Source organism: Aquila chrysaetos, chromosome 6 (assembly GCF_900496995.4).
Source record: "Aquila chrysaetos chrysaetos chromosome 6, bAquChr1.4, whole genome shotgun sequence".
Lineage (NCBI taxonomy): Eukaryota > Metazoa > Chordata > Aves > Accipitriformes > Accipitridae > Aquila > Aquila chrysaetos.
The window spans coordinates 8,845,115-8,983,273 of record NC_044009.1 but is presented as its reverse complement, the minus strand read 5'-3'; the positions used below and the strand labels follow the sequence as shown (position 1 = coordinate 8,983,273).

Genomic DNA, 138,159 nt, shown 5'->3' with positions numbered 1-138,159 from the left:
TCAGTCCATGGACACCCTAGTCCCAACACATCCCGTGGATGTGATCCCACGCTGTGACTGCTGCAAACTGCCTGGCATTCATGCTCTCTGCATATACCTCCCTTCCTGCTGGGAAAGTCGTGATGTTCCCCTCTGCTCTACTTGCTACGCTGGAGACAGTGGCTTGAACCTCCTGCAGAAGCAGGTGGACACACTCTACAATCCCTCACCCCAGCCAGGAGAGGTGTCAAGGCAGGTGTGTTGCAGGTAGAAGGTGGGAAATGAAAGGGAGGAGGGAGCAGACCTTGGGGGAGCATCTCCATGGGTGCTGGGGCCAAGTGGCTGGCAAGCTCTGCTGCTGCTAGCAGGGTGAGGAGCAGAGTGACCAGGGGATCTGCCTTCCCAAACACCTCCTTGGCCCACCTAACCTGCCCTTAACACAGGGCCAGTGAAACAAGTCTGGAGCCACGTGCTGGGAGGGGACATCATGGGGCAGAGGAGCCACTCTCATCACCCAGAGCACACAGGGCCCATACGAAGGGCCCTGGGAAATCAAACTATGGCATTTCACAGAGGTCTTCCAGCTCATGTCAGGCACCCACTGCACCACCCTGCCATCACAGCTAGCCCGACAAGAGCTGCAGGGTGCCCTGAGCCTGCCAGCAGCCAGCCCTAGCAGCAGGAGCATCTCTGCCAGGAATGTTCCTCGGGCTGCAGGTGTCCACACCAGCCAGGGTGCCCCTGTGACCCATGCAGAAACCTGGGACCATGCCCACCCCTCTGGCTTCTGTTGAATTCTCTGGTGTTTCTCCCTGGGGAGAGAATAACACATTTGAGGCCTAAAAATATGATATTCCCGTGGACCCACGTGGCTCTGGCTAGCCAGCCATGGCCCTCTAACCTCTCATTCCCCTTAGCCTTTCAATTAGCTCTTGCCTTCCTGATGACTTCACTCAACACCCAGAGCGATTAGAAGCCAGAGGAAGGCCACGGCTTTGTCTCCAACGATGAGCCAGATTAATCAGCTCCAGTTGCACTGAATTACCCAGTCGGGGCTCACAGCAACAACCTCCAATTCTCCGGCAAAGCAGCCAGCATCCCGCTTTCAACCGGGATAATCAGCAAGGACATGAAAGCCAGATGAATGACTAGGTGAGGGTGGGCTGCCGCCTGTCAGGAGCTGGAATATAAGTCAAAGCACTTTGAAATTAAATCCTCGCTTTGACAAGGAACTAATGCAGAGATTTTAAAGTAGGTGTAATACACTTAGACAGACATGTGTGCAGCCTGGTGCAAGTTGCCGTCCTTTGAATAAGTGTGTCCCAGCTACACTGAGAGCAGGAAAATGGAGTTGAAAAGACAAAGGGAATTTTGAATAGCTCCAAACCAGCTTGGCAAGATTTTAGAGATGGTAGCAAGAAGTTTTAGTAATGGACCTAACTAACAACATTGTCAGGAGATTTGGTGCACAGTTGTTGGCTGCCTGGGGTCTTGGATTTCACACCAAACAGCCATCTCATGTCGCTCCTGGCTTTAAATTAAGTCATTTGTGCCCACGTGGACCGCTGGGGATAGATGGAGGCATGGTGGATGGGGGAGGAGATAGATTCCCACCGCATCTCTTGGCCTCCAGGGTGGGCAAGCCATGCTGCTAGTAGCTTCTGGGATTCCCAAGAGTTGACTTTTCTAGACAACTTCAGAGGTGGATTTAAGCCTTGATACTTGGTCAGGCATCACCCTCCGCATGCACAGCCCGGAGCCCATCACCAGAGCTCCGTGGCCGGCTGCTCTCCCCGGGGGCAGCCCTGCAAAGACACCAAAAGAGTTTGCAACCTCGTCCCTGCTGCCGGCTCCGGCCGCTATTCCCTCCTGATAGAAATCTCCCAGACCCCTCTCCCTGTCTGGGAATTTTCAAATGCCAAACTTTGGCATTTACGGTGAGTCCTCAGATACCGGGATTTGGGAAATCCCTCCCGATCAAAGGAGTGGTGGTTAATGGAGAAGGCAGTCTCGGGGATGCTCAGGCTGCTCCCAGCAATATGGAAACCCGAGGCAGCGCCAGGCCCCCCCATCCCGAGGGCTCTGTTTTTTCACAGCCACGCGGAAATTACCCTAAAAGCATCAAATGCGAGAGAAAAAAAACCCAAAACCAAAACCCTCCTCCCCCCTTCGAGATGCCCCCATCCCTCCCTGCACCTCCAGGGAGAAGCAAAGCCCCCGGTGCCCCGATCCCACCGCGCCCACCAAACCCACCTGGGGGGGTTGCGGAGGGCGGGGGGGGGGGGGGTGGCTGCAGCGGGTCTAGGGGCACCGGCAGAGCTCCCCCCCGCCCCGCCGCTGCCCTCCCCGCCGCCGTCCCGCCTCCGGGGGTGTCCCCGCCGACGGGTCCCGCCCAGGTAGCGGCGGAGCTGGGGCGGCCCCCGGGGCTGCCCCCGCCCCCGGCCCGCCCCCGGCCCGCCGCTCCATCCCGGGATGGGCCGGCCGAGCTGACAGTCGGGCTCGGCGGCCGCCGCGGGCGCATCCACCGGGCAGCGCCCGCAGCCGCCGCCGCTCCTGCCCGGCGCCCACCTGCGGCGGCGGCTGCCCCGGGCGGGGGCTCGGGGGCTGCTGCTGCCGCCGCCGCCGCCGACTGCCGCCGCCGGCGGCGGCTCCGCTCGCTCTATCCCTGCCTGCCCTCCAGGATGAGCCCGGAGTATTTCCTGCGCTCCTTGCTGCTCATCATCCTCGCCACCTTCTCGGCCAACGCCAGCAACTGGCTGTGAGTAGCCGCGGGGCGAGAGAAGCGGGGGGAGGGGGCTACCGCTGACACTTGTTGATAGCCCCCCAACGGGGGCGGCGGAGCAGGTGCCGCCGGGGTCGGGCAGCATCGGGGTGCGACCCCCCGCCTTCCCCCCCAGCAACGATGCTGCTCGGTGGCGGCGGGGGTCGCAGCCTGCATCCCCGGGCAGGTGGGCTGCAGGGGATGCCGACCCTCCCCAGCCGCTCGGGTCCGCTGTATTATCGAGGCCGGTTGGACAGGGGCTGGTCATCGAGCCCCTGTCCCCTTTTTGTCCTTAAGTCATGAATCCGGACCACGCTGGGGGACGACGGAGGTTGGGGCATTGGGTCAGAGCGGGGCCTGGGGGTTGGCGAGGTGCCGCACGAGGGTCAGCGGTCCAGGGAAGGATTTGGCAGGGCTGGGGCAGCCGAGCGCGCTGGCCCCGGGGATCTGCGGCAGGCAGGGCTGCCCACGCCTCAGCCCCCCAGTTCTGGCAGGAGGACGGGTGGCGGGGGGCTGTCGCACGCCACAGAGGAGCCCGGTGACATTGGGAACCCGCTGAACAAACACTGAAATAATGTGTAAGGTAAACAGGGGCGGAAATCATTCTGGAAAATTCCTACGTGTTTGCCAAGGCAGTGGGACTGTCTTCTGGGGAGACCCCCCCGGGGCAGAGGGGATGGAGCGTGACAGCACCTTCCCGCCTAACTTTGAATGAAGGCACCGGTTCCTCCTAATTAATCTGCTCTGGTGGGAGATGGCGCTTCCCCTGCTCCCAGCGTTGCCGGCTGCCGTGAACTAATTAGTTCCCGGTGCATGCAGCCAGCAGACCCGCTCTCAGGCTGGGAACAGGGGCCACCTCCATCTCACCTCCCCGGGTCTCCATCAGCAAGGGCAGGTACACCACAGCTGGTTGGGGAGTCCCTGGGGTTGTCGGCATGAAAGATCCCAAGTGGCTTGTGCCTCTCCCGATACCTGCGCTCAGGTGGGCACGGTCCCACAAGCACATCCCCCGCACGCGGAGTCCTCTCCGCACCTGGCTCCCATATCTCCTGCCTTTAGATTTGCCTCGCTGGAGGCTGTGGGACGTGGGTGGGTTTTGGAGGATGCTCCCTACGCCCCGGGGAAAGTGCCAGGACAGCGGCATTCTCCAAGTGTCCTGCCCGTGGGAAAAGGTGCTCGCCCATCGGTAGCTGCCTGAGATGTGTTAGCACTTAGTCCTCCTCCCCTCCTCCTTTGCCAGATGGAGTGATTTGCGCGCCACGCGTCTCCGGCAAGTGGTGGGTGGATCATAGCAGCTATCGAGGTGGTCTGTTAAGCTGTCACGCTTCTGGTGAAGGTATATTGGGAACTGTGGGAGTGTTTTTCCTGCAGGGAGAAAGTCCTGCTGAAGAAGCCCTGCGGGATGGTGGCAGGTCCCTGGAGAGAAGCAGCCTCGGCTGCCGCGGGACGGGCACGGGGAAGTGCTTGGCAAAGGGGGATTTCACGAGCGAGGCTGACAAGCCGCTCAGCTTGGATGCACAGAGGTGGGACCCCCCGGGTCCCCAGCACCGCAAGCAGCCGGGATCGTATTTGGGAAGCCGAGGCGGAGGGGTGGTTCGCCGCAATAGACGGGGAGGGCTGTGTGCAGCCGTCCGTGCTGGCGAGGCAAGGGGTGGGCGCGGGGGGCTCGGCGGCGGGAGAGCGGAGGGCTCATTCCTGCCAACAGGGGAGGAAAAACAGATGCATTTCAGTGCGTTTGAGAGGAAGGGGGTCCACTTTTTTTGATGTTGCAAATGTATCATGATAAAAGGATCGTCCACAGCCTGTGCTTTTTATTCTTTGCCTTTAGGATTAAGACAATTCCCATTGTTTATCTTCTCACATCAAAAACAAAGGCCGCTGGAGGCAATAAAGAGAGTTAGAAGGATCCCAAGAGTTATCAGATATTTGAGGAATGAGCGTGCCTCGTACATCTTCATGAAGCCTCACGCGTGTGGGCTCCAGCATGCTCTGCTTTATCACAGAGCTGCCCGGGCGCTGCCAGCCCGTGCCCAGCACAGCGGGGCCGGATCCAGCCTCGCTGGGCGCATATTTCTGCGCATAGGTGTGTGCGCTGGGTGGCAGCGCACAGTGAAGTTTGCGTTTCCAGAAACCTGCTGGATTAGTGATTAAGCTCAGTTGTGACTTTTTTTTTCTTCCCCCCCCCTAAAGCTTCTTTCGACCTGTCCGGACTCGCATTCCCCCAGCGCTTCAGAGAGACGCTGCTTGCAACACTTGAGCTTGAAGTTTTTTCTGTAAGCCTGGCTTTGTGGGGAAGGGCTTGTTCTGGCCATGCAAATGGTGTCCTCTGAACCGTCCCATCCCATATAGAAGGGAGACGGTGTAGGTATCTCTCGGAGGGATTGCTCTGCTACAGCGACTGTTGAGCTGGAAGGGACTTTGCCAAATCTTTTCATTAAACAGACCAAGCTACTTTCTCTCTGGTTAGGAAGCAAACCTCAGGTGTGTTTTCTCAGTGTCTTGAGTTTGGGGAGTTGCTGCTTGGCTTGCTGTCTATCCAGAAAACCTTTGTTCTCCAAATCTGAAGAGATGCTCTGTTCCCCTTCTCATGAGAGCCTCACGCTTGTTCATCCTCCTGCTTTTGGAGGCTCAGAGAGTTTTAAAGCTTTTCCTCCTGCCTCTTAAGGCACAGAACTGTAAAATTACATAAAGGGCTGTAGTTAGTGCCTTTTAGATCTAGCTGGTTGTGCATGGGAAGGTCCCTCCAGCTTCTGCTTTATCTCTGGAGGAGTCCAGGGACATCCTTTATACAGGGGAAATAGCTAAGTTACTTTCCAAAGCAACTCACGTTTCACAGGCTCGATTCAGCTCTTGAACCTGCACGTGCAGTAGTGTGGTTGAATTTGGAAGCATGTTCTCTCAGTCGTCCAAAACCATCCTGATGCTGGGGGGCGAGGTTGTAGAGGGTTTCAGCCAAATGAGCACCTCTCTGAAGCCAGCATGGGAGCACCAGGCTCTGGTTGCAGTGGGAGGTAAGGGGCAAGCAGTCATGTAGTTATTTATTTATTCATTTATTTATCTATTTTGGAGGAAGGGAAGTCCACCTGAAGAGGTGAACTAGAAAATGTGCAAAAAGTGGGGTGTGGGTGTAAGCATCCACTAACTGCGCATGGCACTGGGGCTCCTGTGATCTGTAGCTGTTTGTGTGGTTTGAATGATGAGAGTCAAATCCCATGCCCGGAAAGCATCAGGTACAGCAGGGCAGGGGTCCTTTATGGGCGAGACCCCTAGTTATCAAGCTATCTGGAAATCATTACAGCCTCTCTCCATTTTCTTGCAGCTAAAACTGGCTTTGGAGGAGGCTCTCCATATGTATGCTGGGTAGTTGATATGCGGTTATGCCGCTGCAGAGCAGGGTGTGCCACCAGCAGCTCTGTCTACCCCCTATTTACAGGGGTTTAAAACTTCCGTCTGGGCTTGAGACTTGGCTTAAAGGGCCAGGAGCACAGATGGGCTTTTAAACCCTTTTAAAAAAAACTGAATTTGAGCACTCTGGGAAAGCTTGAACCTTGCAAGTATCCAAACAAGCCTGGCTAAGCAGCTGCTCTCTAATAGTTACTACTTTTGAGGGCTGGAGAGGGAGGGATAAAAGGAGTTTGGATTTCTCTGGCCCCCTTGCATCTGAACATCACAAGGTGCTTTGCAAACGCTGGGCCTGATTCTCCATGCTCATCCCTGACAGCTTCGAGGATGTTGCAAGAGCAGCCTGAACGCTCGTTTTGTGCCGGTTTGGATCATTGTGCAACGTAGAGGATTTGGGAAGAAGCATGCTGGAGTCCTACACTTGCATCCCTCTGTTTTTAAACCAGACTTGATTTTTTTTAAGGTGAGTCTCCCCAGCTTTGGTAGCGGAGAGAGCTCACTTCACCTTGAGCCTGGCTTGGTTTAATTTTGTACGAGATTCTTTGCATTGTCGTTGTGACCCTCCCATTTTCCACCTGGCGAGGAACCAGTCCAACATTTTCCCAGCAGATGCCATGCCACCACAGCGCTGATTCGGCAGGTACAGCTAGCTCCAGGGCAGAGCTGCTCCTGCCGAGCCCCGCTCCCCTCCCTGTGCTCTTGTTTTTTGATGCGAAGATAGTGTCAGGAAAGTTCCCCAAGTCACATCTGCTCTGGCAGCCGGGATGGTGGATTGAACCAATGGGGTTTGATGGAGAATTTCCTTGCTTTGAGGGCTGCTGTGGGTCAGATGAGCGGCTCTCCACTCCTGGGGTGCCAAGGGCTCCTTTGCATTGCTCTGGGGATCCTGCTGGGTCCACGAGGTTGGTGTATGCAACCAGTGACACCCATTCCCCGAGGCTGTGGGGAGGGAGAGTGAAACCAGCAGCCTCCACTGGAAATATTTATTAATTTTTATTTATTTATTTACAAGCCTTGCCACCTTTGACAAAAACAGCTAATTTTAGCTCAGCAATGAAAACAGACTGGCTTTAAGGGTTGCATCTTGCCTCTGCCAATCTTGGTGCTGGACTTCCAACCAGTTTGGCTTGTCTCTGAGTGCTGGTCCTGTCTGGCAGGAAGACTTCAGGGCTGTGTTTGCCAGGGTGTAGGAGGGACCTGTGCGCTCTGGCTCCTCAGCAGTGATGGGCATTTCTGTCCTAAGGAAGCCTCAAATAAAACTACATCCCAATCTTTAGCAGCAGAGCCTTATTCTAGGGAGGATGGACATGAGAGAGATAAAACCACTCTGCACCCCAGATTGTGCAGAACTGGAGCAGCTCCAAATATGAGCAACAGCAAGAAGCAGATTTCTTTTTTGCAGTGGTTTGCTATGACTCCGTGAGTCAGAACTGGACTTCTGCATTGAAGCAAAAAAAAAAAAAAGTTTGTTACTCTGCTGAGAGCTACTGTCCTCTCAATTAATTCATCCGTGCTGATGGAGAGAAATGCATTACAGCCATTTATCTGGGCTTTCTTAAAACGATGAAATTGCTGAGCAATCCTGGAGGTTAACAGTTTCGAGGAGGTTCTTCCATATTTCCTTACAAGTGCAATGACACTGGCTCTTACAGTACTTGGTGATTTTTTTCTTAAAGCTTGAAAGCCTTGCGAATCCACAAAAATCTCAATCATCCAATGCTGCTCAAATGGCAGACTCTGCTCTGGATACAAAGTGCAGGTAACCTTTGTTTCCTCCAGCCCCAGGCTGTCTGCCCCCCATGCCTGTGGGTGACCCCCAACAGCATCCTCCAGGCTCTCCAGGAGCTGCTGCCATGGGCTGGTGCAGTTTGCAGCTGGGAAGGTGGCGTGCAGGATCTGGCTGGCTCAGCAGAACTGGAGCCAGTATTGTGCTTTCACAAAATTACTTGGGGAAAAAATTAACTGAGTATCTTGGCCGATGGAGAGCAGCCTAGGGTCTGTTGCAAGTGGGACGAGATCAAACTAATCCTGCAGACGGCTTCTCTCGCCACATCTTTGCAAATTCTGATTGAAACTAAAAACTTATCAGATTTTCTCCAACCAGGTCTAGCCTGAAGCACTGCACAAGGGGAATTCCCACAGAGCTCAGCCTGGTGGCCTGCACTTGCCTCCTCTTGCAACAAGGCATTGCTGTTTGTATTCGAGTCCAGGAGTAGCTTCTGTTGACTTACAAAGGAAGATGCAGTAAAGGATATTTCCTACACATCCAAAGCAGATTTCCAAAATGGATGCTGCTCTCAGGGTCTTCCCATCTTCCATCCTGGTCTTCCCAGCTTCCATCCTGATCTTCCCCATCACAAAGTGGAGATGTTGCCCCTGGATGCTCAGAAAGCCAAGAAGCAGCACTGGCTTGGGACCAGCAGCCGGGCCATCTCACTGTCCCCAGAGACTTGTGATGGGGGAGGCAGGCCACCACCAATGGTTGGTGCATGGGTAGATGGGTGTTTGCTAGGTGCACATGGTGTTAGGTGCATGGTCCAAGATGTAGGGGGGACAGGATTTGAGCTGTAGGTTCACCTTAGAGCTCAGGCGGTGGAGCTGCACACTCAGGTCTGTAGGCAGGTAATGGTGAGCATGGCAATGCCTCCTCCTGGGAGACTGTTTTGGCAGCTGTTAATGGGAGGTGGAGATTAGGGTATGAAAAGCACGGTTTCAGCCAAGAGATGAAATGTGCAGTAACTGTGACAGGAAGGACTGAGCCAGAGAGCTGCTTTTCTTCCAGGGAAGAAACCAGACAGACTCTCAGATGATGACTTTGTAAATCATGGTTTACACTTAGAAGGGATGCAAAGGCAGGCTATCTAATCCCAGGAGGGGGATACCTAGTCTCTGGGAGGGACATGTCCTGCTGCAGAGCCATCAGCTGGATAAGGGCAATGTTGCAGGTTGCAGGTCTCTGGCAGATCCTGACAGGAACATGCCCAAGTCAGCAGACCTGCTGAACCATGCCAAGGATGTGGGTGGTACCTACGAGCCTGGCCGTGTTGGCACAGGGAGAGTGGTACTAAGCCCAGTGCTGGACACCACGAGAAAATGCAGGGGCTCTCTGGCCCACCTAGACCTGCCAACCCTAGGACATCTCTCCATGCCTTGTCTCTGCTTGGAAGAGGAAAGCAACAAGGAAAAGATGATCCCTTTCTCCATAGCTGCAGGATGGCTCCTTGTAGTTCCCGGTCAGTACCTCTATCTGTATGCATCTATCTGTCTATCTTCATGTACTTTTTTTTTTAAATCCTAAACAAGCCTTTTCTTCTTCCTCAGAAGAAACCTGTCTGCACTAGGCAGTGTCAATCCTAAGTACAACCCTGAGTCACTGGCTGACCATATGTTCAGCCACAAGAGGCACAGAGATGGGCTGCTAATCCAGGCTGACTTTGTTCCTCCATGAGCAGGGAGGATGTTTGCAGAGGCTGCCTCTCAGAGAGGAGCAGAGCTGAAGCATCTTTGCCATTTAAGATTTGAACAAGCCTTTTGTGGCCTTGGCCAGGCAGGTTGAGTGTTTGCTGAACAGGGTGAAGCTTCTGAGCTCATCTGACTTCTCAGCATCTTTAAGTGATATATCAGTGATGCCACTGGCCTGGGTCTCACTGTTATCATATTAAAGAAAATATTCCCAAAATGAGACAGTACAAAGAGTTCTTACACTTGAAACTCATTTGTTTAAATAAAAGAAACACCAGAGATTTCTGCTTTCTCCAAGACATCTGCTACATCTTCCCTGACCCGCCTCTATTGAGAATTTGTCAATGACTCAAATTTCCATACCTTCCCACGGCAGGGAATCTCCTCCCCTCTCCTTCTGGCTTTATCTGCCAACCGCTGTGGCTCTTCCTATGTGTTCTCATCATTCCACCAATTATTCTTCCTCCTGAAATTATTATCATAATTTTTATTTAAGTAGGGCTTCCCCGCCCCCGCCTTTTCAAAGCTCCCTGGATTTGAGGTTTCCTTATTTGCCATCTTGCAGGGTGGATCAACTGCAGCTGCTTAAATTATGGGGCTTCAATCTTGATCTATATACTGTGGATGGAAAAAAAAGGAAGGGCTTTCTGTCAGTTTTGTGTTAAATCAATGACTTTTAATAAAAGGGAGCTTGTTCTATGAGTGACTTGTTTGGATTTAAAGGCAGGAGAAAAGAAATGTAAATGCCATGATGAAACAAGAAGACAAAACTTGAGCAAATGGCTTGGGTAGCAGCTCACCCCTTGAAACATTCTTTGCCCAATCTTGGAAAGGGAAGAAAATATACCATTATTTGGGTTTTTTCCACAAGCAGGGCTGTTTTGAGGCTGTATGTGAGACTTAGGTCTTAATGTAGAGCTCTGTGCAGCTCTGCACAGCAATCAAGATGTAGTACCAGGATGGAGATCTGCACCAAGACCTTGCAGAGGGCAGGAACTGTTGGGTTTCCTCCTGTTGTGCCTGTCTTGCTGTGTGTGCAAGTAGACAAAGGCTTTGTCTGTGGTTTCTACCACCTCAGTCCAGGAAAACGAAGTTTGGAGCAAGGTCCTCATTAAGGACCAGGTGCAGTGCTAAAGCTGGGTTTTCATGGTGACCGTGGGATGCTGCAGATGGGTTTGGTGCCTTGCTTGGGCTCCACAGCCCTGAGAAACACTCTGTGACTTGCGATGTGGAAGCATCTTTGAGTGCTGCTGAGGGCAGAGCACGTTTCCCAGCTCTTATCTCGCCCTTCAGCTGCCCCAGAGAGGGGAAAGGGGGTGAGATGTTCCTGCCCGGTGCCCCTGCATGTAGTGTGGAGAGATGCCATGTGAAAGCCTTAAAGCTGAGGTCCTTCAGCAAAGGCCCTTCCTTACATCCTTGACTCAAACTCTGGATCCCTCCTGGACCAGGGACCAGGATGGGAGCCTCCACCCCACCCAAAAACCACCTTTTTTGGAAAGCAGTGATGGTACTCATGGGATGTAGGAGACTGGTAGCAAGCTGGGAGTCTGAGGGGCCATGGCATTTTAGGCACAGTTGCCTCCATCCCCAAGGAGGGGAGGACACACATGGGCTGAGGAGGGATGATGGCATACAGAGGACCTGTCATGGGCGAGAGAGGCCAGAGCACCGTTCTGGATAGCTTCATCTTATTTGCCTGCCTTGCAAAACAAATTACCAGACCTGTTCTTGGAGAGCTTTACCTATCTTTGAAGCATCCTTGGCCTTCGTTTTATCATCCCAAACAGCATTAAACGCTTGTTGGGGAGGCATCTTATCAGGCACATCTACTTGGAAAGGCTTGAAAGGCTCTGGTCACGCTTTTCTTCATGTGTGCTTTGAATTTATAGCTCCCCGTTGCCTGGAGAATCCCGCCGAGCTGGAAAATATATTAGAAAAGGAGATGATGCCCCCATCCTTAGTAGAGCTGATGTTAATGTGGCTGTTACACCTGCGGCACAGCTCTCTCCTGCCAAGGTGCCTGCAGTTGGACCGGGCACTGACTCATCAGCAGGACCAGCCGTGCTGCTTTGCAGGAGCTGGTTCCCTGTTATGATAAATGCTGCTTAAGTTGCAGGAAGTGGGAAAAGCCAAATCAGCACACGGGGTTAGTACTGGAGGCAGAATATGGTTTTCTTGGCTTCCAGGCTCAAAGCTGATCAACCGACCCATGGTGTCTTGGGATGAATCTCACCGCTTCATTGTGCGTCAGCTTCTCCATGCTCAGACTGAAGTGATGGCTGGACCTGGGAGGGGACAGGGCTGTCACAGTCACTCTGGGTTTGCTCAGTGTCAAACACCCTCAAAGCTCCAGAGGGTGATTTGCTGCCTTCATCCTGGGTCAGCCGAGTGCGGCAAGATGTGGGAACAGCAATTGTTGCACCCTGTGTCTGGGACCACAGCACAGGGATGGGGACACTCATTGCATGGTGTGGGGGCCAGCAGAAAGGTGACAGCCCTGTGTTTGGCCACGGTGCGGTTTGCAAGCCAGCCGTGTGCATCAGGGAGCTGCACGGCCGGTCCTCTGCAAACAGGGCTGTGCCCTTGGAGGAGCAGAAAGCCTTGGGCAAAGATGCTTAGCTGGTATAAAGGCTAGAAAAGAACTTGGCTCTGAAACCACGGCAGCCTGCCACTTCCCGCTGTCCAAGAGGCATTGCATCAAGTGATCTCCATGCACAAGGAAAGCTGAATGCTTTTGACGGCTCGCCATGCAGACTCCCCACGGACACTGCAAGCCAAGCCGGCTTTCTCACCGTCTCCCACGGCCTCCCAGTTGTAAGCATGAAACCAAGCTGGTGAATAATTCTGCTGATGCACAGAAGAGAAAATCCTGTTCTCTCCTCCTGGGGCAGACTGGCAGGGCTAATGGGAGGAAGAGGCTGTGACAACTTGATTTTGTGGCTGAAGTCAGCAGATCTGGCTCCTGGGACACATGGGAACAGGCAGGGAGCAGGAGCCACTTTTGCACAGTCACTTCTCGGAGGCAAGCAGGGCTTCAAAGGAAAAATCCTTAGCAGGATGTCGCAACTTGGGAGGAGGAGGAAAAAAACAAGCAAACAAAAAAACCCACAAGCTCTGTAAGGCTGGGAAATGCAGAATCAAGGAATGAGGTTTCCAAAAAGCCTTTGCTCAGTACTCGCATCTCTTGGTGCAGACGAGGTAGCAACATGAGCTGATGCTGGCGATTCCCGAGGACGTTAAAGCTCGGTGTGGTCAGCGGGTGCAAGCATGAGTTTTGCCTGTGCAACGCAGGGGATGTCCCTGCTCCACAGCAGGACGGGGCTCCACCAGTGGCAGTGTCACTTAAACCAGGTGCTAGCAGCTGTGGGAAGGAGGGAGTCTCAACTATGCACATGCTGGCACAGGCACAGATAGAGGATCTGGGATTATCCAACAACCTGACCGAGCTGTGTGGGTCTATCTTAAAACCCCTCAGGGATCTAGAGGCTGGGGCATGGGTGAACATGCACACATGCAAGGCACGGTGGATCGGGTTACTGGATGTGCAGGATGGACCATTGGGCCCATGTGCTCAGTGGGGACATGTCAAGAGCTTGTGGGGTCCTTGCCCCAAAAGGGGCAGCTCTTCTTTCCCCCTAGTGCCGACACTCAAGAGCAGCTCTGTAACTCCTTCTGCTGAGCATGGGGCAATGGAAAGTAGAGCACATCACCTCCACACTGGGCCAGTCTTTTCCAGGCCAGCAAAGACCTCATGGCCATGTTGGCTAGCCGGGCTGGTGGAGGAGGTGCCCAGCGTGTGTGGTTTTGTCCACGGCAGGCTCCTGACTCTGTCCTCCCCACTTCAAGCCCTGCTCAAATCACAAGTGACAGGAAACCTGGCAGCTCCCAGAGGCCATCCTTGCCTGCTGGGGGCCGGGGGAGCTAAAAGCAGGCTGCAGGAGGGAAGTGGTTTGGAGGGCAATGTTTGTCGGTGATGAGCACAGACCCATGCTGCGGGAGCAGTGTGGCAGCTGGAGCTGGCAGCCAAGCGCCTGTTCTGCTTGTTTTGGCTGACTTCAGAGACCTCTGGCTTTTCCTAGTAGCACTTGGATGTGCCGGTACTCAGGAGACCTGACCAGGCACATTCAGACAACACCGAAAATATCTTCCTTGCAGGCAACAGAGGCAAAGGGGAGCCAGCAGCTGGGCTCCCCCAGAGACAGGGGACCAGGCTGCAGAGGGATGGTTGTTTTGCTTGGGCTTGCTCTCTGCCAGCCAAAAACACATCCTGCGGAGCCACTGCAGTGGCACATTTAAGGTGACCCCAGATGGGCACCAGGCCTCAGGTATGGAGGGGATGAGAGGCTCACTCTCCTCACTGTCTGTGGTGCAGGGTGTCCCAGCTGAACATGAGTTCATGCTCCCCCAAACCTTACCTCCTAACCAGTTGCGCTGGCTGTTGCGGCAGGTACCTGGCAAAGCTGTCTTCAGTGGGGAGCATCTCCGAGGAGGAGACTTGCGAGAAGCTGAAGGGCTTGATCCAGCGCCAGGTGCAGATGTGCAAGAGGAACCTGGAGGTGATGGACTCGGTGCGGCGTGGAGCCCAGCTGGCCATTGAGGAGTGCCAGTACCAGTTCCGCAACCGCCGCTGGAACTGCTCCACACTGGACACCCTGCCTGTCTTTGGCAAGGTGGTAACGCAAGGTGAGCCGGGAGGACGCATGCCTGGGGTGATGCTGCATGGGGGGAATGGCTACAACAGCAGCCTAGTGGGCTGCAGATGGGTTTTGCTTGCTTGCCCCTGAGCCAGTGGCTGGGGAGAGTAGAGGATGGTCCAGTGTTGGATCTTGGGGCTGACGGGTCTTCCCTGGGCATTTCAACAGGTCTCTTTTGACTCTGTTGGGGGCAGCATATCCAGACCCTTGCAGTTCCTCAGCTGCTGGGTGCTCCTGCTCCCCCCAAACCTTTTTCACACCCCGCGGGTGCCCATTGCATGGAGGCAGCAGCCCAGAGCATCCGGAGAGCCTGGATCTTTTACAAGGACATGCCAAGTTCAAGCGGGGGCCCTGAAGTCCCCCTGCGGTCTAATCTCTTCCCTGCCAAGCCCAGGCGCTTCGCTCCGCAAAGCCGTGGCTCCATTTATTCGGTCTCTTCTCTGGGCAGCCCCGAAGCGGTGACCGCTGCCAGACTGGTGTGCTGCTCTCAAGCGGAGCTGTCTGTGGGCGAGACCTTGGGAGGACAGCCCTCTGCCGCCCGATGTGAGTAAAACACGCGGTGGCTGGACCCTCCAAGGTCAGCATCATCACCCACCACCACCCAGCTGCCAGCCTTCGGTGGGATTTATGGCCAGGGCAGCCCCTAGCCACTCTGACCCCCGCTGCACAGAGGCGTCCCAGAGGCACAGGGCTGTGATCAAACCAAGCAAGGAACCAGAGCATCAGGGTGAGGAGACGGAGGGGAAAGCCTCTCTGCAACCCCTGGAGACCACCAAAGCAGCCCTTGCCTCCCCTCAGGTGCCACTGCCATCTCTGATGCGCCTTCTCACTTCCCATCCCAGGACCCATAGACAAAGCCTCCCCCCAGCTCCTTGTTTGACTTTCCTCCCCTCAACGCAGGGGTGAAGATCTCTTCTTGTGAAGGTTCAGGGACTGGAAATACCAGAAATACCAGAAACTAAAAGTCGTCTCTTTTTAGGCAGCCACAGCACAAACCGACCAACACGATCCTACTATTAACCTCGATTAACTTGGAGGCGGTTCAGTCCCCGCGCTGGCTGGGTCCTCCCCAGCCACTGCCGCCTGGGCCAGATTACAGCTGGGCCACCAAAGTCTGGGCTGCGACCACCAAAGTAGCTGCTCTCTGTCCAACCGGCAAGCCGGGGTGATGTCTGCTTGCAAGCCGTCCCCGCCTCTACACCAAGCATGGGGCTACCCAAAATGCCAACCCTCCTCGCTCAGAGATGGAGGGGCTGTATCCTCAACCGGCCTCGGAGGACGGTGGGGATTTGGGTGTTGCAAGAGCTGTTCCCTGGCCACGCCACCCTGTGTGTTTATGCCCAGGGATGTCCCCTGACTCCCCAAACAAGCTCTTCCTAACCGTGCGGCACTGCTTAGGTAGACGCAAGAGCTGGGAAGGGGCTGCACGCTGGGGACCAGCATGGTTTTGCAAGGCGCTTTGGGAACAGAGTGGGGTTTTGCAGGGTAGTTTGGGAGGTGCTGGGAGCTACAGGACCCTGTGTGAGAGGATGGCAAGGATCTGCAGCTGCAGGGGATGTTCCTGGATGTGGAAAGCAGCCAACTATTTTGGATGCAGAAGGGATTTCATGGCAGAGGTGCCCTGCAAGCACCAGGCAAGACAGTCTCTCCATGTAAGCTCTGGAGAGCTCTCCCCACATTGGCAATACAGCCTTTGCACCTTCCTTATTGCCAGGTTGTAATTTACCCATTGCATTCATGTTTTTAACCTTGTGGGACAGTTCCCAGCTCCTTCACTATTGCAAGACAGGACTGTCACTGCTGCAAACGATCTCCCAGCACCGAGGTGTCTCTGCTGAGACTGGTCCAGGTTTGGTACTAAGCAAACAGCATCCCTAGGAGTGGGGAGGATGAGTGTCCTGCATGAGGTACCCCATCTTGGGAGGAAGAGACAGAACAAAGGGCTTGACCTGATAGCTCTGCATAGCATGTTTTGCTGAGAGCCAGTTTTCAGACCAGTTTTTCAAGGGGGTTTATGTGCAACACCAACGTTAGGAGGGAAGAGGAGCAGAGACACATGCAACAGCCCACCAAGGGCCTTTGGCCACCTGGCTGCGCCCCCTCCAGAAAGTCCTCTCGCATGCCTCAGACTTGCTGCCACATTTCCCACCATTGTTTGTGCTGTTGCAGGGACGCGAGAGGCAGCATTCGTCTATGCCATCTCTTCAGCAGGGGTGGCCTTCGCAGTGACCCGAGCCTGCAGCAGCGGCGAGCTGGACAAGTGTGGATGTGACCGCACGGTGCAGGGGGGCAGCCCACAGGGTGAGCATGCAAGGGCGGAGGGATGGGACAAACGAGCGGGGCTGCAAAATGGCCAAGCATGGAAATGCCCACTTTCTGGAGCCATCCAGAAAGGAGGTAAAAATTAAAAAAAAAAAGCTTCCTGTTAGTCTACATGAGTTCCTCAAAAAGGCATCTGGGAGCATCACCCATGGGACAGAGAAAGCATCTTGTCCATGTTCCCCCCACAGGGCCACAATCCCCAGCTTCCCCAATCCCCTAGGCAGCCCAGCCTAGTCAGCAGCAAGACAGAAGAGGGGGCAGGTCAGCTGTATTTTAGCAAGAGCAGGGCTGGAGAGGACAAGCAAGACAAGCTGGCTATATGTCTCATCCGTGCTCTCTGCCTTAGGCTTCCAGTGGTCAGGCTGCTCCGATAACATCGCCTACGGCGTGGCCTTCTCACAGTCCTTCGTCGATGTCCGCGAGAGGAGCAAAGGGGCTTCTTCCAACAGAGCATTAATGAACCTCCACAACAACGAGGCAGGGAGGAAGGTAATGGTGAGGGGGAAACCTGGGCAGCCAGTGCGGCTCTGCAGCATCCCAGCTGGGCTCTGCAGCCATTGCTCGAGCCATTTTGGCTTTATTTAATCCCATCAGCTCACATACATCAACATCACTTCCTGCACAACCCTTCCAGACCCCATACGTTGCACCCTTCTTTCTGCATCCATCCTGAGCCGACCGTTCCATCTTGTTTCTTGTGTCTGTTCCTCCAGGCGATCCTGAACAACATGCGGGTGGAGTGCAAGTGTCACGGCGTGTCAGGCTCGTGCGAGTTCAAGACGTGCTGGAAAGCCATGCCCCCCTTCCGCAAAGTGGGAAACGTCCTGAAGGAGAAATTCGACGGTGCCACAGAGGTCGAGCAGAGCGAGATTGGATCCACGAAAGTGCTGGTGCCCAAAAACTCCCAGTTCAAGCCGCACACGGACGAGGACCTCGTCTACCTGGACTCCAGTCCCGACTTCTGTGACCACGACCTCAAGAATGGGGTGCTGGGCACCAGTGGCCGGCAGTGCAACAAGACCTCCAAGGCTATCGATGGCTGCGAGCTGATGTGCTGCGGCCGGGGCTTTCATACGGACGAAGTGGAGGTTGTGGAAAGGTGCAGCTGCAAATTCCACTGGTGCTGCTCCGTCAAGTGCAAACCCTGCCATCGGGTGGTGGAAATCCATACATGCCGGTGATGCACAGAGGGGAGCACCCATCTGTCCCCGTCTCTAACTGACCTTGCTTCTCCCTTGCCTCAGAGCCAGGACTGAGGAAGTAACCCAGATGCTGCAGGGAGAGTGCAGCTCTTTACAGAGACAAAGCCCCAGAGGAAAACAGATTTTAAGAAAAAAAAATATTTAAAGTTTCAAAAAATTGACCATTGTTGGATTTTTTTTATTTTGTTTTGTTTGCTTGCTTTATTTATTGCTGAAGCCAGAGCCCCTTGGTGTCCTGTGCCAGCAGGGACATGTCTGCTCTCAGCGGCTGGCTGGGGACCGTGTGATGCCTGCTCTCATCGGATGAGCTCCCACTGACTCCGGAGCATTGCAAACAGGAGGTGTTTAAGCCAAGGCTAGCGTTAGGCACTTGGTATCTTCTATCGCAGTTATTTTTATTTAAGGCATGCGCTGAGCATCCCAGAGCGCTGCTTGCCTTGGCTGAGTCTCGGGAGGGGATGGAGCACAGCCAGCATGTGCAGCCAGGTGCATTGCAAAGGATGGGCAGATGGTGACGGGGCAGCACTGTCCCCAGGAGTTAAGCTGCATGTGGGGAGAGCCCAGCCAGGGTGATCAGTATATGAGGGGGCCATGGGACACTCCTGCATCCCCTTGTTGTGGGATGCTTGATGGCCTCCCAGGCATTGGCTGAATTTTGGAGCAGCTCCAGTGGCCACTCTGATTTACAGAAGCTCCTCAGCAGCTGCCCAGAGCTGTCAGAGGACGCAATGTTCCCACCATGCTCCCCTTCCCCTTGCAAGCCCCCCTCTTCCCCCCTCACTTCTCCAGCACCTTGTTCAGCTGGAGACTGTGAAGAGGGTCCAGAGAGGCCATTGTACCTGTAATCCAGTGACTCTTAATGGGGCTGGGAGCTGATGGGAGGAAATCCCAGGGGATTTCTTTTCCTCTGTCCCATAATTGCCCCAACCTTGCTCACCAGTATCCCACAAACAGGTCTCCTCTTCTTTCTCCACATGCCTGTTCTCTACACCCAGTGAGGGCTCTGGGGACAGTCCCCATCCTGTTGGCTGCTGAGAAAAGCAAAAGTATGAAGTGGAGCAATTTTGGGGGGTGAGGGAAAGACACTGCTGGGGGGAAAGGCAATGCTCGTGCTCTGCCACTATCACTTGGGGCATTTTCCTAGTGCTCCTTCCATATCACTGCCAGCACTTGAAGTCCAAGGTCTTGCCCTTGGGAAGCATGAGAGGAAGTCTAAGCCAGAGGGATGCTGCCATGTGTGCCCCGACCACCAAGATTTAGTACAGCAGGGCCCCAGCTGCCCCGTCTTGCTCCCTGCAGGCTGGCCTGGAGCGATGCCATGAGGATAACGCGCTGTCCTACCCGCTCCGGCTTCCCCTCTGCCTGGGATTGGGTTAGTGCAGAGTCCTTGCTGCAGGACGAAATATTTGGAGAACTAATAAGCAGAGGGGCACTGCGAGGGGAGGTGGAAAGCAAACCAGTTCCTCTCTCACTCACCCACTTGTCTGCAAGTCAAGAGGCAAAAGGGGAGCAGAGAAAAACCTCAAAATGGCACCTTAAGCCAACAGGAACATCTGCCAATGCTGCGGCGAGGAGTCGGCATGGGGTGGCATTGCTGAGCCCTTCTGTGCAAGCTGGGAGTTCCCTGCGTGGTCCAGAAAACTCTGGAACTGTGACCATCATCCTCTGGGCTGGAGGAGGGGGTCCTTCCAAACCTGCAGTCTTGTTTTTCTTCCTTGCTTTGTCTTGAGAGGGGAAAGGTTGGGGGAACGCGCAGACATACGTTAAATCCCATCTGTGCTGTGGCAGTGATGGGCTGGGGGAGAGTCTGTGTCTGTGGTCGCTGGAAGGTCTCCAGACACCATCCGGCTGGAAGGCTGCTGACAACTGACTTGAAGCAGCACAGGGTGAGGGAGGTTTGTATCAAGGCATCCCCCCAGTACGCCTCAGCTGCCTCCCTCCTGCCTGCTCAGCCCCAGCTCCAAAAAACCCTAAGCAAAGGGTGCCAGGTAGCAGGCGGGGCTGACACGCTGGGGAGATGCCGAGGTGGAGCCACCACAGGTTGATTCACTTCAGTGCAAACCAGAGATCTCACCAGAGCAGGGATTGCCTTTTCAATGGCTTGGTTGGTCAAGGGTGCAGCATCCTCAGGGCGTGATCTAAGCTCTGCCCCCACGGCTCCATCTCTTTAGCCCCCCAAGGCTGCAAGTTCTCAAGAACCTTGGAGACTGTTCCTCCTCTTCCCAGCTCATGCAGAGGAGGTCACAGACCTCAGGCCACTGGCCCAGTTTTCTGTTCATTGTCCATCTAGGATAAGGGCCAAAGCTGAACAAGACAATCCAGATCAGTGTGGAGATAATCTCTGCATACAGGATTTTTTCAAGTTGCGATGAAAGCTGAGCCCTGTAAATGTCACCCAGAGATACCCCGGCTCCGTAGCGCTCTGGCTCTTATCACAACTGTAAATTTCAGCACCAGAGGGGGGGTGGGAAGTGCCTTTTTTTTCATATTTACTTTGTCTATTAAATAATGAGTTCATGCTGAATGAGCCACGGGGTTTTCTTCTCCTAGCAATCAGGCTCCACTGGGCTGTGTAAAACCAGCACATGCTGCAAACACCTAATTGGTGTTGGTCTCCTCCTGAGAGTCCTTAGCTAGGAGGAGAGGTGCCCACGTGGTGCCTCTTGACAGTGCAAAGGGGACACTAAGGCTGCCCTTGTCCCTCCTCCTATCTCTCCTCGGGAGATGCTAGTGTTTGGACCGCAGGCTGCATCCCTGCTTTCCCATCAGTGGAAGGAGAGCTTGCTCACTAATCTTCTGCCTTAACCACTTGACACACCGCTGGCTTAAGAGGCCACTTATCTTAGATTTCAGTAAGTCTGCGACTTCCTCCTGTTAAGAGGGCGCTGATATTCATCTGCTTAAAACGGTGCACTCCTCCCCTGCCTGCAGCCAAGGGGCCACAGCTGCTACATGTGCTGCTGGAAGCATCTTACCAGTGGTCTCAAGGTACGTTTGGGCTGGGAGGGGGCAAGAACTGCCCGTAGATGCAGAGTCAGGGACCTGCCACCTCTTGCCTCCATCCCTGTGCTGCGGGGTGCTGGATTTGGAGGGGATGTGGTGCCAGATTCCCGGCACACTCCAAGCTGCCCCCAGCCAGTGCATTTCAGTTGTCCCTTATCCCTCCACAAGCCAGGGGCGCTCAGCTGCATCCTTTCCATGCTGTTCCCTACGGTCCAGTGCTGCTCGCTTCAGCATGGGCTGCTGCTGGGTCCAGCTGCACTAACGCTCTGCCTTGTCTCATTTCTTTAACTGTAGCTCTCCATTTTTGGGGTCTCCAAGCTCACCTTTCCACAGGGTTCATGGTAAAACCAATGGCTTCTCTCATTTTGGCCTCCATGGATGGCAGGGGTTGAGGGCTATTTTTTTTAAGTTTAACCGTTGTTGCAGAAATAGGATGGTAGGATGGGAGAAAATGAGCCCCGAGCCTCTCAAAAACCCTTCCTTCAAACGGCTCTTCCCCTGGTGGATCCCACCCCACAACCCCCCAGTTCCATCCCTTCCTCTCCCCACTCCAGCTTCAGCCCCAGGTTAGGGACTGTCTCCACCCCCCCACATCACCTTCCAGCATGGTGGTGAAACAAAACATGCTTCACCCTCATGCTGAAACAAGGTGCAAGGAGATGCCAGTTACTCTGTGACCACAGAGCAAAACATTCATGTCCTCCTCCTCCAGTGCCCTCCAACTGCTCAGCCTGTCCCCTACATCCCCCATACACCCAAGAACATCCCACTAAGCCTCTCCCCACCATGGCATCCCTCCACACGCTGGCCCCCATCCCAGCCCCACAGGCTCGATGCTCAGTCCTCGGCCTCGGCCCCCTTGACACCCTCTCCCTGGTGAGCTCATCTCTCCTCTGAGGACTCGCAGACCGACATCTCCACCCGGCCTCTCCCGCCCATAAACCTTCCTGCATGTCCCACTGCCAACTCAAGATCATTGTGGCAAAAACAGGACATCCCCTCCAAGTCCTCCCCACCCTGCTCCAGCGGATGGGTAACTCCATGATTTTTTTCCCATTCCCCAAACTCCCAACTTCACCATCATCTCCTGCTCTTTCTTTTTTCTTCACCTTTTCCCCTGGAAAATCCACCCCATGTGTCATGTACCTTCAACCTCAGCTACTCCATGCTCTGGGCTTCACATTTGCCAACTCCCCACCCTCCGTCTGAGGACGACAGGGCCAAGCACATGGGCAGAGCTGATATTTCTCTCCAGCTGTTTTGGCCACATCACCCTCGTGCCCTTTATTGGCCATGAACACTTTCATCACTCCCAACTATCTCATCCTCCCTCCCCGGGCATGCTCAGCCTCACCCGCCACTCTCCTCACAAAGCAATTAAATCACTATCAGTGACATTAATAGCGCTCATGCAGAGCACAAATTAGCACTCGCATCCTTTCCCTCCCTTACACCATCAGCGAACGTAATAGCACATCCCTTTGCATATTCCTGCAGTGGCAACCACTGTAATGTTCCTGTATCTCCTGCTCTCCGTTTATACACGTGAATTTACCGGCTGGCTGTAGGGAAGCCAGGTGATGGAGACAGCAGGAAACAAGAGCTTGGGACCACTGAGAAAAGATGCTTTAAAGATGGGATGGTGTCTCTCTGCATGGGCAGATGGCAGAAGAGAATGAGTCATTATAGCTACCACATCATGGGAATTGGAAACGATGGGTCTCACCTCAGTCTGGCACAAGAGCACCCACACTGGGGTGATCACTGCTCCCACCTACACTTGCTGAAGATGTCAGCAGTGCCTTGGCCACCCAAGCACTTCCTCCATCAGCCCCAAAGCTGCGGCAGAAGGCCACACTGAAGGACGCCCGGCGGAGCAGAGCCTTTGACAGCAGCGTGATCCCGTGACAGCAGGAGGGCGCCCAGCCAGCGCTCCTCAGAGAGGCCTCCCGACCCTGACTGCCAAAATCCTGCTTTAAGTACAGGAAAATAAATTGTGCAACCTGCCTTAGACTGGATTGTAACACCCAGTGCAGGCGGAAGGGGAGGAAGGGGCAGGAGCTGGGCTGAGGATCAGGCCCCACATCTCAGCATTTAGGCTGGACCATGCTAACATCTGGCGCTTGAGCAGTGCCTGCACCAGGCGCTCCCCTCGTCGTCTCTCACAGGTATGCCCGGGATGTTTCTACAGCCGCAGAACCCTTCCTCAGGGGTCCCAGAGATGTGGCCACACACAAGCCCCGTTCTTGTGCCTGTGCTCAGACCTCAGGAGCCATGAGCTCCCCTAGGCTGGCCTCCTCACCTGGCAAGACATTCCTCCCCCCATCCCAAATCTGACCATTAATATGCATTAAGTGCATGTGCAAGGCATGTTGGCTGGGTGATTCTCCGTACCACTGCAGATCCCCAACCTGCCCTGGGCAGTGCCTCAACACCAGACGCTTGGTCCAAAGCAGCTAAATCATACCTCAGGCGTCCTCTCCTTCCAGATCTCCATCGACCACGAGTGAAAGCTCAAATTGCAAGCCTTAATTAGAATCAGTTGCTCAGCAGTGCGGAAAAAAACCCACCCAAAAACCCTCAGCGGCTGTTGAGCCCACTTGTCCTTCCAGCTCTTACCTAGGACAGTTGTTGCACTATCACAGCTTTGCTCCTGTAATTGCAGCCACGCGAAGCAGAGGCAAGACAGCATTGAAATATCTCTGTGAGCTTCTCCACATGCACACCACAAGTGAGAGCAATTATAGCAAGGCATAATAAGAAGGGGTTGGAAAATGAAATGGCCTGTCTCTTCAGATGTCACAGCCTCCCTGAGCTGGGTGGTAGCCAAACTCAGCCCATGAGAAGGTCTCACCACTGCCTCCAGCCCCTCTAAAGAAGGCTATCAAGCAAGGTTGCAAAGCAGGCAACCACCAGTTGGATAACCACCCGTCACAAGTGACTACTGGTGTACAGACCAGGAACTGAAACCATGATGGCTGGTCACCTCTCTCACCTGCCTTATCATCCCCAGGTGCCCAGAAGGTGGTCTCATAGAGGTATATGCACCCTTTGCCAGAACAGGACCACTGTTTACCAAGCAGGAGCTCAACAGAGCTGTGACTTCTTCCCAACACCATAACCTGAGATGTCATCAGCTTCTCCAGTTCCCATCCTTTGGCCTGCAAGATGATTTCAACTACATGCACATACAAGCATTGCTTTGCTGGTCCAGAAACAAGAGATGCACAATCTGCTCCCACCACATGTCAAGGAACTGTCAGAAAAATTGCCATGGCCAGGAAAGGATGTAGGACACCAAAAGTGCTACTGCATCTTCCTTCTTATCTACAGTTTCCACCACAGAAACCCAAGAGACTCAGCACCTGACAAAGCATGCAATTTACAGCCTCAAAACCTCAACTTTTCTGAAGGAGAGAAAGTTGGTGTATGGAAGTTTATCAGTGAATGGTTTTTGAACCCAAGAATGAAAAATTTAAAAGGGAGTTTTCAGGCTGCTTCAGAAAAACAGTTCAGGCACCCTGTTGTACTGCAAAAAGTTGCTTGCCGAGCTACTGTCCAAGAAGGAAGTTGTGCAGAGAATTAAATGTGGCAGGATTATAGATGCCTTCAAACTCAAAACTTGGCTATAAAACAAGATGTCCAAGAAAGACTACAGAAATAGAGAACACGTTCAGAGCAGTGGCGGGGGTCAAGGCACTGTGGTTTATATGCAGCTCAGCTGTAGGAATGAAAAAATCTGGAATTCTGCAAAAAAAGGAACATCAGTATTCGTGTTGCCTCGCAGAATTACCAGGGGTAACAGACCTTGCACAGACAAGCTATCTGAGGCCAACCACAGGGTGACTGTCAACTTGCAGCCACTTCCAAGGACACCATGAAGATGTTCTGGAGTCTCTACCTGCAGCAAGATATTTAACTTATTTTGCATGGTAACAACACCCTCCAGGCTCATGGGGGGCTATAGGAAATGCATCTCAGAAGGCTTCATGTTGCAGCTTTCTATTCTAGAGCCAAGTCCTGTCTCTGGAAAGTCAGAGGCAGGTGAACTCGAGCACTTCATCTTTTGCTTCATTAGCAATGAGCCACACTTCCTTCCACCTGGTTTGCTTTGTTTTGGAGCAAAAGGCAGGCTTGTTCCAAGTCCATCAGTAGACCTCACTAGATCTGTGGTAATAAAGACAAGTGGGGAATGAGCATGGAAGAGGACATCTCGCAGCTCCAGGGCTGCCTCTCACATACGTGGAAGTTGGTGTGATGGTACTGCATCTTTGCTGTTTCCTCAAAGCCAAGAGAAGAAAGACACCAGGTCTGGATGGAAAGCAGGATGAACGAGTAACCAATGGGGCAAAAGAAGGAAGAATACACACAACCCACGGCACAGCAGGAAGATGCACAATCTCAAGGGGACTGGGACCACAAGGGGGAAAGTGGGACAGATGGGACCCCCAGGATGCTATTAAGAAAAACAAACTTTGAGATGAACATGGGGAAAGGCAGAACAGCCAAAGTGAAACAGCAGCAGTTGAAGCCCTGCAGATAGCTCATTTGGGACTTGGCCTGGTGTAAGTGCTCTGCTTTCTGTGGCCAGCTGGAAAATCTGCAGCCGTTTCATTTCCACCAAGAAACCTGGAACATCTGGGGGGGCCTCAGAGCTGAATTAGATGCAAAATAAATCAGTCCTTTGTGGTTTTTTTTCTCAATAAAGTCACTTTGCCATCTCAATTTTCCATGTGCCACAGCTAGGAAAGGTCAGGCTGATAAAGAAGCACGCTGGGATGATGGTACACCTCAGAGTCCTTGTTTGGGGTTGCCTGCAGATTCAGGAAGTCAAAGCATCAGTTACACTCTGCTCTTGGGCTTTTTCCTTTTACCTTCTCTTGGTTAGAGAAGGCTGGTGTATATTGTTGTACGTGCAAACCACACGGAGGTTTGAACACAATCCTGGTCTCCTTGGTGAGTGTCAAAAGCACAGAAGCCCTGATAAGAGAGGACAGTCATGCAATGTGAGGGGATCTTCCAATACCATGGCCGTGAGAGAGCTGCCAACCTACAGGCTTTAGCAGGCGAAGATGCTGGAGGCAACAACATACCATCTAGAGGAGCAGAGGTCAGAACAAAGATGGGGCTGAGGAGGCAAATGGAGATTTTGGAGCTGGAGAACCTGTCCAGTCAGACGGCTCAGGGCAGAGGCAGTGATGGAGGTGCTGCAACTTCCCCAAGCCCTGAGTTTCTCAGCCAGCATGAGCTGGAAACCTCCCAGAACTGGGCAAACAGCCCAGGAGAAGCTGAGCTCTGGACTAGTGGGGATGGTGCCTGGAGAGCAGATGAAGCCGAGGTCATAAAAGCCAGTTAAGAGTGAGGGCAGTGGGACAAATCTACTTGAAATCTTCCTGCACAGCTCTGCCACAGGTTTAAGAGCAGCCCTTTGGAGGTGCCCAAGCTCTCCTATGAGAGCAGTTTCCCAGCGGCAGCTCCTGCATCTTCCCATGGTGCCAAGACCCATCTGCCCATGTGCTTCCCCATGAAGATGTCCCACTGCTATTGAGACAAGAGGAGAAGTAGATGCTTGACTGGGTAGGTGGAGAGCAGTTGTTTTGTCACTGCTGGAGAAAGTGCTCAGCCCATCAGAGATTTGGGGGGAACCCAATTCTGCCATGGGGCTGAGCACCCACAGCCCAGTGCACCGGAGGAGGAAGGGCAGGATCCCAGCACTCGGTCAGGGATGACACTGGGCATTTCACAGGTCATCTGAGCACAACGACCATTTCCAGGGACGTTCTTGGGCACGGTAACAGACTCTGCACATGTTTTTCCAGCCAAACCCAGCTCAGGAGGGTCTGTTCTGTGCCCCGATACAGCAGAGGCCCTGAGCTTAATTCTGAAAGTACAGTAAAAATCCCCTCTAATAAACAAATTCACAATGGTCCTAATAATGCCAACCCCTTTTTTTTTTTCCTTTGTAGCAACCAATGGGGAAGCCACCTCAAGCTGTTTTTTCCTCATCCTATTTCTGTCTCCATCTCCCATTTCCTTCTATCCAATATTACCTTCCAAATTCCAGCTCTGATCCTCGGATAATTCGAACATATTGCATTGCTTTACAAACTGTGTTATTTTATCCCTTTCACCTGCCACTTTTCTTTTAGATAAACACTCATAACTCCCAACATATCACTTTAACTCTTTGACCATCACTGGAAACTGAACCAGCCAAGACCTTCACAGGGGGAAATTCTTTCCTCTCCTTTCTTCTCTGTTTTGTGCATTAAGCCAAGCAAAATCTCACCTGCCTTAGCACTGTCTTCAGATCATTTTACTTAAGCTCTGCCTAATAATTTCACCAACTTCTTGGGTTATTGTATCTGTCCAGGCTGGACTTGTGGTGTAAAGCTGTCTTAATCACAGCTCCTTGTTGAGGGCTACTCATTTCCTGCCCCAACCATCACCTCTCAGGATTTGAACACCCTGAGCTGTGTACAGGATACCAGATTTAGATACAGGCATGCCCCCAGCAAAGCAGGGAGCTGACACATCTCACACCTGTTTCCCATCACAATGCAATGGGCACAGACAGCACCATGAGCAGGAGCTGAGCAAAAAGCTCCCAAATGAGGAGCATTTTCCTAGTGCTCCTTCCGTATCACTGCCAGCACTTGAAGTCCAGCCCTGCCTCGTCCTTGCTGTTGGATCTCACCTCAGAGTTGCTCCAGCATCACCTCTTGAACGTCAGCAGTGTCCTGGAGAGCCAGAAACAAGCCATGGTGGAGCTGGGTAACAACAAAAACATGGGGCAAAGGGAAAAAGTTGCAAGCTAGAGATCCCTTTTTCCCCTACAAACAAAAATCAGGAGCACTTTACTACTCATTCTCACATCCATCACCCAGGGATCCCTGTTCAGCTCCTTGCGCTTAGCTGTACCTGCCCTCCTCAGGACTCAGATCCACCTCCTGCAATCATGGGATCAGCTAAATCACCATCCTTCAAAACGTCTCATCCCCTCAGTCCAACCTTAACTGCCTTAAAATCCACTGTCCTTCCCCAAACTTTTTCCTTCAGGACACTGGACCAAAGCGGGTTTTGGTTGGAGTTTGCTAAGGCAGGGGTGTTGCAGGGAAGCCAGCCACCTTGCATGGAGTCCCTGCACAGGTCAGAGCCAACAGCAGCCATTCAGGTGTGCTAAAAGGAGACCAGCATTGAACATGTCCCTCTTCACTCTGCAATAGCTGGATCAACACCAGCCATTCAGGTGTGCTAAAAGGAGACCAGCATTGAACATGTCCCTCTTCACTCTGCAATAGCTGGATCAACACTGAGTCCTGCTGAAAATCCTACCTTGGCCAAGTGCTCCTCACTGCTGGGCCACCATGGCCGGCAGCCTGGTCCTCTGCCTCCCATGTGCCTCACCACCACCACATCCTCAGTTTGGGTGTCATCCCAGTCCAGATGGGCTATGGGAACATGTCACGCATGGGGCAGGTCAGGTGGTAATGGAGAGAAGCTACTTGGAGCACAACTTTCTTGCTCCCATGTGAAAGCATTTCCTGGTATTCACCAGTGGATGCAGCACTTACTGTCACCTTCCTCCAGGGCCACCTTCATCATCTTTCAGACATTGTTTTGGGGGGAAAAGAGCCAAAACATGAGGGTCTTGCAGGGTCCCACACTAATGCAGACTGACCTCCTGGCCTCAGCACTCCACCATGGAGCCAACATCCCCTTCCCACTCAAAACCAGAACTCAGGAGCCACCAGTGGGACCAGATGGACTAAAGTTCTGACATGAGGGATAGCAGGGACACCTCACAGTTCAGGAGGGAACCCACAGTCCTCTGAAAACTGCTGCTGGCTCCCTTGCCATGAGCCTCAAAAGGCTGCCGGGAGGTGCCTGGGTTAACAGGGCTGCTCCACAGAGATCCACCCGCTCAGCCTGGGGTCACAGCCGATCTGTGGATCTGTGTCGCAACGTCTCTCTGAGTCATCCGTTTCCTCCCAGTCACCGAAAATTGCCTCTAAGTTTGCACAGATGGTGCTTAATCCCCGTTTGGACAATGGGCGTTTGGGCTTTTAAACGGCAATTACTAAATGAAAGCAGGGGGAGGAAGGGGAGATGGTGAGGGGTGGGAGAGGGCACAGGCAGGACTGCAGGATGGAGGCCAGCGGTGCAGCAAGCCAGGCAGTGCTTAGCATCCAGCAGGGATGCAGGCACTGGACATGCACCCTGGTTTAGCCCACAGAGGCTCAAAGCAAGTCAATGCTGAATCTGAGAGGGATGAGGACCAGGGGACTGTGTCCCCTGGATAAGGACTAGTGGACCATGTCCACCACAGAGACCTTAGCCTGCCTGGGGCTTTCTGTCCTTGACCTGGTCTAGACTGCTCTCCCTACACATCACCCTGGGGGTGCCATGGGTCAACAGCATGGTCATTGCTGCACGAAAGACAGTGGTAGGGTGGGTGGCTCCTTCCCAAGGCCAGGAGAGCATCTGGCAGGTTCTCCTCCCACCCTGGATCCCACCCACCTCTGGGAAAGGACATCCTCCCACCACAGATGGTGAATTTGGTCTCCTTGAAGGGGAGTGATACTGAATGACGCTGCGTCCAGCCGGCAAAGGGAAACGCTCAGCACCCTACGATGTGTGCCCTGGGCTTTGGTGCTGGCATGGCTGGAGGTCCCAGAAACGCTCTGTACAACAAGCAGTGTGGTGCTTTCAAGATCTCTCCTCTCCTGCCTGCACTCAGCTGGACTCACACTGAAGTGGGGGAACCGGACCCCTTTGCACCACCACCCCAGCCCCAAAGCTATGGCAGAACCAGGTACAGTGAAGGTTCAGGGATGAAGGGGGGCAAAATCCTCCTTCCCAACTGCTCATCCTTTCCAGCCACCAGTAGGACCACTGGGGGACTTAAAACAAGCATGAGAGCAAACCTGGGCTGAGACAGGGCAGGGAGAGCCAGCAGGACTCAGCACAGGGATTTGGGGCAGGGAAAGCCTCTTCCCTGCCAATTCCTCCTCTCCAGCTCAGAAGAGGTGACGTGGGGCAGGGAAGGGGGTTGCTCTTTCTCCACCAAAAGCAGAGCATCGTTTCTCAGTCCCAGGGCTCCCAAGCAACGGGGTCACAGCTGAAAAGCCTCCGCTCCCTGCAGATTAAGTGGGGCTGATGCAGCCAGGAGAGGCGAGATATCGAGGTCTCGAGAGCCCTGAGCAACATAGCATGGGGCCAGCTTTCCTCCCCGGCTGCGCTCTCTGTCCCCGTCACGCGTTTGCGTCCGTTTGACAGAGCCCCGCACTTCAGAAGCAATTAGCAGCCGAGTTGAACTAATTCCCCGCGTGGCAGGTCCAACACAAACAGCGCACGCTGGCCTGCGCCCCACACCTCCGCGCGCATTCACCTCTGTTTCGGAGGGCCAGGGTGTCCCTGCCAAGAGCAACACAAATAACCCGCTGCTTCTCCAGGTTAAGAGGCAGCCCTGGAGGGCTGGAGCTTGGTGGCCGGGGCCGTGCACACTGCTGCTGGCTCCTAAGCCGGCAGAAAAGCAGCCTCTGTTAACAGCTCAGGTCAGGATGGAGGCAAGCAACAAGGATTCGTGTATGCGGTGCTTGTCCCGGGGGGCCGGGGGGGAAAAGGCGCGAGGTCTGGGGGCGGGCAGCAAGGGACTCCCAAGCCGGGGAGCAGGGGGGTTTCGGGGCGGAGGGGAGAAGGTACTTGCAAACAGCACCTGCGGGGTGTTTGTCAGCCCCGCGGAGGCTCCAGCAGCTGAAATAACAACTTGGTGAAGGGGGGAAAATGCTGCTGGGCCCCCTCGCCCCAGCGCCAGTCCCTGCTGCTCGGCTCAGGCACGGCTGGGATGCAGGCCGGTGGGTCACCACAGGGACCGCCCAATCCCTTCTGGAGCCAGGGATGTTCCTGGGCTTGGTGACAGCCCCTGGCAGGGTTTTGGGACTCACCCAAGGGCTCCTGCTCCTGTTTGACCCCCACGACGCTGCAGCACAAGCAGGGTTGCCAGGCTCTTCTGAGGTGCGCTGTGATTTTGGGTGCAACAGGTCTGAAGAATTAAAATCGGGCCCCCTCTCTCCAAGGAAAGAATGCAGGACGTCTTCTGACAATGAAGGGACCCGGGCTGCTCTCCAGGAGACAAACCCACTGATGGCTGAAGACAGGAGGGGAGACAGCAGCAAATCCTCCCCCTTGGCACACCAGCCCGCATTGGGTCAGCTCTGCTTGGAACCCTTTGGCACAGGGCACCACGCGAGCAGGTCAGGGCTGCCTGCCTTGTGCAAGCACGCCAAGACAGCCCCAGGGCAGCAGCCGAGCACCCATCGGAGCTGAGACTTGCCGGGAGTGGTGCGGGAGAGCAGCCAGCAGGGTTACAGCAGTGCTGAGCACCATGTCTCACCTGGGATCAGCATGTTCTGGGGATTCCAGGTGGCATCAGAGAGGCTGTGACCCCGGTGTGCCAGCTCCTCCTCACTTTTCACTACTCCTGTACTTGGGGACATATTTATGCCACCCACCATCCATGCCAGGACACAGCCAGGATCATTCTGGGGGCACCCACTAGAGGAGAGGAGATAAAAAGCTGTATCACCAAGCATCAGCCCCAAATCCACATCTCCCATGCGTGGCCAGGGACAAACCCTGCCTCAACAGTGTCCCTTCAAGTACACTCGGACAGGCAGGGTCTTGGTTGCTCATCCTGCCCATACTCCCCCGACCAGCCCATGACCCAGCAGAGGGGTAACCACATCCCCCCTGCAGAAGTCAGGCTCACACAGCCCATCTAGACAGGGGACTGACATCTCCAAGACTCACAGTGTGCACACAAGCCTTTGGCCCACAGATGCTAGTCCTCTGCTGTGAGCAGAGGTCTGTCCAGCCCCTGTTGCAACGCGTGGCTGGAGATCCACCCCAGCAGAGTGAAACCTGGCTCTGGACACGTTCCCACACATGCTGCAAAACCACAGCCGCTGCCCCAAGCAGGCGATGGAGAGGTCCCAGGGTCAAGCTATTAAGCCTCCTATCTGTTTAAACCCTTAAGCTGTCCTGTGATCTTGGCCAGGCATCCCCATGCTGGACCTATGGTGGGGAGGGAGAGGGGCATTCAGCAAATGATGCCTCAGGCAATCGCCCCAAGGAGCCAAGGATTGGGGGCTGCCAGGACTGGGGGGGAGTGGCAGGAGGCGGAGGGCTTGGGGGGCTGCCAGTGGGCTGGAAAGGCCTCAAGGCACAAAGCAGCCCCTTTTCCACCTCTGCCCAGCCCTTGGGCTCCTTTCCACCATGCCTGCGTGCGCCCAGCAGCTTCCAGCCCCTGAATGCATCCACAAAGCCACAGAAGAGGAAAACGCGAGGGGGCCAGGGCAGAAGCTGGTGGATGGATAGGGTGAATGGATGCACATTTTGGCCTCAGTGGGAGGGCCAGCCAGTCATACCTGGCAGGACCAGGCTGTTCTTGGGCACTTACCCCAGGCAGCAGGGTTTGGCCTGCTGCTCAATGTCTGCTCAGTATATTCCACTGCTCCAGTGCATCCAGTGGCTGGGATTTGGCTGCTGCCACGTTCCCAGGGTCTTATCCTCAGCAGGGTGGGCAGGAGGAGGAAAGAAGCCATAAAATGCAAAACATGCCCTGAGATGGGCAATACATATGCCACACCAGTGCCACCTCATTTCGGGAATATTGTGCAGGCAGGAGAACTCCTAGGACATCTACCCATGAGATCTCCACCCTACCCACACAAGGTCTTCAGGGACAAGGGAAGAGCCAGGGCCACAGAGGAACAAACCTCCAAAAGCCAGGAATGCAGAGAGTCTGCCCCACAAGCTCCAGCGCAACTGGGTCTGACCCAGCACTCTTGGCCACCAGCTGTGCCACCAAGCAGACTTCTAACCCAGCGTTGCCACAGCTGCGGATAGGATGCACAAAGCGTATTGCCACCCAGTGATGGCCCTTGAAACCAGGGACCTGCTGCAACCACTGCCTGAGCTCAGGAAAGCTTGGATAAACCAATGCTTCCATTTTGTCTTGGTTCCCTAGCCACCAGCACCTCCCCAAAACAGAGGAGACCTTCCCAGCCAGCCCTTCTGAGATGCCGATACACCGCCATCCAACCAACATGCAGCCAGATCTCAGCCTCTGGTCCTTCAAGCTCTGACAGCACCCAGAGCGACCAAAATGATCCTTTTTGTCGCTGCAGCGACATCACAACAGATGTAAGTGCTCGTTCTGCCCATGTCTGTGCCTTCCAACCAGCCTTCAGGAGGGAAGCAGGCAAGGAGCCAGAGCTGGCAAGCTAAGCTAGCAGGTTCAGGGACTTTTTGGACAGGACAGTGTCAAAAGACTGACAGACCCAGCTGCATACCAGAGCCCTGATTCTCTGAGCTGCTCCCAGAAATGAAAATACAGTGACGCAGACCTTCCTAAACCAGCACCCAGTCCCGAGACGTTCCCATGGGTCATCGGAGCCAGCAGAAGCTCCCCCAGTGTGGTTTGTTTTCATGTTCCCCCCTTACTCATCCTCATTCTCCAAGACTCCAGGTCCCAGCGTTGGTCTTTGGATACAGACGTTACCCATGGAAAGCTGCAAGATTGCTTGGGTACCCAGGAAGCAGCCTTGGTCCCCCCCAGCTTTCTTGGGGTGCCTTGGGGGTAAGCCACTAAGAAAGAAGGGGGTCTGGTGACGAACACACAGCACACAGATCCTCCCCTACAACTCCAGCCCTGACAGGACCCACAGGGTGCACTGTGCTCCCTCCAGCCTGACATTTTGCTAACTCCACCCAAGACAGTAATAAAATGCATCTGGAGCAGATGGGGAATAATACAGCTGTAGCTCTCAGGCTTCATTATCTGCACGCAATTAAATCTCCCCCCCCGAAGGCAGGGTGCAGGCAAGGAAGGGTCTGGAAACCCAGCTTCGCTCACGATGCCTGCGCAGAGCAAGCCTGGAGCAAGTCCTGGGCTCTGAGGTTGGGCTGTGATTCCTGCCGGGCAAGGCAAGCCAGGCTCACCTGCACCTCCAACAAGCAATAGCTGCCCTGAGCACTGCCGCATTAGCAATGCACCTCCCACGAGTACATGTGCAAGTCCTTCCTCAGATGGAGAGCTGGGAAAGGGTGCTGAACATCACCTCTGTGATGGCCACAGCAATGGCACTGCTGGTGACTTGAAGTGATTTCAGAGACTGCTGTCACCTTGGAGCTCCCCAGGGCAGAGATGGACAGTCCCCTTTCCAATCACACCACTCTGAGGCAGTGCCTTGAGGCTCTGCACTTTAGGAAGAGTGGCCAAAACCTGAGCTAACCCCCACAGCACCCTGGCATGGCAGGGACATCCATCACCACATCCCCTGCTCCCCTTTGCAGGCTGACTCCCACCCACATGCAACACAAGCAGCAGGTTGAGTGACCAACACATTCATTGTGCAGTGTGCTAATTTTTAAACACCACAAGAGCAAACTGAACCTTTTGCAGAGCTGGAGCCTACCACATAAACTCAGTTATCTCTAGCAACCAAACCTGCAATCTCCCCAGAGAATGAAATCAGGTCTGTTAGACCAGGACTATTGTTTTCAAACCCAAATTGCCATCAGTCCCAGGAGGGGAGAGGGGACAGAGATCTGAGATGGTTTATTGTCTGGGTGGGTTTGTTAAAAACAGTTTGACAGATTAACCCGTGCTGGAGCCAGGCTAGAGCCAAGGCAAAATTAAACTAGAAGGGAGCAGGGTAAAGGGCAGATGCTTAAAATGAGCAAGGTTGAGGCAGGAGTTAAAATCCAGGTGCTCTTCCTCTGCAGAGGCAAAGCCTATGCCATGCAGTGGGGCAGGGACCCTGCTGCAGGGGTCCGAGGAAGGACCAGGGCAGAAAGTAGATGCCCACAGCACCACACTATGGCTTTCCTGCATTCACAGCCAAGTTTATCATTGAAGGGCAACGCAAGCACGGCATGCACTCCGTGCATGCCCCACTAGCACTGTAGACACATTACACAGCCCAGACCCTTCCCATTCCTCCCAGGGTTAGGAGTGCATCTGAACACCCACCTCAGTCATAGCAGGCAGCCCCAGGGTGAATCATCCCCCATCATGTCTCCAGACAGGGCTCCGGAGCAGGACAGGCTTCATCAGGGCACAGGGTCAAAGCTCACATTTCCAAAAGCCCCCTCGAGCAACACAGTCTCCTCTTCGAAAGCAATACTGCTTTCTAGGCACAGCAGCTGAGCTCTGGCCAGACACCATGGCCAGATTTTCAAAGATATTTCAAACTCTCAAGATACAGATTAAAGTCTTGGAAGGGTTTTCAGAGGCAGCCCTCTGGGCACCACAATACCTGCATCCATCAAGCTCCTGAATTACTTAGGCATCTTGAAAAAGTCTCCTTTCACAGCCACATCCCCAGGTTCTCTGGACTGCTGGTAGCAGCTCTTCAACATCAGGAGACATGCCAGCCCAGGAGATTCAAGCTTCCTCACTCTCGGGAGGCAAGAGATGCTCCCACTGTTTCCCTGAACCCTCAAAAGAAAAGTCCCAGCTCACAAACCTGAGCAGCACCTTCCCTTCACGCAAGAACATGAAAAGGTCCCCAAAGATGGGGAGAGGCATCAGCCTGCTGGCAGTGTCCTCCCTGGGACAGGTTTGTCCCATCCACCTTGGCAATTTCTTTCACCAAAGAGGCCAAACCACCCCAGGTTCACCAGAGCTAAGACACCAGGGGACAGAGAGCAGCACTGAAGGGACATCTACAAAGAGGGATGGGGTGTCTGGGCAGTGCTGCAGCTGGTACAGGCTTCTACGAAGCACGGATCAGGGCACCTGACAGGGGCTCAGCACTTTTGCCCACTCTCCTGTCCCCATGCAGAAACCACCCCATGGGGACACAGCTTCAGGGCAAACAGGCACTTCAGATGAGCTTGCTCCGCAGCCAGGGAGGTGCAGGGAAACCCAGGCTGCTCAGCACAGCCCGTCAGTGGAACAAACTCCCCCACTAAACTCTCTTGCCTCTCTCCTCTTCCTCTCGATCCTCTCTAAACCAGGGCCGGGTTCATCCAGAGGAAGCCAAAAACAACAGAGCCTAGGCTGCTCTCTGCAGTCCAGCAGCAGTCGGAGCCCAGCTGGACACTGCTAATTCAGCCATGCTCTGTTGATGGCGGAGCCCCGGCACAGTTGTAAACAGCTCAGCAGTTTGTACACTCTCCAGTATTGATGTTATACAAAGGAGCTGGAAATGTAAATGATTGCACTAGACCTACAGCCGGTGGCTGCTGGTGCAGACGGCCCCCAGTAAAAAAAAAAAATTAAAAAAAAAAAAAAAAGAATCTCCAGCCCACTCCTTGGCACTGCAAACAGGGCCTGATTCCGGCCAGGAACGGAGGAGCAAAGCTTTTACGTGTTTGCCATCTAGTGGGCTCGGGAAAGGCTGCACAGAGGTGCCGCCCTGCAGTGCAAAGCCTCGCCAGGTTGCAGGACTGGCACAAAATCTCTGCGATTTGGCCAAGACAGGTCTGTTTGGTCACCGTTCAGCCCACTGATGCTTTGCAGTGGTGTCAAGGCAGGGGGGTGGACCAGGACCTTGCAAAGCATCTGGCTGATGAGACCCCAGCTCTGGAGATAATATGTCTTGGGAAAAGACAACATCCATCAGGAGCAAAGGGTCTGCACTTATGTGGCAGAAGCCTGAAAATCCAACCCAGGACAGCTAAGGTGGCCACATCTCACAAAAGCAAGGATGCCGCCTGCATTACATCTGCTTCGCCTGTTCATAGAAGAGGCTAAATACTATTTTTAGGAATAATATTTTCATTTTTAAAATCAGCGGTTTCAAGGGAAAGGGGCTTAACATTTCCACTGTGCTCCCAGCCAACTTGGCTGCTAGCTCAATTAAAAATCATTTGAACTGTATGGACCCACACAGGCGTGCTGCCCCGCAGCCCACTGGAGCGTCTTTAGGATCATAAAGAAAAGGAGACATAAAAAGAAAGAAAAACACATGATACTATGTAACAGCACTAACAAGTAAACTGTTTTAATTTTCACCCGAATAATAATTCCTAAGGAGGAAAAACAAAGTTTGTTCAGCTGTAGTTAAGGTTGAGCAAACATAACACTAATCACTTTTGCTTTGCCTCTTGGAAAAGACTCCACAAGAGTGTCACATTTGGATAAAAAAAAAAAACAACAAAAAAACCCCACAACAGTACCAACTCTCAGCCCCTGGGAAAGCTCTGAAGAGCTGGTGCAACTTCACCCCCACCGAGAGAGGTGTTTAAAAGTCTCGCTGTGACCTGGAGCAAGCAGCCAGCTCTCCCCACACCTGCTCAGGAGGCTGCAGCAAGGCCAGCACAGTTTCAGCAGCACGTTTTCAGCCTCTGAAAGGCTTCGAACGATACGTGACCCCACGGGAATCAGGTGCACAACTGTTGGCAGATCCTACGGCACGCCGAGAAGTCTCCAAGAAAGCTTGAGCACATGGGAGCTGCTGTCTGGCCCTGTCTCCTGACATTACTTGCCAGCATCTCTCCATGCTGTTCCATAAACAAGTCCCCTCTCTGGGGAAGGGGGGACCTAAGAAGAGGCAGCTCAAAAGGACAGAAGGCAAAATGGGAGCAGGGGGGAGAAGAGAGAAGGAAGCTGCAGAGGGAGGGATAAATGGAAAGAGAGTAATTGCAGAGGATATGAGACAGGTGGAAGGGGTTAGAGGCACAACAGAGAAGAGTAACAATGTCAGAGGATACTGGGAGGACACACAGGGAACCAAGACATGGGAGAAGACTGCCAGTGGGAGAAGGAAAGGCAGAGGGAAATCAGCAGGAGCTCTCCCCCACCTCTCTTCCAGCCTCCCACAGGACAGTTCGTTGCAGTGCAGGGCTCACTTGGGATTAACTGGAGCAGTGACACCCCCTTTGGAAACACCAGGCTGGTCCTAAACCGCTCCTTTCAGGTCACCAAAGGTTTGCCAACTAGCCCACAAGGAGCAGGTGATAAGCATACACAGAAAAGGGGGTACCTGGCCCACCCCTGCAACCCCATAACTAACCCAGATATAACACCCCTGTGGTTTATCCCCACAGGATCTGCTCACATCAGAGGCCAGACTTGCACCACCTCCCTCAGACCCCGGTGCCTTAAGTTCCTTCCAGCTTCACCCACAGCTCTGGTGACAGTGCCGCAGCCATCCTGCATGTGACAGCAACATGAGCAAGCAGGAAAACCTCCATCCCAGATGCTGGATTTGATCCCAGGGAAAGCCACCGTGAACAGAGGAAGGGGACAGCACCGTGGCTGACAGGACATCTTGGTGAGGTTAGCCGCACAGGCTGTAACAACCCATGTGCTGAGCAGCAGTGAAAAATTCCAGATTATTTCTTGCAGCCGACTCTGTCCCCACACGTTCCCCCACTGCACGTAGGTGACAAATTACCATCTTTGTTATTCAAGCACATACCAAATCAGGGTGATCAGTATTTGTCAAATAAGGGAAGAAAAATACATTGCGCAAAACATTTCAAGGTTTATTTTAACAGGGTTTTAAATATCAGTCAGTGCCAGGTTCATAAGCACCTCTTGGGACGGTTGGCCCTGGTTTGCTGTAAGAGACTTATTTTTCTTCTTTTTTTTTTTTTCCCCCTCCCTTTTTCTTTTCATTAATTCAAAGGAAATAAAAAAAAGCTTGCTGCCTGCAGGGGCAGCAATAAGGATGCCTATCCTATCGGAGGACAAACACTGTGCTAAGCAACACCAGCTCTGCTGTACAGCAATGATTTAAGTACAGCTTGTGCTTGCCCTTGCCTCCACATGAGCCCAATACAGGCAGCAAGGGCTAAATCCCTGCCTGTACACAGAAGGCAACACTTGTCAATCCCCAAGCAACAACAGGGCTGGCCTTGCCTCACCCTGCACCAGTGGGCAGAGTTCCCAGGAGATGCCAGTCTGCACCACAAATGCTCTCGATGCCAGGCAGAGCAGAGACCCGCACCAGCATTCACAGCTGCTGGTCTCCCACAGGCATCAGGTGTACTCACAACATTCATGGAGCTTGGGCACTGACAGCAGATTCAGTGCAGCAGCCCAGATTTATCTGCCCGAGATAAACACGCAGCTGGCCATCCTCAGAAGAGGTTGGTGAGCTCATTTCTTTGCCCCTAAATCCAAAAAACACTGCAAGTGCCCCCCAGTCCTGTAAAAACCATGCCTACAGCAAGCAATACCTGCCTAGTTTACCCCCAGAGCTCCACTCCCAATACGGAACATGAGCGGAGAAATGCAGTGTCATAGAAAAGGCTTTTTCTTGTGCTTCAGAGCCAGACCTTTGGGTGCTAGAAAGCTGTGATTGCTGCTACATGCTCTGGTTAAGTTAGACTGAATGAAGGCAATGCAATACAGGACAAGCTTCAGAGCTATCCACAAGCAAACCCTGACAGCAAGCAAAGGGTGCAATGCCACATCAGTTATGCCTGTGACATCTCTGATTTACTCTACAGGAGCCACTGAGTGTCAAGTTCCTGTTCTCCAGTGACACTGTGCCTGGAGAGCTGAGCAGACCCCATCCTCTGCCAGGATCTGACCCAGGGACAGGACAAATTCACAGTCGAATCAATATTCATTAGCTCACCCTTTGCTGGCACAGGAGGCTCCTATGCCTAAGCAGCGCTGAACATCTCCAGGGATCTGCCATAGCCACCTCCTGGGTTGCAAAGTATCCCCTGCTGCCAGTGGCGACCTCAGCAGCCACCTGCACATCCCAACATAGCCACCACTTGGGATGAAGCCAGGGATGTTGCGCTCCAGGGCGGGCCAGCCAACACCTCTTAAAACCAAACTCTGGATAAAAAAAGAGAGCAGCAACCACGCAACTGTATCGTAGCCCCCCCTCCCATCCACCAGCCCTTCTGCCTCCTCCCGCTTCTGCTTTTCAGAAAGCGGAGTGGCTTTTCCTCCACAGCTGCGTTGCTCAGACACAGCCAGATCTCCCCGTCAGCGCAGGAGTGCAAGGGAGACCCGTCCCTCGTGTCTCCTTGCAGGAAACGAGCAACAGCCTCTTGGCTGCCAGTATGATGCCTCAGCAGTTTCTAAAAGTGGTGCCCAAGTCAGACACTCCCCAAGAGAAAGAAGCCAGAGCATGTTTACAGGGCAAGCCTTTCACATGCTGTTAGCTTCTACATATATTCAAGCATCCCCTCTACACCCAGCACAGCCCCACACCTCCAATGCACACATACAGCCCACCCAGGGCATGAAGGAAAGAGCTGACCGCGCTGGCAGGCCACAGATGAGAAGGCTGAAATGCTCCTTGAGGGCCAAAGCAGTCACTTACCTCACTTGGAAGATATCAATTCTCAACTCGTGCATGAAGGTGCTCATCGCGAGCTTCCAACCATCATCTGACATTTCTGGTTTTGCCTGCGTTACCCCCGCTCTGTGCTCATGGTTGCATCTAAAAGGAATTGCTTCTCACCCTACACTGACCCTTGGATGTAAGCACAGCCCAGAACTGGGACAGGCAGGTTAAAGACAGCAAACAGCTCAGAAACCACCAAGAAGTAGGGGACCACCCTGCTGAGAGCTCTGGGAAGCACACTGCACTGTGCTGGCATCTCAAGTTCCCCTTGGGTACCAAATTGTGAAAGGCAGGAGGAAGGAGACTTGGGAAACAAATGACCCAAACCAGGACCAGCTGCAGAGCAGGAGTACAGGACTTGTTAAAGGCTCCCACCTGATGGGAAGGGGAAGAGAAACACCTTCAAACCAGCAGAGCATCATGGAGCAGGCAAGATAGCTACTTGCTTCACTGCTGCCACATCTCTCAGCAAGGGAACCTCCCCACATATCTGATGCTCCCAAAATATTCAGGAAGGGTCAAGAGCTGTGAGCTTCTCCTGGGTAAGCTGTGACCATGTCACTGGGAACACAGGGAGGTCACATCTATGTGAGGGATAGCACTCTAGATCCCATGTTAAAAATTCAAGGGAGATGTATGCAGCACTCTCCTTACTACCCATCCATCTTTCCAGGGCTGTGTGTTGGATGAAGTAACCATTCCCCTGTGTGTCAATGTGAAAAATCCTCTCCCCTCCCCACGCAATCACAGGTATGCTTTCAAAATAACACCCCAAAATAACAGATGCTGATGTCCTCCCACACGTTGAGCATTGGCAGGTCATCAGTGTCCAAGACTTGTGCAGAAACCACTTTTATTCAGGAAAGAGAGGAGCTGGACTTTTTAGCAGCAACATTTGCTGAGATGTCAGCACAGTACCTGCAGATGTCCTAGGTTTTTATACAGCTCACCCACTGTAACTGCTACCAGGGAAATATCAGCCCATCAGCCAACAGGCAGATATATCTGGGGTCACCCCAGCAGGAATAAGCCACACAAACCTGCACAGTGTTCATCCAACTCCGACTAGCATCTCCAGCAACTGTACAAAGGGGACCAGTACACTCCTTGTAGTGTGGGGTTTAGGCTTTTTGCTCACACACTTACAACTACATCTTTCACACAGGCACTTCTCTAGCTTGAGAGGTGCAGTAAGTAGAGGCACAGGAGGAGTGAGCAGATGCACACACACTCCCTGTATGTGCAAGCAGCAACCCCAGGCTGCACTACGCAACCCTCAGCAGGGTCCCAATTTCTTCAAAACCAAGGAAAAGCTGGAAATTCAAAACTAACAGAAGTATTTTCACACATGCTTGAAGTCTAAAAGTCAGGAACTTAGTAAATTATCTAGCTCAATTTTATGTTTATGTAGTTTATCCCAGCACAAATACTGATGGCAAGGGATTAAAGGTCATCGTAAACCTGTGCTTCAGAGCTCAAGCCCATTTCTTATCAAAGAGCCCATGAAGAAGCTGCTGTAAGGCCTTCAGCCTGCATTTTCCTGCTCCAGTTCCACCACCTCACCCTGAAACATCCAGTCACCTCCCATGCAGATACCATGCTGTGTGACCCTTACAGGTGGTTTGTTTAGTCCCTCATCAGGCTTTACTAGCAGCACACATGACCCAGGCACCATTGCAGGCTATCCAGGAGGCCTGGAGGGCTGCTGGAGTTGAGCCCACCCTGTCCCACCCTGCTGCCGGCTCCTGCTCCGAGTGTTGCTCAGCTCCGGAAGGTCCCTGGGTGTGGTGCGGAGAGCACTCAGTCCAATTTGCTGCAGAGGCTCTTACGAGGGGCTGACGTCAATGACACAGGCTGATTTTTCAGCTCAGTCCTTCTGTCCAAAACCACCAGAGGGCAGCTTGAAACATAACCATTTACAGGCTTGGCCACGTTAAATATTTCATTTCTGAGCACTGAAACCTGCTTGCCCAACTACCGCCCAACAGGAACTTAAAAGACACCCCCCACCACATATTCTCTACCCTTTAGAGGGGTTTCAGGTGTGATGAGATGACTGTTAACACCTCAGGGAAGCCCTCTTCCCTACTGCGAAGCAGTCCCAGTGGCCTGCCAGCACACATGGCAGAGGGTCTGTGTCAATCCGGTCCTTAGCAGTATGCTCTCAAGGCTTACCTTGACAATTCAGGCCCAAAGCCTCCTCGGGGCAAGAAAAACACTTTACCAATTTCCAGGGTCCACTAGATTAGGGTGTGATCAGACAAATACACCACCTTTATTACTCTCAACCTCCAACAAAGCTGAGAAGCAGGCAGAGGGCAGCAGCATGAGGCTAGATCTAAAAAAAGTACAGAGTCTATACCCAAGAGAGTCCTCAAAACCAGACAGGAGCCCTGCTACAGCATCAGGAGTTTCATTCCTCTGCCCCTCATCCAGATCTCTTCTGTCCAGGTTAAATGAAATTTCTTTTTTATCCTGGTCCAGGCCCATGATAAATGATATTTTTTATTTCACCTCTCTGCAGCAAGCAGGAGTTGGTCAGTTGATACCAGGTGACAAGGGAAGAGGGAGGAGGTCCTGGACTTGCCAGTGTGTTTATGACGGGGCAGCAGGATCTCTAGTTAAGATAACCTCACCATTGAGCTCAAGCCTGTGCCCTGCTACCAGTTTCTTACACAATCCTGGACAAGTCATTTAGGGCAGGAGTTCACAGGAAAGCTCCAGCCAACCAACGACTCCCTGCTCATGGTTTCTTTTTTCCCAGGCTGGGTTTCAGGGGCTGATTCAGCTTATGAAAGGGACAGATCACCACCAGGACTAAGGTAACAAAACCAGCAGAAATGCACTGCCAGAAGCAGGGGCCTGCTCCTCTTGCCAGGTAGAACTAATTTATTCTTAGTTTAATCCCTTTAGGGTTATTCTTTACGTTTTTTTGAAGCAGTACTTTCCTCTTTCATGCTTGATCTTCTCTACTTGTTTTATTGCTTGCTAGCAGAAAGGTCTCTGGGCTCCCAAAGAGTGACTTGCAGTCCTCAGACAGGAGACCAGGGGTTGAAGAGGAGCAACAGTGAGGAATGTTTTTCAGAGGAAGTAAAGAAGAGTATGGGCAGCAAGGGAAAGCGAAGCAGTGTACCTCCCCAGCACAGGACCCCAGAAGCACCCCACATAAAATAGCTGCACAGTGAGAGAGGCTGGTTCATGTAAGTTAAGGCAACAGGAAGGCTGGGTCAGGGGCAATGCTGACACAACAGCTCTCACAAATCCCACTCAAAGTCTGTTTTTAAAAGGAGGCAGCTGCTACCAGCTGCAAAATGAGACCTAGATGGTGGCCAAGTAACAGAGGACACTGCTGCCTCTTGGGAACACGCCAACATCATCAGTCTGTTTTTAGCTGTGTCTACAGCAGCAAACAGCAGAGACGGCAGGAGCAGATCTGCCAAGTGAAACCATACCCAACAGCAACACTGAGCACTTTTCAGGGGGCCCTTCAAACTAACTCTAGCTGGGTCCCAAAGACCCAAACTCCATTCGCTGCTGGAGGACAATATCCGTTTAAATTTTACCTAGTATAAATCCAACTAGCACACTCCAAAAAACACTCTGGGATGTGAAATAGAGCATGTCAAGTATGGACAACTTGGAGATTCACTCATCCATCTGACCTAACACACTAAAGTAGCTGCACCTTGTCAAATCTCCCTTCTGGGAGCCCCTTAAGAAAGAAAGAGCAGGCAGACATAATCCAAGCAGAGAGAGTAAACAATGAAGAGAGGACCATCCCCAGGTCAGATGAGATAGCACACTGCTTGGAAAGCCTTTCAGGCAACATTTGACCACAGTTTGGGCAATGCCATGAAACAAACTGCTAAGGAGCCTGGGTGACTCAGTGGTGCTGGTAAAGATGCAGTTACTCCAAAAAGCTCTTCTCTCAGAGGTCTTATCAAATGTGCTCATCTTTCCTTACATACCCTACCCTCATTTTAATAAGGGCCACACCTAGGTAAGTATAATGCACAGCGCTGACAGCAAGAACTAGCATATTACTGGGAAGGAGATGGAGGAGTAAAGAATATGGCTGAGCAAATGAACTCCCTCCTGGGAAAGCTGCAGAGCTCAGCCTGCCTCACTGATCTCCCAAACGCTTAAGAAAAGACGACCCTAGCTGCACCTGTTGCTCAGCAGCACCATTTCTTCCAAGGCATAACATAGTTTCCTGTTGCCCCACAGGGAAACAGGCACGGGAGAGCAAGAAAAAGCCCATCTCCAACATGTTCCTGATGGCACAGCACAGGAAACATTGGCGAGAAAAAACAGTCACCAGTTTAACACAATCTTAGCACCAGGCTGAGTTACAGCAGCCATACAGAGACCATGCCTACACCAGGAGCTACAGAAACAGCAGGGTTAGTTACATCAGCATATACACAGTGGGAAATTTCTACACATTACTAAATCAGCAAGGGACAGACTGAGCATAAGGGTGTCCTTAGTTATCTCCTGCTCAGGAAAGCAACTGCTGCCCTGGAACACTCTTCCCACCAGTAATCAACCCTGGAATCCAACCTCTTGCTTTGGACTTCTGATGCAAGCATGTCTCTTACGAGAGAGGCAGGACTTTTCTCCAAATTAAGTACTTGCCTATTTAGCCAATAGTCTTCAATTTCCATATTTCAACTCTGTTGACAATAGCCCAGTGGGAAAACAAACTGATTCATGCTATTTGTCACCACAGCATACATGTGTTTACCCAATACAGCTGAACTGGTCAGACCATGTGCATACTCCTACCTCCTCCCTAACCCTCTATGCCAGATCTGCTCTCCTACCTCCTCCCTTGCGGTCATTTGGCATCAGTTTGACCACAAAAAACAGGCAGTAGAGTCTACTAGTTCAGCAGGAAAGTATCCTGCAAGATGTTACGTTTCCATGCAATTAGTGGATGTAATCATCTCCCTGTACAGCTGAATGGAGCTAACGTCTGTGGAGCACGCAGCCAAGGCAGGGAAAGGGGATGATCGTTGCTTCATAGTCAACAAGCAGCTGCTAAAGATAGAGCCACTTGTTCAGAGTAGCCAACGGAAGCAAGAGGTCCACTCACTACCTGCTTTTAAGCAAAACTGATTTAGTATTAGGAACTGGAGGTTCACGTGAGAGCCAACCAAAACTCAGAACTCACTAACCAAACCAAAAGATTTCATTAAGAAACTGCTGTGCATCCCAGCCATTAAAACAAGAAGCTGCTCTTCAGTGTCCATGCAGCCTTCAGTCCTTGGAGCAATTTTAACATGATTCTCAGATGCTTTCCCATCAGAGATTTTGGGCCCTTTACAAGAGACACCATTAACACATGTAGCAGTTGGTTCAGCAGCCAGCCCAGATCTCCTGTACTATTTGTGCTAGTGAGCTACTATGGGTACCTCAAGAATCCTCAGAGGTGAGAAGGAAGACAGCCCTGAGCCACGGGTGCATCTTCAGATAGGCAAGTCCCCTATTGTAAAAGCAGTAACATGAGGCAATCCCAGCCCATACCACATATTTGCCACACTAGCATTAAGGGAAGTGCCAAGTATTCCCACCTGCCTCCAAGACCTTTGCTTTCAAATGTGCTAGCCAAAAATGGCAGTCCCAGAAGGGGAAGTGGTGTTTCTCACTGGTTTTGCCCATTTTGCATGCCTTCACACAGGGAGACAGTCACCAAGGAGCTCTTATGAGAAGCTCATATAACCTGGTAACACAGAACACATCTCACACACCCAGCTTGAGAGACCTCACTACTGAGCTGCAAAGAAAAAAAAGGCATGGTGTGAAAAAGCCCATGAGCTAAGCTGTTCAAGCTTATTTAATCACGTCCAGCATCTCATCCTCTCTCTGGACAAAGACAGCTATGTACTAGCAGAGTCATGGAGCTATCCGACTTCTGCAAAGCTAATGCAACACAGAGAGGAAGGAAACAGCACTGCTCTTTGAAAAGAATGTTTTTCCATCATCCAGCACCTCCAGGATTCCCTCCAGAGCCAAGCTTAACCTCATGGCACCTATGTAACAACACAGAATTTATTGCTTAGCCAAATGGACCTGCATGAAAGGACTGGTACAGGTCACTGCCATAAAAATGTATGCAGAAGGACCAGAGAGCTATAGGCAACCCCGACATAAAGATGCATTCAAGACAGAAAAAGCTTGACAGGGTAACCCTGCTACCACTTAAAGCAGAAGTCTTAAAGGGTGATCCCTCCACTTCAGAGGCAGTTTCCTGCCTGATTTCATGCAGGCAATCCCTTGGTCACCAGTCTTGCTGCTGGCTTTAGACACGTGAATTAGGTTTAGCTATTAGAAGGTGCAGAAGCCCATTTCAGTCTGCTGTAAGCACACGGAGCAGCCACCAACATTCAACTGTCACCAAACATTACAAGTACCAGCAGTACTTTCAACTGCAACCTACAGACCTACAGCCAAGCCTCCCCACAGAAGAGAGCAATTAAAAACTGAACTGCAAAGTTGAACAGCAGCACTAATCACTATGAAAAGTGAAAAGCACACATTTTACCCTGACCTTTTGGATTACAGCACCCACAAGTCAGAGTCTTAAAATAAAAATGACCTTTAATGAGGCTCTTTGGAATGTGTTTTAATAATTAATACAAGTTATGCATCAACAGTGTAAGACTTCACCATTTCTTTGGAGAATTAACAAAAAGGTGTAATAAATTCTGTGAGCTTTTGGGTGAGAAATAGGTGTGATATCATTTGTCCCTTTAGGGTTTTTGCTATCTGCTCATGAACAAGGAGCAACAGGAAACTTCCATAAAGACTGGATTCTTGACAGAAGGGGTGCAAGAGCCCAGTAACCCCCAAAAGCCAACTTTTAGTATTTGGGAACATGCACAACAACGAGTATTCCTTTCATTAAGAACCACTATGCCCTCTCTTCAGAGTTGGGTACGACAGCAAGAACACTGCATCAAAGATTAGAGCAATCTTGACAGAACCGAGGCCAGCAGCAGACATGAGGGAAGACATGAACTGACAGGATTAAGCATTAAGACCCAAACTAATTTGCAAGGAGGAGAGCGGGGCTCGCAATGGATAAAAGTCATATGTACAAGTCCTTCACACTCAAGAGAAAGGCAAGGGAAATAACTACCCTCAGGCAGGCTTGTGAAGATACTTTGTTTAATACATCTGAAAAGAATGCATATACAAAGAACTTAGACATGAAAAAGCATTGGTTCAACACTAATGAGTCTACAAGAAATTGGAATTTTGGATGATGGAGAAGATTCCCTAAGTCTTAAAAAACTTTGAATTTGCAAGCCAAAATATATTTTTGGTAAAATCCCTAGAACACTGCAGTCAGTCTACGTAAAGACCCTGCACACAATCCTCAGCGGGCTGGAGCCCATCTTACAGGTTCAAGGTTACCTACAGGCGAAATGCAGAAAAAGGGGATTCCCTTAACTGGTCCCTATATGGTGCCACACTAAACACTAGAAACCCCTCCCTGCAGTTCCTTCCTACTGACACAGGTTTATCTTTCCACCCCTCCCTGAAGGATGCCAAGCCATCCAGGAAGAGATGCACCACCAGGGCCAGCTCCAAAACTTGTCTTAACATACACCAGGTCCTTTCAGAATGTCCAAACAGCAGTGTACATGCTGGTCATTGTAAGCATTTTGCTGATAGTTAAGGATTGGCAGAAGATGGATTTGTTAAAAGCCAACTGAATCAGTTGGGCATGCTTAAAAAGGTGTAGTTATTTCTTCATCACGTGACAAAAGCTTATGATGTCAAAGATTAAGGAAGAGACTGGCAAGCTAGTTTCAAGTCTGATGGTGCATCGAGAAAAGGATTCTCCTATTCCTAAGGCTTCATAACTTAGAGGATGGGGTAGAAATTTATGACCTGCACAGTGGAAAGCCAGGGGAAGAGATACAAGGCAACTTCAGAGGAGATGCAGATACATTTTCTACACTCCTCCTTAGAGGAGCACCAGCTTGGGACACTTTACTTTCCTGTATTTATCTTGAGTACTAAAGTCTGCTCACACCCAGGCTGCTGGCTGGCTGCAGAACAGCCCCAGAAGTTCGTGAAACCAGAACCAAGTCTTGCCAGACTGGCATAAAGGGACAAGGCTTCAGTAAAACAGCCTAGAATTAGTCTGTTACAGAAAAAGTCATCACAAGCATGCCTGGATTTTAAACAAAAAAAATTAGAAACAGTAAACAAAATAAAAAACTAGTACTGATCAGTGTTTTCTGATAATACATAATTACTCAAAATTAACTAGTTTAACTGAATTGAGGGGGCACTGGGGAATAAACACTAACATTCTCATCTCACACAGGGATCGTGTGGGGGAGATGGGAGTGCAGGGCATTTGTCATTATTGCAAAAACAAATTTTAAAATTTGTATCTTTAGTTTGATTTAAACATTGCTTTTAGTATGACATCGAACACCAGCTTTGCAGAAGGGGCTGTGGAGGGACGTTCATAGCAGCACACACCTGCGAGTCTTCTTCGGCTCCGGAGGCTCCAGGGCAGCCAATATCGCTTCGTCAAATACATTCTTTAGGCCTTTCTGAAAAGGGGCAAAGAGAGAAAGGGGCAGTCTCATTTTTGAGTTTTTACACAAACAAAACCACAGAAAGCCAAGTGGCAGACAAACCCCTCTAATGACGAATCAAGGTTTGCCATCTACAACTCCCAGAGTCTCCTTTGCTCAGCTAGGCTCTGTCCAAGCTGCACTGCTGTGGTTAGCAGTTCCCTAGCACAGCATCTGATTTTCTGAACAGGAACACGAATCCTTTGAGACCAGACCAGTATACTTCACAAGAAGCAAAACACACATAACCAAGTCATTTCCTTAAGGCAATTTTTATGATTAGTTGGCTATTAACACGTTTCACATGCTAATGACAAAGCAGAAAGTGTGCTGCATTCAAATGGAAGAGCTTGATCTGGAGCACACCGGGTACAGCAGTGCAGACACCCGTGTGTCAGGGGAGAGAAGACACAAGGCAAGCATGCAACGATAGATCAGTCCGGTACACGCTCTGGTCAGGCTTCCGGCCCCAAACACCCGATGGTTAGAAGCAGCCAGGTAGAGCCCAGAAGCTGTGCATGGTATCAGAGAAGTCAAGATGGGAGGAGTATGAAGCAGGTACTGTACGTTGCGTTAAGTGTTAAACTGAAGCCAGGAAGTGCAAATCGGAATAAAGCTTCATCAGTCATTTATACAAACAACTGCAATTTTTAATTTCAAAATTTAAAGACAAGCTACAATTGATGTTTTCTCCTTAAAACAATAAAAATCAGAAGCATAATAGTAAGAAGCAGCTTTACATCTTACAGTAACAGGCTTTAAGGATCTATTATTGAAATGAAGAGGTCTACCATGTTAGTGAAAGCAAGAATTTTAACAGTTCATAAAGCAGTAGCAAGTACATTGATATTTCCTTCCCCCCAAGGACCGACAAATACTCCACTACAGCACAGACAGCCAAAGCAATAGCAACAGAAAAACATCTCACTGCACAAAGGAGAACCAGAAAACCCTTCACATTACAGCGTAACTTGCAGATCACTGTTTCATGTACTTTTGTCATGCAAATACAGTTAACAAGAGTCACAAGTAGAAATTGAAAAAAAACACGCATCCTTTCTTCCAGTTGGATTCAGGAAGATCAAACATCATGTCTTATTCTTTTGATCTTTCTTTAAATAATGATGTAACCAGATCCCTTCCCCCAACAGCCTGAATTATAAAGCTACCCACATCTGGCAACCCAAGCAGCAGAGAGTTAAGCGAGTCCAGTTGGTGTTCCACAGTCACAACGTTCTACTAAAGATCTTAAGTATTGTTTTCAGTCCAAGAGCTAATACAGAGGTTGCTCTAAGATGGCAAGCAGACACAACAGCTTTCAATCAAGGTGGTTTTATTCACTTTTTAACCAGGTTTCTACAGTAGTGGGACAGAGGAAGCAGCAGCAAGAGGGGAAGAAGAAAGTTTAGAATATACAGCACTTCCTTTTGGGCTGAGTTTCCGGAGGCTCGAGGGCAGCTAGGATAGCCTCATCAAACACATTCTTCAGACCTCTCTACAAGACAGAGGGGAGGAGAAAAAACAGCAGCCAGGTTAGAGGATTAGAGAAAAACAAGCAGATACAAAGAGCATTCAGGATAGACCAGGCTGAATTCACAGAGGCAGTAAACAGATTTACTTTGCAAAAAACAAAGTAGATCCCAGGAGGAAATCTCATTTAGGTGACCCAGAAGTCAATGTCAGAGACAGACAGAACATGTGACAGACCAAGTTAGACAAAATGAACACCCAGAAGGGCAGAGGCACAAACACAGCGGCAATTGGCAAGAACAAGGGGGTGGGAGGGGCCGCAGAAAAGGTGATGGTTTCCATTTAACTGCTGAATATACACTGAGGGAGTTTACAGGGGAATAAACACAGGGGAGAGCAGCCTGCCCCACCACAGGGATCCAAAAGGTCAGGTAAACCTTTTTTAGTCACCCACCATGGATAAGCAAGCACCTCAGATGCACGGACTTACTGCTCCCAACTATCCCAGCGGCAGCTAGTCCAGAGCAAAGGCTCCAAACAACTCTGCTTTGTGAATTCAGCCCCTGAATAACTGAAGATCTCCAGATGGCTGGGGAAACATGATCTGGGATCGAAGCAGTACCTCTCTGGTAAGCCATTGTCATCTTCAGACATTGGCTATCAGTCTTTTAAGAAGCGATGCAATACCTTACCAGTGCTGCTATTTTGACATTGAGAGCCAGCATGGAAATGGTGCATTTCAGTTATTCAGTTAGTTACCAAAGCAAGTATAACCACTCAAGTGACAGGAAGACAGAAACGGTGTTAGGATTGGAATAACTGAGATCCAACACCAGACAAGCAGTCACAGAGCTGCAAGGAGTCTGCAGGGATTACGCTGGAGCACGAAGCATGCATTGCATTTGCTATAAGCACAACAGGAACACTGCAGTGTGTTACCACTCCCACGCAACTCTGCCAAGTTACACATGAACACCAGAAGTGAAACCTGGCTCAGTTTATGCTAACTGGACTCGCCTAAATCTACTGTCATGAGTGCAACCTTCATAAATTCCGAAGAACTGCTTTATCCCAGCTAAAGACAAACAGAAAAGCTTAAATTACTTCCTGTAAACAATTGTAGCCTTTGCAAAATTAAGATTTTTTTTTTTTTTTTTAAAATCATTCAAATGTAACTGGTTTCTCCCTCACAGGTTAGACTGGATATATCCCTTTTAGAAGGTCTTTAATCTTGTTTCACTGAAGCACATACATGGGAAATCTCTCAGGCAATTCCATCTGGAAGCATTTAAGTCCATCATGTTACATGCAAGATTATACTTGAAAGAACAGAAGTTAAGGAAATCACCATGTACAATCATTCTGTAAATCCTCCCCAGCAACTTTTTTTTTTTTTTAAATGAGTTACAACCCTGGCTGACAAAAGAGCTAGAGACTTCTGATAAATAATGCCTATGTGAAGTCTGAGTGCTAATTAGATTTTCTTTCTCTGCAAGAATACGGCTGTAGTATAAACTCAATTATGTACTATTATACAGATTAAGAACCCAGGCAGGGCAAGAGTCAAGAAAACATGCTTCCTTAATTCTCCTACTCAGGGACTCCTCTTTTGTTTTCCTGTTGCACAGGAGAAATTAATTTTTTCAATGGAACAGAATCTGGGATTTGTTTTGAAGGACCTAGCAAAAAAATGGGATAAGGGAAGAGGAAAAAAAACAGGACAGGGACAAAATTATTGTAAAAATGGGACTGGGGTTAAAAGCCTGGATGCTACAAGAGTAATCACGTGAAGGGAACCACGTTTGATACCACTGGCACACAGACCTCGATACTCGGGTTAAAGTAACACTGCTCCTGTGCTGCACTGGGGAACAGGTTGAGCTCAAGCTCCCTTTGCACCCTCCAGTCATGGACAGTTTAAGACACTTTAAAAATCTGTGTCAAAACTGTCAACCCAGCATCAGGGGGGAAAAAAAGGAACTGAATTCAAAAGCTCTCCTTTGTGTTAGGTACTAGCATTGAGCTTCAGAAAGTTCACTCAGACACTTAACTTTTACATTTAAGAGAAGCAACAATCATTTTAGTTGTAATCTGTGTCAGTCACCCTTTCCTAATAGCAAAGTGTTACCCACTTTTTACAGTGGTATTGGGTGCTATTTTGTAGAGAAAGGTTGAAAACAGACATTGAAAGTGCCTTTGCCACAATAAGGGATTCCACAACCTGAGGAAAGGCGGGGATAAGAACTGACTCCTCAGTACTGCAGTCACCCAAACACAGGGAGAAGAAGATATTCTGTCTTTACAGAAAAGGCTCAAACTCGGCCTCTTACAACTCACCTAATACTTTCAGAACAGAACATCGACCCTTTCACACAGACAAGCAAATTCTTCCTCCCAGGAAAAAAAAACAAACATGCTCTGGCTCCATGATTTTATGATTACTTGCTACCGTGGTGTCAAAGTAATCTGTAAATTACTTCAGAAGGAAAAAACCACCCTAGACTGCTGAGGTGAGCTGTGTAGACAGAAGCCAAGGTAAAGAGAGATTGAACTACCCAGCTGAGTGTAGCTTCAGTTGAAACCAGCCACTACAACGTTGCCTTGCAGGTAGGAGAACAACCCTCCTAGCTAGGAAAGCCAGCTGACTTCTGTGTTTAGCAAGCTGCCAGCCAGATCACTGCCGGGAAATTCAAACAACTCTTCGCAGATAATCTACATTTCTGTTTGGCAGCTGTTACTGACAGATTGACGAAAAAGGTGTTTTGTAAGGTGAGTCAACAACAAATGAAGAAAGAAGAATAGAGCAGATGCAAACCAACTAGTCTTCCAGGTGAGAAGGCTTCTGAACCCTCCTCCCAGGTTACTCTTGATTCCTAAAACCATCAATGGGTATACAAGCACTAGTGCTCTGGAAGAAATTCAGGCTGAGCTTCCAAGTGCATAAAGCTGTTCTCTGCAACAGATACAGTTTAGTCTATCTGGAAATAAAAAGAATGGATAAACACTGAAATTTTTAATCATATCAGCTCTTACTCTGGTAATTCTAAGTGCTTCCATGCAATTTGAGCAGACTAAACAAGGCAAGTTTAAAGCTACAGAGGAAACAGTCTCAGTGAGCAACAGGACAAAAGGTCCTGGTATATATTTATCCAACTAGCAGGTTCTACAGCCTAGTTAGCAGCAGCATTCAGGATGTGCCAGACACTATCTAAAATGGTATTTTGGGACTGAACAGATCTAGGAGAATTACAGCACAAGCACAAATAACCCTCAGCTTGCATGTGGGCAGTAAGGAAGCACAGCCAAGACCACCTTTTGATTAGGGATTCCCAGGATGAACTGCAGTGAGCCTCACAACACCACCTTCAGTGCCAGTATCCTGCACAATTCCATCAAAAGCCTCTTCTCAGCAAACACTCAGGCAAAGCTTTGTTACAAAAAAAGTTTCAGGATCCCAAATGGAAGAGTCAACATGCAATCTGGGCAAAAGGTGCAAGATAAGCAGAACTTCAGGCTTCATGAAGTTTAGCAATTAAAGCTTTGTGCTCAAGATGCTAGAGACGAATACAGAACAAAACTGAAAAGAGTGAGGTACTTGATACTGTGCACGCCTAGTTCCATGCACATCAGGTAGGGACAAATTCTTTACAGAGTAGCATTAAGGAAATTGTGAGAGAGTTGTAGTCAATTCTGCAAGAGTAGGCACGCAAGATTAAGTTCCCAGGGCATCCAAAGTCAAGGTAACGCACCAGCTAGCCAGCCGATGGCTCCCATCTACCCCACCCTAGCATTCCTACCTTGAAGGGAAAGAATAATAGGTTTCCTGGCCTCAAATCAGCTACTTCAGTTGGCCTTAGACTCGTGTTCACAAGTTAGTTCACACAACATCACCACATTTGTGTCTTAGGAACTACTTCATTTTCAACACAGCTTCCATCTTAAGGCGGAGAGAGAAAACATAGCTCACCACCAACTGCACAGGAAAAGAAAGAAGCTCTGAAGTATGAAGGCTTCTTCTAGTCTTAGAAGTATCAGAACTGACTTTTCTGAGAGGTTTTTTCTTTGCCTGCTCTCTTCAGTAGTGAGCTGCATCCTGTGTCCTAACCCATTTACTGTCCTTAACGCACCTTTAAGTTTTCAATAGCTATTTTCCTCCAACACAAAAGCAAACACAGCAAGCACATCCTCCTCCATCACCTCTCTACACTATGCCTAATCTTCACAGGCTGATTTTCTTTCTACCACTGCCAACTTCTTGTGCCCTAGAACAACGGGACAAAGAGAAAGCTACTGTCTCACCAGCAGAAACAGAGCTCATACCCTTTCACATCCATATTGAGCTGGTTTTCCCCTTAACTGAAAAAAGCATGGAATACAAGCAAGCAAAAATGGTCAAAGACCAATCCTCACCTGCGTAAGTGCAGAGCATTCCACGTATTTGACAGCCTTCAGGTCCCGGGCCAGTTTTTCAGCCGTCTCTGGAGTTATGGGCTTCTGCTTGTTCTTGGCAAGTTTCTCAATTGTTGAGGGATCATCTCTTAGATCAATTTGGGTCCCAACAAGCAGGAAAGGAGTCTTTGGACAGTGGTGAGTAATTTCAGGTACCCACTAAAGACAGAGAAGACACAGTATTTGTTACTAATCACCTAAGATAACTCCTCATGTATTTCTGAAATCAATGCAGCAGCTCCCTTTTCTGGCAGAGTTCAACCAACCTTTTCTTTCACATTTTCAAATGAAGAAGGAGACACCACTGAAAAACAGACCAGAAATACATCTGTCTGTGGATAGCTGAGGGGTCGTAATCTATCATAGTCTTCCTGACCTAGAAGAGGAGAAAATTAATGCAGTATTAGACCCAGACAATGAAATACTGCCCTTTACAGGTGGTTAGAATGCATATCCCAGCACAACAGCATTATTGTGATTAATCCTAACTCTTCAGCAAATACAGATGCCCTGAACCCAAACATTCGAAGTGCATTCAGGCTGCCTAGCAGCATTCCCCTAAAAATGCACTGAAGTCCCAGTGCGAGCTGTGCTTCAGAGGAAGCCAGACTCTTTCCTTTGGGTCCGTAAGAGAGCAGGCAGTCCCTGCAGGGCACCAGTAGCACTGACCCCCCAGCCCAACTGCCTGAGCTCATTCTTAAACCTCCTCATCTCAGTTCAGTAGCACTCTTTTTAGAAAGCAAACCTGGCACTAAAGGAGCTGCTCTACTTGCTGGCAACCAAATCAGAAACACTTGTTCAAAATGTCTCAGATTTCAACTGATGCTCTCTTGCCTATCATACAGGACAAAGACCTCTGAGATCTTGAAGGAGATGACTCAACACCTGGGACATCTCAGTAGAGGAAGATCTACAGTTTGAAGATGGAGGTCTAAACAGCTTGTTACAGCTATCATGCTTGGCTGGACACAGAAGAGCTAAGCACTGACCAAAATATCTTACAGCCATTAACAGACTACTCCAAAAAGCTTTGTCTTCCCAGTACAAATTCAAAACAAAGACTTTTAGGTTGTTTGTTCTGTGGATTTTTTTAATTTGACAGTTAGTAATAGGGGGTTTATCCATTGTTAAGTTCTGTAACTTGTGCTAGCTACCAGTTAGCAAAAAACACATGACCTTTAAAGAACAAAAGCCTCCCACTTCAGAAGCCCAGCTACAAAAGGAAAGCCTTTATATTCACAAGTATGTAGAGTTACCTACATGCACTAAAGTCACTTGGTAAGTTTTCAGAATTACCAGATGGGTTACTACACTCATGCTGATGAACAGTATATGGATATGCCTATCTACACACACACCAGTTTCCAGAGGCCTGAACCCAGAGGACCTCAGCAGGAAAACAGGCAGAGAAGGACCTAACACAGCTTGTATCCATGCAGAATGGATACAAAAAAGAAGCCAGAATGCTATAGTTGAGACCCATGTAAGTAGTGGTCCCTACAGCAGCCTACACAATGTGTGTCAGGAAGGAGACACTTCTCTACTTAACTCCTTATTCCAAGAACTAGGGAGTGTGCAATAACTAACACACAAATCACATTTGGGAGGAGAATGTGAAGAGCTAATTGAAGCTACAGTGTTTAATTGAAAGCCCAAGATTTTTTCATTAATCAAATACGACACTAATGATGCATCTGTAAGAATACAGCTGGAAACAGTCAGATTAAAGTTCTATCAAGACTATTTTAGGTAACAGCTTATCAACTAAACTCTCTGGAAGGACTTTCTTGAAGCAGAGTTTACAATGCCAGATGCTGCCATACCACTTTGGTATTATTACAGGTTGGGGACTGGGTAACTAGCAGTTGAACCAGTTCCTACCCTTTCTTGCTAAACTTTTACACGCGCAAAGCAATGTGTTTAGCTGTTTAATCGTTATACATTCCTCCAGCCAAACTGAGATACAGTCTAATAACCATAAACAAAGCAGCCTGCAGATTTATCTTTAATTTAAAAAAAGCACACAGCAAGAAGGCTTATAAAACTCCACATAACATTCTGATTTCATCCATGTTAGGAATGCAGAGACATGCCACATGCACATCTAAGACGTTCTAATGTTAGTCATTCTGTCTTAACATTTCATCAAAAAATAGGCTATTTACTATACCAAAACCACAAACAATCCACATATTTTATTCAACACAATTTTCTCCTTTAATTTTGTTTAAAAACATAGAACCCCCTTATCTTTCAGGTATCACCTAGATTAGAGGTGAAAGCTTGAAAGTTGTCATCTGGTGTCACAAAATAAAACAGCTCTAAAACAAGTATAAGATGTTCTTGTTTTGTTTTTTTGTTGTTTGGTTTTGTGTGTTGTTTGGGATTTTTTTTAATAAACTCAATTTTGCAACTCTCCAAAGGTCAGGAATGAAAAATCAGGAAAGATTTTTTTTTTTTTTTTTTTTTTTTTAATGAAAGGGGAAAAGAACCAACTGTATGTCTTCATGTTCAACACCACCTCAACTACATCTTGGGCAGTTACAATGACACAAGCATTTGATTTCTCACCTGCAGTATCAAAGAGGCCTAGGGTGTAAGGCTCTCCTCCAATCATCACTGTTACAGCATAGTTATCGAAAACCTGATAAGAAAAGAGAAACACATTTAAGAGAATGCGAATAAGCCATCTTTCAAACCATCATCCTACTCACCTTGCCAGACCACCTCCAATTTGTAGAGGAGTCACCTGCACAGGACAACAGAAGCCATTAGGCTTACAATGGTAGTACCGTTAAGGCTGTTAATAGGACAATTCAATATGGAATAGAGATGCAAGAGCTATTTCCACGATGTATATAAAGCAAAGGCACACTAGGTATACCACTGCATATAACAGGGTAAAAGCCACTGAACAGAACACCTGGAACAGCTCTTGCCTGTAATTGCAGAGGTTTCCCACATTGCCACAGAGATTTCAACCTTCACACTTGGTCTGACACAGTAAACACGTCCCCACGAAGACAGACCTGATAAACTTCAGCCCTGCCCTTCAGGGCACAGAGCTATGGGGCTTCTTCTCACAGGACCCAAGTCCTCTGAAGTTCATCTTTCTGAACATCTGGGAATTCAATACAGAGTCCATCTTTTCAACAGGAATTTATCCTCCATCTCTGGAGGAAGCAATATAGTTGGTCAAAATCAGTCTGTGTCAAATTCACTCTCAACGTAAATGGAGAATCCAGCTCCAGAAGACCAAATTATATTTATTGTCTCTGTACAGCAGCTGGCACAATAGTCCTGTCCTCCAGGGCAGAGCTGCTACACAGATCAAAAGCTAACACCACCAAAAATGTTTCACCCAGCAACCTATTTACAACACTACTGAGCACGAGGACCTACCCAAAGCCTTCTCCTTCACCACCCCCACACACAGCATTAAGGAGTATACTGTCTGAGGTCAGTTTCCTAAATTTCAATAACCATTTTATCTTCAGAACCACAATAGAGAGTGTTTCAGAAAGTACCTTTCACAAAAAATCCTTCCCACTCAAAAAAAAAAAAAAAAAAAAAACCAAACTGTCCCTGCATGTGCTGCAAGGTTATCAGAGACAGTTGAGATCTCTGAACAACGATAGGGAAGCTCTGCTTCAACACAAAACTGAAGTCTGAGCAGCCCCCACAGATGAAGTAAACCACAACATTAAAGAGGCCAGCAGTCATCTCAAAAGCTTTTCATGGAAGTGAGGGAGGGAAGGACATGGAGAAATAAGCAGTCACATGCATCTATTAACAGGGCTTTACTAAGAGCTTAGGTTCTTGAAAAAAATCCCACTAAAAATTGAGATAAGACCAGTGACACAGCACTTCAAAGCTGAACTTGAAGAGTTCAGATCTGTCTCCACCTGACTGTCCTGGTTAAAGCAATACCTAACACCACACTGATTTTTTCAGCTTTTCACAACTTACAGCAACTGAGAAAGCAGCTCAGGCCACAGCATGCTGCATATCCCCAGGAAGATCAGCTAGAAGCAGAAGTCCACCTCTCATACTATTTTAGATTAGCAGTCAGGATTCTAAAGTACTGCAAGAGTTTTCACCACTCATCTCCATTACCTGCAGCCCAATCCTTTACACGCTGCACTGAGTTTGCCTTACTGAACACCCCAGAAAGTGTCCAGCTACAAAAGTAAGACCTTTGGGCTGGGGGAAGGTGGAAGGCATTTCACAGAGCCTATTCAATATGCCACAGCTACTACTTCAGGACTCCAAAGGACAAGTCAGGATGAGAACTCATCTATTGCTCGGTACAGAACAAGAAACTGGTATGCTCCATGCTGAAGGTCAGAGCATTTGCTCTTTCAGATGTCAGAAGATGATCAGCAGCTTAATCCCCCAAAGATATCCCCTCATTTTTGTCCAGTGGACAGGAAGTCGATAATACTACTTGTCACTGCCCTTTGGGGGGATTAGCATGCACTCTCCCTCATCATGGGTTTTTTTGTTTTGGGCTGTTGTTTTTTGTTTGGTTTTGGTTAGGTTTTTTTTTAAGCTCCCTATCTGCAAAATGCAATTTTTTTTTTTTATTATTTTTTTTTTAAAGGTACAGCTACTATTGAACAGGTCTGGGGTTCAGCCCTAAGGAGGCCAGGGTTACAAGGCTAGCCTTCAGACAAACCTGACAACTACAGTCTCATAGTGCACTCTACAATCTTATCCTCAATTGTGCCAAACAGGCTAAAAACCAGAGCAACAACTAGCCCAACAAGAACTTTCAATTCCTGTCAGTGCCAGATAGCCCATTAGAGCAGGTGGCATGAGTTTTCCTGTTACAGGACTCACACCCGATCTGCTGCTACCCGAGCATTCCCAGTGCCTTTCCACAGACATGTCCCTTGCTTTTTTTGAGAATAGCAATGACATCAAAAACATGCAGGTGACAAGCCATGTGCAGTACCAGTATGAAACCCATCTCCCACTGGGAAATATCCTCAAAAAAGAGAAAGGGCTGCAAAACACAGGGCCAAGTGAAACTAATCTAATCTATCAGTCTGAACTGCTGCATTTTGGCCACACTGCTGCACAAGTACAGCTACGCAGGGCAACAGCACAGGCAGTTTACACCAGCCACTCCAGTGCCTGCACAGGCAGAGCAGCTCAGTTTGAAGCCAGACTGTTACTGATTTGCTAAAGCATCCCTACCTCCTACTAACTCTCTATATGCTCAGTACCACTGGACACCCTCAAGGAAGAAGTGTGCCACCTTCCTCTCAAAAGACACTTTGCAGTAGCTGCTGCAGCTGGATTCCCAGTGTTGGTCAGTACACTGGCCTTGAGCTACCACCAGTATTTACCAGGTTCTCAAAATCAGAACTTTACCTCCAGGTTCTCCTCCTGCTTAAACATTTTTGTTAAGCAGCAAGTCCTACCCACTTTACTCTAGAGTCCTTATTCAGCCACAAACGTTCTGGAGACATTAAGGTTTGCAAACTCTCAGACAGCTTGCTTTTATTTGAGGAACAATGCCATCTGTTATATTTCTTTGCCCATTTATTACTAGAAGTATTAGCTGGAATAGCAGAGGTTACTTACCAGTTTCCAGAGTCTGAAATATGCCTCTAAGTCATATACAGAATTAGGCATAGGCCTGTGATATCCCCAGAACAGCAAGTTCCTCAAATCATGAAGTTCAGGGGTAAATACTATTCCAGAAACATGGGACAGTTTTAAAAGACACTATAAACAAGCCTTAGGACACCTTGAACACACTTTACTGGCAAGTAACTTACTTTCTTTGAATAGCCTTTTCCACATTGCTTGTTAGCAGGGATTTATAGACAGTACTACCATCTGCAGGACAGCACACAAACTTGCAAGCTTTCAAAATACACATTTTAAGATTATAATGGTTTTTGACATAATTAAGGGTCATTTCACTAAGGATAAGTATAGAAACACTCACTGCCTGAACTCACTGACCACTTTCATTTTGTCTTGACCATAAAGAATAGCTTAAATAGGGCAAGCAGGGCTTCCACAGGTTCAGCACAGGATGTGGTTGTCCCAGAAGCATCACAGCAGGATACTTGACACCACTCTCAAAAACTTGAGAATGGCAAAACGCAGTTTCAAATGCAACTTCTTCCCTACCAGTCCATAGTGAGAGGATCTCCATGAGATGAACTTAGGTCTCTGGGCCTACAGCACAACCCTCAGGTTCCTAGCAGTGGCCACTGCATCCAACCTGAATACTCTCAGGTTTGGGAGTCCTTTCATTTTTAGTTCCAGATCTACAACACAAACATTTTCGTTCTGTTAAAGTCTGTCCTATTCTTACCAAACCTCAAATTTGGCAAGTTGAAGATCTTTGGATAGTGTACAAAGCCAATACCTCAAAGAGGCAATGAAGTTCACTGCAACTTCTTTCCCATAAAGAGAGGATATTTTTATAAAGAAGTAGCTATTCTGAAAGAGCTATCAGGCAGAGCTACCTGGCATCTCAGAGGAGCTATCTACTCTTTTAATTGCTTTATAGTAACAGAAAAGATCATTCACCCTTTCACTGACAGGCATTCAACCTCTTTGCGATGCATTTCCAGATCCAAATTTGTTTTAGGTACCTAGGTAAACTCTTCAATTTGTATATGGGTAGAAGATGACCTTTTCAGGTCCGTAACAGAGAAAATGAGTAAAAAGAGCATCCAGATGTCAAAGTCTCTTGCAGCAACCTCACTAAAAAACTGACCCACCTCAGTGTCAGTACGCTGGTCTTGCATATGCAATATTAATAAGAAAAGCACTTTCTTATTAGAAAGATAATGTACATGCCTCACAGGCAGTCAGCAAACTGCTCCCAGCTTGATCTTTAGATAAGTCAACAGATTCAGTATCTCAGAAAACTGAGCCTGTAAAACTCAAAAAGGTTACTTAGAAATAGTCAAGGACTATACACAAAGTTTGCAAATGTTTGTAAGTACCAATGAATGAGACTGCACAGTCTAAATCCAAGCATATTTCTCATGCTTAGCTGAAGTTAACTAGCCACACTCCATAGTTCATTGCACGACCTCTGGATCTTTTGGAGTTGCAAAGCAAAAATGAACATCAGAAAATGTTACATGTAGTCGCTGACTATTCTAGCAACATAAAATACTTCTTTCCCTAAAAATGAAGATTTAGCAAGAACTGAGAGACCAAGCTGGAGAGGTGTTCCTGCTGCTTGCTATCCACTTAGCAGTCCTAACAAGCACAAATAATCTTGTTCACAGAATCCAACTGGTGGCCATCGACAAACAGCAGAGCAGTCAAGCAGCAAGAACTGACCAGATACAGGAAAGGCATCCCAGCACTACCACGTAATACAAAATATAGGTAGCAGCAGTGTATCAGACTGATCATTACTTTTCCATGACGTATTGGTTAGTCTCCAACAGGAAAGCAGGCTGTAAGAACAAGTATTAAGGCGTGCACACCATAAAGGTTAGTTGGGAAGGAAACTCATGCTGCTCTACCCCATCATGCCCAAAGAACAACCGGAGCCATTCTCACACTTACCGTTGGTACATATTCCGATGGGAATTTATTTGTTGTATAAGAAATTAAGAGACAGGTTTTACCAACAGCACCATCACCCACAACTACACACTTGATCGTCTGCATAGCTGAAGTCTACTAGAATATCAACTCCAGTGAGCACCTAGAAGAAAAAAAAAAAAAAAAAGATGCATATATTTAGATGTTTCTCATACTCACCAGATAGCAGTACATGTCAATGATGAGCTTCGACTGGAGCCCAAACCACTAACAGCACATTTGGGATCTGAAAACAAGACTCCTAAATGAGTTGGTAGATCCATTCCCTCCATCACACACACAATAGGAAGCCGCTCATTTTCATAAATGCAAATACCTCCTCCCTATGGCTAGACCCCTCCCACTGCATACAACTGTCAAACACCACCTAAGACTATGTTTGGCACAGTCACTTTTCTACACTGGGAAGAAGGACTAGGTAAATTCAGTCACTCCAATATACAGAGGGATTTTTGCCTAGTTACCTAGAGGTGGGCAAAAAAAGTCTTTAGGCTTTACCAGACTCTCTTTTTAACGCATAGAAACATCCAGCCTTAAATGCACTGAAAGCTGAAAGTGTAAGCTTGGGTCTTGATAGCTAAGTAACACACATGGCTCCCAAGAGATCTTCCCTCTGGAAAGCACATCAGTAAAGAAAGCGCAGCAGGAAACACAGCAGTATGAGCTTTGAAACTAGTTTATGGGATAAAAATAAGCAGGTACAGACAGAAGTAAGCATGATTAATTCCACCTCCCCTCACCTTTTTAAGGCCTAAGTACAGTTCCACAATCTTCTGGCTAAAGTTGCTACTTAACATGTACCTTTATCCCCACTTTGAAGTGGCTAACAGCACTGAGAAGCTCAGCAGGGCGTCCAGTTCCCAAGGAATCATATTACTCTCCAGACATTACAAAATCATGATGCACCCAGCTACATCAACACTGTCCCAGCAGACTTTAGCACATGAACTAAATCAGTATTTGTCACCAATACCCCCTCCAAACATCAGTTAGCAGCTTCCAGTGCCAGACACAGCTGCCCTTCATTAATATATTACTTTAATTAGAAAACTAACAGGCCTCTGACCATTCATTCACATACAGGTGTGAAATCCTGACCCCAGCAAGCCTAGTGGCAAAGCTCCCACTGACTTTAAACATTTCCATATTATTGGAAATACTTTTATTTACAGCAACAAAGACTTGCAAACTGAGTTACCCCCTGCCAGCACGTGGGGGGAGAGGACAAGAAGAGACATCAACTGCAGCAAATTTACCCTCAGAATGGTGGCAAAGCTTTAGCCTAGCACGGATGTTGCCATGGCTCTCAGGTCTGGGTAACAGCATTAAAAAATTGAATCAATCCCTAGTGAACTATGCATTTGGGCACTTCCTGGGGATTTCAATTCTCAGAGTGATCTGGAAGAAGTTTTTGAGCGCTCTGGTCACAGCTAGCAAAGTGATTTGATACTGCACATCACATTGTCACACTTGCAAGGAAAGATAATTGCTAGCAACTCAAAACAAACCTTATACCACTAGCTTTTCTTCAGATGCTGCAAGGATGCTCAAACATTTAGACAAAGCCAGCTACCTTCCTAATAAACACCCTCAAAAGTTCGTAAAGACAGTACTTGTAGGGGAATACTAATCACCACCATTCCCACAAGCCACAGAGAGATCCACAAGCAGTCGATTTTAGGAAATGGCAGCAAAGACTTTCTCAGAGCAGGACATCAGCCAGCTCACAACACTGCTATATCTTCATCTATACATCTTCTTTCAACACACACAATCAAAGATTTGTGTAGGCATCAGGCATTATCACCAGTCCTCTACATGGTGCCGTATTTCTCTATCAAAACGGTAGAATCTGTTGATCTATGCTACAGTAGCAGACCTCAGTCTCACATAGAACAATCAGCAGTATGCACAGCCAAGCCCTAGCAACAGGCCCTTCATTAATACTACAAAAAGCTCTCAAATTTGGCCCTGAAGCAAACACACATTTACTCAGAAGGACAAAGTAATTGTTTCCATTTCAAAAGACATCTTCTGTGTTCAGGTCAGCTCAACCGTTTATATCTAAGTAATATTAGTCAATATTGCCTCAAGTGCTAAGGTGCTCACATAGTTCTGCCTTGCCACGCTGGTGGCACTGATCACAGAGAAGTCACACTTTAGAACAAAAAAAAGTCACCAGAAAGAAAGCAGGCAATGGAACAGAGCAGCTCAGTCCCAAATTAAGGCAGGCTTCATGCACAAAACAAAGGTGGAAAGGGATAAGTCACTTAAGTAGATTTTAAAAGGAAAACACATCAAAACAGGTACCAGGCCTAGCCAACCAACTCAAGCGCCCTGCAACTAAAACCAGCCTAAATTACCAGCATACCTCACTAGCTTGCCAGCCTTATCCATGCAATAAGGCACCATCATCTGCCTTTTGTCTGGGGATTTGCCCAAACACAACCATTCAACTGTGTCACTGCACAGCACAGGTAGCAGCCTTTGTGAATTTCTTTCAGAGTTAATAAATGAAGTACAAACCAACTCTCCACACTGGGTTTCCCAGCCACTTCTTGTATGCTTTTTCAGTTGCAACTGGAATTCATTACACTGCCCACCCAGACTCAGGAAATCCCTGCTCCAGCTGACCTTGCTCACCCCAAGTGCTGTCACAAGAGGACCAGCACATCCACCTCCAAGTTAAGAGCATTGTGCAGTCGCCCCTTTAGAGAAACCCAATCTCACTCGCCACCCTGCCCTCCCCCAGCAGACACCTCCTCCTCCATTCTGTATTCTTCTCCTCCCTTCCTGCTCTACCTCCTCTACCTCTTGCCCCAATTATTTGTATTTCCTTGTTTACCCATAATTTGCAGGTTACACATCTGCTTCAAGACAGCCTTTCCAGAACCCAGAAAGCACACTAGAGGAAAAATCCCGACTCTGAAGCACTTCCTATGCTCACTGCAGCATACCAATCCATAATTCACTATAAATCTTAAAATTCTGTATATGCACTTGCACAAGAAAAGCTCACATATGCCTTTGTAAAAAAGAAAAAAAAAAAAAAAGGATGCCTTTAGTGTTACTCTTCAAAACTCATTACTCTAGAGAGCACCAAGCAAGCAACAAAATGAAACCACACTATCAGAAAGCACATCAGATCACGAGTGCACTGTAAACCTTCACTTCTTTCCTGTCCGTAGACACAGCCAAGTCCCCACACTGGCCCTGGAAGAGAAGCTGCGGTACTCTGGTAAAGGCTCAGGTCAAAGACTCCAGCTAAGACAAAGCACAAGCTGTACACACATGCCTTGCACGCAGATTGCATTATTCCTGCAACAGACAACTCTGACTCTTGCAGTGAATGATCAACTTTACATAATTACTCTTGTAGAGAACACCAGCCGTTCAAATTAAGAGTATTTCCTATAAAAGTACTGCTTACTCTCACACTTACTTCACTCCCAAAGTAAAGGGTTAGCACGGTCCACATCACCGATGGAAACATGCACCACCCTACACTGGGTGTCAGTCTGAGGCAAAGGCCCTGAACTCAAACCATGCACCACCTTTTCCTACCAGCTGACCCGATCCTTCAGGCTTTCTGGCAGTGGGAATAAAACAGAGTGCAAATAACCCAAAGCCTCACTGTGGAGCATAAAGCAGAAAGTGACCTGCACAACAGGGGACCTGGAAAAGCCTGAGGGCATTTGTTTTGGGTTTTTTTTTTTCCTTTCTAAAGGAAGAAATTAACAAAATTTACCATGAAAAACACTGAACTAGCCCACTAGAAGTTCTCTATGTACCAAGTGACTACCACTTCTCTCACACAGTCGTTTAATTGCCCCTCCCCCCACACTTTATACACTTCAGGATTAATTACATCTTTAAAGGACCAAAATGCATTCGAGCACATCTTTAGGTAAAGGGATCCCCTCACCTTTTTTTTTTTTTTAATGGATATATAACTTTATCTTTAAATACTGAAATAAAATGGCCTAAGTTTTAAACAGATTTATAGTCTTAAGCATAGGCCTCCAAGGTCTTACCAGTGGGAAAGTGGAGTTGTTGAATAAGTTATTTTATTTGGATTAGTAGGCTTTCTAGATTAGCTGGATGAGCTACTTCATATTTTCCGCTTCTTAGAAGTCCACAGAACAAAGCTGAAAACAAGCTCATTTTTAGGGAGCTTAGATGCACTCTCCTGGGACCTGCTCTTCCATAGGAATAGCTTTAAAGACACATACATCATTGACTTGCAGTTTAAAAGTAATTTAATCCAATATGAGATACAACTACAGAATAACTCATCCCCAGAGTGCAATGCCAAGGGAGGTAGAAACAAAGAAGTTAGAAGAGGTTTGGGGTTGTCCCCCCTCCAAAGCAGCCTAATAAAAGGAAGTCTAACATATACAACACCCAGCAGGACTAGAAAACACTCCAAGTAGTTTTAAATATCTGAGGGAATTGAAACAGACTAGAAAGAGCTGAAGTCATCCCAGTTTGAGTGCAGTGAGTGGATTTTGAGCCATGTAATCATGAGCCATCTGGCCAAGCCCGGAGAGGAGAGCTGATAAAGACTGGGAATGTTAACACAAGTCAATATGACTTAGCTCTGTTCAACAAGATCTAAAGACTTCTTAAAAAAAACCCCAGCACATACACTGAATTTATTTAATTTCTCAAACTTCTCTGTATTGTAATCAAAAACTTCAGTGCTTCAATAAAGTATATGTTAAGTGATCATACTTCTCTGGATTTTAACCTGTTCAGCACATGATCACACCAGCAGGATTTCACAGAATCATAGAATTATTTAGGTTGGAAAAGACCTTCAAGATCATCCAGTCCAACCATCAACCATGCCCACTAAACCATGTTCTGAAGTGCCCTGTCTACACACTTTTTGAATACCTCCAGGGATGGTGACTCAACCACTTCCCTGGGCAGCCTGTTCCAATGCCTGACAACCCTTTCAGTAAAGAAATTTTGCCTAATATCCAACCTAAACCTCCCCTGGTGCAACTTGAGGCCATTTCCTCTTGTCCTATCTCCAGCCACCTCACAGAAGAGACCAGCACCCACCTCACTACAACCTCCTTTCAGGTAGTTGTGGAGAGTGATAAGGTCTCCCCTCAGCCTCCTTTTTCTCCAGACTAAACAACCCCAGTTCCTTCAGCCACTCCTCATAAGACTTGTGCTCCAGGCCCCTCACCAACTTGGTTGCCCTTCTCTGGACACGCTCCAGCAACTCAATGTCTTTCCTGTAGTGAGGGTCCCAAAACTGAACACAGTACTCAAGGTGTGGCCTCACCAGTGCAGAGTACAGGGGAACAATCTCTTCCCTAGTCCTGCTGGCCACAGTATTTCTGATACAAGACAGGATGCTGTTGGCCTTCTTGGCCACCTGGGCACACTGCTGGCTCATATTCAGCCGGCTGTCAACCAGCACCCCCAGGTCTTTTTCTGCCAGGCAGCTTTCCAGCCACTCTTCCCCAAGTCTGTAGCATTGCATGGGGTTGTTGTGACCGAAGTGCAGGACCCGGCACTTGGCCTTGTTGAATCGCATAAAATGTCACAGAACTCAACAGCATCCTGGAAACTGTGGATTGCAAAGCCTTGTAAAGTTTGTCAAATTCATCAGATTGCCCTATTCCAGACTGAACAGGCCCATTTTACAGAATTTTGCTTTAAAGCTCGATTACACTTCTATGAAAGACAGCTGATCTGCATTTAGGATTAATCCCAAAAAGTGGTAACAGAAATGCAAGTGCTGCAATGAACAGTTAACTGAAGTCTCCAGTGGGATGTTGTGTAGATAGGTAATCCTTCCTACTGCAAAGGAAAATTTGGAATTATGCACTTTCTCCACACAGGCCTGTACGCACACCAGAAGACACTGACAGATCACAAAAGGCTGAAGAAATCCATGGTACCTGTGGCAGGTTCCCACTTACTGAGTGCAAGTTGCAAGAAATGCTGTCCCAAATGCACCTGACACTGAGGACCACAACCCCTCTTGTGCAAGCCTAATTTTCCCATTTTAATGGCAAACACATGAAATGCGATGTTACTATGGGAGCTCCTTAGTTTTAAAAATTGCCTGTAATGCAGAGTAGTTGCAATATAATCTAGCAGCAATATGAACTACTGACTGTGAAGAATTAAGTGAAATTTTGTGGGTCTTTGTACACGATTGGCATCCCCTCCTAAACCAAGAGGTAAGAATCTGCATGATCTTGCCTTCACTCTTGCTGTACCTGCAATCTGAAGTAGAAACCACAAGCCTTCAAGCTTGTTAAGAATCCTTTTATTTTTAAGCTACCGAAGCCTGTTTTCAGGTTAAAATGTGTACATTCTCCTAGCCAAAGGAAACCGAGCTGTCAAATCTGTCTACACATCCTGCACTAGTTTCCTGTCGAGCCCCGGCAGCACCAAGGCTTCCTCTTTTAGGCAGGACTGAAACTGCTGCCATTTCATCACAGGTACCAGCTAAACGCAGCTTGCTGCAAGCAACTGCCAGCTGATGACCAAGAACCATTTCATGATGCTCTTTAGTATACACCATTAATTCACAAGGCGAAGCTTAACCAGTCCATCACAGCTTCCAGATCCTGTTTGAGAGCCTGCTCCACACTGGAAGAAAACAAACAGAACCATTTCTGAAAACTAAGAATAAGTCCTTTCCCCCTGTTCCCCCAGACAATGTAATTTTACAGTAAAGAGGTTATTCCTCTAACTCCAGTGGGGTCAAAGCACTTGGGAGTCCACAATGAAAGAAACAATATTCACAGGATTTTACTCATGATCTCTGTTAACCACTTTTACCCTTCCACACTACCTTCATTTCATATCTTATAAAAAACACATTTCTAAATAAAGTCTTTGTTTGCATTTGATAATCATTCCTAGATTAATTACATCCATTTCAAGGCACCCTTGCCCTGCCATTTCAAGGTCCTTGCCCTCTGGAACCTCCTCTATCCCTACTACAAACTAACACTTTTGCTTTTCAAAGTGACAAGTCTCCCAAATCAGGGGCACCAACGAGAGATAATCAGCTACTACGATCCAGGCAATCGTGTTTCCCCACCAGAGATACCTACCAGCATTATATGGAGAAGGTACTAATTGTGTGCCTGTATTACAAACCTGGCACAACAAACACTTCATCACAAAGACCACTGCACACAACACACCAGTTCTCTGCAAAGATTGCGAGCCACTAATGAAGACGACCACACGACTTCAGCTGTCAACTGCAGAGTTAAAAGACCCTGGACTTCTTGGTACACTGATACTGTCACAAACCTATGATGCAAAACACCAACAGAAGCCACTCTCTGATTAAGAGCTGAATTCCAAAAAGACTAACTGGCACAGAAGGCAAAATTGGTTTCAAGAGCAGTATTACCATGGCCAGCATTCTCCTCTGCAGGTGTACAGCAGCCATTTACAGACATTACCTAAATCTTCCAGCCCAAAGCCCACCTTTCAGCCTGCTAGGAATCTCCTTCTTCATGGAGATCTCACCCCAGAACTAAACACATCTGTCATTTCTATGCTATCAATGTGGTAAATGAAATTTAAAAGAATATATTATGCTCTAAACCACTCAATGACCAAGATCACCTGCCCATCTTCCCCATAGCTCAGACTACTGCAGGCACACAAGCTATATACACAAATGCATTTGCTCCCAAAGGTTCCAAGTTGAGCTTAAGGCCTGGGTACTTAATTTCTTGAACAGAGCCTAAAAAGGCTGTCAAACTACAAACCAGTGCAGGAGTTACACTCCCTTAGAACAAGGCAAATCACGAAGTCCAAGGCAAAACCTGCAAAAAGCAGAAGGGACAGACTCAAGAAACAGTCTTATACCACATCAGTTCAGGATCTTGAAAAAGATATCCTTCTTTTTAAGCATTGGTCAATTGGTTGGGTTTGGGGTTTTTTTAACTGCCACTAACAAGTCAGACAATCCTTTAAATCCTATCTCAGAACTTGCATTCCACAAGGGAGAACTATCTCCAAAAAAAAGCATTGTTATTTGGTTTATACGGAAGGTGTCCAATTAAGCTACTTTTCATATCTTCATAAAGGCTCCTCACAAGAAACTGGTAAAGCAGAGACATACGCAAGATAGGAAGTGAAGACAGCTGGGTGGGGGAATTTTAAAAGCCTGAACCTAAGCTACCAGCAGTACTGTAACGTTTCAAGTTCTACAACTTCAAAAAAAGAAGGGGAAAGCCATATCCATCCCATTTTAGTCCTAAATTCAAAGCAAGAAAGCTGCCCATGCAGCCTGGTCAGAGAGCACGCGACTCAGTGGGCTCTTTGCTGCCACACCAGTTACGCTGTGGTGCAGCCACGCCCACATCTGCTCACCTGCTTTAGCGCCGGCATTGTCAATCTATCCCACTTCACAGCTCAAAACAACTACCTTAACTTTATCATGAGCTCTATAAAAAAAAAATCAAAAGCGTCAACTTATTCTGTTATCACTCTGGTTAAGGTTACACAGTCAAACCAGCCACCAGCACTGGGAAAACCTGCCCCAGATTAAACACTGGTAAGTATGTGGGCTTACATTAAGTCCTTTTCTGTCAAAGGCATTTTAATCTTGCGTTATTACTCTTCACTTTCATACTCTACAAGAAGCTGTTTTACACTACCGTGTAACAAAATCCTGTTCAATATTTTTAACATTAAACATTAAAAACATTTAACATTAAAAAACCCTATCTTTATTAGCTTAGTTTCATACTGTTAATATTTAAAAATACAAGCTGTACCTATACTCCTATTTGCACGTACTACCAAATCACGGTGCACACTAGCCTCGATGCTTCTCTCCCCATACCCATGGCCAACTACATTTAACAGTGGTAAAACAGACACTGGCAGAAGTTCCTCTATTTTGAGGCACATTTTTGCATAATGGGAAGCACCCTGCATGCACATCAGTTGCAACAGATCACCCCTCCTTCCTGTTATGCTCAGGGAATGGGAGAGTTGCGGGTGCTCCATGCACACAGCCTGAAGAGTGCCTTGAGGATGCTGTGTGTTTGCGGAGGGGGATAGCTCAGGCCAAGTAGCAACATACTGTCTGAGGGCTAAAGACAGGAAGCTTTGTTAAAAGATATTGCAAAAACGACTTTTCCCAGACACTGAGCTATCTTGGTGTTTTATATTAAACCTTAACAAAGCAGCTGGAAGGCTCGCTCACACCAGGACTGAAGCAGCAGTGGTTGTCCTGCGCTCACCTAACCAGAGGAAGAAACCAGAGCAGCTGGAACCACCCTCCCTTGCACAGCAGAAGGCAAGCCACCCACAGTGCTGTGATTGTGGCAGAGGAAGCAAGACCAAGAGCCTGTTGGGCAACCAGCAGCTTCTCAGCAGTAGGTAAATGCAGAAAATGCTCAAGAAGAAGTAACAGCCCCCCACTCCAGGACATGGAAGAAGAGGATCCTTCTGAGAGGAACTAAGCCTTTAGCTCAGCAACACTTCACAAGCACTAAGAAAAAAAAAAATTACTAAACTCAAGCTAACTGCTCAAACACACCAAGGTGAACCACAACCAGAGCATACCCACTGTCAAATCCAAGCCCAGCACGGAGCCGTCCCACAACCAGCCCTTTTGCATTCAGCTGTTTACCAACCACAGCTGGCCCAACGTAAACAGCTACACCAGTTTATGAAGTGGCAGATGCCTTCTTTCCTTGCATCCAAAGCTGCAGGAGCATTTTTGTCATTTTTTTCCCCAAAACAGAACACTCATCATTGGCCAACAACACAGCACAGCATCTTTCAACTTGAGAAGAGCTGAGCAATTCAAAACAGCTTGTTACAAACCAAGACAATTCTGGCAGCCTTAGCTATTGCTGCGAGTCTGGCACCACAAGTGACAGCAATCCTTTCCTGTTGTACTCAGCAGTCTGCCTCTGGGCCTCCGCTAGTCCCACACCACTACACAGTTTAAGGTTTGCTCTAACACTGTATTAGCTTGGTAAAAACCTTCACCCTGCCATAGTTTGGTCTACACTTGGAAAACAGGCGCTGATACCACGCAACCTGACCACAGGCATAGAACTCTTAGTACAGATGAGCTGGTATCTGCGTACCACCTCCAGAGAGAAAGGCTCAAAGGAAGCCCCTGCGTTACTTCTTTAATAAAGGTTTTGTTTTGGTTTTTCACAAGACAAGAGAACAGTGCACAGACCAACTCTCCTGCTAGGAATTACACCATAACATTCAGAAGTAATGGGGTGAACTACCAGCACAGGAGCTTAAAATAGAGCAATGGTTTTTAAAAGCTTTTGCAAAACTAACTCTGTTTTCGCTTTGTCACTTGTTTAGAAGAAAAGTCAATACATCTCAAGAAAAGGACAGCTGCTTTACCGAAGAGAAAACAGGCCAAACAGTATTTTGAAGTTTTAAAACTCTTTAAAACAGAAGTCACTATCTGAAACTCAAAGGGAAGCTTACAAAGATCAACAACATGACAAGAACATTGAAACCCTGCTTCTTGTACTCGCTATTTTAAGTTTACTGCACACCCAGGGCTGCGTAAACAAATCCAGTTCTTCCACCCAAGAACAACGTAAAGGATCCACCACCAGAAGCTGGAAATACCTTGTCTTAATGCCATTTCTGTCACTTATCTCAGGCATTTACCTGCACACCATCATAAAGATGCAGCAGGGGCTGCAAGAGGCAGCTGACTGCTACATAGGGGTGGCCAGACATACTCGGGGTGGGATGACTTTGTGCCAGGCTTTAGCCCTAGAAGATATGCTGGTGAAAGGGTTTTACCTGCCATTTCTAGGGGTAATCCTTTCTGATGGACACCCTTAGCCAGTATGGTGTAAGCTATTTTAAACAGGGCTTGAAGGAAGCCACCTAGTTAAACGATGATAGGTTACAGAACTGTAAAAATACTCTAAATCTCTTTAAAACTTCAGCATAAAAGCTTATCTAATCAACACACTGTTTTATTTGTCATGTATTAAATACTAAAAATAGGGGGGTTTTCACCTGCATTCAGCATAATGGGTTGAGAGGAGCCAAGGCAGAAGTCTACCATACACTAAGTGGTTAAAGAGAGCTTCTTACTAGCTGGAGTACCAGAAACCAATTTCACTTCCATTTAATTTGACAGCACCTTCATCTTCTACAAAAAAAGGTGGTGTTTTTTCCTCAGGAGGGGAGCCTCAGGAGCCTCAAGAGCGAGGATAACTACATCCCCCTACAATTCCTCCTTACAGGCTATTACTATAGAAGCTTGGATCATTGAAATTCATATGATCGAGCCTAATGACAGTGTGAAAGCTCAGCTGACCACAAAAGGCAGGCAGAGGAAACAGAGAGCTAAAATACACAGGCCCATAGATGACTTCTAAAAGCTGTGAGCACTCACATTAGTGTAAAACAGATTACGCACACCTCAACTGCAGTGATGCATATTAATTTATTGTACAAGTTCTCAGGAGCCAGAAGCAACATTGGAACCCAGATACAGCAATATGCTGTATTAACTCTGAATCTTGTAGGGTAACAGATAGCTGTTGAAAAGATTTAAGATGTCCGGCTGTCTGTGCTCATAAGGCTTGGAAATTTATTTTAGTACTACAGCTGCATTTTAACCAGAAGCAACTTTTACATCAAGATTAGCAGTCAACTTCATGCTGCACCTCACATCGGGCCTTCTCGTGCTTTACAGGAAAGTAAGAAAAGCACAACTGCACACTCATCAGGGAAATCCCTAGGAGTTTCAGATAGGCTCCATTTCTGTTTACTATTGTTCTGTTAGTAGAAGATCCATGGTTTCCATTTTAGATAGTCCAGACACTCTAAGACTTCCAGAACATTTCTATTAAACAGTGAAAACATCATAAACTTCCTAAAGCTGGCCATCAGTTTCAGGCAAACAACCAACCCCAGTGCAGGGCATATAATGAATTAAGAGCATCAGTTGCAGGTCATGAATAACCAAGTTCAAAGTATGCAAATCTAATGACTAAAATTTCTACCTAGAACATGTTACCAAAGTGCAAACATGTTTTATCTTGCATCACAGTAGTTTGTATTCCTTGCCAAGTCTTAAAAATCCTTGTCCTCATTGTTACTGAGGCATACAACAAGTGAACAGTTTAGACACAGAATCATTTCTACAATTAGCAGTATACTGATTCAAGTCTTAATGTGCATCCATAAGACCTGTTTCAAATACACATTTGCCTACACTGCCTTCCCCATAATCCTACACTAACAAGAAGGAACAGTTTACAAAGCAGAACAATACATTTTCCACATATAGCTAGCTGAACACAAAGGCTTTCTATCTAAAGTTGGTTTTGCATAAGACCCTTTTGCTAACTGAAAGAGAGAAGCTTTAAGTGCTTTACTGAGTTATTCCGATTAGCAATACCAGGAGCTTGATCCAGATTTTAAATACCCTTCCAAAAAAAAAAAAAAGGGGGGGGGGGCATTTAGGCAACTATGATTTAACACTTTGAATAGACAGCTAGCACCTCCTTTCTAGGAGAGAAGAAACACAAACGAACACGAGACAAAGACAATCACAGATGGCCAGACTGAACTACTTCTGACTACCAAGTTGTCATCTAACATGGCCTCCTCGTTAAGGCCGTGTCTTCCCCATGCTTTTGTCAAAAGAGGGTAGCAAAGCCGCTCTGGCTCCACCAGTTGCAGTACCCACACGGACAGGGCAGCAGGAATTCTGACCACTTTGCAATTCTTCATTAAGCACACATTTCACAACGCCGGTTGTCATGTTCACAGCTACCTGGCTATACGAGCGTCTCCCGCTGTTGCCACCAGCTGCAAGTTCTACCCGCTTACGGGAAAAAAACATTACTGAAGTCCAGATCACCAAAACAAACCTTTAAAACACAGCTAGGTGACATGCTGCTGCAGTATATACATCTTGATGAGATTTCAAAGGAGAAAGAGAAACGTATGTCAACGCCAACCCTCAAAGTGGCACTGGCTCCTACCCTAGCCAAAACCAGCGACATCACTGGCACTGTATAACGACAGCAGTTAGACGCTCTTTGCATAATCCAGCGACCTCACACCTAGGCAAACGAGCCTCCCAACTCCTTTTCGTGCAGGAACTGACTTTTTGCAGCGCACACTGCTTAAGCTAAGCCTTTTCACAGTGCCCGCACCCCCGCTGCGGCTCAGAGCTCCTATGGTGCCCAGCGCTGCTCCCCTGAAAGAGGCCAGAGAGCCCCAACCTGCAGCCCCACGAGCACAGGCTGACCCTCGGCGTTTCTCCCCGCAGCCCCCGACCGCAGCCAAGCCGCACCGAGGAGCGGGAAGCCGCCGCAGCCAGGGCAGCGGGGTCCCGGCGGGGAGCGAGGCCCGGGCCCGCCGGCGATGGCCGATACACCCAGCGCAGGAGCGGGAGCGCTTCCTGCCGCCGCTCCCGAGCGCCGAGGGTCCGGCCCCCGCCCGCCGCGCCAGGAAGCGGGGGAGGGGAGGAGGAGGTGGAGGCGGCAGCGGCCCGCCACCGCCGCCCCCCGGCAGACCCCACAAAGGCCGAGCCCCCGCCCGCAACAGGCACCGGGGGTGGGGGGTGGGGTGTCCCCCCGCGAGCCCGCGCGCCCCCACCTCCTCTCCCCACCGGCTGCCCGGGGAGGCCCCGCGCGCGCGCGCAAACACACACACACACACACACGCAGCCCGCGGGCCCGGGAGGGCGGCTCCAGCACGGCGGGCGCACCGGCCGGCGACGCGGGGCCGGACGACGGGGAAAAAAGGTGGACGGGGGGGTCGCGGCGGTACCGTGCCCGCCCCGGCGCAGCCGCTCACCTCAGAGTCTCCGCCGGGCGTTGGCAGCTCGCTGCGGGGTCTCCTCGGCTCAGGCACAGGGGCACGCCGCCGCTGACGTCACCACGCAGCGGACGCCGAACGGGGCGGTGGCGAGGGGCGCGGCCGGCAGGGGAGGGGCGGGCCAGCCGAGCAGCGCCCCCTGCCGGCCGCGCCTCGCCCCCAGCGCGGGCGCGCGCCGCCCCCCCGCGGGAGCGCGCGCCGCCGCCCGCAGGGCGGTACACGGCGCGGCGGGGGCGGGGAGGCGGCTGCCGGGCTGTCCGCACCCGGAGAGGCCCGTCCAGCCAGGGGAGAGGCCCTGGGCCGTGCCCGCAGCACCCCTGTGCCAAGCATGCACCCCCGTGCATGCACCCCGGGGGCTGCGGGACCCCCCACCCTGCACCTGCACCCCCGTGCATGCCCCCCGGGGGCTGCGGGACCCCCCCCCCCGCCCCGCACCTGCACCCGCCTGCATGCCCCCAAGGGCCACAGGAGCACACGGAGGTCACAAAGTCTCCCCTACATGTTGCACGTGCACCCCTGCATCGCCGTTTCCAAATTCCCTCAATTTTTTCTTCCTTTTCTTTTCCTGCCTGGAGCTGAAGCTGAAACAAAAAGGGCCAAAGAGCTACAACTCCCCTTGTTGAGATCCAGGCTTCAGTGCCCAAAAGAAAGGGCCTAATAAAGAATTAAATCATCGCCCAGCCTTTGGGGGCTGTTGGGTCGCAATGCTGCGTGGGTGCTTCCCTGCGAGTTTGTCCCAGGTCCCCTTGTCTCCTAAGGGGAAAACAAAATCCATCCCCAAATTTTATTAACCTTGCTAGATCCGCTGCACATCCCCTAACGCTGGGGGATTGCAGATCAGGGGTTTATCACCAATAATGAGCTAATTAGTGCTGCCATCCCAGCAGGGCTTTTACTGAAGTCTCCCTGGCCGGGAGACGACCCCACGGTGCAGGGGATATTCCCAGGGGGTTATAACCAAATACCCCCAAGCCCCCCTCAAATAAAAGGAAACACTACCCTTAGGAACAAGAGCACGAGAAAATCTCCAGGTGCTGCCAATTTGAGAAGCAGGAGCCAAAATCTGGCCTGAAACAGAAAACTTTTTTTTAGAGTTAATTCAATTTTTAAAAGCCAGGAAGACCTGCCGGTCTTGCAGCACCGCTCAAGAAGGTGATGTGGAAGCGGCAGAAAGCCCGTGGTTAAAACTCCCTGCTGTGGGCAGCTGAAAACCACCTGAAAAGGCTGAAAAAAACCCTCTATATAGTTTTTAATTTTGCCTGCAAGTGCTTGGGCCTGGTTCAGTGCGTCCTGCAATTTTAGCACGTCTGAGAGATGTTTTCTCTCACTCAGTTATCGTTTGTGCCATCGAGCCATTAATAAATCCATCTTTCAGGACCAGAAGACAAGAAGAAGGCTCACGGCAGCCCTAAGAGTCAGCAAATGCCAGCTCTGGGGAGCACCCAGGAGAGGATCAGACGTTAAGAGCATCTTTCTGCTGGGCCTTTTAAGTGAGCCCTGGTTTATCTGCATGTTCAAAGATGGAGCAAAAACCGCTCTGCCCAACATTAATGGTGTCAGAAGCCCCTCTGTGTCTTCTCCTGCCAAGATTGTCCATCCATGGGGATTTCGGAGCAAGCCATTTCCTTCAGACCACGTTCACTGCTGCCCTGAGTGCTCACAAAAGAGCAAAGGGAGAGGAGTATTTTCAAAATGAATTTTCGAGATGAAATTGTGAATGGAAACGAAGTCTTGCAGGAGACAGCTGATTTTTAACCTTTTTATCTGGGAAATGTGTTACGTACTGCAGCTGGAACAGCAGCTGTGAGCCTGCAACCTCTGGTTCTGCCTTGTTCACTCCTTACCTACCCGCTTGTTCCTCTGAGCAAAGCAGACGGCACACACTCATCTAAATGAAAGGCTTGAAAAACACGTAGGAGCGAGACGCGGCCCATACCTCATCTGTGGACAACCTCTGCCCTCCAGCAGTGTCCCGCTGACTCTTCCCAGCTGATTTTTGGATGAAATCCCTGCCCTGTCGAGCCAAAAACCCATAAAGGCAACAGCTCAGTAGAGGCTGAGCCGAGCGGATGAGATCATGAACCTGGAGGGACTCGAGGAGTCCTCCGCCGAGTACCATCTCCTCGGTTCTCCAGAAACTCATCCTCGCTGCAAGCATTGCAAGAAACTCCAGCTCATCTTTCTGCCACCAGCTCCATACTTGCCAGCTTTCCACAGGATGGGTTGCTTGGCTCCGCAGGAGCACCTTCCAGTATTTCCAACATCACCGCAGCTCTTTGGGTTTAATTAGATCAAAACCCAGCCAAGATGGCAACGCTGGGTGAGCTGTTTCAGGGGAACAGTTCTTCCTTTCCAGCATCACCTCTTTGCTCCACTGCAGGATCATTCGGCAGCCGCATCCCCGCTTCCCGCAGTGCAGAGAGCACGAGCCCACCATCTCCATGTCTTGCCTCTGGATACGTTCTATTTTCATACAAAGCTATGGCCATAGTGGTTTTGCTCTTTTGAGGCAAATTCAGGAAGACTTGCCAGCGCCCAGAGGAACTGCAGAACACCAGCGAGTTACGGGGGACAGAGGGTCAGGGGCATTTGTTGGGAATGTAGGAAAGCATGCATGAAATGCCACCAAAGGCCAGCACGCAAAATCACAAGCTATGGAGGTCTACAAGCATCACCCCCATCCCCTTGCACATGTCATTGTACAGATTTTAATGATGGGAAACAGTGATAAAACTGGGGCAGGAATCCCCTCTTCCCAGAGGAGCATAAATCAACACATGTGAAGATCTCTGATGTTGCTGTAATTAGCACCATGGCAAAGCCCATGCAGTAATTAACTTTCTCCCTTCCAAGTTAAGATTTAATAATACGCAGTAAAATAAGACCTGGGGCGATGAAACAAGCAGGGAAAAAACCCATCAAATTAGACACTTGTGACTCGATAAGGAATGAATTATACCCTGGTGTAATAATAATAATAATAATACATTGCTTTTAATCTGCCCTTGGTGCTCCAAGTGAGGGAGGGTGAGCTGGGAAAAGGTGATTGAAATGTCCTGCATTGACTCCGGGGACCGGATTTCTGCCAGCCAGAGGTTCAACCATGTTGGGTTTGGGATGAGCAACTGCACCTGGCAGATCTGGGAGAAGAAAATCTAGGACAAAAAAAAGTCCTGGGCTGCCAGGGAGCTGTCTCGAACCTCCCATCCCTCTGTGATCCTGGCAGGGAATGGCTCTTCCCATGGGGAATCTGTGCTGCCAGCAGCCTCGAGCATCTCTCAAGGCAACTCCCAGGGTGTGCCAGGGGCGTGGGGACAAGAAGAGAGGGAGACTGGAGGCGAGGCTGTGCCCTGCCAATGGGGGAATAAACTGCAGCGATGGCAAGACCCAGTGATGGCGCTGGTCCCCAAGGGTCTCTTGGGGATGCAAAGAGGTCCTCCCCCCCCTTGGCAGAGTCACTGCAGCACCTAACCTGAAGCAGTAAATTCAGGCATTGAGATGGAGAGGCATGAGTCAAGGGTGACCTGGGAGAACACGGTGCTGCAGCAGCCTCCTCTGCAGGACTCCAGTGGGGCACCCAAACCCCTCCCAGCTGCAGGCGAGGGCCAGGAGGAGCAGGATGCTCTGGAGACTTGGTGTAAGATGAACAAATCAATGCTAGAAAGGGAACAAGGAAGTGTAGAGGAGTTAAAGAGATTATTTTGAGAGCGTATGCATGAACCAATCCAAGCCTGACACACAGACTTAGCCCTGAATTGTGTCAGGGATCACCCAGCAGAGCTGAAGGCAGCAGTGTCTTCCTCAGCAGCGGTAAGGAGAGGAGAGGCAATGCCTGGGAAGGTCACGTGAAGCTGAGTGACTGCCTGGAACAAGCAAGCCCCCCAGGAAGGTGAGTGACCGCTGCACCCAAGGCCATGCCGTGGGGAACAGAGGACACCAGTCTTCCACCAACACCTTGGAAGTCAGGAGAACCCAACCGCAAATGTAGGTGGAGGTGGTGCTTCTTGGAGCCCAAACGCAAGTGCACTTGTGTTTGTGCTCCACCAAGAAGCACCACCTCCACTCTTGGTGGACCCAGACCCTGGGGTCCCAATTCCCTTTCCTCAAATGGTCCCCAACCCTCACACGTCGCCAGCGGAAGAGGAGGCTAAGGCCAGTGTGCATGTGCAATGCCTTGAGCAGCACATAAGGTCACCACCTTGTCATCTCAGGGAGGTGAACAAGTCATGGGAGGATCCAACCAGATCTGACATTACGTGCTGGGATCCAACCTGGACATCTCCTTCTCCATCAGTACGTTCTCACCTTGGCTCCTCACAGAGGAGCAGGCGAGCTCCTGGAGGAGCCCTGTGCAGCTGGGCAGAGGGAGGACATCTCTTCAGCAGCTCTGATCTTTGCCTCTCCCCAGTTCTTGGTGGAAAAAGGCTGGAGATGTCCTACCAGCCCCACATGCCACCAAGTCTCCCTGGTAAAGCCAAAGGGATGCTTGCCATGCAGACAGGACACGGGGTCTGTCTCGGAGGTACATCTGAGATCAAGACTGATTTATTTTCTCCACTGCTCTGGCACAGTGTCCCTGCACATTCCAGTCTCACCCTCACAGGTTGTCATGGTTTAAGCCCAGCCAGTAATAAAGCACCATGAAGCTACCAAAAACCCTGCCACACAAACTCAAAACACAGAGCAACCACTCGAAGCCAAGGGGAACACGAGGACTGTGAAACACCCACCTTTTGAAGAGCACTTGTAGCCTGCATGGCACTTTTGAGGACGCCCTTCCCAGAGAAGAGCTCCAGGTCACCTTGTGGGCCAGACTCAGGTGTTTGGACCAGCTGGGACAGAGACCAACAGACTCTGGTCACAACAGACCCTTCTGCACAGGGTTTTGACCGCTCTTCCCAGGCCACAGAGCTAAATATGTACATTTTAACAAGGGGCAAAATCCAGCCCTGAAATCATTACCTGCCACAGGTAGTCACAGTGAGGTACACCAGAGCCAGACAGGTAGGACGTATTTTATAGCATTATCACATCTGCCCCAAGCATTTTTGCTTTTTGCCCCAAGCTCTCTTGGAATTGACTCCACCTGATATTATCTGCCTCTTGCTACAGCTTGGCATAAGTCAAAGGAATAAATTACTCAATTACTAGAAAATCCAGTAAGACCAAATGCAGAATTAGTCTCATTAAAGCACAGAGCAAGTACTGGCAGCATCAGCATTTTTGTTTCTTGGTCTCTTTCCTTGCCCTGCCTTTGGCAGCATGCAGGCACTGTGTGTCCTCACACAGGCACTCTGCTCAAGATGTCCCATATGGTCACTTGTGTCACTTGGTCAGACCCTGGAAGTTGGGCTCTGTACATGGGGGCAGTGCTGCCTGCCGGCTCAGCAGCTTGTCCAGGATGTTTATTTCAGCATCTCGTCTCTCAATGTCTTCAAACGGAGTCCAGGACATGTCATGCTGGAGCTTATAGGCACCGAGAAATTCATGGGGACTGGTCCCCCATTCCTGGAGGAAAAAGGAGAGATTCACATCGCTGCTCAGTTTCCCTTGTAGCTGGGCTATGCTGACCCCCAGCCCAACCTCTGCCCATGCTGGGTAACCCTACCACCTTTGAAGCAGCCCCAAGTACGTGACCATCCCATTTTCTAACCTACAAATAGGCTCAACTACCCTGAGTCTATGACCAGGTCAAGCTACAGTGCTGCTGATGCAGGGAGGCTTGGGGATACAAGATGTCCTTGACCTGCACAGAGCTCCTCTACATGCTCGGTGCTTTGCTCTGAAGCCTTTACCCTGTGTGTAAGAAAACAGGCGGCCTGGAAGGAGGATACCTCCAAGACCACCCCTACCAAGCTGCAAACTCACTCCCTGGGCTGAAGCACCCGAGGAGACTGTACTGCCAGACAGCCACACTGGACAGGGAAGGCCCAGGGCATGTTTGCAGTTCTTCCAGAGAGTGAACTGCAGGGACTGAAAGGCAGAATTCAGGTCCATGTACCAAAGGTCTTCTTGCTCACCATCCACCAAGAGCTAAGGGAACTTTATAAGATGGCTCTTACACCAGCAGAGTAACTCAGACCAAGGACAAATGCCAACTGAGTAGGTGCCAACAAATGCCCCCATTAAGTTGGTGCTTTTGTCTGAGATTCAGAAGTGCCTGAGCACCAGAAACGTGGTTTTTTCCCCTCTCTGCTTCCTCAGGGGGCTGTAACCACCCACCTTAGGAGACAGGATGGAGAAGTATCGCTGGCCACTCTCCCGCCTGTACATGTAGTAAATGTTTCCTGGCTTCTTCACAAGGTTGCAGGCCACATGGTGCAGATCAGCATCTCTGTTAGCTTCATCCAAGACCTAAGAAAAAAAACAAATTTAAAATTTCCACACTTGAAATAAAACAACATGCTATTGCCTCTCAGCCAGAGCCTGAGATACATCGCTTGACACACCGCTCAACACACTGCTCACGAGGCCTCATCCTCCCCAGCGCATGTCTGGCTTCACATGGCACATCTTTACTTGCCCCAGGAAGGAGATGCTTTCCAAAGAGATAAAGCTTTCTCCATGTTTCCCCTGTCAGCTGGACCTCAGAGCTCCTGCACCCCTCCACGGAGGTGGAGATACCTCCGAGCATCAAGGACCTCTTCACCACAGCCCCAGGTTCACCTCTGTGCCTGACCCCACCACATGCTAGACTCGTTCCTCGTCTCTGTACACAGCTGCTGGACCCTGGGGGCTTCCCTGCTGCAGTCCCCAAGCAAAGGAACAGCAAACAAAGGGTAATTCATCTCCCCAGCTCCACCAGCTGACTGCTCCAGAGCTCCGGCTCCACCAATTAATGATTATATGACGTAGTGGCCTTGATGGCAGTGAGCCAGTCGCAGTGACTGGCAGATCCTTTCCCACTCAGGCTCTGAGATTTCACCCCCAAGGGTGAAGCGTGAATTGAAGAGGACAGCCGAGCTCTGCTGGGCTTGCTGCCGGGGCCACCTGCTCCAGCAAATGAGCTGGGACAAACTGGAAAGCCAAGCCCATCATCAGGTAACAGCTCATCTCTCCCAGGGGCTCAGATCCAGCCAGAGCCACATTGTCACCCCACTGTGCTGAGTCCTCCCAGGAGCACAGCGCACACACTATGGTGACAAGAGTCATCTGTCTCAAAACCAGAGTCACCTCTCTGTACCTCCTGACACCTGAGCTCCTTTTGACTGGCCACTCTTGCTCCTCCTCCTTAACAGAAGTCCTCCCTGATGTGCAGAGGACTCAGGGAAAGCACCAAAAACAACCCTCCCCTGTCCCCAGCTGATACCAGACAATAAACCCTACTTATTTTACCACTGTTATCTTCTCTACTTGGCTCCTGGCCATGATTCACATCCAGGCCACAGCTCTTCCCAAATGTCTCGCAGTTAAGACAGACGCCAATCTCCCTCCCCTCGCAAGCACAAGGCAACAAGCCTTCTGCCCAGCTCACAGATGCATCCTCACCTTCCGAGCCTGCTCCTGCAAGTACCGGATCTGCTCAGCAATGACGGTCAATTTATTGCAGGCGTTTGCTCGGATGAAGTCATCTGCCTGTGAGGAAGAATGAGGTTTGGTGAGGATAGGGAAGAGCCACGGCCCTTCGGACCTTGCCGTGCTGGGCATGCGCTGGAGAAGCTGTGGTCGTGGCCTCACTCAAGGCTTTAACGGGGCTGTGGGTGGTGCAGGAGCTGCCCCGTGTGCAGCTGTGGGGCAGCCGTGGCAGCCCCAGGCAGCACAGTGACAGCCGTGGAGCAGGGACCACGCACTTGGAGCTGCCTGGACATGCTGGGTGGCAGTGGAAGGGAGCAGTAGGACATACTGGGAAGCACTGGGGTGGACCAAGAGGCAGTGGCATGCACTAGGATGAGGCAGTAGAACTTACAGGGAAGCATTTAGGTGGGCTGGGTGGACTGAGAAGCTCTAGGGGATGTACTGGACTGGGACGTATTACTGGAAGGCAGTAGGATGTACTAGGAGGCACAAGGGGGGATAGTAGAACATACTGGGAGGCACTGGGGTGGGCTGAGAGGCACTAGGATGGACTGGGAGTCACTGAAGGGGCAACAGAACTTATCAAGAGGTGCTGGGATGAACTGGGAGAGTCAGACACACTGGGGTGGACTAAAGGCAGTAGGGCATACTGGTATGGATTGGGAACTTAGTGGATGTTCTGGGAGTCACTGGGGGGGGACCAGCAAGACACAGTGGGAGGCACCGACGTGCAACGGGAGGTGCTGGAGGGATAAACAGCATGGCCCCCTGGGAAAAACGGGAAGGTACTGGGGGGCACTGGGGCATACTGGGAGGGGACAGCGGGATATGGTGGGAAGCCGCCGGAGACACCGGAGAGCAGCGGGACATGCTGGGAGGCACCAGGGCCGCCGCCGGCTGAGGAGGCCCTGGGGACGGCCGGGAGGCAGCGGGACACCGGGTACCCGCGCGGCCCCGGCCCCGGGCCCGGCCCCGCCGTCCCGCCGCCGGGGCACGGCCCTCACCTGCTGGACCTGCCGGGCCAGGGCCACCAGGTCCCCGGGGTCCCCGACGCGGGCGGCGCGGCCTGCGCTACCCTCCACCAGGGCCAGGCCCAGGCCCAGGCCCAGGCCGCCCCCGCCGCCTGGCTCCTCACCGCCCTCCGCCGCCATTACCGGCCCGCCAAGCCCCGCCCCTTCCGCCCAGCGGGGCGGAGCTTCCGCCGCGGGGGCGTGACTACGGGCCGCACCGGGGCGGGGCTACAGGCGGGGCGGTGGCGGGCTCTGATTGGTCGGCGGGCGGGGCGAGGCGGAGGGGGCGTGGCGTGCTGCTCTCCGGTGCCCGGTTGGGGGGCGGGGCGTCGGCGGGCGCGGCCCCGAGGCTCGGCCATGGCGCTGCCCGCGCTGCTGCTGCCGCCGCTGGTGCTGCTGGTGCTGCTGGCGCGGGCGGCGACGCCGCCAGAGCCGGAGCCGGGGCCGGCACCGGCCGACCTCCCGCTGCCGGCCCAGCCCCCGGACGCTCTGTTCGCCGCCGGCGCCGAGGCGTACGCTCGGGGCGACTGGCCCTCCGTGGTGCTGCAGATGGAACGGGCGCTACGGGCCCGGGCGGCCGTGCGTTCCCGGTTAGTGCGGTGCCGCCTGCACTGCGCTAACGCTACGGCCGGACCGGCGGAGGGGGCCGACCCCCAGCTCGAACCGGTGCTCCGCGACCTGCTCTTCTTCCGGGGGCTGCTGCGCCGAGCCGCCTGCCTGCGGGGCTGCGGGCCCGCCGCACCCTCCCGGTACCGACTGGGCGACGAGCTGGACCGAGAGTTCAGCAAGCGCAGCCCCTACAACTACCTCCAGGTCGCCTATTTCAAGGTACGGGACCGGCAAGGGGAGGGCGGGGGAGTCCGGCGGCGGCGGGACCGGCAGCGACCCCGGGAGGGGAAGAGGGGCGTCCCGGTGCGGGGGGATCCGGGATGGGCGGGATGCCCGGAGGGACGCCGGAACGGGGCATGGGACCGAGAGAACCGGGCGGGGGCGATCCCGGAGGAGGGGGTGCTCCCGAGACCCGGGAGGAGTCCGGCTGTCTGCCCCGGTGGGGTGGGGGGTGCCGGACGGCGGCCCCGGGCCCTGCCCGTCCCTCCGCTCCCCCCCCCCCCCCCCCCCCCCCCCCGGCAGTGCCACGTCGGAGCTCGCCGGAGCCACCCCCCGTCACCGCCCTCCAACCCGGCTGCGGGACCCCCCCCCCAGCCACCGTGATGTCCTGGGGACTGGGGTCCCCTCCGTACCCCGTGGGGCACGGTGTGGCCGGCACTGTCTCACCCCCCCCCTCCCCACCACCCGGTCCTGCCCAGATGAACCGGCCGGCGCAAGCGGCGGCGGCGGCACACACCTTCTTTGTGGCCAACCCCGGGCACCAGGAGATGAGACAGAACCTGGAGTACTACCAAGCCATGGCAGGCGTCCGTGAGGATGACTTCACCGACCTGGAGGCCAAACCCCACCTGGTGAGACCCCCCCCTCCCCTGCCTTGAGCAACCCCTCCCAAAACACCCAGCCGCTGCCGGACCTGGGGAGGTGACACCGCGGCTGTTGGCTCGGCAAGCTCGTGAGATGCCACCTTGGTGCTGGAGGGCCATCCCGTGGGGACAAGGCTCCCCAGGTGCTCCACCGCAGGGAGCGGGGCGCTGAGTCCCCACCATTGTTTCTCATCCATCTGCAGAGCGAGTTTAGGCTGGGCGTCCGGTTTTACACGGAGGAGCAACCGGCCGCTGCCATCCTGCACCTGGAGAAGGCGCTGGAGGAGTATTTTGTGGCAGACGCCGAGTGCCGCGCGCTCTGTGAGGGACCCTACGACTACGAGGGCTACAACTACCTGGAGTACAATGCGGACCTTTTCCAGGCCATCACAGGTGGGAGCCATGCATGCTGTGTCCCGTCTCAAGAGTTGGGGACAATCCTGGGGGGGGGTGGGTCCCCAAGAGGGCAAATGCCATCCTAGGCTTCACTAGGAGGAACGTGGTCAGTAAGTGGCAGGAGGTGTTTGCCCACGCTTAGCACTGGGGGTGATGCCCAGGAATCCCCCAAATTCCAGAGGGATATGGAAACACAGGAGAGGGGCCAGCCGAGGGTCACCAGGACGCAAGGGTGGGAGGCTGAGGATGGCCACTCTGTCTCCAGAGAGCGGCACAGCCCCACCACCGATCACACAGAGGTGGGCAACCACCATCCATGAGGCTTTCCACCGCCAAAAAGCTGGCAGCAGCCCCACTGGGAGCAGGAGGTTGGAGCTGAGACCCCTCAAGGTCCTGTCCACCAGCCCTTGGGTGACCACAAGCAGTGACATGGGGTTTTTCTCCACCAGATCACTACATGCAGGTGCTAAGCTGCAAGCAGGGCTGCGTTACAGAGCTGGCCTCGCAGCCCGGCCGGGAGAAGCCTTTGGAGGATTTCCTGCCCTCGCACTTCAACTACCTCCAGTTTGCCTACTACAACAGTAAGCAGCTCGTTGCCCCGTCCTCCATTGGCTGTCTGTGCTGGACATCATGCTCTGCAGGGGCCTTTTTTCACGGGCAGAAATCATACTCGCAGAATGGTTTGGGTTGGGAAGGGACCTTCAAACATCATCTAGTCCAACCCAAGATGCAGGGACATCTTGCACTAGATGAGGTTGCTCAGAGCCCCGTCCACCCTGACCTTGAACGCTCCCAGTGATGGGGCATCCGTAACTTCTCTGGGCAACCTGTGCCAGTGTCTTGCCACCCTCATCATAGAAAATTTCCTCCTTATGACCAACCTAAACCTACCCCCTTTCAGTTTAAAACCATTGCCCCTTGTCCTGTCACTACAAGCCTTGGTAAAAAGTTGTCTCCATCTTTCTTGCAAGCCCCCTTTATATATGGAAAGGCTGCAAGAAGGTCTCCCTGGAGCCTTCTCGTCTCCAGGCTCAACAATCCCAACTCTCTCAGCCTTCCTTCATAGAGGTGTTCCATCCCTCTCACCATTTTCGTGGCCTCCTCTGGACCCGCTCTAACGGGTCCATGTCCTCCTTGTGCTGTGGACCCCAGAGCTGGACGCAGTGCTCCAAGGTGGGATCCCGTGAGAGTGGAGTAGAGGGGGAGCATCACCTCCCTGGACCTTCTGGCCACACTTCTTGTGATGCAGCCCAGGATACGGTTGGCTTTCTGGGCTGCGAGCACACGTTGCCGGCTCATGTCCAATTTTTCATCCACCAGTATCTCCAAGTCCTTCTCCACAGGGCTGCTCTAAACCCATCTCTTTACTGATACTGGTGGAGGACCTTCCACTTGACCTTGTTGAACTTCATGAGGTTCACACAGGCATGCTCCTCCAGCCTGAAATGTTCTGCAGGAGATCTGGATCTCGCTGAGCCTCACTGCAGTAACCCTCCCTGTCGCTTTAGATGCTCAATTCCCGGGCAGCTTTGCTTTCCAAGTGAAATAACAGCCTAGAGAACCTTTTTTTTTTTTTTTCTCTCCTGCCAGCTATCCACATCTTGCTCCAAACCACAGAGGCACCCTCCCCCTCCAGAACTGTTAGTTATAACCCAGGCAAATATACCCCATTTTACTTTATTTTTTATTCACCTCCTTAGAAAAATCTAAACTGTTTCTGTGCAAATTTCTCCAAAAGGAGGGAAAAAAGATGAAGTCCAAGAAGATTGAAAGGCTGTGATCCTTTGCATGAAAGTGGGTCAGGGTGATTAAGTGGCTGAAAATTGCAGGTTAGCCTGGAAATGGTTGGGTCTTGCTGCCTGGAAATAGGCTTCAAGATGTAGTCCAAGCAAGAAAACTACCCAAGCAGTGGCCCTGATTTCTGGTGAGGTGGTTTCTGGAGGCAGGATAGCACCTCAGACTCTTAATTTTTGCCTTTGTGGCAGCAGTTATCTTTGCTCCAGGGTATCTGCCCTGCTTGGGAGACCCTTTGGAGAACAATGATGACTTTCTCTTGTTTCTCCTCCATATCCGTGTTTGCTCTGTCTCTGATGCTCTTGGATGTGCTGTTAACAGCCCCATTTCTCTTTGCAGACGGGAATTACGAAAAAGCCATTGAATGCGCCAAAACCTATTTGCTCTTCTTCCCAAACGATGAGGTGATGAACCAGAATTTGGCCTATTACACCGCCGTCCTGGGGGAAAACCTAGCAGGACCCATCCAACCCCGAGAGGTGAGCAACTGGCTGGGCTGAGCTGTTCAAGGGACATCTTCTCCCCTCCTTGGGGACCTCTGCAGAGGTTTTGGGGTCTGCTCTGGTCGGGTTTGCTCTGGTCCAGCCACCCTTCGGTGGCAAGGTGGAGAGGAATGGATAGATGCAAGACCCAACAAGCTGAAAAATAGCTGAGAGACTGAAAAACATCACTGGCAAAATATCTTTGGCCAAGTGAAGGCCTGATGACTTGCACAAATGGACCAGCTCTTGTGGGAGAGGTCTGTGAGAGGCAGACGGACAGGCTTTTTAGGAGGCTCTGAGCCCACCTCTGCTACAGACTTCTACAACTGAAGTGAAATTGCTTAAAAAGGAGAGGATTTGGCTTCAAAATAGCTGGATCCAGATGCTCAGGTGCTGCCTGGGAGGTGGTAGGCAGGGATGGAGGTCTCTGCCCCACGTCAGCTGGAGCAGGGAAGGGAATCTGCTTCTAAAGAGCTTCCCGCAGGAGGGACACGCACGTGCCTCTGTCTCCCCCGTCCTCTCCCCAGGGTTCATCCACACAGGACAGGGAAGTTCGTGCAGGATGGGGAAAGCCACTTGCTTCCCGGCTGCCAGAGGGACTAGGAAACCAGGGCTGCGGGTCCGGCGCAAGGACCGTGGGAATGATGTAAACGCTGCACCCTCCTGCCCTCGCTCGGGGTCTTTCCAGAACCCTCATGCCGTGCCCTCACCTGGTCCCTCTGCCCCTCATCACAGGAGATCCAGGCGTACCGCCAGCGAAGCCTGATGGAGAAGGAGCTGCTCTTCTTCAGTTATGACATCTTCAGCATCCCCTTCGTGGACCCGGTGAGTGGTGCTGGACCAAGCTGGATGCAGTGGCCAGTTGGAAAGGGGACAAGGGGTCTGCGTCCCAGCCAGATCCTTGTCCAGCTCCTGATGTTGTTCTTCTGGCTGCAGGACACGTGGACACCTGAAGAGGTGATACCAAAAAGGCTGCGAGAGAAACAAAAGTGAGTGCTCTCCCAGGCTGATGGCCAAGGCTATGCAACGGGGGGACCAATGGGATGTACCACTCTTCCTCCATGGGGTTTGGGCCAAAGACCATGGCCATGGAGCTGCTGCTAGGGAGGTTTTTTGGTGTTGGGGCTGGAAGAGGCTGCTGGAGGGCAGAACTTTGCTCCCCATAGGCCCTTGGGTGATGGGGATGGGTAGGTCATCCCGAGCAGCTCAGGGTGAGGGCTGCGTTGAGATGACTCTCTCCAGCCTTGGGCATTGTCACCAGCCCCTGGAGACAACTTGTCCTGCCCTTGTCCTGATCCCCCTCGTTGGATTGACGGCTGCTGCATGCCCAGGGTGGAGCGGGAGACGGCAGCGCGCATCTCGGAGGAGATTGGCAACCTCATGAAGGAGATCGAGACGCTGGTGGAGGAGAAGGCCAAGGAGTCTGCCGATATGAGCAAGTTCATCCGAGAAGGTGTGGAGGGCCAGGAGGGGAGGTGGGATGGGGACCTCCGTGTCCCCCACTGCCAGCTCACGGTCCCTCCACGTGGGTGGTGGCAGGAGCAGGTGGCAGGACCAGAGCTTCCCACAGCGCTGTACCCCAGAGTTGGTGGCACCCATCCCTGCGTCCTCCTGATCCCATTTGTGCCACAGGTGGCCCCTTGGTGTACGAAGGAGCCAGTGTCACCATGAACTCCAAGACCCTGAACGGCTCCCAGCGCGTCGTGGTGGATGGAGTCCTTTCTGCTGAGGAGTGCCGGGAGCTGCAGAGACTCACCAACGTGAGCACGGGGACGGGAGGAGCGGGCAGGGGATGCTGAAGGGTCCCATCCTGCGGCTCAGAAGTCAGACCCGTAACACTAATTGGGTTTTACAGGCAGCTGCCTCGGCCGGGGACGGCTATCGTGGGAAGACATCTCCTCACACTCCCAGCGAGACCTTCTATGGTGTGACTGTCCTCAAGGCCCTCAAGGTTAGGGTGGCTGTGGGGAGGGGGGAGAAACAGGCTGTGGAGACAAGGGAGGGGGTGGGTTTGAAGGCAGGCAGCTGCCCGTGCTTGCCCAACCCACCTGGGGCTGAGCCCATGTCCTTTCTGTCCCCCGCAGCTGGGCCAGGAGGGCAAGGTGCCCCTGCAGAGCGCCTACCTCTACTACAACGTGACAGAGAAGGTGCGGCACATGATGGAGTCCTACTTCCGCCTGGAGGTCCCGCTACACTTCTCCTACTCCCACCTGGTGTGCCGCACAGCCATCGATGGTGAGCATGGCCTTGGAGGAACACAACCTGAGGAGAAGCGAGTCTCCTTCAGCCTCTTGTCCTGTCTGGGTTCTCTCCAACAGCTGGAGTGGTCTGGCCTTGGACGTTTCCTTAGAGACCTCCTTGCTGCTCCCTAACCTGCTCCTTTTCCCAAAAGGCAGGCGTGGGGAGCTTGTCCCTAAGCCCAGTTTGGGAAGATGAGCAGCTCTGTTGGTTGCCTCTAAGGGGGCAGGTGGCTTTATGCCGTAAGAGATTTCAGCACCTGGAGGCATTTGGGATTGGGTGCTGGGAGAGGCTGTGTCTTGGAGGGCCATGGAGATGCCATGGGACGAGTCAATGGGGGCTTGTGCCCTCCAAATGGCCCCTCATGGTCCACGCTCCAGCAAGTGGAAGGGCTTTAGGCTACACGTGACTTTCTTGTCACCTCCAAGCACATGCAGCTTGGGGACGGACCCCGGTCCTGCAGGGACAAAGGGGTCCTGATGTGCCAGGTCTTCTTCCACTCTAGAGAAGCAAGAAGGCCGGAGTGATAACAGCCATGAGGTGCACGTGGACAACTGCATCCTCAACGCAGAGGCCCTGGTGTGCGTGAAGGAACCTCCAGCCTACACCTTTCGGGATTACAGGTACCGGTGGTGTCCATCAGCCAGAGCTTCCCCACGTGAGGGCACCATGGCTTGGTTGGCACCTGGGTTGGAAGGAGCAGAGTGGGAGGACAGCCCAACCCGGGCTTTCCTGCCTCTGGCTCTTGCCATGGCATTGGGGGTGGTCCCAGTTGCTAGAGCTGTGGCCTGGGGTGATGGTCGTCACCTCCACTTGTCCCCTGCTTCGTTTAGTGCCATCCTCTACCTCAACGGGGACTTTGAAGGAGGAGCTTTCTACTTCACCGAGCTGGATGCCAAGACAGAGACCGTAAGTAGCTCAGCTCCTTGAGGATCCACGTGCAGCACCAAACCCCTGGCCCCATGCCCTGTGCCACCGCAAGGGATGAAGTTGGGTTGGGGGGGACCAGCTCACCCCCTTGCCCACTGGGTGCATCCTGACTGGGGTCTCCCATCCATGACAGGCAGAGGTTCAGCCGCAGTGTGGCCGTGCCGTGGGCTTCTCCTCCGGCTCGGAGAACCCCCACGGGGTGAAAGCCGTGACCAAGGGCCAACGCTGTGCCATCGCCCTCTGGTTCACTCTGGACCCTCGACACAGCGAGCGGGTAAGCCCCCTCCCCAGCAGCGGGTGGGGTTTTTTTGGGGGGAACAATGGCCGTGCTTATCCCCGTGGGTCTTGCCCCACAGGAGCGCGTGCAGGCAGACGACCTGGTGAAGATGCTTTTCAGTGCGGAAGAGGGAGATTTGCTGCCAGAGACAGAGCCGGAGCAGGAACCGCCAGCTGCCGTCGCGGGGGGGAAGGATGAGCTGTGATGTCCCATGGGGACCAGGACCTCCCTGCCGGGACCAGGAACACCAGCGTTGCGGCTTCAGGCTGCTCAGCCGTGGGGCTGATGGACAGGACCCCCCCTCTGCCCCCAACCGACATGGGATGGGGAATTGGGGGATGCCCTGCACCACCCCTGCAGCATCCAGCATCCAGCATCCCCCCTGCGGAGCTGACCTGGGGGTATTGCAGAGACTCTGGGGAGGGAGGTGGGGGACAAGGGAGGGATGCTTTTTTAGGGGTGAGGACCCGGTGCCACAGTAGCAGACACGTGCCTTGCTGCTCAGCTGACCCTGCGGCTATTTAAGTGCCTTCTGCAGAAAATGGGTGAATAAAGGCAGGGGTTTTTTTTCTAAGCTGTCGCCTGCTGAGCAAGGGGGGGCCAGAGGCTGCTGTCCACCCTGCCCCCTTGGCTGTCATCTGGTGGTGGGACACATCCTTCCCTCCTTGCAAACATTTACCTGAGGGTTTTGCAGCCCTGCAATCCCAGGAAGGCATTTTTGGGGGGACAAGGGGGACTTTTTGAGGGGCAAGCAGGTCCCATGGGTGCTGCAACCCCTACATAAGCCCCACAGCATCCCCTGGACCCCGCTCCTGCAGCGTGGGAAGGGACCCACGATTTTAGGGAGGGAACCGTCCTTGAACAAGAAGGACATTGAGCACCGTGGCACCCCCCAAACAGGGCATCGAATTGTTCCCGTGGGTGTCCGGCCATTACCATAACCATCTGGGGAATGTGAGTAAATAAATCCCGCCCCACGCCGCCGGAGCTGGGCACCCCTATAATATTTGGAGAGGGCGTAGGGCAGGTCCCGTTCAGCATCAGAGTGGGAGAGGAGGGGTCCTGGGGGACTGTTTCTCTGGGATGAATGGATGGTCCCGCTGGTGGTTGCCCACCATCCCGGTGTCCGACCCCGGCCGGCCGAGCGCGTGAGCAGACTGCTGATGAGGTCGGGGCGGTTAACGATTGCCAGGTCCTGGGGCTGCCACTTGCTTGGTGTCACCGGGGCGGTGGCACGTGTCCCCCCTGCACCATCAATGGTGGCTCTTGTTGATGCTGCGGTGGCGTGCCCGGATTCCCCCCGTGGAGAGGCGAGGGTCAGGCCTGGGGGTGTGGGGGGGCACGACCCCCTTCTCCACTCCCGTGCCAAATTCCTGGAGCCACCCCCGGGGCCTCTGCGGCTGGAGGGGGGTCCTGGCCCACGGGCAGGGGTGCAAGGGGTCAGGGATGGGTTGGGGGCTCACCTTCCCCCAGTCCCCCTTCCCTGCCTCCCTTGGGGACCCCCATTTTCCCATCTCCCTCCACTGTTGCTTGGCGGGTCCCCACCTCCCTCAAGACCCAAATACCCCCCGTGCCCCAAATCTCCCCCCCCAAGACCCTATTCTTCCCCCCCCCCCAAGACTCAAATCACCCCCCCGGCCCTAAATCACCCCCCCCCCTCAATCTAAATCTCCCCCCCTCCAGGCCCCAAATCTCCTCCTCCAGACCCAACCCCCCCCAACCCCAAATCGCCCCCGAGGCCTCAAATCTTCCCCCCAGTACCCAAATTGCCCCAGACCCAAAACACCCTACCCTGACCTAAATCCTCCACCCCCCCAGATCCAAATCCTCCCCCAGGCCCCAAATCCCCATGCCCCAGGACACCAATCTTCCCCCTTCCCCCAGGCCCCAAATCTCCCACTCAAGACCCAAATCTCCCCCAGGAGCCCAATCTTCCCCCCTCCCCCAGGCCCCAAATCTCCCCCCAAAAGCCCCAAATCTCCCCCAGGACCCCAATCTTCCCCCCTCCCCCAGGCCGCAAATTTCCCACTCAAGACCCAAATCTCCCCCCCCCCCCCCCCCCCAAGTCCCAAATCCCCCCCAGGACCCCAATCTTCCTGCTTCTCCCAGACCCAAATCTCCCCCTGTGGGACCCCAAATCTGCTCCCCATGAGATCCCAGTTTCCCCCTCCCGGATCCAACACCCCCCCCCCCCCCCCATGTCCTTTTCCCTCCTCCCAGCCCCCTCCGGCCAAATCTCCCCGGGGGCGTGGCCGAGTGGTGAGGGGGCGTGGCCGGGAGGGGCGTGGGCGTGGCCGCGGCGGGCCGTGGCCGTGGCCGTGGGGGGGGAGCGCGGCGCGGGCAGGCGGGAGGCGGCGGCGGCGATGGGCGGCGGGGCGCGGGAGCTGGCCGGGTACCTGGCGGGGCTGGGCGGGTGGGTGGCGGCGCTGGCGGCGGCCGTGCTGCCGCAGTGGAGGCAGAGTTCGTACGCCGGGGACGCCATCATTACGGCCGTGGGACTTCACGAGGGGCTGTGGATGAGCTGCGCAGCCCAGAGCACCGGGCAGGTCCAGTGCCGCCTCCACGACTCACTCCTCTCCCTCGACGGTGGGTACGGGGCGGGGAGGATGGGATGGGGGGGGGGTGAAGGGACCGGGGCCCCGTGGGGATGAGCCTAACTTCTTTCCGTGGGATAGAGACACCCCCTTCCGTGGGTGTGAGCGCCCCTGTGTGTCTGAACTGCCCGTGCCCCCCTGCAGGTCTGAGCTCCTCTCTGGGTTTGAAGCTGCTATATGAGTATGAGCCCCTCTTATGGGTTTGACACCCCCCCCCCCCGTAGGGGTCTGAGCCCCTCTTATGGGTTTGACACCCCCCCCCATATGGGTCTGAGCCCCTCTTATGGGTTTGACCCCCCCCCCTTAAGGGTCTGAGCCCATCTTATGGGTTTGACACGCCCATATGGGTCCAAGCGCCTCTGTGGGTTTGACCCCTTCCCTGATAAGGGTCTGAGCCCCTCTGTGGGTTGGAGTCAGCCTCCCGTGGGTTTGAGCCCCTCTGTGGGTTTGAACCCCCCAACAAATCTGTACCCTCTCCACGTCTGAGTGCCCCTGGGGGTCTGAGCTTCCCTGGCCCCACCAGTGGTCTGAGTCCTCTGTAGGTCTGAGCCCTCTTGTGCAACCCCCCCGCCATGGGTCTGAGCCCCTCTAATGCGCCTGAGCCCCCTTTACCCCTCCACTGGTCTGAGCCACAATGTGGGTCCAAGTCTTCCCCCTCCACCCAGTGGGTCTGAGCCCCTCTTGGCCCCTGACACCCCCCCCCAGGTCTGACCCCCTCTTGTCTCCATGGGTTTGAGCCCCTTTGTGTGTCTGAGACCCCCCCACCCCGGCCCCTGTGGGTCTGACCTCCAGGGTGGGCATCAAGTTTGGGGACTGACAGTGCCCCATGGGGACATCACGAGCCCCGGGGCTGTGCATCACCCTTGTGGCATTTGGGGACTGTGGTGCCGCTGTGGGCAAGGTGTTTCCCAGCCCAGGAAATCATGGCGAGGATGAGTGTGGCAGGGAGGAAGGTCAGGGAAGACATTGGGAGCGGTGCCCTGAGCTGAGCTGAGGTCTCCCAGGCTGGGGAAGGGGTGACATGGGAGCCACGCAGCAAGGACAGGGTTAAGGACAGGTTCATCCCCGGCGTGGGACGAGGTGACCTTGCTTTCGGAGTCCGGCTGTGGCCGAAAGCACATGCTGGCGAGCGGCTTTTCTCCCCCCCCACCCCCGCTTACAGTTCACATCCAGACCTCCCGGGCTCTCATGGTGATTTCTCTCCTCCTGGGCTTCTTCGGCATCATTGTGAGCGTGGTGGGCATGAAATGCACCAAAGTTGGCGAAGAGGATCCCATTACCAAGAGCCGCATCGCTGTTGCTGGAGGCATCCTCTTTGTCCTCTCCGGTAAGGCAGCTCCAGCCTTTGCACCTCTCTGATGCAGAAGACCTCAAACACCTTTTAAAAGCTGTTTGATGGAGGAAGGGGAGAGGTTTGGTGATGGGCTGGGTGTTGTTGATGTTCAAGGTTTGATGTCTAGTTGAAGATGTCCCTGCTCATTGCAGGGTGATTGGACTAGATGACCTTTAAAGGTCCCTTCAACCCAAACCATTCTGCGATTCCATGTCCAGGTCTGTGCACGTTGGCCGCCGTGTCCCTGTATGCAACACAGGTCACCTACGAATTCTTCAGAGAGAGCACCGTCCCCATCAACGCCAGGTAAGAGCCCGGCTCAGGGGATGCTCTTTATCTGAATCCCATCTTGTCCCTGCGCTTCCCATAGGACCTTCCCTTGCCAGTTTTGGCAACGCGCTGGGTCGTAGGCAGATGTCCCACACAGGGTGGGACCTGTGTCACCCCACAGCTGCCATGGTGCGGAAGGTCTCCCCGATGCTAAAGATTTAGTCGGTACTAGCGCCAACTTTGCACTGGGACAGAGTAAAAGCGCTCACGTGGGGTTTCAGTCCAAGGGAGGATTAAAGCACGGGGAAACCTAGTCACTGGATTTGGCCAGCGTAAAAGATGGGGGTGGCCAGAGAGAAGAAGAACCAATATCTGCCTCAGTGTCGCCTGTAGCCTCGTCAGGGCTTCGAGCATCCTTGTGCCCACCTCAGTTTGCACTTCTGCCTCTTCCAGCTCCCCCCCTCCCCAATGCTCCCCCCTCTCTCTCTCCCCGCAGGTACGAATTCGGCTCAGCTCTCTTCGTCGGCTGGGGGGCCGCCAGCCTCACCGTGCTGGGGGGGTCCCTCCTGTGCTGCTCCTGCCCCGCCAAAGAGCGGCGAGGACAGCAGTACTACCGACAGTCGCAGCCTTCGACGACTCGGGAGTACGTCTGATCCCTAACCCTGCCCTCTTGCCGCCCGCTGCCTCCCTCCCCTCCCCAGAAACCGGCAAGACCCCGGCACTCCCACCCTGCCTGGTCCCTGGATGCCCCACGAGACCTTTCTTCTCCTCCTCATCTTCCAGGTTTCAGCACCATTTGCAGCGCAATCCTCTAAAATAGGGGGTTTGGGTGGTCATAGCTCCCGTATCCATCATTGCCAGGCTCCCCCCAGCCAGGCGGGTTGACCCCCACCAGGGTGGCCAGGACCGTGGGTGGCTGGACCGCGTCCATCTGCGGAGCGATGGCAGCGGCGGGGCGATGCCGCTCCCGTGGGGGCACGATGCCGGTCCCGTGGGGGTGTGCTGCACAGAAGTGCTTTGTGCTGTCACCTCCCCACACCCCACCCACCCTCTGCATCCTGTTTTCAGGAGCAAGCGGGGAGCAAAGCCGGTGCTTGGTTTTCCCGGGATGAAGCTGCTGCCCACCTCCATCAGAGCCAGCCCAACCCGGGGCTCGAGCATCCCTGCACCCCGCTTTTGGCAGAGGGATGCTTTTGGGGTGCAAGCTTTCCCCTGCCTCATTGCCACCCAAAAGCAGCATTATTTTTAATTATTATTAATTCTTGATTTGAGCCCAGTTGCTGGTGCTCCAGCTGAGTTCTGCCAGCTAAAATCTGCCCTGGGCTTATTTCTCACCAGGCACAAGTATGTGGCCTTGTTAAGCAGAAGAATAAATGGCGTTGGTCAAATTAAAGCAGGCAAAAAGGGGGCTTTGAACACAAAGCAGTGGTTTGTTTTTATTTTTGGTGCCCAGCGCAGCTATTTCAGGTAGCAGATGGACAGACCCATGAATTTTGATGCCTCCCCACTGTGTCCAAATCCCTCTTCCCCCCAACAGGATCCCCTGGAGCGGGCGGTGAAGTCTTCAAACACCAACGTGCTAATTGCCTCCACCTCCTTGTACCTCATCTTGACAGCTACTAACTGCTCTGCAAACGCCGTAGCTCCAATTTCATCTGTAAATCCCCCCAAAACCCCCCATACCTCCATCCATCCATCTGTATTGCGTGTGCTATGCCAGCTAACCTGCAGGAAAAAACAGTGGAAATGATCCAAAGAGATTGATTATATATTTTTTTGAATCCCAATTAGCTGAAGTAGCTGAATTTTTTTTTATTTTATTTTGCTCTGTTTTATTTAATTTTCCTCTATTTTATTTTATGTTGCTCTATTTTATTTCCTTTCCCTCAATTTTATTTTATGCTCATGAGCTGTTTTGGGTCGTGGTCTGTGCTGGAGGGGAAGCAATGCTATTTTTGCCCCGGGGGGGGGTTGATTCCTCTCTCTCACTTGGGACTAACAGCCCTCTTTCTCTTTTAAATTGCAGACCCCCTATAAAAATGTCTTCTTCACCCATCAGGGGAGAGCAGTGCTTATAGTCTGTCTTCACCCATCAGGTGCTTGGTTGGCTGAACCCAACTTGTGGGGTTCCCCTCCAAAAATACACACCAAAAGCTACTGCAGTGAGGATTGAAAAGGAAACTCGTGCTTTAAAAAGAAAAAAAAAAAATCTAAAAGGTGTTTTTATATCAGGAGCACAGCATTGTGTAGAAGAATGTTTTTATTCTTTTAATATAAAATTGCATTAACTTTTCTATGGGATGCATGGCCGTGGGAATGGGACCAGTTGGGATTTTTAAATGCATTTTTTTGCTGATTGTTTGTACTAAAAATTGTGACTCAGTGGTATTAAAATGTTTCCAATCATGGGCATCTTTCTAAAATCGTCTCTTTGTTCTCCCCTTTTCCAAATCTGAGCCAGTCCCCTGCAAGTGACGCCTTTGCTGGGTCGAAGCAACTTGGGTAGCGTGGTCCAGGCAGGCGATTCCCTCCCATGCTCAATGTTTTTTGCCCTCCTGGCCAGGTGCTCGCTAAATATCTTGAGTCTTTTGCCATGTGTTGCTCTCGAAAGCAGGGATGTGGCCTTAAAAATTGCTTAATTTAAGGCTAAAGCCATGGAAGAGCCCAGATGTCCCATGCAGCAGGGTTGCATCCAGCATCTTGTGTTTGCAGACACCACTTGGTCCCTCCGCAGAGCTCTTCCCAAGGCTGAACACGACCAGCATCCTCCTCTTATTGCCCCCTTAAGCTGGGCTGTCCCTTATTTTCTCCCATTTTCCATCAATTCAGAGCTGCCTTGTGCTTAATTGGGCACTTGGCTAATTGAAGCTGATTTTTGCTTTCCCCGCGGAGGGGCAGGACCCCCTGTCCCATGACGCTGTGCTTGGTTTTTCCTTGGGGGATGATGCTTCTCATCCAGGATTTTGCAAAGCCATTGTCTTAGCTCAGTATCCTCATCCTGTCCGCGGCACCTGGACCACAAATACATCCCGTCCCACCCCAAAAAGCAGGGATTTGGGGTCCTCAGTGGCTCCCGGGACATCTCCACAAGTCACCCAAGGGCTCCCGGGGGATGGACGCCCAGGCTGGAAGCACATCAAAGCAGGGGGGGTGGGAAAATAACTGAGCGACGATAACGTGTTTGGGGGTATAAAGGCCCCCACTGTCCTCTGGACAATTCCTCATGTGTTTTGCACAGGGCAAAGCAGGATAAAATATGGGAACAGGACACAGGGTTCACTGCGATACGTGGGATCTGCCTCCATCCACATCACATCCAGGCTAAAACATGGGGAGTTCCCCCCCCCCCCCCCAGCATACTTTTATTTAATAAAATCAGTATGATGACCAATATTGAGATTTCTGGTCATACCTCTTGCTTGCATCCAAACCCCTGTGAAATAATATTAATTTTTAAATAGGCAGAAATGAGGCAAAAGGGAAAATGACCCCCCAGATGCCAAGATTGCAGCAAATCTCACTAAATTGCCGCGGCACTGAAATTCCACGTGAATAATAGAGTAGAAAAAAAAATCACCTTTTTTTCCTTAAAAAAAAATCCCAAAAAACAAATTATTAAAATAATTTTAAAAGCCATTTCAGTGCCCCTTGTTATATTTAGCACGAAGATGTTTCTGCGACAGTGCCGCCCTTGGCTGGGGGCCCGCAGCCGGTCTGCACGCAGAGGGGCTTTTCTCATGCCTCTGAGCCATGACTGGTTTAATTTGATGGTGGTTTTATTCATTTTTATACATTTTTATTTGTTGGCCTGCCCCACTGGCATCTAGAGTCCTCTCCGCCTCTATGAGATCGTCCCATCAAAGAAAACATCTTTATTTCTTTTTTTTTTTTCCTTCCAGCCATAGCAGGTTTCCCCTGCACAGCATATGCTAAAACACAAAGATTTGAGTCTTTTGTCAGCACCATTTTTTTTACACAAGGGTTTTACAAACCTAGTGGGACACAAGATCTGATTTTCACCTTCATTAACCAGTGAAGTGATCTTTAATTCAACTACCGATAGATCTGCCCCTCTGCCTGCATCTTTTCAACCCCCCCCAAAAGGTTTCAGCTGAGAATTGACAAGGCAGATTAGTTCTATATATAATAAATTGACTGTTTGGATGAGCAGAAAATGAAAATAAGGCTATTTTATAGGTGTCACCAGGGCATGCAGCTGCAGTTTTGTATTGCTTCGGCATCACACCAGAATTTCACGTCATGTATATCCAAGTACCATAAAATCCTGAGATGTAAATGTTGGAAAATGAAGGTACACAAACCCTCCTGGATGTTCTCATCCCTATTTCACCACTACATGCTGAAGTGTTGGACCTGCCATGTGCCAAAATCCTGGGAAAACAGGATAACCCAAAATAAAGCAGCAGCAAGCGCACACATCAAGCACCCAGGTGCCTCTGCGGGGCTGAAGCTCAAGGATTTGCCAAGACCCTGGTGTGTTGCCAAAAGCCCCACAGTTCAATGCTGCAGAGGATTATCTAGAGGGGAAAAAAAAAAATCAAAAACAAACCCAAAACAAACCTAAAACGCCCAAGTGCATCTCTTAAATATAATCCCCAAAATGGAAATATGGATGTGTTTTCCACGGGTTTAGGAGATGAGGGTGTAGCAATGTCTGAGAGCCACGGGACACAGCTGATCCCAGGGATGCTCAGAGGATGCTGCAACACGATGCTTGGTGAGAATGAGAGCAAAAGCAATTTTTTTCTGAATAGTAGGGGATCAGGGAACAAACCTGAAGCTTTTAGGGCAGCTCCAAGTGCCAGGCAGCTGGGGTACCAGTTTCCAGGGTGACAAAAACCTCCTCGGGGGGCTGACAGGCCATGTTATCTGAGCCATAGCCACTGCAGTGGTTATCATTTGTTTTCCACTTCATGAGGGAAAAAAAAAAGGGTCTTAATTATTGACTGCATGCCTGGCCAAAAGGTTCTAATTATCTTCCTTGCATTTTAGCTTCTTTCTCTGGCCACCTCCACCCCTCTTGCACCAGTCCTGGGGACCCAACATGTCTTAGGCCACTCACTCCAAAGCATTAATTAAAAAAATTGGGCTATTTGCCCGGGACACAGAGTCCCCCACCTAGGGAGTGTTCTCGGCAGGTTCCCACAGGTTTCCCCACGTGATATTTTTTGGGGAGGCTCCGTTTCCAACCTATTACCGTTTTAACTGCAGGGATGCCTATCACGCCTTGGAGCACAAAGCCCATCTGACGTGCTTTGGAAAAACCTTAAATAGTCCGGCACTGGCTCTGGCAGGCATTGCATTTCCCCGACTCCATCAGGTGGGTCAGGATTGAATCCCATCGACACTTGAAAGAATCTTCAAGACCCACGTCCCCAGCCCCACTCATCGGCAACAAAGAGCTTTTGCCATCATCCCACACCAGCAAGGATGAGCCTGTGGTGAAGGTAATGCTCCCGCCCCGAGCCCCTTTTTAGTTTTTTTTGCTTCCTGATATAACTCAACTGGCTGAACAGATTTTCTTCAAAGGCTCCAAAACAGCTAAGGTTTAGTGGAAAAAAAATAAGGTTATGGAGAGTTAGCTCAGAAGGGAGCCTGAGAAATTAAAAAAATATTGCAAACGGGGGTCTAAGCAGCTGCCTGTTAATAATGAGATACACTCTTAGAGTGAAGCTGACGGAAACACTGAAAGAGTGGGGGTGAGTGGTACCTCTGCTCCCAGCGACGTCCCGAGAGGGGATGTGGTAGGAGATGTTGCACTCTGGGTGTGGGGATCATGACCTTCCTTCCCACCTCTGCCCCACGGGGAAGCCTGTGCCACGCCAGGGTGGGCAGCATCTGGGTGAAGGTCACAAACCCAGTGATCATGAAGAGTCATCACCCTACGATAATTAACCCATGCAGCTCAGAGACCTATCCAGTCTCATTAATTAACCAACTCACGGGAACCCCTCTGTCCAAAGGGCTGTCACAGTTGGTTGCGACTTCAGGCACTAAAATATTTAGCATCTTAGGTTGCAAAACGCAGCAAGGCGGGATTCATGTCCAGGCTTTGGAGATCTGTGCTCCATACCTTGGGCACAGCTCCCCTTTCTGCAAAATCCCTCCATCTCTGGCAAGGATGGAAAACAGATGGTTCTTACTGGTTTTGGAAAGCCTTGGCAGCACTTAAGGGCACCTACATCAAGCCCCAGCAGCCCTCATCCACCTTCATAACGGGAGATGCTTTCTTTGGGCTTTCTGGTTGAGATTAGAACACCTCCATGGGACACTTGCTTGTGTTCCAACCTGGATGTTTCAACACTTCATTGCTTTTCTTGGAAGGAAAAAAAAAAAAAGGCAAGAAAAGGAAGGTGCTCTTCCCACCAAATCACGTGGCTGCAGGGATGGGGACAACAAGAAAACATTTCAGCAGATGCATGCTGATCACAGGTTTTGACAACAGCAGTTGTTTGGCAATGGTTTCCAGCAGCTCTTGATTCCCAAAGGGCGAGTACTAATGGTTGGCAACTTCAGATGGTCTATTTGGAATAGAGGACATCTAGAGAGCAGCCTGATGTGGGTATGTCTCCACTGCAATATTAATGTATCCCTGAAGGCCCTGTCTAAGGGTACCTTGGCTAAGGGTGTTAGAGCATTTTGGCAGCACTGAGGACCATGCAATGGGGCCCAGATGACTCACAGGGATTCAGAGGATGCCTTGGCCTAGGTGGCACTTTGTCCTTGGTGGATCGGGTGCCTGGGAAGCGGTCAGAGTGGAGGTGGCAGACATCTCCGTGCCCTTGCAGGTAACCCCATGAGCACGGCCTTGCAGATGACAGTGTTCGGTCTTGCTCTTCTCTCAACCGTCTTCCTGCTCCTTGCCACATGCACCGACTGCTGGATGGTGAACGCTGATGACAGTTTGGAGGTGAGCAGAGCAGCCATGGTCAAGCTTAGCAGCTGGGAGCAAGGTGGGTGCCTTGATGCCCATGGGGCTGCACCATGTCTCCCCGGGCTTGGCAAGGGGACATGGTGGGACAAACCCACTGCTTTCTGCATGAGCTGGAGGATTAGAGAGAGAGAGAAATGCTGGAGCAGAAGGAGGAGACAGAGAGCAAGGTATGGGTAGGGAGTCACCAGGACATGTCCAGCTGTGGTGGTGAGAGCCTGAAGGCCTGCCTTGCTGGGCTGGGATATCCCTGAGGAGATGGGGTGCTTTTTGATGCTTTTTGCTTGAGTGTCTTTCTCCGGCTTCCAGGTAAGCCACAAATGCCGGGGGCTTTGGAGGGAGTGTGTCACCAACATGCAGGATGGGGTCAGGACCTGTGACCAGTATGACTCCATTTTGGCTGACCATCCAGGTAAGCTGGCATGGCCTGGAGGCATTTTTTAAGTTCACAGCTAAGAGTTTTCCCCATTCCCTTTTCAAGAAGATGATCCTTGTTGCAAAGGGCTGACCTTCATCAGTTAGCGATGCAGGCTCAGGGCTTCTCTTGGTCTCCCGTCCCATCAGCACAGCCTGGACAGCAACCCGTGGTTCAGCCAGATCTGCCATGGGGTCACCAAGCAGGAGAGAGGCCATGAAGCTGTGCCACCTCACAACAAAGGTGTTTTGGCATGCAGAGCCCAGGCGCAGCTCCTGCCCCTGTTGCATGGTGGGGTTTGCAACCCCATTGATGTTGCATGCAGGGGTGAAGACCGTTCCCACTGGCCAAGGACTTGTGTCCTCAGCTCACAGACAGTCATCCTGTGGTATGGAGATTTCCCCTGGCCTGCACAGGGCACGTCAGGCACTGCACAGGAGAGCCCTTGTCCTGTATAGGGTGATGACATGGGACAACACAGGTTTGGACAGTGGAGAAGGGAACAAGAAGTCGGCATGGACTAAGTGGGGCTGGTGTGCTGCTCTGGGGAAAAAGCTTTGCAGGGAGAAGTCACATTGGACACGGCTGGTGATGTGAACCGTGCCAATTCTCATATTTTTTTGCTGGTATGTTGACATTTGCTGTTCAAAACACCAGCTACACAACTTGGAGGAAAAAACAGACAGTCTGGACAGCAGCATCTTCTGTCCAAGCCTGTGCAAGAAGGTCTTGAGTAGGTGATCACATCCCAGGTGCTGATTGGTGCACCTTAAGTTGTTTGATTTCTTGAGCTCGTCTAATAATGGGCTTATTAAGTCCTGTCGCAAGGTTTCTGATGAGCCTGGTGAGCACCTTGCCTATGGCACATCGCAGGCATGGGGTTGGTGGGTCCCAGTGTAGATATCTCCTATGGACATGGTCACTGGTGAGCTGGGTGACTCTAGCAGGGACACAGGCAGCAATCTTGAGTGGGGAGACCAGTTCCTCTGAGCATTCCTCAATCCCCTTTCTGGTTTTTTTTTCCTTCCCTGCCCAGTGAAGATCGTGGTGACGCGGACCCTGCTGATCACAGCGGACCTCCTGGCTGGCCTGGCTTTGGCTATGCTGCTCCTTGGGCTCGACTGCATCAAGTTCCTCAAGGAAGATCCTCATGTCAAACTGAAGATGTGCTACGGGGCTGGTGTCATCCTTGGCGTCGGGAGTGCGTGGCTGGGAGAGCTCGGGGGCAGATGGACCTCGTGTCCCACAGGGAGTGGGGAGGATGCCGGGAACTAGGGGTACCCCCTCAGAGGGGTCTTGGGGAGCATGGGGGGGTTCTATGGCTTTCTTAGCCAGCCCCGTTTCTCCTAGGCATCCTGGGTCTTGTGGGCTCCGTGTGGTACGCAGTGGATGTCTACTTGGAGAGGGCCATGCTGGTGTCGCACAACATATTCCTGGGAGTCCACTACGACTTCGGGTGGTCGTGCTGGCTGGGGATGGCTGGCTCGATGGGCTGCTTCGTGGCATCCGTCCTGCTGACCTGCTGCCTCTATACCTGCACAGGTCAGTCTGTCCTGTCCCACCCTATCCCACCTTAAGTAGCTTTTTGCCCTGCAGGGGTTTACGTGGGGCAAAAGACCAGCTCGGAAGGCACAGGCAGTTCTCCCAGGGTCCAGCCAAATCAAAGGGAACCCCTTCATATCTGGCCCATGCACCTTGGTGGGGGAGGCTGGGTCATGCCAGGCAGGATTGGGCTAAGCAAGGACCCCATAAGCCCCGTCAGGGCATGGAGGGGGGTACAGAAACGTTCCATCCACATCTGTGGGATGTTGAGGTCCTGGTGAAGGTGTCTTGATGTCTACCCAAAGCAGTGGCCACACTGGAGCCACATCACTGCAACCAGCCAAAGCCTGAGCCAGTTTCCGCAAGGATGTGCCGGTGGAAATCTGGCCATCCCACCATGGGGGATGTGGGGCCGGTGATGCCTCACCAGACATCATGTCCAGCCCTTATGCCTGGTCCCACTGGGTGGAAGTCGACCCCACTGTCCGTGTTCATTTCTCCTGCCGCGTCCCCATGCTGTAGCACCCCCCCGAGTCCCCCTGCTATTGCCAGCCATGACATAACCCCAACTCTTTCCTGGCAGACCCCAGCAGCCGCTGGCAACCCCAGAGGCTTCCTCAGCCCCGGAGCCAAACGGCCACCAGCAAGATGTACGCCATGGACTCCCGTGTATGATGGGCAGCAGCACCTCCCGCACCCGGCCCCACTGCGGCACGCTCTCCCCTCCCAGCCTCACCCCATTAAAGCACCATCACCTATACTGGGACATCTCTGCGGTTGCTTTAAGGCTCTGATTGCAGGGTCCGCGTGAGCTGTAGCATCAGTGGCTGCAAAAAAGCAAGGGTGCTGCAGAAGTTACCCAGAGAGGAGGTTTTTTTCCCTGCTTCCAGCCAGGTTTCATGGAAATAAACCCCAGAAAAGAGCGTTGCTTTAAGCAAAGATGCCCCCCGAGTCGCCTGGGGAAGCTGTTAGGACGCTGAGGGCAAAGGAGCAACTCCGACATTGCTCAGCCGATGCTTTGGAGGAATTTAGCGGAAAGCCTTTTCTGCACGGAGCAACACTGACTCCACGTGGCCGGCGGCCCTGCGGGAAACCGCCCCTGCGCTCAGAAACTGGGCAGCACAAGGTTTGCATTTAAAAACCGGGTAAAGCTAGCAGCCTGGAGCATTTATTAATGTTGTCATGGGGTGACCACTGGAGGAACACTGCAGCCGTACAAGTCAGGCACAAGGAGGTGACTCAGTCTGAAGCCTAATGGAGGTGCTCTACCTGCAAAGTTGGGTTTTGAAGTCAAAAAGGGATTTCTGTTTTCCAAGTGAATTATTATCCTTCTTCACTTGCAAACCGTTATGAAAACAAACCAGAACCCAAAACCACCAACACCCCCACCACCACATCTGCTGACTGCTCAGTCTTCATACTTATCCCTTACTTTCCACCCAAAGGTTAGCACACAGAAGCGATGTCAGTGCAGGGAAGCAGGGCAGAGAAAGCTCCCCGATATGGGCTTTGTGACCCCAAAAGACACAGGAGACCAAGCCTGTGGCCTGAGCAGACATTGCTGCAGGGCTACAGCCAGTTCCCACAACGGAAAGGTGCGGAAGAGACTCACAGGAGCACTTCTGTAGCCTAGGCAGGCTGCAGAACACCACCACCCCCAAACCAGGGGAGTTGCAAGGGTCCTCCCAAGCCATCTGTCCCCAGGAGAGACAGCAACATCATTTCTAATCTCACCCAAAGCCGAAAGGCAGCAAACCCATCACTTTATCGCAGCTCCCTGCTTCGGGTGCGACGTGGAAACACCACCGGCCCACTGCTGTGTCCCACAGCGCAGGAGCAAATCCATCAGTATCATTAGCAATAATAATAAGTGATGCACCAGGGACGTGAAAAATTAAGAAATCCAGTCACTAAAGCTGTGTGACAAAACTAAAGAGTGTGACTGACAGTTTGCTGTTGGAACAGCAGGATGGCTGCAGTCCAAAGGACAGACACATCTAGAGGACGGGCAGTCAGAAGCACGTTAGAAGGTGTTTAGAGGGAGCAAAACCCTGCGCATTTAATGGCTGGCACTTGAGCGCATAGGAAAACAATTAAAAAGAGCATTGTATCATTTGCATGACACAAGCATAGAGCTCATTAGTGCATAGAAAGGAAAGCTCTCAAAAGCTGCCATCAGACAACCATACCCCACCCACTGGGTGCTCCTCAATGTTACTGGTAATTTATAACTGGCATTGTACGAGTGCAGCACGGTGAGCTGCGGGGCTGGGTGAGGCCAAGCGAGCAGAAAACAGCTCCAGCGCTGGTCTAAGCACAGCGAGAGGTGGTTTTGCTGCGAGGTGCAGCCATCCCTCTGCTCCTTCACCCCTGGCATGACAGCAGACTGCGCCATTAAGTCACCATACGGACACGAGGAGCCTGACACCACCTGAAAAGGCTTCTGGGCAGCAGCAATCCAGCTTCTCCAACACCCACCTCTCCAGAGGAAAAGCGGCCGCAGGGAGCCAAGCACAACAGTTAAGCCCAAGCCTGCAAGCACAAGGCTGCTGCATTCCAAACCCAGCTGGGAACCGCCATTTTCCCCCCAGTTTTCCCTCGATTCCCCTTCCCGCACAGCAGGAGTGAGACACACTTGTAAAGACGTCATGTCTGCAATGTAAGAAGTCAGGAGCAGCTGTGCTCTGCACACCTCCAATAACAAGTTTGAGGGTTTGGGTTTTTGTTTTGGGTTTTTTTTTTGTTTGTTTGTTTTGAAGCCCCCTCACACCACCCCAGTTTTGCAACAGCCCCATTCCAGCAGGGACACAGCTAAGCTGCTCTTGGGAATGCACCGGACTGACACAAGCACCTCCCCTTTTCACCCTCCAAGAGCCTTCTCACCCAGCTGCAGTCAGGCTCAATTACTTTTTTTTTAACTTTAATTTTTTTTGCATTTTACCCCAACAGTGTGTATGCTGAAGAAATAAAGCAGTCATTTTCCCCCAAACCTTTTATGAACACTTAACTTAAACCCTTCCATACAAAAGCAGCTTTAACATGACCAAGCACACAAGGTAACTCTTTAAGACCTTTATTAACAGATGCTTGCAGTTTGACTTGAAAAAATCAGGTGTATATTTCATACAAATTAAAAATGAGGTTCTTAAAAATCTCAACTTGACCAGATATGAAACAATTTAAAAACCTTTAAAGGTATATTGAGAAAAAACAGGCTTTTAAAAAACGTGTTTATCGTTTCCAAAAGGAGACTTCTTTAGGTAAAAATAATAAAAACCCCATGCTGCATAGATAATGCAGATAGTTCTAGTAATCTGGTCAACAGCAAAAAGCAAGCACTTAAGGTCTTCAGTTCCAATTCTTTTGTTCATTTCTTATTGCTGGAATTTCATTTTCTTTTCTTCTTCATTTCTTAAGTCTTTTCTTTGATGACTAAACTGAAAAAGAAAAAAAAGGATGATCAGGCAGGTGTCAGAGGCTTAGGCAGGTGTTTGGTCTACCAACACTCACCTGCAATTCACAAATGCTCACTGAGCTAACTTTCATACACACACAGGAAAAAAAAAAAAAAAAACCAACAACAAAAAAACCCCACCTGCAGCTCTTCCATCAGCCCACCACAGCCCACCATCAGCCCACTTTCAGTGGCCAAAACTGCCATCTTCCAAGCAAACAAGATGCAAAGGACTCCAGAAAGAGAAGACACTGAATTTGAACCCAAAGGAATCCTGTCTATGCCTCTCCCCTCCCCGGCCTCCTGCTCCAGCCTCTTCCCCAATGGCCTCCTGAGGGCTCCACAGACACACACGGACCAGCGCTGCAGGACCAGGTCTGGGAACATCAACTGCAAGCCGCCTCGGGCAGGCGGGAGGACAACAGAAGATCTTCAGAAGACAGCTGAAGGGCAGATTTCCACCTGTGTCTAACGGAGGCAGCATGGCTTCAGTCAGCCACTGCCCAGTCCACAGAAACCACCATTTATATTCTCCAGTACTATCCACAGACAGAAAGAGCAACCAAACATCATCTCGGTGCTTCTTTGAAGCCCGTGATACTCAGAATTCACCCAGCAGGCGTTAACCATTAAGATAACACCAGCATAAAACAAAGGCTCACATCAAGCGCACAGAAAACACTGCAGCAAGGCTTGAAGAGGCATCGAGCAATCCATCTGCACGACAAATCCAGCAGCACCCAAGCCCTTGAAGAAGAGTCCCTACGCTCTCACAGCTGGGAGAGGTCTGCTCTGCAGCTGCTGCTGAGACCAGGCTACTCTCCATGCCCAATTCCTGTGTTCCCTGTTCGCCCCATTATTGTGACCATTCATTACCGCTCCCACCAGAGCCTAAACTCATCTTTCCGTTTGCCTGCCCTCCAGGCAACGAGTGATGAGCGAGGCACAACAGAACAGGGTATGAACGCTGGCGAGAGGAAATACAGAGGCAGAGAGAGGAAGAATGAACAAGGAAGGTGCCAGAAAAAAAAGCAGAACAAGAGTCCTAGCAATGAAAATACTCCCAAATTAGCAAAACTGGCAACCAGAAGACAGTACCAAGCAAGTGGCAAATCACAGCCAGTCCACCTTGCAACGAAAACAACATTTTAACATCGACCTTTATGCATCCCTGCCAAGCAGCAAGCCACAGCAGTACCACAGTACTTCAACCACAGGCACCCTGGGTGCTCCATAAAAAGGACCAACTCCACCAGTTTTTCCAGCACTTTTTCATTTAGGTAAAAAGCTGCTACTGAGAGACTCCTGCAACTTCTGTGTCAGCTTCCTAGAAATTGATGCCTTAAGGTCTTAATGCTATTCACCTCCCCTTTGGGACCAAGCGATAAAAGCTCAGACAAGTACAGAGCTGAGTAAATGCCAGTGCCTGCTTCTCCTAGCTACTTTCAAGTCACTATACCAGCACTGCTGGAATTACTATTTTCTGGGTGGACAAAGACTGCCATAAGCCTGAACCACTGGGCACAGCCAAGATTTTTAGAGTAACAGTATTCCAGGCAGTGACACCATCAATGAAAATTAAAGCCTGTAACCGAGTCCTCCCAATTAATCAGTATTTGTACAGCAAAGTCACACAGTTCAGTTCTGTAGGCATTAGTGAGCACACTCACAAGCTCGGCCAGTTCAGTTACAACATGAGCAAGAACAGTCCAAACCTTGTAAGGCAAAAATTAAAGGAAAGCATCAAAAGAAAATAAAAGCCAGGCATCAAATCATATCCTCAAGAACCTCGGGACACATACCCGGATGATGGTAGAGATGGTAAGCCGGTATTTACTCAGCCCCGCCCTGCTCGGCCTCGGGAGCGGACGTGTTCTCAGCTGGTGGTTCGGCTGTCTTCGTCTCTTTGCCATCTTGTGGTTTAGGGTTCTCTGGGCGTCTGCGTCGGTAGTTGAAGTTACGACGGTACCGACGTTGAGGTGGCTGCTGACTTTGGGTCTCATCCCCTTGGTTCTCTTTATCTTCTTCGTTCCCATCCTCTCTAGGCTGTCTTTGACGAGGAGGACCCCTGAAAGTCAAGCTAGGCTTTAACAGTGCAGCATCTGACCATCACCATGTTCTGTCTCTGTTGCTAAAAGGCAAGGTTTAAAAAAAGTAAGTTGATCTGCAGCATACCTGCGAAATCGTGGTCTATAACCTCGATACATGTTCTGCCTGACTGGTCTGCCTTGTTCTCCTGCACCCTGGTTGTCAGCACCCTGGAAGACATGAGGCAACAAACCATCTTAGCCACCTGCAAAAGCCTATTAACGCCACAACTAGTCAAGCCGTGAGGAAGATGGCTGCAAGGCGGCTACCAGGCAAAGTCTGAGGCGTACAACAAGGCGGGCAGCCATCTAGGGCACAAGAGTACACACAATGTGGAATTTGTGTTTCTTCCAGTTAATCATACAGAAAGTTAACACAAACTCTAACACCCTCTGTTTTTTAAAAGCTGTAACATTAAGACCATCAGCTTGTCAACATCTGCTCCAATGTTGCATCTTACTGCCAAACTTTACCAAAACCACCCCGAGTATCTACAAAATAGCGACAAAAAAGCAGCATCTCATCACCCTGCTCCAAAGCAATCAAGCCAATTTAGCATCACACTTGAAGCAAATGTTACCTCCACTATCTCTCCCTGCACGGGAGGGTTGGAATATTGTGGTCGACGCCCGTAGGGCCTACGCATATAGTAAGGTGGGTACCGCCGCCTGCGATAGGGACGGCGTTGCTGGGCTTGACCTTCTGGTATGTTCTCTGCTCCTTCGTTCTTTTCCCCACTCTCACTGTTCTGGTAGTTTTGCTGGTAGTTGCGTGGAGGACCCCTACGACGTGGATATCGTCTGTAATGGTTACGGTCTGCTGCGTATTTACTGCCTTGCACTGGAACTCCACCAGGACCTGTAACATTAGCTGCCTCCGCACCCTAAGGAGTGGGGATAGCATTAGGTAAACAGTCAGCATCAAATCAGTTATAGCATAATATAATTTAGTACTGAGCAACGATTTACATCCACATTGTAAAGCAATGAAAAACCATTCATCTCTTTGGATGTCATCAGGCATCGACTCAAACCACAGGCACCACACCAAAGCCTGCAGACCAAGTTTTCCGTGCATACTCTAACACCCAAGAGATATGTTTACCTTTTCTCCCTCAACCACATCAAACTCCACGGTCTCTCCATCTCCTACGCTGCGGAGGTACTTCCTGGGGTTATTCTTCTTTATGGCAGTCTAACAACACAACATCACAGAATTAAATTTACAGGCATAGCATGAGAATACTATTTCACATATCTGAAGACTTTTTAAAAAAAGATTAAGGAATTTGAGTATTTCATATCTTAGGAGGAAGACCTGTACTCCTGAAAAAGCAATTAAACCACTGTGAAAATCCAGGAAGCCATAAAATCTACCTGTATTACTATAGTTCTGGCCTATTTGAAGCGTGCAACAGCTTTACCACTGACTGGAAACATCTGTCAACATGCTGCCTGCTAGCTGAAAAAGCAGTTTGAAAACAAACAAACAAAACCCACAATACACACTGGCCATAGTATTCCTAACGAGAGTTTAGCATTAAACAACACCCTCACAGTATTTATACATTCCTCTGAAGTCTATACACCAATATATAAGCCCTTCCAATCACACACTCAGACTTTCAAGCCCTCTACCATTTCCCACACCACACCATGCAGTAGCCTACATGTCCCTACATCGATGGCCAGAAGTCAAAAGATTTCTTTCTCTGAGGCTTCCAATACCATTGCTTCAGCCACAGTATTTACCAATTAATCACAAATCTACTCTAGCTGGGTATTATACACCAAGGATTAGCCCTTCCAAGGTGTCAGCACCAGACAAGCCTTTGTATCAGTATCTGCATGGTAAATGACATTACTAGAAAACACTGAATTTTCTGTGCTATTCAGCAGTGGATTACATTTTTGACAGATGAGTTAATACTCAATATGCACTGCTCTCAGCCACATTCTGCTTATCAAACACTTTAACTGAACAGTAATACAAGTGTAACAACTTCACAAAAAAACACCAGCAACAGAATTTGACTAGATTTTTTTTCCCTAAACAAAACAAAGTCTATGGAAAAACATGCCCACAAGTCTCAGCCTATAAAGCCGTGACTTTAGGGAAAGACGGGAAGCCTTATTACAACAGTAGCTGAGTCTAACAGCTCTTTAGGAGACCCAAGCTTGATAACAGGGATGGGAAAAACCATACACAGCTGTAACTCCCCAAACAAGTCAATTTCTTTCAGATTAGACCCCTAAAACTGTTTTATCATGAAAATGATTACATTAAAACAAATCACTGCCAAACTGTGGTTTTAGAAACCTAAGACAGTAGTTACATGACAAGTTGTGAAATCTGACTTGTCAGTCAAGGTCACTTGCAGGTTACCCTACTTGCAAATCGAGTAATAAAGTCTGAATGCTTTCCCCTTCAGGGTATATATTCCTGCCTCAGTACACAGAAACACAGCAGAGTCGCTTGGCCCTTCTCCACTGCCCATTACAGAATAACCTTTTATAAACAAATGCCTCTACATCTTAACAGCAGGTAACTCAGACACAGCACAAGCAAAAAGGTGAGAGCTGGCAAATCAAACTCAAGTCAAAACACTTTCCAGGAGTTAATTTTTTCCTCCCTTCCTGTTTACAACATCAGCAGTATATCCCTAACTCGAAACAAAAGAACAATCCATAGACTCCTAAATGCCAGAAGTAAACCACGCTCCACTAAGAACTCTTTGTGGGCTGCTTCACAACGAGAGATCCTGAGACAGAAAGGGTAAAAAGTACATTGCTGGTCGCAGCCTTATGAGGCAGACAAAGGACTAAACTAAGGCCAACCTGCTCCATGAAACAGAGTTGGTCTAGTTTCCAGAGGTTTACAGGCTCACCATACGTTATATCTAAGTGTATGTATCTGTTAAATTGAAAAAATGCCTATTAAAATGTTTGCAGACTTTCACTGAAAACCTGGAGCATTAAATTCTATAAAAGTTTTGCCTAAAACCAAAAATCTTCACTGGCACTTCATCCCTATTACAGCCCAATTAATTTCTCTCCCTGCTGCAAGCTTTTCATTTAACTTTATTTCCATATGCTTACTTAACAACTATATGAATCCACAAGGCAACTTGACTGGACTTCAAACAGTTATTCCCAAGCCAACAGAGCATACCTGCAGACAGTGCAATTTTCATCACTATACAGTATCAGCCTGCTCAACCCCACGTATCTCATGTCCTCACGATGGATGTACGTGGATATGCAAAACCCCCAGAGCCAGCAGGCTCTACTTGCAATCCAATAGTGAGAAACAGTTGGTTGTGTTCAAGTAACAGTTCTTGGAAAACATGAGGCTCTTTCGCAACTTCAAGCCTACTTACACGGGTCACGCATAGCAAGTTACCGAGAGGTAACACCTTTCTGTTTCAAGGAAGTCTTACCTGATGGACAAACACATCTTCCTTGGTGTCATTCCTGCAAGACAACCGGAAATTGAAATTCATGTATGAAATGCACAGTACATTAAACATTCAGTTGTTTGGGGTGGGGACAAAACATGGATCTGTCAAGACAACTAGCTTTGCTCCTCAACCTGCTCTCACCTAGTCCCGTACTAGCTTACTGCTCAAAGTGAAGAGATTGTCAGGCAGCCTATGCAAGGTTCACAGCACAGGCTGAAGTCCATCCAGTAAGTCACATGTGAAAGCATTCTTCCTCCCTCCTGCACACCCCTCTACCCTTCACATCCCACCGATGGAGATGTTTGAAGAAAAACACCTGACAGTGACCAGTCAGTCATTTCTGGTAGTGCTCTGCGCGGGAGATTGGCTATTGCAATCTCTGAGACAGGCTATGATATCACCACTTGAGCCGTGCGTGATCTCTCCAGAGTTACATCCTCTCAGCCTTGATGTTTCCTTCATTTAAGGAGCAACAACACTAGCTGACACTGAAGGCAACAGGGTTAGTCAAGCTGCATTTGTGAGCACAGAGAGGGAAGAGCTTGGGTTTCTCCCCTCACAAGAAACAGAAAACAGCTCAAGTCTGTACCTACAAGGATCCAAAAGCATCCTTCAGCATGATCATGATGCAGCTTCCACAACTGCCACACTGAGGCCAGACAACCACAATATGGTACCAACTTAAGTCAAAAAGTTTCTGTTCTGCAATTAAGAGGTATAGCCGAAACAGCCTCCACACCGGTTTGAGAGCTGTATGTGCCATTTCTACCACTCGCAACAAACTTATAGCCACACACCCAGCTCGCAGGGTACCAACTGAACCTTGCTGCGGTATTAGTTTCATTAGTCTTTGGAACGGTTTGAATCAATAGCTAAGTGGCTTTTCCTTCCTAGAATGACTGGTTAAAGACATTGCAAAGCAAGCTTGTGTGAAAATGTGCTCAGAGCTGGAGAGCTTACAGGTATGGGTAACAGAATACAGAAATTTTTTAAAATTTTTTTTTTGAAGACAAAGCCAAGCGTTCCTCACCAGTGGCTTCAAAATGAGACAATAACAATTAAGACTTTTCCAAAAACTCAATCCAAGCTATGGCTATTCTGTCAGAAAGCACCAGTAAAAATAAGTCACCTTGTTTCCTCATGGAATTGATGCCTATAAGCCTCAAAGGTTACTGGAAAAAGGTAGTCAGAAGGCAAGAAAGCAGAGCCAGCCTGAACATCATGAGGCAGCTTATCTCCAAGGCCCCATGATGCAGCACCCAGAAGCCCTTGCAAAGCCTGAGCCTAAATACTTTCTTCTTTGCAATCTCTTACCAGATGCTCCAAAAGCTGAAATCCTTCAGAAGAGCCCAGTAACAGGTTTTCAGTAAAAGCACTTCGCACCTTCCTTCACTCTCAACTGAAAAAACGGTGGTAGGAAGTGCTCATCGTCTGTGCTCTGCAAGTGTGGACGCTCTACGCTCTTGCCCAAGTTTGATTTTGGGCAACCACACCAGATGCTTGTTTTTAAAGTCCCTTTGAAAACACAGTTTCCATTTAAGAGGACGTTGGATGTTTAGATCGATGAATGACTCAGTTACACAGATAGAGCTCAAGGTGTCTACACAGTTAGTTAAAAAACACACTGGTCAATTTTAAAGCCCAGTGCGTGCCACAGGATTCATGACACCGTTTTCCAGCAAGCACATCTAGAAGCAGGAAGTGTGCTGCCACTTGGATGGTATAATAGTAATAGCAATCACTTTCTCAAAGAAAACTTGAAATGATACAAGAGAAACCCCCACTCTGAAGGTCTGATATGCCATTTAGCTTATCTTTGCACTAAATGACTCTCCCCTCAACATCTTTAATCTGTAACAATAAAAAAAAAAAAAAAAAAAGGAATCAGACAAGCAGACGGATTAAGAAAACGCCACTGTTAAGTCCAGCAGAGCACTAAATACAAATCCAGATATCAATGTGCAGCTCCAATTATGGTAAGAGGACCAAGTCAGCGGCCTGCACATCCATTTATTATTTTGACAACTGTGAGAAACAATTGACAGATACTCAGAATTCAAGCTAGTATTTCAGAACAGAAATCCACGTTTAGCGTTAAAAGAACACAGGAAATACCTGAAGTTAACGTGCACCTACATCAAAGCTAACTTTTAGTTCCAAAGCTAATTTTAGCTGCAAGCAGACCCAGCCGAAGCAAAGACAAGCAAGGGCAGGAGCTCCCACAAAGTTTCCCTTGCAGCAAGCCAGAGAGATTCCAGAGTTGAGGAAATGTCCTCCAGTTCAGTTCTCAGGCTGCGGCTCTAATCTCTTGATAACACAAGATCACACTGGGTTTCTCATTAAAAATGGCAACCTCAGGGATTAAACAGCTGCCAAATTAATGACTGGGGAAGCCATTCGGATGTCTTAACTAGCTGCTGTTGCTTCCTCGCTTGACTCACATCACTGAGCATTTCCACTACTGACGGAAACAGGAAAAAAGCCTTCCCTAGAGGTAGGGTTTGTGGCCTATGACTTTATACGCGTTTACAAAAGCCAAAGACGCTAAAGCTTGCAGCACCAACAACTACTTGACATTTAACATTAAATCCTACATGAAGAGTGCAAACTGGGCAGACTCAGAGTCAAGTTTTTAAAGCTGCAGACGCAAAACCCATTAGGGAGCTTGGCAGACACTTAAGACTGGGTCATAAGGTAACACAGAGTTAAAAAAAACGCAGTATTCAAAAGGAACCTAAATAAAAGGCCCAATAAAAGCACCAGTATCTACACTTGCTTCCCTGAAAAGGCATTCCCAAATATTCTGCCAAATTCTGAAACAGTGGGTTTGAAATACTAGGTGTTTAAGGGAATATGGCCTCTGCAAAATACAACTCACAGGGAGGCCCTCCAGAGCTGACTGGTACCAGAATTCCCCATTTTTCCAGAACTGGTTTGCAGAGCAATTCCAAGACTCCTCCACTACTGGATAGCTTCACTGACAGGCCTGTTTGAAGTATGTACACAACTCTTTAAGTGTTCAAGTTTTTCTTTAAATATCAACTACTGTCATTGAAAGAACCTTCTAGGCACTTGTTTCTTGAGACCCCTTTATACACCCCAGTCTTGCAATATATAAGAAATCTGAATTTTGCTCATTTCGCTATACATTTAGGGTTTCCTCAAGAGAGCGTGCTTTTAACTACCAAGTGCTCAAAGCAATTTTTGCTTACATTGATATGCCTGAACTTCACGCAGGAGTTTAAACAAATGTTTTGTGCGCGTGCTAACAGCCCGCAGACTTTTAGACCCCTAAGAGCAAAAAAAGAAAAACCCCCAAACCACTGCGAAAAAAACCCAACAACTTCCACGTAAGAAATATCACCATGAAATTAAATTCCCTGAGAGAGCAAGGTGCTTGCTAAGATTAAAGTACTAAGAAGCCAACCCAGTAAAAACCGAGGGGTGAGAGACCCTGGGATGGAGGCAGGACACATCACAAGTTTCTCCTGCCAAGCGTCACCAAGCAGGGTGACAGGAGGTGACAGAGCCCGCCCCGCTCCCAGAAGCGTGCTTCGCCTCGGGTCCGCCGCCTGCCAGGCCCGAGCACAAGCCACCCCCGCCCCGAGCCCTCTCTCCTCCCGGTGCCGGTGCGCGTGTGGGGGTGTGCATGTGGATCCGCCGCCGCCCCCGGACCCTCACCTGTTGATGAAGCCGTAACCGTTCCTCACGTTGAACCATTTCACTGTTCCCAAAACCTTCGTTGCTGAGGGAAGGGAAGGGGGAAGAGAGGGAGAGGAGGCGGGGGGGGGGGGGGGGGGGAGAGGAGAGAGGCAGCGGCGTCAGGGCGGCACGTGGCGGGGCGGCGCACACAAAGGCCCCGCGTGGCGGACATTTTGAGCCGCCCCGCCCCCACCCGCCGACACGCGGGGCCCGGCGGCGCGCGCGGGAGGGGTGGGGTGGGGGGGAGGAGGAGGAGGAGGAGGGCGCCCAACGGCCGCCGCGGGCACGAGCGAGGGGGCGCGCGCGCCGCCCCTCAGCGAAGGGGGAGCTCGCGCCGCCCCTCAGCGATGGCGGGGGGGGGGGGGGGGGGGGGAGCGGGGCTTCGCGCGCGCCGCCGCCGCCGAGGCCTCCCAACCGCCGCCGACCCCCACACCCCCCCCGCCCCGTCCCCTCACCGATGACCTTCTTGTCCCCGCCGGCGGGAGGCGCCGCCGAGGCCAGGCCGCTGCCCCCGTTCCCGGTCCCGCCGTTAGGCTTGGAGTCGGCGGGGGCGGCGGGGGCCGCCGCGGGGACGGGGGCGGCGGGCGGCTGGGTCTCGGCCTCGCTGCTCATGGCGGCGGCTGTTCGGTGCGGACGGTGGTGGTGACTGGCTGTTTGCGCCGCCTCCCGCGGTGTGATGGTGACTGAGGCCGGCCGTGGGGGGGGCTGCTCCCTGCTCCGGGCTCGCTGAGCTCCGCTCTCCGCTCCCGATACCGATCGAACTGGCCACAATGGCGGCCCGCACCGGCTAGCCACCCCGCGCGCCCCGCCCGCGCGCCACGCTATTCGCCGCTCGGCCCGCCCGTTAAGCGACCAGCCAGCCCATTGGCTCCCTCCTTCCCGGCCACCGCCCCTCGCCGAACGCCTACTGGCGGCGGCACCTGCCTTTCCTCAGGAGCGCGCGCCCACTGGCTGCTCCGGCCGCGGCTGCCAGGCTCTCTTTTCTTACCGGCCTACCCGGAGTCCCCACCTCCGCGCTCTGATTGGCCTCCGTCGCCGCTCCCGCCCCCAACGGGCCCGAGCGGGGAAGTGCGCGCGACCATGTGGCGGCGGCGGCGGCGCCCGGGGTCGCTCCGTCCCCTCCCGCCCACGGAGCACTGCGACCCCCGGTTCCTCCCCATCCCCGTCACCCCGGCGTTACCGGGTCTCGCTTGGCGGCGTTTCCCCTCGCGACGGTGCGGGCGGCCCCCGCCCTCGGGTGCAGCCCCGGGCGCTCCCCCGGGGCCCGCGCCTCCCGTTAAGAAAAATAACGACCAGAAGGAAGGAGCCCGGGAGCGTTAATTAACGGTGGGAACTGACGGATCTGGAGACATAGCGCAGCTGCTTAAAACAGCATCATTCCGGGCGGCTAAAGCATCGCAATGGACCTCCCGAGAACCAGCGTGCTGCCGTAACCGACTGGGAGGGGGGTCTCTCCTCTGACCCCCGCCCCCAGCTCTGACCCCGCCTCGGGGAGCAGCCAGAGGGTCCTGAGCCCTGCGCCAGCCCTCCCGGCGAAGAGGAGAAAGGGGTCCGGGCTTCCCCCGCAGAGATGCGGGCCCTGGTTTGGGGGGGGGGGGGGGGGCTGCCCGAGCCCCTCGGCGCGGGGGAGGCACGGCTGTGGCTCTGCTCCCCTCTGCCTCGCTCCCCACGGAGCTCCTTTGATTGCACCTGCCTGGGTAGTTAAGATAAACGCCTCCTAATTGAGCCATTGGAGAGCCAGGCCGCAGCCCCGGGTCAGAGGTCTCCTGAAAGTCTTAATTAGCCTTTTCCTAAGCATCCTACCCTTCCCTTCCCGGGGGAGCGTCTCTGCCAGAGGGATGGGGAGAGGTTGTGGGGCAGCTCCCCTCACCCCGAGCCCTCCTCCCCACTCCCTCCTTCCCAGGCAGTCAGGAAAGCATCGCTGCTGGGTTGGAGCCCTTCTCTAATGACCACCCTTCACCTCCTCTTCACCTCCATCCCCATGATCTTCACCTTACAGCAGCTCACAGAGATCCAGGATCTCTGCCGGATTCCCCAGAGGGAAGGTCCAGGGGAAATCCAGTGTTCTAGTCCACCAAGTTATTTTCCTTGGACACTTGAAAAATGTGGTTGTTGGCCTACAGATTCATAGCCCTGCCCTTGGCTATGTGATTTCTCCCACAGAAAAGGTCACCAGCAGCCACCAAGAAAGTCTCTGGGAGCTGACCCATCACTCCACCTTTGTGACCAACGTGTATCCCCTTGGGATCAGCCCTTACAGCATCACCCACAAGATACTGTCAGTTCCCCCATCCTAGTGTGAAAAAATAGAAGCCAGGGACCCAGTTTCCCACATCACACCATGGCCAGGTGAGGGGCTCAGAGGGGGCCAAGGTCAATCCACCACAACAACCAATGTGGGGTTACGGACCTAGCTCTTGTCAAGCTGTCTTGGTATCTTTTCCATGAGATCTCCAACTCCGCTAACAAAGGAGAGAGCTTTAAAACAATAATACAAGCCTGCAAGGGATCTGCATCCAGATTGTGACCTTGAAACCAGAATGATATCAAAATGGGATGATGCTCAGTAAGTCCATTGAAAAATAAAGTCTTAAAATGTAATGGTGAATAGGGAATCCACCATGCAAGAGACCTTAGCGGGAGAAAATTGGGGAGAAAACTTCAAATCTCAGTGCTGAAGCCTGTGAGGATGTCAGGGCCATGCACCTACAGAAGAAAACATGGGCCACCCAACAGCTAACAATGTCTTTTGGGGGAGCAACCCTGCAGGGCCCAGAGGCTAATCTGATCCTCAGATGAATCAAAAGGCAATCAGAAACACTGTCTCCAGAGGCTAATCTGATCCTCAGATGAATCAAAAGGCAATCAGAAACACTGTCTTCAGTTGCAGCATCCACAGTTGGAGGAAGACACTGGAGCTCAGAGAGAGAGAAGATCCATCATCTGCTCTACAGCAGGAGATTCCAGGACTTGCTACATACAACATAACTGAAAGGGGACTTCATCATGTGGGAATTAAACCCAAAAATGTGGTGTTTGAGAAAACTTTCAGCCTGCAGATAAGGAACAGCAAGATACATAAGCTGGAACTCTGTCAGCATCAAAGAGAAACGTAACAGGTTATAGTTAGCCATTGGAACAACTTTCAAAGAGGTTGTAATGGATTTGCTGCTGTTAATTAATTTGGGGAAGCTCTGTGACCCCTGCTACGCGGGAAGTCAGACTAGCTGATTGCACTGACATAAATAGATCAGGCCAAGAAAGTGCTGCTGAGCCTGGACCCAGAAATAAGCTGGTTTCCCTGGTGAAAAACTATGGTGAATTTGGGTACCCACAGCCAGAACTGCAAACCTCAGCACTGCAGCTGGCAGCCACAGCTCCCCTGAGCCGCCTGGAGCTAAGTTCCTGCCTAAACCCCGTAGGGAAGGGCCATCTGGACACATTCCCTGAGCAGGACCAGCAGCTGAGTTTCTTTTTGGTCGCCTTTATCTCACAGCTGTCACCCAGCTCCGGTTTTCTCCTCCCTATTGGGAATTTTCAACCCTCATCTCACAGGAGAAAGCCCTCTGCAAAGTCTTTTTTGGGGCTGGAGAGGAAAGGGACGGTGTCCTTTGTGTTTCTTTCATCACCTGACATTCTGCAGGTACAAGAAAGTGAGATGCCTCGGGCTGGAGAGAAGTGAGCACGAGTGTCCTCAGCAGCTGTGCAATCCCAGGAATGAAGACCTGGAAATCATGACAGCCAGAGCCTTCTTCAAGGACTTTAAACAGCCACGAGATAAAAAAGCACACCAAAGCACGCCTGCAGGATCTGTCCTCCAATACGTCAGTGCTTGGTATCTAGCACTGGTTAACACAAAAGCCAAGTGCACGGACTGCACCTCCCAGAGACAGCCCCACCCAATACACTCCTGCTGCCCAAGGAGTGATGGGACGTATCTGGATGGGATGAAATGCCTGCACGTGACAGAACAGACTTTGTCCCAACTCCTTTACATTTAATCTGCTGGATGAGAAAACTCACACTGTAGCCCAGCCCCCATGAGGGGTGCTTTCTTGTCCCCCAGCAGGTAGGTGAGCTTGCAACCTGCTTCTGGGAGAAAAAAGTCAGTTTTTCCACCAACCTGCAGCCTCAGCTGCACTCTTTGTAACCACGCAGGATAAGGAGCCCCCATTTCTCCTCCTACAGCATAATCATTCTCTGCTTCCTAGCCCAAAGCCCTGCTGCAACACCCTTGTAGCACTCTGGTAAATTCCTGTAACACCCATGGCACGTAACAACCTGATGACCTAGTGCTGTTATGTGCCAGGGGAGGTTTTACAAACATTTCTTTACAACACAACTCACCTCAGAGCCCAGCAAACTCATGCCGATGGAAGTCTGTGCCATACCAATTTCTTGTGCTTCAGTAAGGCTGCACATAGAAAGGTTCTGGAGATTCCCAAGATGACAGGAACCTCTCTGCCAGGCAGCCTTATTTACCTGCCAAGTAAAGGAGCTGGTGTAGCACGGCACTGCCATGCTCTGCCATGCTCCTTTCACCCCTTCTTTCCCATTTTGCAAATGCCCAGCAGCAGTGCCCCTCAATACCATGCACAGCAAAGGTTCCCTACTGAACCAGCTAGGGATAATGCACATTGCTGGAGATGCTATAGCCCTTCTCACCTGAAGAAGAATCTGTTCCCAAGCATGTTAACTGATGTGCACTGCACACATATTTAACAAAATTCTTTATTTACATTTCAAAATGTAAAAAAAAAAAAAAAAAAAAAAAAAGATGCCAATTATTAAATAATTTCAGGAGAATGTCAAGAGCGTGGATCTGGCCTGCAGAGAGGACTGGGGCAGTGGGGGAACTGGCTGGAGTTGGAACTGCATGGAGCCAGCACAGGCCTAAACACTGGTGAAGGAACACTGAAACGAAGAAGAAACAGGTCCAAAATGCTGGACAGCCATTCCCAACTCATCCTACAACAGCAAGACTGTGCAGTGACACCGGGGGCCGCTACAGTGATTTTCAAGTGAGTGCTACTTGCTGTATGCACTAGTTCATGTCAACCCTGAGCTAGAGAACTCAGGAGTCGTCCTGGGTCTCCATGCCAGGCATCTGTATCTAACTCTGAACTTAAAACCAACAGTGCCTGTTTCTCCTGGCTGATTTTAAAGGATCTTGACAAGTAAATGATTTAGCTGTCTGAAGCTGGGCAAGACAAATGCCGCTCTTGTCTACAGGCAGCCAAGCGGCAGCAGGGTGCAGAAAAGCAGTTCCTAAGACCTGGCTGGGAAGTAAGCAAAATGGCACCAGCCTCGTACCTAGAAATGAAAAGTTTCCAGTCCCAAGTTGGATGTTGGCCAGAGATCATGTATTCCAAATTGAAATGATCAACTCTGGGCTTGAGGACAACCCTAAGGGGACCCAACCCATCAGCACCTGTCTGCCCATCTGCAAGAAAGCCCATTAACAAGGTTGTCCCCATCTTCAAAAGACTATAAATGCCACCAGGAGTACCAGGGAAATGGAAGAATGATTACATTCCCTGTTGTCACTTCATCAAATAGGAGGAGCTCCCAAGAGTCTGAAGCGCTGCAGATCTGAAACACTATTATGGAAGCAGGGACGTGTCTTCGTGGCTAATGCCAGATGTCTTTGGAAATCATTTAATGGGGAAGGTCAAAAATTGTGGGGATTTGCTTTTGTCAGTGCTTGCCTGCTGAAATTTGAAAAATCAGCAACCAAAAGGCTAATACAGCAGATTTTTGACAAGCTGCAGCCTGACACATTGAAATCTAGACAGATTTGTTTAAATGCTTGTGTTTTTTATGGTGAAGTGGGCGGACAAATGGAAACAGAATACTGTACGTTAGCCTGAGCTCTGTCTCAAGCCTTTGGTTTAACCAAAATGAAGCCTGAATAATAGTAAATGCTGGAAACATCTCCCTTCAGATGAGGACAGTGGTATTTTTTCGAGTTAAGACTATGTAATGTTAATTCCTTGGCCCTTCAGTGGTGGCAGTCCTGCAGCTGTACTGTGCAAGGAGGCTCAAGTCCTCTCTTCCTCCTCTTTTCTTGATCCCTGCCTGCCCCACACACAGATACTCTGCTTTCTGTAGCAATAGGAGAGTTCACCAACCTGCAGGTCAAAGTGAAGCCCCCCACCCCCAGACTGCCGGGGTAATACCAGCTGGATTCCTGCTGCAGTTCCCTTTCATCCACTGGTTTCTAAAGCTGAGGCTTCAAGGTAGCCTAACCCCATCCAAGGCAGAGCTCCCACAACCCCATCTTCCCCCTGATTGCAGCTGCAAAATCTTATCCCTCTAGCACTGCCTTTGGTGTTTGTATAGCTCAGACGGAAGTCAGTTCAGGGAGTTGAGCTGGCAAAAAACTAACATTATTAGAGAAGCATTTTCTGGTGTTTCACTGAGCTGAGTCAGCTCTCTGCAGACTCAAATGAAAGTGAAAATAAGTCAGGAAAAAAGCAAGGAACAGAGCAGCCCAGAGTTCAGTTGCACTGGGTGCCTGTGAAGACTGAGACTTACCACATTTCCGTTTCATTGCTTTACATTTCCCCACACTGAGAGATCACAACTGGCAGCTTGGGTTTGTTATTTGGACCCGTAGGCACATTCTGGGGACAAACAAATACATAACGTTAAACCTTATAAAAGCACAACAAATCAAGTGAGTGACAGGTACTTGAAGACTGGTTAAGAGGTGTCTGTGCAACATCAGGAACAGGGAAATCTAGACACAGCTCTGAGCAGCATAGAAGCACCATCGCACATTTTGGCAGCGTTCAACTCCCTCTGTGTGCAGAGGTTTGGGATACAGACCACACCCTGATCCTTTGAATGGGAGGGAAAGAACAGAGGAAAAACCAGAGAGCTCCTCATGAGATACAGCAGGCATCATGTCACTTGAGGCTGCTCTGGCTTAAATTTTTAAAGTTCCTAATTACAGCTGCAACAAGCAAAGCAAACTTGTATTTGTACAGAGAGGGAATCTACACATGAGATAGCCACAAAGCAACCCTCATTCTGAATCTCTCATTCTGCTGGACTTCCTGATCTTTCATGAGTCTCTTAACTTAGTTCCTTTAACTTGCCCCTTACTGCAGTGATGCACAAAGCAGGCACACCACAACCCTTCCATCAGAGCTTTTGGTGAAGACAGCTAGCAACACATGGATTCTATCTTGCTGTACAGTTCCTTGCACGTGACCTTCTCTCAATACCTAACAGTTGTCAGCTCTGTCTGCACCCCACTTTTTGGATTCTCTGATGGCAGAGGCCCTTGTGCACATTATCCCATGCGTGTGCCATGAAGTTAGTGTCAGCTGTCTTGAACTCACTGCTATTTGTTAAATCTACTCATTACCCTGCCATGACACCCAGTCACAACGTTGGTAGCAACCACCACCCTTAAGCATATTTATCTTCAGCTTCTGGAAGCCCATCAGAAGATTAGTTTAATTTTTCTTATTAAACATGCCGATCATGGATCAGCAGAACTGATGATTTAGCATCCACTGAATAATCCCAGGCAATGGCACAGAAGTGATCTGCTTTACACTCTCGTCTGAGTTGCTGATGGAACAGCTTTTTAATTCAGCTTCCTGAACAAATGCAAAGCATTGCAAATAAAGCCACAAGAACACAATCCCCGCTCAAAGACTAACTAGCAACCATGAGAGCATAGCATTTCTAAAGTCAATCTATATGACAGCCTTTGCCTCAACAGATTTCCTGCTATTTTATAACGATGACAACCTATAATACCAGTTATCAGCACTGGTATTGCCTGGTATCCTGTAAACAGACAGCGGGAGAGAACAGAACAACCCTTGTTAATCCTCTACATGACTTTCCAAAGTGGACATTCAGAGAGAAACAGGCGAATTCAACTTACTTCAATTTTTCTCATGACCAACAGCCCATCAACAATTTTACCTAGAATGAGAAAATTTATCCACGTCAATATGGCCGTTTTTTACCTTTGCTCCCCCACACTCATCACAGGTATGTGCATTTTTGTTCCTCCTGGAAAGTCTTGTGCAGTACATAGCTACTGGGCACTTCAGGGTTTGTTACCAATCTCTAAACTGATAAAGGAAACAATCCCTCTTAAAACATTTTCCACATTAAGCGCATTTTCCCATCGCAGGGGTGGCACGTGTAGAAATCTAGGTGTCAAGACCTACCACCACCAGCTGTGCTAAAACACAGCATGAACAACTTCTCTATCAACACAACCTTTGTAATGATGCAAAAATGGCAATGAACAATATCAGTGTTACTTAAGAATCAGAGGAATTACTAAGTAGGACATCAGCTTCAAGGCTGGCATTGAAATCCTACAGCTTAAGTGGCAGTACATGAAAAGTTAGCAGATGTGGTTTCATAGAATTACTATCCAGAAACTCTGCTGAAAGCTCCGTCCTCTTTGACAGTGGAGAAGAAAGGTATCCCTTCACTCATCTGTCGCTTCTGCACTGGCACAAAGATTTATGTAGTAGCACGATACACCAAGCAAGGAACTGATCTAAAGCTAACGTGCAAAAAAAAATATGTTTCATTTCAACAGTGATCCATCTCAGTGTCTGACTGCACAGATACCTCCACTGGCACAAGTGAGGGGGGCAAGAACAAGCAGTCCGTGGCTGTTTATTCTAGCAGCTGCACCACAGGGAGTGTCTGTGAGCTGGTACGCCAGGCCTCTGCTGCAGGTACTCACCAAACACAACGTGTTTTCCATCCAACCAGTCACATTTGGAGCACGTAATGAAAAACTGACAGCCGTTGGTACTTGGACCACTGTTTGCCTGGGGGTTGAGAATGGCAAAGTACAAAAAGCGTACAATTTAAGACTTCCCAAAACTGAAGGCACACACATCTCACATAGGAAAGAGTTGTTGCTCTAGACCTAGCTTAGCTTATTTTTAGCTTATTGCTACACAAACCAAAGGAAGCAAGATACACATCTGCAGGAGAGTACCCTGTGCTGGGACGTGGCATGCCACCAAGTCTGATCATGCCAGCGTGCGCAAGAGCCAGGTCACCAACTTTTTATTATGCTTCTACGAATGCACATTCAGCACAAGAGTGTGCTGAAATCTGGGCTCTAGTGCATGCTCCTGAAAAAAGGCTGAACTTTTTGGTGATGAGTACTTACTGGCTGCAGTATTGTCCTGGGGAAAACTGAAAGCCAGGAACTGGGGCAGAAAAAAGCGCAGCTGATTTCTGCTATTTGGAAGGTTTCCTCAGAGTAAGTTAGGGGAGAATGTCTGTTCCGATGATCAGGATGAGAGAGGTGACGATCATACTGGCACAGGGCTCACAGGAGCAGTGTGATGCTGATGTGAAATCTAATTCACACCTCAGCACAACACCCAGGGCATTTGCGCTCTGCTAAGAAAACAGCTCTGCAACACTTAAGTCCATTTCAATTTTTCAAAGCTCTACTGACAATTGGGAGATACTAAAGCATGTGTCTCTGCTAACAGGTGAACTGGGCAAGTTTCGCAGCTGTAGGACTGCACAGGACACGGTCACATTGGATTTTTACTTATTGCTAGCCAGCTTTGGAAGGATCCAGCTGGGATGGATCGTGGTTCGGCCCAGCAGAGCAACTCCAGAGCCATGCCACTTTAACACAAGGCTAGCAATACCAGTGTGGATCCCTTCTCCCACACCAGGGTACACTAGCTGCTTAGCTGTGTCATGACACCTCTTTTTGGGCCATGTTTTGAACTGGATGAATAACTAATCCAAATGGTGAATGCCCTAAGCAAGTGGTTTTAAGAGCAGGGCAGCTGAAAGAGCTGGGGAAGAAGCAGCTGTGGATAGAACACTGAAGCACTGGCTCCACTTGATTTCTATTGCAAAAGTCAGTGTATTGTTCCTACCAGACAACATGCAATGGTTGCAGTTTTTCCTACAATGTTGAACAGGAAGCATATGTTATAAAAGATACCATGGTAACACCGCTATGGCTTTGAAACTCCCAAATCTCTTTGTTTCATCCTTGCTGAGGTCAGTGTTTGATAACAGTATCAGGGAAGAAGAAAACACCACCACTTGCCAGCGTATGAAAACTGTAAGAATCAAGCTATTCTGAAAGCTGACCAAACAAAGCCTGCCCCAGGACTCCAACAGGTAAAAAAGAAAGGATGCTGCAGGATCAGGACTTTTATGTTACTCAACACATTAATCCATGAAAAGTCTTCTGACTAGTAATTACAAGGCAGGTCTTTCAGACCTTGTATCCAATGGTGGAGATTTATGTTGTCCGGCAAGTAATTTATACACTTTGGAAAAGGGCACAGAGAAAGTACCAGAAGCTTTTTAGTCTTATAATGTCATTATTTTATACTCACCATAGAGAGCAGCCCAGGAGCAGAGTGTTTCAGCTTGAAGTTTTCATCTGCAAAAGGACCCCTATATATACTGGCTACTCCAGTGCCGTCTCCCTGTGCGATAGAGGTGCCCAGTCAGCCACAGCATTTGTTCTGTAGCAATTCAATTTAAAAATTAATTTTAAAATCCCCAAGCAAAAGGACAGGATTAAACTCAGCCCAAAATGGATGCTGTACTGCCATTTATATACACCAGCAGTGAACACATTCCATGTTTCATTTCTGAAGAGAAACAGTCACTGGTTTCTAACTACACAGTAAACTGTTTGCTATCCATATGTTGGCAGGAACCCACGGAGATGGTAAGGCTTAAGTCCAAGCCTCCCAGAGTGAGGTGGAGGCTATAGATTGCTTGGTACGGACCCACCTGGACTTGGCAGGGAAAAGGGAGGGGATGTAGAAGTATGAGCTGGTGTGACAAGGAAAGAAGTGGTTGTGTGGAAAAAAGTCGGCTGATGGTATGCTTACTTATTTCACCTTATTTTCTGTGACTTTACTGGAAACAGGGAAGTAATCTCTCTGTTCAGCTAGGACAGTTTCTAAAATACGGAGTTTCTAACTTTTGCTGTACTTTCTACCAAGTCAAGACATCTCGTACTTAACTACAAGCCTGAGCACTCAGATCTCAAGACACTTATAAATTCAAGCAGCATGGCCCATAACAGCTGCAGATTGCAAGTTTTGACTGCTCACAAGTTTATAACTTTGCAGAAGCCTGACGTGTAGTTCACATAAGACACGTTAACTTGTGAGACTGCTGGAAGGTCACCCTGCCCTTTGGTCCAGCATTGCAGAGACACTCCTGTGTAATGCCAAAAGGACCAAGCAGGGACCTTTCAATAGAATGGCCTTAAAGATGCTGCACTGGGGAACCCTTCAGGGAAAGCTGTAGAAGCAATGCAAACAGGTATCTCTGGCACGGTCAGTTAAATTCACTATTCTGACACTAATTTTTTCCCTTTCTGTGTTGATTTTCCCTTTCTTTGTCGCTTCAGCCCCATTTCTTCTGCCTTGCTGCAACCTGTCTCCCTTCATTGCCTTTCTACTTAACACATACATTCTTTATTAGGCCAAACTTAACAGGAAAATAAGATTTCAGTAATATACCATGTGCAGGTCCACATCTGTTGCTCTGCTTGCCTAGCCCTTGCTTCTTTTCCTCCTATTCTCTGTGGTTCACTTAAACTGTCGACTCTGAGACAGGAACATATACGCTTAGTGGCTGGTGTGACCATTCTTGCTCCCCAAGTGGCTTTGTAATAAGTGTCATTTATAAATTACAAATACTGGTGTAATCTGTAATGTTTGTTGAGCTTCAGTGGAAGTAATAAAGCCCACTGGGACATTTGAGCAGCATCACAATTAGCGACTACCTAAAAGTCTGGCGTGGCTGAGCCACCCTGCTGTGTGGTCAGTTCTCTCAGTGACTTTCATACAACCAAGTTTTATAAGTTTGGTATTAAAAAAGCTTTATCACCCGCGTCATATTTTCAAACACTTCCAGAAATGAAATAATTCTACTGGGTCCTAGGACAGTGAAGAGACCCTGTGGTCCTCCAGCCTTCCCCATACACTTGGCTTATCCCCAAGTCAGAGCATGACCACCACTGCAGGCACAAAGTCTTTTCTACTTTGAGACAACTCAATAACAAAAAGTTAGTTTTGATTTAAACTCTCTCTTACACTAGATACTTGGTTCTGTACTTAGGGTTTCTCTCCACAAAGCTAATAGAAATTCGCAGGGTTTCCTGTTTGGGGGAACAGGAGAAGGGGGAAGGACAAAAGTGTAAAAAAAAAACAAAAAAAACCAAACAAATCTTTGCAAGTTTGAAAAGCCTCTAGCTGTACTGCCATGGTTTTTTTAGACAGGAAATATTTTGGGAAGGAGCAGGTACATTCACCCAAGACTCCAGATTTATTTTCAAGTACATTACAGTCTGTTGCAGTAAGATGGCAGCAATGCTATGAGGAAACCTCCAGTTACTACTGGGTACCTCAGAACAGATCCCACAAATCAGCACAGGCCCTTGGAAACAGTTGCATAATATACCACGTAGGAAAAATACAAAAAGAATAGAGAAGTACATACGTTTACAAAGTCACCTCCTTGGATCATGAAATCCTTTATTACCCTAAAGAAGTAAAACAACTCTTAGTTCTCCATAGACAAATGCCTCAAGAAGCTTAATCTGTGTGATCTCTGACCTGGCACAACAGGAACGGGGGATCCCTCCCAGCAACCCCAACATACACATCTGACAGCACCCCCAAATCCCCCAAAGCTAAAGAAGGATGACATTAGCCGCGACCTACAAATGCCTCCCAGACCTAAAATGCCTAGAGGCAGGTCTCAAAACCACATCTAGCTCAGCCTGCTACTTAAGCGCCTAAACAAAAGCAGATGAATTACCTGTGGAAAGTGCTTCCTTTATAACCTATAGGGACACCATCTTTCCTGCAAGGAAATAAAAAGGAAAATCATTGCAACTTACTGGATATCCCAACACAAAACCCTCCCAGGAATTCAGAGTCTCAAAGCATTGCCCTATACGTTAGTAACTGCCTTGATATACAATCGAGTGCTGCAGCCTGGCTCTCAGCTGGCGCTATCAAGAGGCAAAGGGAAACCACAAGTGGGCTCTGCACATTAAATGACATGGTGCCCTACAACATCCATACCATCAGCTTTACAGGATCCCACTGCAATTTGTATCATGAGCAGGTGGACTTTTTAGAACAACCTGAGTGTGAACAAAGTCATGCCCAAAAGAGAAAGTCTGCCATCTCTGTGACTGGCTGAGCCCGTCACAATTTTATCACAGCAGATTTCTGTAACTCTTTCATTTTGTACTGGTATAGTAAGAAAAACTTCCAAGTGAGCCTTCCTCCTACTCACCCAGCCCTGTTTGTCTGAGTAGGCTGCTTAAAAGGACGCTATAACCCACTTACCTGAATTCACCTGTACAAAACTGCCTGGAAAACAAAAAAGAAAGCAGAGTGTGAAGCAGATCTGAACTCTGAGGACACAGAGGGCTGCGTTCAGCAAACAGGCACTGACTGTTGTGCAGGACCCTCCTTATTGCATCAGGGGTATCCCCAGTGAAATGGGAACAGGCAGTAACTCCTCCCCACTTCCATTTCAAAACAGACTTCTGCGCTTTCTGCAGTTGAGGAGGTCAGATATCTAACATCGAGGTTGTAAGAGATGGTGAATGTGGGCCAGGCAATGTATTTCAGAGAACAGGGTATATCCATCTCTCCCGTGGAAGCAGGATGTCCAAGCGGTACATCCTTCAGTCAGCGGCAAGAGAACTGGGTGGCGAGGAGAACTCTACCATGATGTTAAGGTACTGCCTTTTGTAAGTGCACTGAGTGTATCAGAAGCTCCACAGAGGGAGCAGGGAGGGACCGGAGTCCTTCACCTTCCAGCCAGATGGGCTGCCCCAGGGGATCAGGATGCTGCACGGTCACATATCTCTGGGAACAGCGAGAGGAACAAAGCAGGTGCAGAGCCTTGCTGGGGGGCAGGTGGTAGCCACCCTGCCGCCAGAGACGCTCCTGCAGCAAATAACCTTCGCAGCCCAGGTCCAGGCTGAGCTGCAGGAACACCGGCTGCTCCTTACCTGAAGTTCTCTGCCGTTTTGGGTACAACGTCGGCAAACAGCTCAATCTTCATGCGGCCGACCTCCTGGGGAGACGGTGGCCAGATGAGCTTCCCCACACACACCAGCCTCCCCACCTCCGCGCCCACGGAACTCCCACAAATTCAACCTCCTGCTGCCCCCCCCCCATCAGTGCAAGCCCTCTCCTGATGCACCTCTACACCCCTCCCCGCAAAGCTGCCACAAGCCCTTCCCGGTGCCCCCCCATAACCCTACAGCTCCCCTGCAACTCCCTCCCGCTGCACCCCTCCAGGCGCTTTCAGTTGCACCCCTGCAAACCCCACAACGCACCCCTGAACCCCCCCCTCCCCAAGGTACCCCCGCCATCCCCCACTGCGCTCCTACACCCCAATTAACCCCTGCAAGCCCCCTTCCCCCCCCCCACCCCGCTCCGTGCACCCCTGGGTCATCCCCTATCCTCCCCCCCACTCAGTGCTCCCCTGCAAGCCCCCCCCCGGTGCAGCGGCCGCGGCCAGGGCCGGGGCCGGGGCCGGGGCCGGGGCCGCGCCGTCACCCACCTGCCCGCCGATAGTAACATCGAAAAAGACCACCGGGTTGTTGGGGTTGGATGCCAGCACCGCCATTGCGGTCGCCTCTCCCGGAAGCGGAAGTGGCAGCGGAAGCGGCAGCGAGGGGCGGGGCCGAGGACCCCTGGGAGCCGGCCGAGGCGGGCGGCGCAGGCGCAGGGCCGGCGCTGCGGGGAGCCGATGGCCCGAGAGCGTTTCGTGAGCGGGCCCAGCCGTCCCCGGAGTCAGCCCCGCCACGGTTACTGACCTGTGACGCCACACCGCGCCGGGAGGGCGTCAGAGACGCGCCAGAGGGGTTTAGGACATCGGCGTTCTCGTGGCTGTCCTTTATCCCTCACGGACAGGTCTGAGCTTCCCGCAAGCAAATTCCTTATTTCCAGGGCCCTCCCGTCCAAGATGGTTCCCCTTTCCTGGGAAGCCCGGCAGGGCTGTGCTTCAGCAGGGCGCGGGGGCCGGTTTTCAAGCACTCCCCCTCCTTCATTTGTGCAGACGTGTCGCAGTGCAGAGGGTAGATACGAAATCTCCGACGTCCGATTTGAGATTTTCATGGGCTCTGGCAAGTGGCACCCGAGGAGAAGGTGTTGACGCCGTTGTGTTAAAGGTTAAAGAAGTTTGGCAGAAAATAAACCACCTTGCATTCCAGCTTATCCTCAAGATGTCAGAGGGGCTGGGGGAGGCTAGGTTTAACTTCTGAGTGGCGTCCAATTCAACGCTATAAGTCCGGTTGCATTCAATATGCTGAACTATCACGATGACGGATGCACTTAATAGCGTACTGAACTCTCAGCTTAGCCACACAAGAATTACCGGACTTAGAGAGTTTAGTTGCGTCAATGAACTATCATGACTAGATTAATGAGCAGCACAGTTTATTAAAGCAACAGTACAGGTTCTTTTGGATTGCCGGTGATAAATACACTGTCTGCAAAGCACGTGCAAATAACAATACAGTCGACTACAAGCACGCTAAATTATGGGAAAACTCTATACAGGGAAGCACTCGGTATAACCGAGGGCTTGAATCTTACCCAACAGGTGATCCTATGGGTGGGAAGAGAGGTTCAGCCTGTCGACTGATCCCAGAAGTCAGCGATGTCCTCCTGACTTGTCTATGATGGTGTCTTCCCTAACATTCCTCCTCTCTTAAGCCCTTTTATATTTTCTTACTTTTTAGGTGGAGCTTGAGTGACTCTAGTTAGACATACCTTTACTTTGATTTGTATAAAGTTCTCTCACTTTACTTTTAAAGGTATATGCTAGAGAAATCCAGAGCGCATGCTCAGTGAGGGGTGGCTACACCTCAGAGGCAGGTAGGTTTTGGGATGGAGGTGTGTTTTGGTATTGTAATGAGATTATAATGAGCAAAGTTCATCCAGAGAACATGATTTAGTGTGTCACTACTCCAGAACTGGGCACTTATGATATAAACCAGAAGTAAGGCCATAGTGTTGACAGAACCCCCACTGTTTCACCTCCTTGCTTCAGTGGATTCAATGCAGGGACCTTCCATTCTTGTTCCAGTAGTTCCAGTTCCCGATCCCTGCAGTGATATCACAGAGCCTGGCCGCGGTGTCTCCACTCCGCTCCACCCTCCATGTTGTTTCTCTTAGAGTCAGCATACCAAGCTCCCCTGGTGCTGCTAACACCTAAGGTTGCAGGTTATGTTGCTTAGGGCATTATTATGGAACAGATTTCTTGCATATCCACTGCATTCCACCCTGGAGGTTTACCTTCCCTTAAGTGGGGGGACATATCAGTAAGTCACCGCCAGCAATCATTCCACAGACACGCATCAAGGCGACCATGAAAGTCACGTGGCTCTTGACCGAAGGCAAGGACTTTGAATTTTTAGTCAAGAACATCACCATCCTGGTGTGCCAAGGAAGGAGAGTGGTCTTGAGGTTCTTTGAGGAGCTGCTCCTAGATGTGGATAAGATGGGGATCCTGGCTGATGTTTTTCTCCGTGTACGTCTGGCACATTTTCAGTGCTCCCTCTAACTCCTTTGCAGGCAGGTCAAAGCCATGGCCTTGGGCAGGTTTTCCTTGGTACGTGTGGCTGGGCCTGCCCTTCTCCTTCCAGAAAGCCATGCCTGAGGGCCAAGCTTGTCATATCTATCCAGAAAGGTGCAAGGGTGGGTCCAGACTCACCAGAAAGGCACATCCAGGGGTCTGGAGACGCCCTGAAACACATACCCTGTGAGAATGGGACACCCTGAAGTACACATCAAGCTGTTTGGGGTGCCCCGAAAGGCACACCCAGGGGTCTGGGGTAGCCAAAAGCACAGCGAGGGCTCTGAGGATGCACTAAAACACAGAAAGTGAAGTTCATGCAATGCTGACATGCACACTGTGGGGATGAGCCAAAAGACACATCCAGGGGTCTGCGACACAGAAAATAACATCGAGAGATGCCGTTCCCCCTGAAAGGCACACCTAGCCAGAGTCCAAACATTTTCTTTTTTCCCCCACGTAATACAATATGACCCTTTTCATCGTGGCTTTTCCATCCCACATCCCTTTCTGGCATCTGGTCAGCATGAGGTGGGCACCTTCAAGACAGCATCCTTCTCAAAAGACTACACCTTGGGCTCTCCTATCATGCAGGCCTGTTTTTGTTCCTCCTTACTGACCTTGAAGGAACGAAACTAATCAGGCCTGTCTGGAAGATGCTGTAGTTAGTTTTCTTTTAACGGTTTCCTGTAGCCATCTCCTCTCCCTGCGTGTATGGTGGAAAAGAGGAGCTTAATTTCTGCTGCTGTTATCCTCCTAACTTGGCCTAGACACACTTGAAAGGGCAGAGGGGACAGAACAGGAGCCCGTGAGGCAAAAATAATCTATTCAGCTGCCATTACGACGGTGCCTCTTCAGTTTGAGTTTACACTGGGAGGAGGGGAAGAGCCCAGAGTCCCCACTGCCTTCTAGGAAAGCTCCTACACAGATTGCTTGGAAGCCTGAGAAGCAATCCATCTGGATGCCTCAGAAGTCTATGTTCCTAAGTGCAACGGGGTACTGTCACGCTTGGGAAACAACTTTGTGCCAGTATGCACAACGGTCGTTCTTGCATGCTCCTGCATTTGTCACAGGGCTAATGAGGAGCTAGCAGAAGCCAGTGCTAAGAGCCCTCAGCAGCAGTGGCGCACACTCTTCAGTCGCAAGGCAAAGAGTCTGAGCCAGACCAGGGGACAGAGCGGAAACCCATCGGGCTCAGGTAAGCAGCGGCAGGCTAGATTCTCCAACAGTCAGGTGGGTTAGGGCTTATGGTTGGGTTTTGCCTGTGATACTGAAATAGCAGAAGTCTTTCAGAAAGCTAGTTGCCTGACAGTCAAACATGGAAAATCTTGCTTCTTCCTTTGCCTGTGTCACTTTCATCCATTGTTTCCTCTGACGGGCTTAAATCTCTCCAGATCTTTACAGTGTCCTGTCACAGTAGAGAGTTGTCCATGGACTTCCTGGGGTAGGTCTGCTGTAGAACTAATGTCGGATCTTACTTTTTCTCTCCCAGTCACTGGGGAACAGGAAACCAGATCTGCTGGGGATTCTCCCCGGGCACCTCCTGCTCTTCCACCACACGTAAATGAGGTCCAGGATCCCCCTTCCAGGGCAACACAGCCTCAGCGCGATGCTCTGTGGAAGAGTTATTAAGCTGGTAGAAAACACTTCTGAGAGTTTGTTCAAATTCTTTGTCTACCACGATCCTCCCGTGTTTTCCCATCACTGTCCCTCAGCCGGCCACAGTTGCCTGAGCATGGCCGTCCCCTCTGCCCGCAGCCTGCTGCCGGGCTGGGGGTGTCTGGGGGAGGCCCAGTCCCAGTCCCGGGGTGAGGTGGGGGTCCCTGGGGGCCAGGGGTGTTTGGGGGAGGCAAGGGCTTGAGAGGCATGCTTGCTTTCAAAAAAAAACAAGCATCTTTTCCCTGGGTTGCAATATAAACTGAGTGGATTACAGTTACACTTTCGAGCCATACATTTGATTTTCACAGAGACTTTATAATGACAGAAAAGCATCTGCCATTGAGCATTTTAATGGCATGATCTGAACAGAGATGTGGAGGTATTGTACAGAACACAACACTTTTTGCTACGTTATTTTCTGTCAGAGTTCATAAAGAGCAATAACCTGAGTTTCCACAGCACTACCGGAGCCAGGCCTGCAGATGTGAATGCTTCAAACTTATCAAAGGTTTAGAAAAGTGTATATGATGATGCTTTTAAAGACTGTGCACTTCTGCTCAAAAAGGGAGACTGTGTCAGGTTGTCCAGAATGAAAGAGAGATTTGAGAAAGGTTATCAACAAATGTTCACAAACAAAATGTTCATAGTAGCTGAAATTGTGAGAAGAGGACGGGTATCTGTGTACTGCTTAATGATCATGAAGCAACTGAGGGGCTGTTTTATCCTGAAGAACTTCAGAAAGTGAACCCTGACAAGGGCAGACTCTACAAAAGGGACATCATTGCTCCAACAGGGAAAGGAAGAAACAAACAGGGCTGGCCACAGAAATTTAACAGTTGGGTAGAAGCCACCCAAGTCCAGGCTTTGCAGTGGAGCAGGGGAGAAAAGAGTCACAGACATTGAGCTGTTGACCACTACTCTCTGGATGCAACCATTCAGCCAATTCCTTATCCAAAAGAAGGGTGCCAGGTGTGGCTTTCTACATCATGCTACCCAGCAATGCCAGAACATTTCCACAAAAAAAAAAAAAAAAAAAAATTTAAAATGGTTGAACTTGACTACACTTGACCAGGGAGGCCCCTGGATCTCTCCGGTAATAAGAGGTGGAGCTGGTGGAAAAACAGGACCCACAGTGCTGGAATGGCATCAGCAAAGACACCATGTCTGAAATAACACTGCAGAGAAAGACAGGGCAGTCTGCTTTGCAGAAAGGCTATTATCTGTCCCTCTCCACATTGATGGAATGTATGAATCATCTTCTTAACCCCCACAACAACGCTGCAGCTGTCAACTTCCCAGCCGTGGCAAGGAAAACAGAGCTCGAAAACGTTGAAAAGCCTTATGCTTTTTCTATGACTGGGGATCTGGCACATATTTTGTGGGGTTCTCTGGAGGGTTTAACTGTGCCTCTACACAGATCTGGGGTATAGCACCAGTTTTTGGGGGATTATGCAGTTCTTTTATTGTGCTGTGTTCTGACTGGTGGTAATAACAAGATCCTGACAGTGATAAGCCACACTACTTGCTGGTAAACTGCCAGCACATTGACATGACCAGCATTAAAATAAACACTGACCAGAACAAGCATGTCTCATTTAGCTTTGGAAAAGGACATTGTGAAGCTGTATCTTCAGCCCTGGAAGCCTCTGATATTTTAAAAAACCACACCAAAACGGGGGCAGTAAAAAATTACGGGGACCTGTCCTTGAACATGAATACAGAGCCCAGGCCAGCAATGGTCTTGCCACAATTTATGGTGCAGTTGTCAGAGGCATAGTCCATGGCCTGTTTAGGAAAGCTCTTTTGAAAAGAAGTTTGGAAATTGTTAAGTCACATGTTAAAAGCACCGCCCAAG

At 50.5% G+C, this 138,159-nt stretch overlaps 8 protein-coding genes and 1 long non-coding RNA gene across 17 annotated transcripts; 5 read left to right on the top strand and 4 right to left on the bottom strand.

Annotated features, from left to right (window-relative positions):
* Positions 1–2,466: 2,466 nt before the first annotated feature.
* WNT4 (Wnt family member 4) lies at positions 2,467–17,972 on the top strand. The gene is made up of 5 exons (XM_030018898.2): positions 2,467–2,737; positions 14,052–14,287; positions 16,468–16,599; positions 16,967–17,109; positions 17,334–17,972. Exons 1-5 carry the CDS (start codon positions 2,661–2,663, stop codon positions 17,799–17,801), a joined length of 1,056 nt encoding a protein of 351 aa, XP_029874758.1. The 5' UTR covers positions 2,467–2,660; the 3' UTR covers positions 17,802–17,972.
* Positions 17,973–47,309: 29,337 nt separating this feature from the next.
* On the bottom strand, positions 47,310–76,212 carry CDC42 (cell division cycle 42). 6 transcript variants are annotated; one of them, XM_041124024.1, is made up of 7 exons: positions 76,090–76,212; positions 62,230–62,371; positions 57,247–57,319; positions 54,942–55,051; positions 54,637–54,834; positions 53,539–53,605; positions 50,073–50,251 (listed from the first exon to the last, which is right to left on the bottom strand). In XM_041124024.1, the coding sequence occupies exons 2-6, from the start codon at positions 62,332–62,334 to the stop codon at positions 53,546–53,548; spliced, it is 546 nt and encodes a 181-aa protein (XP_040979958.1). In that variant the 5' UTR covers positions 62,335–62,371; positions 76,090–76,212; the 3' UTR covers positions 50,073–50,251; positions 53,539–53,545. The 6 variants fall into 6 exon arrangements, with proteins under 6 accessions (XP_029873419.1, XP_029873420.1, XP_040979957.1 ...); XM_041124025.1 differs by having other exon boundaries at positions 50,187–53,204; XM_030017559.1 differs by lacking the exons at positions 50,073–50,251; positions 53,539–53,605 and adding an exon at positions 47,310–48,732.
* A 4,421-nt stretch (positions 76,213–80,633) lies between these two features.
* C6H1orf50 (chromosome 6 C1orf50 homolog) lies at positions 80,634–84,794 on the bottom strand. Its single transcript, XM_030019140.1, has 4 exons — positions 84,630–84,794; positions 83,599–83,685; positions 82,333–82,464; positions 80,634–81,618 (listed from the first exon to the last, which is right to left on the bottom strand). Exons 1-4 carry the CDS (start codon positions 84,774–84,776, stop codon positions 81,436–81,438), a joined length of 549 nt encoding a protein of 182 aa, XP_029875000.1. The 5' UTR covers positions 84,777–84,794; the 3' UTR covers positions 80,634–81,435.
* A 164-nt stretch (positions 84,795–84,958) lies between these two features.
* On the top strand, positions 84,959–92,798 carry P3H1 (prolyl 3-hydroxylase 1). Its single transcript, XM_030019078.1, has 15 exons — positions 84,959–85,463; positions 85,943–86,095; positions 86,311–86,500; positions 86,953–87,084; positions 88,637–88,776; positions 89,515–89,604; positions 89,716–89,768; positions 90,111–90,232; positions 90,412–90,539; positions 90,635–90,730; positions 90,864–91,014; positions 91,523–91,640; positions 91,851–91,926; positions 92,081–92,221; positions 92,304–92,798. Exons 1-15 carry the CDS (start codon positions 84,993–84,995, stop codon positions 92,427–92,429), a joined length of 2,187 nt encoding a protein of 728 aa, XP_029874938.1. The 5' UTR covers positions 84,959–84,992; the 3' UTR covers positions 92,430–92,798.
* A 1,789-nt stretch (positions 92,799–94,587) lies between these two features.
* Positions 94,588–98,833, top strand: CLDN19 (claudin 19). The gene is made up of 5 exons (XM_030019205.1): positions 94,588–94,810; positions 95,981–96,145; positions 96,370–96,457; positions 96,918–97,064; positions 98,448–98,833. Exons 1-5 carry the CDS (start codon positions 94,588–94,590, stop codon positions 98,497–98,499), a joined length of 675 nt encoding a protein of 224 aa, XP_029875065.1. The 3' UTR covers positions 98,500–98,833.
* A 2,448-nt stretch (positions 98,834–101,281) lies between these two features.
* Positions 101,282–106,108, top strand: LOC115343062 (claudin-16-like). Of its 2 annotated transcripts, XM_030018524.2 has the most exons (6): positions 101,282–101,889; positions 103,231–103,352; positions 103,683–103,785; positions 104,825–104,989; positions 105,139–105,330; positions 105,914–106,107. In XM_030018524.2, the coding sequence occupies exons 2-6, from the start codon at positions 103,239–103,241 to the stop codon at positions 106,003–106,005; spliced, it is 666 nt and encodes a 221-aa protein (XP_029874384.1). In that variant the 5' UTR covers positions 101,282–101,889; positions 103,231–103,238; the 3' UTR covers positions 106,006–106,107. The 2 variants fall into 2 exon arrangements, with proteins under 2 accessions (XP_029874384.1, XP_040980462.1); XM_041124528.1 differs by lacking the exon at positions 101,282–101,889 and having other exon boundaries at positions 102,724–103,352; positions 105,914–106,108.
* Positions 106,109–110,586: 4,478 nt separating this feature from the next.
* On the bottom strand, positions 110,587–118,823 carry YBX1 (Y-box binding protein 1). Of its 2 annotated transcripts, none has more exons than XM_030017694.2 (7): positions 118,490–118,823; positions 118,014–118,077; positions 114,312–114,345; positions 111,977–112,066; positions 111,453–111,755; positions 110,960–111,042; positions 110,587–110,864 (listed from the first exon to the last, which is right to left on the bottom strand). In XM_030017694.2, exons 1-7 carry the CDS (start codon positions 118,644–118,646, stop codon positions 110,618–110,620), a joined length of 978 nt encoding a protein of 325 aa, XP_029873554.1. In that variant the 5' UTR covers positions 118,647–118,823; the 3' UTR covers positions 110,587–110,617. The 2 variants fall into 2 exon arrangements, with proteins under 2 accessions (XP_029873554.1, XP_029873556.1); XM_030017696.2 differs by having other exon boundaries at positions 110,587–110,852.
* A 2,049-nt stretch (positions 118,824–120,872) lies between these two features.
* On the bottom strand, positions 120,873–132,745 carry PPIH (peptidylprolyl isomerase H). 2 transcript variants are annotated; one of them, XM_030018701.2, is made up of 10 exons: positions 132,627–132,745; positions 132,070–132,134; positions 131,396–131,419; positions 130,857–130,901; positions 130,536–130,578; positions 128,408–128,500; positions 126,766–126,853; positions 125,941–125,981; positions 124,572–124,660; positions 120,873–122,516 (listed from the first exon to the last, which is right to left on the bottom strand). In XM_030018701.2, the coding sequence occupies exons 1-9, from the start codon at positions 132,690–132,692 to the stop codon at positions 124,592–124,594; spliced, it is 534 nt and encodes a 177-aa protein (XP_029874561.1). In that variant the 5' UTR covers positions 132,693–132,745; the 3' UTR covers positions 120,873–122,516; positions 124,572–124,591. The 2 variants fall into 2 exon arrangements, with proteins under 2 accessions (XP_029874561.1, XP_029874559.1); XM_030018699.2 differs by lacking the exon at positions 120,873–122,516 and adding an exon at positions 122,727–122,948 and having other exon boundaries at positions 132,627–132,744.
* A 128-nt stretch (positions 132,746–132,873) lies between these two features.
* On the top strand, positions 132,874–137,336 carry LOC115342428. The gene is made up of 3 exons (XR_003923752.1): positions 132,874–132,884; positions 135,943–135,945; positions 137,195–137,336. It is a non-coding gene; the product is annotated as an uncharacterized LOC115342428 (long non-coding RNA).
* Positions 137,337–138,159: the final 823 nt, after the last annotated feature.

Bases quoted from the DNA above. Each gene is read 5' to 3' on its own strand.
- CLDN19 (XM_030019205.1), top strand. From the start codon at position 94,588: ATGGGCGGCGGGGCGCGGGAGCTGGCCGGGTACCTGGCGGGGCTGGGC. The intron at 94,811-95,980 runs GTGGGTACGGGG...CCCCGCTTACAG, and splicing joins CTCACTCCTCTCCCTCGACG to TTCACATCCAGACCTCCCGG. The intron at 96,458-96,917 runs GTAAGAGCCCGG...CTCTCCCCGCAG, and splicing joins ACCGTCCCCATCAACGCCAG to GTACGAATTCGGCTCAGCTC.
- CDC42 (XM_030017559.1), bottom strand. From the start codon at position 62,334: ATGCAGACGATCAAGTGTGTAGTTGTGGGTGATGGTGCTGTTGGTAAA. The intron at 54,835-54,941 runs GTTGGTTGAACT...CTCTGTCTTTAG, and splicing joins TTGAAAATGTGAAAGAAAAG to TGGGTACCTGAAATTACTCA. The intron at 48,733-54,636 runs GTGAGGATTGGT...GCCCCTTTTCAG, and splicing joins AATGCTCTGCACTTACGCAG to AAAGGCCTAAAGAATGTATT.
- LOC115343062 (XM_041124528.1), top strand. From the start codon at position 103,239: ATGAGCACGGCCTTGCAGATGACAGTGTTCGGTCTTGCTCTTCTCTCA. The intron at 103,786-104,824 runs GTAAGCTGGCAT...TTCCCTGCCCAG, and splicing joins CATTTTGGCTGACCATCCAG to TGAAGATCGTGGTGACGCGG. The intron at 105,331-105,913 runs GTCAGTCTGTCC...CTTTCCTGGCAG, and splicing joins CTGCCTCTATACCTGCACAG to ACCCCAGCAGCCGCTGGCAA.
- PPIH (XM_030018701.2), bottom strand. From the start codon at position 132,692: ATGGCGGTGCTGGCATCCAACCCCAACAACCCGGTGGTCTTTTTCGAT. The intron at 132,135-132,626 runs GTGGGTGACGGC...CCGTCTCCCCAG, and splicing joins ATGTTACTATCGGCGGGCAG to GAGGTCGGCCGCATGAAGAT. The intron at 126,854-128,407 runs GTGAGTATAAAA...CTCAACCCCCAG, and splicing joins CTCCTGGGCTGCTCTCTATG to GCAAACAGTGGTCCAAGTAC.
- WNT4 (XM_030018898.2), top strand. From the start codon at position 2,661: ATGAGCCCGGAGTATTTCCTGCGCTCCTTGCTGCTCATCATCCTCGCC. The intron at 2,738-14,051 runs GTGAGTAGCCGC...CTGTTGCGGCAG, and splicing joins GCCAACGCCAGCAACTGGCT to GTACCTGGCAAAGCTGTCTT. The intron at 17,110-17,333 runs GTAATGGTGAGG...CTGTTCCTCCAG, and splicing joins ACAACGAGGCAGGGAGGAAG to GCGATCCTGAACAACATGCG.
- YBX1 (XM_030017694.2), bottom strand. From the start codon at position 118,646: ATGAGCAGCGAGGCCGAGACCCAGCCGCCCGCCGCCCCCGTCCCCGCG. The intron at 118,078-118,489 runs GTGAGGGGACGG...CCCTTCCCTCAG, and splicing joins CGGGGACAAGAAGGTCATCG to CAACGAAGGTTTTGGGAACA. The intron at 111,756-111,976 runs GTAAACATATCT...CCCACTCCTTAG, and splicing joins ATGTGGTTGAGGGAGAAAAG to GGTGCGGAGGCAGCTAATGT.
- C6H1orf50 (XM_030019140.1), bottom strand. From the start codon at position 84,776: ATGGCGGCGGAGGGCGGTGAGGAGCCAGGCGGCGGGGGCGGCCTGGGC. The intron at 83,686-84,629 runs GTGAGGGCCGTG...TCTTCCTCACAG, and splicing joins TGGCCCGGCAGGTCCAGCAG to GCAGATGACTTCATCCGAGC. The intron at 81,619-82,332 runs GTGGGTGGTTAC...TTTTTCCTCCAG, and splicing joins TCTCCATCCTGTCTCCTAAG to GAATGGGGGACCAGTCCCCA.
- P3H1 (XM_030019078.1), top strand. From the start codon at position 84,993: ATGGCGCTGCCCGCGCTGCTGCTGCCGCCGCTGGTGCTGCTGGTGCTG. The intron at 86,096-86,310 runs GTGAGACCCCCC...ATCCATCTGCAG, and splicing joins TGGAGGCCAAACCCCACCTG to AGCGAGTTTAGGCTGGGCGT. The intron at 91,015-91,522 runs GTGAGCATGGCC...CTTCCACTCTAG, and splicing joins GTGCCGCACAGCCATCGATG to AGAAGCAAGAAGGCCGGAGT.